We start from the raw sequence: 139248 nt of genomic DNA, 5'->3' as shown, positions 1-139248 counted from the left end.
AGCACTACGACTATCCACAATGCTTCAGAAGCTGATTCACACAACAGCTACCAGGGATGAGCAGAGAAAACACCCAGATGCACTAAAGTCACAGCAAGAAAAGACAGAGAGAAAATACGTTTCTAGAATCTCAATGCTCTTTCCTATATGGCAATAATAATACTTAAATTATCCTCTAACCAAAAATACTAAAGAACACTCAACATGTCTCTAAACATCTTCAATGTACAATATAGTCACTTTGAAAAGGTGTGGTGTGCTTACAGTCAATAAAATAAATATTTTGAGTTAAGTCAAGTTAAAGACTGCATGGCTGGATATCACACACGTCAAACCACAGACATGAATGGAATGACAATCAATCAATCGATAGAAATATGGAGAGACATTCAAATGCAAAAAAGAACATGTAGAGCGTGTTTGCTTCATACAGTGGCACTGATAGCATGTTTTTTATGATTACCATGAGACATGGATATACTGAGCTTCACATGCCTGCTACAGACAACGGTGATGGCTCGTATTGCTGTTTAGTCCTTTAACACTGAAAACAAACTGCTCTATCTCACTTCACTGACAAGGAGAAACACATGAACACCTAATGGACAAAATCAAAATAATGGCTGTGAACAGACGTGATGAGGTGATTGGCTGATATGCTTGAACGATTACAGTGAAATCTTAGTTTGCACTAATCTTTGCTGCAGTGTCTGAGCCCAATTTGCAGATAAACTTGACCACATCTAGATTAACAATCGAGGCTTTTGGAATCTATTGAACGTTTTTTTTTTTAAATACTTGAGTATTTAAGCTTAATATACATTTGCACATTGTCATCTTTTAATAACTCACTCGGTTTGAGTTTCAAAGTTTGAACGTTTAAAAAAAGGCATATTTTCAATGAAAGGATGAAGGAAAGAGTGAACTCAAGACATTCCAAAAATTGATGCAGCAGAGACTTCCCACAATCCAACTTAATAGCATTTTATCATTTGACCCTGCTCTTGAATTACCACTGTTTAGAAATTCCACAGTCCAGGTTGTTTAAAAGTCTGTCAGGTAAGATTTGTCCCCGAGCTCAGGCCGAGATAACTTGGGACACCATCACCATGACATCATCAGGGTTATTTTCCCAGACTTAAAAAGAAAGTTATTCTACAGTCAGGACAAGATACGACTGTTTTGGCAGTTTGAGTATTACAGATGTTTATGTTAAAGAATCAGTGCAGTGCCCCTTGACAGTTAAATTAGAAATCTTAAAACAAAAATGAACCCAACAGTACAGAAGCGTTTATATTTTAAATCAGAGAAATATTGGCCAGTGATCAATATCTCCTGCTTCAGAACCTCAGGGAACGAACACTGGTTGGTTGGTTGGTTGGGGTGTGTGGATTGTAACTCCAATTTAAACATCAGATACATAACTCACTCTAATAGGTGGAGAAGACTAGTGACAGGCCTACCACTAAACAACATCCCAAATAGAAGCCATAATAAACAATCCCACCACCTCATGAACATACCAGTTCCATATTTCAGATTAAAACAAATATGTAGAAACACTGAATGGGGTCAATAAAAACAAAAAATTAAATGTGACATGAAATGGCATCCAGGTGAGGATGGACTGTGTCTGGCCTTCATTCATAATAAAAGAGCATTTTGCAGATTGAGCTCTGCTTAAGTGCCAATATATGAACAAAACCACCAACAGATGGGAATCAAGACACTGGACTCTGTTTGTCAGATTCAATCAAATACTTCAGAGTAACTTCCGTAGATAACAAAGGAGAATATGATTGAAATGAATTGACTGAGCACGAAAGGCTTTGAAATGTTGAATGGCAGCAAACACAGACAAAAGACACACACACACACACACACACACACACACACACATGCACATGAAAAGATGGCAAAAGGCGACACAGACACGACCTTTAAGATATAATAGAACATAGCAAATATAAAAACCATCTATTTATAAATAGAAACAATCACAATAATGAAAATGAAAATTGAAAGTCTGGGGGGGGCAGGTGGAGGAATGATACAGTGAGTAACAGGGTTGAGAGCAGTGCATTTAAACAAAGAAATCTACAATAAAATATTAACACACAGTAATAGGTATATAGAGGATGTCCTGTATACGGGTAGAAATGTACAGCTGACCAACGTTTTGTTCAACAGTTTGAGTAGATACAAGTTGGTAATAATGGAAATGTGTAACAGTACAGTAATTCACTAACGCAACCTGAAAACACTGGTGTGACAAACATGGTTCACAGACTATATGAACACAATGCAGTGAAATGGAATGAACCAAGGCTGTGGTTTTTTTTCGGGTTTTCTTTGTTGTTGTTTTTTTCTCTTCTTTGTTGTGTTCTCGCTCACACAAAGCACTGCGAGTCTCCCAGATCTCCAGGGCTGCACACCACCCACAGGTGCTGCCTTCCTGTCTCCCCTACAAGGGGGAGCCGCTGTCGTTGCAGCCGGATCTAGGCGGCGGCCCCCCCCAGCGCCGGCAGCAGGCCCTTCTCCGTCAGGTGAGCCTTCAGGGAGTTGAATATGGAGAGCTGCTGATCTGGTCGGAGGGCCAGGAGCTGCTGGATCACCTTGCTGGGGTTGGGGCCCCTGATGGAAGGCAGAGAGGTCATCAGATACACATCCCACTGTTCGAAATCAACCTTTCACAAAATCCTTCTTCCACACAGCGACTAACCAAACACAGCTTAACAACAACCGTAACTCGACAGTGTTTCCTCTAGGTTTTTTAGTTTAAGAGGGAGGGCAGCCCATTTCTAAGCACCGGTCAACAAGTGATTCTGTCCCTAATAACGTTTGCAGTGGCAGGCTACAAAAAAATGTATGTAGTAGAAACCCTGCTTGGTATAATCAAGCTCAGATTTCTCAAAATGGTGTGCGAGCTACAGTAAAACAAAAAAACACATGAGAAAAAGTGTAAAGGATGAATTTAATTGTGTTTTTCTGCTCTAACCAAAGCTCTAATCTTTAGCAAGTTACAGCTAACTAGCTACCTACAATATTAAAGACTTGGCATAGAAAGTTAAAATGATTGACAGTTGTGTCGAACATTATAATAGTGCACACACACTAGTGTCAAACACAAAATCAGACCACAAGCAAAAAATAGTGTCACACATTTCATATAGCTATCGTGTGTTTACCTGATGAAGCTGGCAATGTAGACATTAACAAATGTGGCCATGAGGTACTGGCAGTCGAATCTGTCCATAATGCCTCCATGACCCGGGATAGTGTTGGCAAAATCCTGAAAGGACAAAGGACAGTACACATGCCTGAACACATAATATAACATTTCAGAAAGAAAAGTCATTAACAGTAATAAAATAAATGTAAAAAAAAAATACATGCATAGAATAATCTGTGTGATAAACTATATTCTAAAATGCTGGCCTACACCAGGAGGCTTTGCAGAGTTGAACCAGACTGAGACAACAGCAGCAGATTGCCTGTGGCACTGTGTGTATCCTGATTGGTTACCGGGGTCTCGGTTTGTGTGCTACATCTCTACCTTGATCTTGAAGGCCCTCTTGAAGCCGCTGGCAAAGAAGCCACCGAAGGGTCCCATGATGGAGGCAAATGAAGAGAGCGCAATGCTGTGGATCTGGAATGGGTAGAGGCGCACGGTGGTCTGTGGAGACAACATGGGAATGTGAGACTCACACAGTCCAGCAGATAGTGTTATTAAATGGGACTTGACTAAATCAAACAAATGAAGCCAGATAGACGAGGAACAGAGCAGGTTGAGTCTTACCCATCCAGTGAAAGACTCCAGGATGGCAGGCAGGGCGTAGACCTGCAGCTGGAACAGGTCAGATGGTTCACAGTCCACCTGGAATCTGTTGGAGTCGTTGTTGAACTCCACTGGACACACAAAGTAGCGGTAGCCAGCCATCACATAGGAGAACTGCAAGCAGAGCAAGCTTCAGTTACTCACAGGCTGTACATGTCAAAGTCATGTGGAGAATCAGCTGGTGTCTTACGTGGCTACGGAGGAGCTTTCTCATGTCTGAGATTAAGATTTGGTCTTTAAAATATACTGTGCAAGGCCATGTTTAGACCTGGTATTAACATCAGTCATGACAGATCTGATCACAAGTGCTCAGATCTAAGTACGTCTGTTCACACCTGGTAATAAAATGTGCCCTGAATGTGTCTCCTGTGAGCCCTTGTGATTTAATCTCACTTCCCTGCTCTATTTACATATAATCACATATGTAATTTGTGTTCGTGAAGACCAAATGTTGTCGCATAAACAGATGTCACTGTTTTTGTATGTTGGTGAATGTGTCGTTACGAACGGGCGAGAGAGAGAGGGGTAGAGAGACAGAGAGAGGTCAGGAGGGACCTAATTAATCTTGTGCAATCTCATGAAGAAAGATTTTTACCAATTTTAGAAAAGTATTAATCATTACGTATTCATCAATGTTAATATTGTGGCAGTGGCCAAAAAAACTAATCAATATATGGACACTGAGAAGCATAAAAGTACATTTGATTAATTGAGAAACTGCATCAAGTCAGAGGACGTCAGCTGAGTAGGCGGTCCTTCATGTGTCCCAGGAGTTATTTACGTTCACACACCTCCAAATGTGGTCTGAGTGATCAGATTGGATAACAGGATGGATGATAATACCACATCTGAATGGGGTCTATAATACTTGTCACAGTCAACTGAATCACCAAGCCATTACAGCAAAGACCAACACACCAGACATCAGAGTGCAAAGGCTCTGCTTCATGTGTGAATAACCAAGAACTCTATAGAGGCGTGTGGTAAAATCATATCTTACCATGATACCAAACACAATGGTGGCGAAGAGTCCTCCAATAAATCCCTCCCACGTCTTCTTAGGGGACAGCTGCAGAGGACAAAGTCAAGGTGTGGATACCAAGTTAACATGTCACCATGTTTGATGTGTTGATAACCAAAACCCAGACCTTTAGATAGATTCTCATTCTGTTTGCTACACAGTACAGAGTACAATGATTCTAAATATTGGGGAGTAATTTACTAAAAACATGTTTTCTGTTGATGCAAATCATCTGGTGTACAAAGCTCAAAGAACAATAAAACAAACCGACCTTGATGAGCGGTGTGCGGCCAAAGAAGAAACCAAACATGTACGCCATAATGTCGTTACAGATCACACAGGAAATTGGAACAATGAACCTATAAAAAGGAAAGTTCAAATCAGTCATTATGAGACTTAACGAAAACAAGATGTCTGGTAACGCAATCAGAAAACAGTAATCATTTAATCAATAATTGTGTACACATGCTCAGGACATAAAATAACATTATTACAGTATTATTATTAAGGAGGAGTATTTCCATTGATTGAGTTAAGATGTAGTTTTAACAGGAGACAAAGGACTCTTCACTTACCAGATCATCCCCTCAAACAGGTTGTGAATGATAAGGTGAGACTGAGTCACCACAATCAGCAGAGTCACATGGGTCCAACCAAACTGTGAAGAAAAGATTAACAACAAGTATTTTTTCACTAGGATACATTTAATTTAGCTTTTATTTCAAAACAACCTCAAGCTTCTTTCAGACAGGCACTGAACTCCACACATTTTCCTGCAATTTTCCTGAGGGGCTGTATGTGAGAACGCAATTGTCTGAATCAGTTGCTGTGGGACATTTTTCCTGCCAGGCCCCCTATAAAATGTCTGCACTGATATAAGAATACAGAAGACAAATTCACAGCACGTAGAAAGTGTTACTGTCATTTCTAACATGCCATGGACACAAAACTGAAAGAACAATATGAATAAATCTCAGGATGAAAAAGAGGAGCCATACATGTAGAAGAAACAGACAAAGACATTAACTTGGAGATAAAACAAGATTTGATTTTGGTGATGAGGACCAATGGCGTCAATGTGCTAAACAAAAAAATTTCCGCAGCAGAATCTGTATCTACATACAAACTCTCAGTGTTTACTGCCTACATGACTAAAATAACACAGTTAATACTGCAGGGCATGTATCTCGACAAGCGTTATCAATAACCCAGTGGCCTTGAGGCTGGTAGGCCGGAGGAGGTATGGTGCTACTTACCATGTAGAACTGAAGGCGGTAGTGTTTCTTCACCAAACTCAGCACAAACATGCAGAAACCTGCAACAACCAAAAGAATTGTGAATGAAATACCTAAAAGGCACATGATCAGAGGTGTAGAGCCTGGAAGGAGGAGATTCATTCATTCAGAATCCAGGTCATGTTTGGACACACTGACTAAATTTAGCTCAACCTATTTTCAAGCCCAGCAGTAAAAGCAGAGAGGAGCTCAAAACTGCTTCAGCCATATATTCCACAGAGTAAACATGATTGAGTTGAGGACAGGACACTGTGAAAAGACAAAAATAATTTTACTCTGGGAAAAGTAGTCAAACCAGACACACAGAAGAGTCTAGGAAACTGGTCTCTTTACTCCTTCCCAACATATAGAACATCTGTCAGGAGAAAACACTGCAGATTTGAGCACTTCAAGGTTTGACACCATCATCTTAACAAATTCTATTTCACCTTGAGTCTCGTCGACAGGAGGCAGAAAGAGTCAGAGTGTTTCCTTCCACACCACATCCTGTTTGCCATCTGTTCGCAGCTATAGTAGCACTGAATCACTAACAGTCACAATGTAGCACAGGAAGTGGGTCTTCTATGGTTAGAACTGTGTCTGTTCAGTATGACAAGCAACATTTTTATATATAGAAATATCTTTAATTAGTCTTTTACTATGTTTAAAGAAAGCCCTAATCAATAATGTACTGGCATCTGCTGAGACAAGCTTAGCAGCTCCTGATGTCATCTCATCTTCTGTGATCAATTCTAATTGATGAACAAATTGAGCAAACGACATACTCACACTTGCTTTGGGGAACCGCACGTCTGCTCAGTTCAATCATTTTGAATCATGGTTAAATGCAAACATATTCATTTCTTTGGTCCTGTGGCCACATATCACACCACAGCAGAGTTAACACAGGTCGTCCACTAACCAGAGGGCTGGTTGGACCCCTGGATCCTCCTCTGCCAACCTGTCCTAGGTCAATATAATGAACCCTTAATTGCCCCTGGCGGCTGTGTCAGTAGTACGAAAACAGTGTGTGATAGAAAAAAAATTGCAGCATATAGTAGTGCTGTATGAATGTGTGGGATAATGGGTGACTGTGACTTTTACTATAAAGTGCTCTGAGGGGTAAATAAGAATATAAAAGCGTGATATAAATATAGTCCCTAAGGTTATCTTCAAATTAACTACTAGATACCCAAGTGATGGATTAAGCAACCGCAAGTCTTATAGAAAAGTTTTGAGAAAATCCTCTGAATGGCTAGTGTCAAGCCACGGTGTCCATGTGTTACAGTATGTGGCACATTTACTTCATGTGACTTGGTCTCCACTTGTCTGCCCATAAAACTGTTTATGCAGTAAAATGTTCTATACTAGAACAAAATGTGGAACTTGACACATCAACACTGAAAAACCTGAATGACTGATACACCTCTATGAGGCACAGTGGTGTAATGAAATGACAATATACTTGTGAAATCTCAGTGTGTAAACAGAAGTGATGTCAATACGTCCCACACACCAACATGAGAACAGACATTTACAGGCTTTATTTTGTTGGTACCTGTGAGGTAGAGGGCGAACGAGATGAAGCGGTGGTATTTGCTGAGGATGCGAAGTGGCTCCTCCCTTTGCACCAGTGAGAAGAAGTAATCTGTCACGGTCTCACCATAAAAGAAGTAGTTTACACACAGCAGGAAGTACCTGTTGGGCAAAAGGATTAAGGCAAATGCACAAATCTGTCAGCTTTATAACAGCAGCTAATCAGACTCTGAATTCATTATGCCTGCAGAAAAACTGGTAACAGATCAGCACTGATTTTAAATCATCTTGAAATGAATTAATAATGTGAGTAGACTGTCATCATAGTTGTACTAACCATAGATGGTGTTTGACTTTTCATCAGGTCTTTCATGCACATGGCAAACTGAATGTCAGGAGTCTGCCATCTATGACACTAAACCAGAGGTTTTCAAAGTACAGCGAGTCGCCCCTACGTGGCATAAAGAGAGAGAGCATCATGTGGGTGAGCTGATCTGTAGATTAGTTCAGCTCACCAACATAGCAGGCAGCTGGAGCTGTGACACACAGCTCATGGAGGGAGTTAAAATAAAACAAAAAAATCTCTTCTTCTATGAGTCGTCAATTAGTCACATGTGAACAAAATGACATGATGCATATATTTTTAGATTTGTAATGATATCATTTTATCCAATATCCATCACAAATATAATTGTCCACAGATCCATTTTAAAAATCATAGAAAAACATGTTCCTGATCAGAAAACAGGAAGTAATGTAGATGATTGGGGGAGGGGGCTAATGTAGGATGAGGCAGTGTCAGACTTTGAAAACCCCTGATCTAAACAGAACACCACTGCTAAGTTTAAACAGCAGACCTGCCAACCTCACAGCGTCACCATATCCCAAAATAACGTATCCTCATGTACATGTGTGCTTATTTATTGCTTATATTATTACCGTCCTATTTTTGGGCCTAAATGTATTTCACATCTTTCCCTCTGAAAATATTTCGCCAACATAAGTACTAAGCATCACTTTCATTCAGGGGATAAACCTGATTACGTAGCTGGTACTGACCACTTTATTGTGTGTTTATCCCTTTTAAATTTAGTCTTGACAATACAGAAACATTTTACATTTTACTTTTATGACGGATATTATAACAGTATTGTAGACTGTACAGAACACATAGGCATGGTCACCTCTCCCTGTAACTCAAAGACTTTCTACAGTGTGTGGACAGGGGGCTTTGTTTACTACAATTACAGGTTTGGGTGCAATCATATATATTATGACAACTATGAAAAGTCCTGTTTCACCATCTGTGATACTCAAACAATATAACTGAAATTGCTAACTCAAATGACTGGTGAACAAGCGAGCTGGATTTCTAATACATATGTAAAGTCAGGCTAACGTTAACTTAATTCACATTCTCATTTACCTTTGCTAAATGGTCCAAGCAACTCTCTTGAAATGACATTACACACGAGTCAATCATCCCCGCCTGTTATTATTTTTTGGTATTACGACAAGCGGAAAGAATCCACCACTATGATTTGTGTTTTTTATGTTCTTTTGCATTTCTGCAGGCTCTACACTTGAGTACTGCACAACTGTCTCACAAGGCATCACCAGAGCTTTGCGTACTTAACCGGAGTACTTTGATGAAGAGATGCGTACTCGTTATGCACAGGTTGGCAGGTCTGCAAACAGAACTAATGATTCACAGTATTTTTGCCACTTTTATTGATTAGTTTAATAATCTTTAGTCTACTCAAGAGTTCAAAACAGGTCAGAATAACAAACCTCAGGAAGTCTGCAACAAAATAAAACGTCAGATGAAACAATAAGAAAGAAGCAAAAAGGGAAATGTGCTGCATTCATGACACCTTTGTGTAGTGTGTGATTTTGTGTGGGTTTGTGTGAAAATCCTCACCAGCTCAACGTCCTGAACCAGGGCAGGTGGTACGAGTGGTAGACACTGTAACCGATGGTAATGATTTCATGGAAGCACTTGATCTGAACGCAGAGGACCTGCACAGAGAAATACGGTGTCACTACCGGGCAAGAAACTTAAGAGCTGTCGAAGAGTTTGCTCAGCAGCATCTGTGTTGTTTGTACTCACAATCATCATAAGCACCATGGGGCCCAGGTAGATGATGAAGAAAAAAAAGGAGATCATGGCCAGTGTGAGGATGCCTCGTACCCACCAGTTCTTCCATCTGAAGGAAGCACACAAACATGTCAGCTCAAAGAAGAATAAAACACAGATGTTAACACATATAACCAAACATCTGGTTTAATATTCGATCTGTAAAGAAAAAAATAAAATGAAAAAGGTGGTGTAAATAAACCAGCTGAGACACTGGCCATGGACAGGGTAAAAAAATACTAGTTTCTGATTGGCTGGTATCTGTACATTAGAACAGTAAATCAGACATGTTTGTTCTGCATATACATCAGGACACCTTGATGTGCTTTATCCCACACATATGATGTGCTGCTTCATCATGTGTAGTGTGTAGATAGTGGCCTGTTAGTGTCAATGTGAATATATTTTATATGACTGCAGCTTTAATCATGTCATCGCACACATACACACACAACCCCCGTCTGATATTATCAACATTACTGCCAGAAACATGGATCTGTAAAACAGTTCAGGGACTCATATCTTCTGTTCACAGAAAACTATGTGTGGGGAGGGATTGCTCTGTATGAATCATGACACCTCTGCATGTGAAGCAGTCCAGAGATGAAGTCCAGGAAAAACATGGACGGACCTCTTGATTAGTTAAGCAGCTCTATATTAGAAAATGTGGTGATGAACAGAAATACTCTGAATACCAAACGCAGGTTACTTAGATGATCTGTGTTTATTCATTATTTACTGAACATGTAAAATGCTAAGTCTTACTGTTATACTGACAACTTTCATTACTGTAAACTCAGCAGTATGTTTTTCTCCTAAACAGAAATCGCACCTCGAGGAGAGTCCAGACAGGGCCTTGTTTAGAACCTCTGGGGTGTCATCAGAAGGAACAGCCACCTTTGGGACCCCTGAGTCCACCTTGGTCTCAGTGTCTGAACCCACATCTTTTTCCCCCTTCAGCTCACTGTCTGAACCCTGACACACACACACACACACACACACACACACACACACACACACACACACACACACACACACACACACACACACACACACACACACACACACACACACACACACACACACACACACACACACACACACACACACACACACACACACACACAGACAGAGGAGAAATAAAACACATTTAGCAAAGATAAAATGTTGCAGCAAAAAACCTGGAATCATCTGAAATCATTTCATATACATTTAAACTTGAGTTTATTTCAACCTGAATTCAGTTTGAGAAGGTGTGATATACCTGCTATATAAGAATATGATTATATTTTTAAAAAAAACAGCCCAGCACATACTGTGGTCAGCAAAAGGGATGTGAGTGAGAATCTTTATTCACAATGTAAACAGTAAAAGCAAAAGTGAACAGTATTTACATAACGAATGCCATGAGATGGCCTCAAACTAAATCACATGATACTGTATCTGGGTAAGATGGCTCTTAGTCATTTTTGCCCTTTAGAGCACGCGCGCACACACACACACACACACACACACACACACACACACACACACACACACACACACACACACACACACACACACACACACACACACACACACACACACACACACACACACACACACACACACACACACACACACACACACGTTGTGTGAGTATGGCACCTATTCAATGCTCTTCACTATAAATTAAGTGAAAATGCACGATAACAAATTACAAATTACTGTTTGACTAATAATACACATATATCCATTATCATCTATACAGTTCTTCTTTAAGGGGTCGTGGTGAGCACACCCTGGAAAGTTTGCCAGCATATCGCAGTACAGTACAGAACAATCTATGGGATAATGTGCAAAGCCTCTGCAGCCCTGTGGGTCAATGGTGCATTAGTTCCGATTCCTTTTACTAACACTAATTCAAAATACAAATATGTACTCTGTACTGTTACATGTGTACAAATATTAATAATTATCATTGAACAAATAGCCTCAGATCCATGGTATCAGAGGTGCACAAACAGCATTACGCAAGCAGCAGCAGGACTCCTGGTGCAGGGTTGTGTGGGAGGCTAAACACTCAGCCAAACTGTCTCCATCCATATTGTTGATGTCTCAGAGCCATCTGTTCTCTAATGGAGGCCAGCTTAAAATGCAGCCATAAACAACAATCAAATGATGGATGTAACCACAATTGACAGCAGCTACACACAGTAACAGGTCCTCTGGTGAAAACTGAGAGGTCTGCTCAAGTCAGTCCGTCCTTTCACTCCCCACTGACCTCTCTGCTGCTGCTGACCAAATTAGGCTCACAGCTCTCTCCTCATTTCACACAGCGGATGGTTGGCTCACTCCTCTGTGACGCCCACTCAGTCTCACACACAGGCTTTCACAGTTAGACATTGCTACCAGACTAAAGCTAAATATTTTCAATAAATATTGAACCTTTGTTGCTTGCTGCATTAAAATCAAGCCAGTTATTCTATCTTATCATCTTACTGAGCTGTCCAGTGTTATTTTATTTACCTTCACAGTGCACTAGGCCAGGAAAACTTCTGTCATTATTAATTTACTTAAATCTTTATTTCCCTTTCATGAAAGATTAATTATAGGCGTGACTAATACCATTACCATCTCATATTTATGTTTTTCTAATCATGTAAATAAACCACAAAACTAAAATATCATCCATATTCAAAGTAATGGTTCACCAGGGGTCTGCCAAGAGTTCCAGTTAATGAGGACAAAGTAATAAACCAATATGTTTTGGACAGTGGAAAGGAAGAGGAAAGAATCTGTTTTGATTATGATCATACCATGTCATTTTCAAATGCTTTAAGATTCACATGATCTGTGTTAACAGGAGAAATTCCCCCCAAAAAATATTTATCTTCACCACCACTTTATATTTATGTAACTCCTACATATGCTCAGTTTCTTGTTCAGAGAAAATAACACAATCTTTTTCACATAATAATGTGTTCATGTTATGTTTTTGTATTATTCATAGGAAGTGTTGTTCTTGTTATTACTGCATAACAAATCATACAAATTAAATGAGAGGTTTTTGATTTATCATGAAACTTTGTTATCATAATCATAAGGACAAAATCACTGCATCAATATTAGTAATTGCAAAGACTCTGTGTTGCAGCATTTTGTAATAACAAATTACCAAAATGTCAAGCGTAAACTGCAGACTGCAGTTTGCATATCACAGCTCAACAAGCAACAAGACACATCATTAAAAACAGAAAGCTAACTTAGTCACATGTTAAATGCTTGAGGCTCTGGGTGTACGGTCAACACATCAAAATATGCATTTTCCCGCACGTTATACTGCAAATACCATTTAGGTTATGATTCATTTAGGTTAATAAGGCCACCAGGTAGAGTGCATTAAATGCACTGTGGCTGATTAATTAATCTGGAGATAATGTGTGGATTTTTTTCTCCACAACCAATCGTGTGATGGAGGAGCAGGTAGCTCCAGTGAAAAAGAGTTTCTTCTTACAGAGAGAAACAGAGCTATGCTCTGCTGATTCCGGTGGCTTTTTAGAAAGACAGAAAGTTATGGATCAAATTTAGTCTTTGGGAACAATCAATGTGTGTTTACCTTTCAGACATAATTTAGATTCCCAAAGTGACCTCCCCATCTCTCTGGATTAAGTCAATTTAAAGGAAAATAATTTTTTTAGGACTAGAAACACTGTCAGTAACTGTCAAAACCCACTGGCTGACTGCAGGAGCATGTACAAGAATACACACACACAGACTCATTCTCCGCCTGCGGGTTTCTATGGAAACAATATCTGTCATTCAGGATGCCTGAGCTAAAAATAGGGGCTCATTTCACACACACACTCTTCCCCTTTCATGCTTTCCTGTAGACCAGTGGCGACCCTGAGTGTCTCTTGGCTTTGTCTACCTACAATTTATTAGAAATCAGAGGATCTGTGGGCTGTGAAAGGATGAACACAAGTACGCCCCATCTTTAGTGGGATTACAAAGCTTTTAGACCAAAGCATCTAAACCCAGGGGAATGCTACTCTCTGACAAATAAAAAAACTAAAAGGAAAAGATTAGGTTCGTCCTTGAGGTTTTCAGCTGTGTCATGTTGAGTTCATCAGACGGAAATATTTTGGAGCAACTGTTTTGAAATGTTTTGAATATCTAAAAGATGAGTATTCAGTTGGTCATTAAGAATGATCCTTCCCAGCAGCGGCTGAAAGAACATGATAAACAGAACTGTATAAAGAAAATTATTGTTACAGGATTAACCCATTAAAATGTACCATCTCATTTATGAGGGGGTCTCGAACACCTACAAATAATGCATGTGAGTTTTAAGAATTTTCTTAATAGTCATGTAGTTGAATCAAAGTATAACTGAATGTCACTCTACTCCTATTTATGCTAAACACTATAATAAAGAACCCCATCCCAATGAATTAAGTCCTCATTTTCTTAAGAGCCTGCCTTATAAGTTCATGCAGGAAAAAACATGTCAGAGCAGAATATATCTAATATTTATCCATTAAATATACTTTTAGCTTTATGGTCACTGAGTCAGTGAATTGTTTAAAATGTCCTTGAAATTCTACATCATCTTATAGGACAATAAACTGACAACCACTCAACAGTAGAAGCACAAAAGCAACTTCTGACAGTAGTCCAAAGTGAAATGAAAGCACATTAGGAATGGGTGCTAAGTGAGCTCCACTAGTAAATGAACTATTCCCATGTGAACTGTGTTGCTGAGCTGTAGCTAAAGCCACACTTAGTTTCCCCCCCTAATTCCAGCACCGTGTTGTCAACACACAGAGGACAGTGACTTCCCTTCAGTTACAGGTCAATTATAAAAACCTGCTCAGACATCAGTGTTTCTGAAGCTGGAGCAAGCAAACTAACGGCGGTACACAACCAGGGAACATGGCTGATCTCTGTTCAGCAAAGCTACAGTAAGCAAGCTCGAACAGTGTTTTCACAATTTGCTGTTTGTTCGCTTGGCGGCAAATGAAGGAGTCGTTTCAAACATTACTTAAGTACGTTTGATATACAAGAAGGGTCATCCCATATTTCGGCATATACCTGATAAAGACAACAAATGGAGGAATGTGATACAATTGGAACTTTTGTCGTTTGGCTTGCTGGATGTTTTCACGACGGAAGCCCACCCAGGCAACACTGGGTAGCATCAGCCAGCCACGTCCAAAACGCCAGTAAATAGACGGAGGATTTGTACCGCATCAGAGTAAACTAACACCTGTAGCGTTATATTATGTTGTTTAAACCGAGACACTCGTGTTTAGTGGACAGAGACGCGACCCTGTCCAACTGACGTAACACGCCCCACTACCACTCGGATAGCTAGCTAGCGTTAGCATCCTACCTTGTCCTCTGAGGGCTGCAGCTGTGGCGGCTCGGTGTCTCTGGCTCCTCGGTGCCTCACCTCCGTCATGTTGGCAGCTAACGACCACAGCGAGGGTCCTGGGGGTCCTGAGGCTCCGACACACGCACACGGACACACACGTTCTCCTAAAGACAGACTGTTGGTACGACAACACTGCTCACTCGAATTCAATCGATGTCCCTGACGAGGGGTGCAGGATATAGATAACTTCCGCTTTTCAAAATAAGCTCTGTGTAATCATAAATGCAGTCCGTGTCTATCTGTCTATCTTACTATTCTCCAATAAAAAGAGACATACATATTATTGATTTAGTTTATCTAATAACATTATCATGTACTAATAGCTGCACAAGTTTCCAAGTACAGGGTGTGTGCCTGTGTTTTGAAGGTGTAGATGTACAGTTGTATTTACCAGTACTCTGGGTAACTTGATCTTCCTGTCAGCAATACAAATGTTGTACTCTGTAATATATAATGTTGATCTACGTTAATATGTGTTACTGAATATTTATGTTGTGATATTATATATATATATATGTTATATATCGAAGAGCATTCGAAATACACTTAACTAAACAAATGTAATTTAAATAAATGTGTCAACATTGACATGATTACAATAAATAACTCCCAAACTTGTATTGCAAAACAATGCATTTTGAAAGTTTCATTTTATTATTGTTCTTTATACATACATGTATCATACATTATGCTCTGCACTCGTGCTATTTAGTATATTAAGGTGAAATTATGCCTATTTATACATATACAGCACTTACCATTTTAATTCTCATGTTTATATTGTGCAATACACAGTCCATATGCATACATACGTCTTTTTAAATTTCAACATCTCTTTATACATAATTGCACAAACATCCTCGTGCAATCATAGTCTGCCACTGCACTTTACTCTAGACATACAACTCTAATATTTTCATCTGTAGTGAAAGGTCTATATTATTTACATATTCTCTGTATTAAAAATTTTTTTATTTTCAATTTCCTATTTTATTCTATTTATGCTTTCACATGTTCTCTTGTTTACCTCATTCTAGCTCTACCTCTCATCTTATCTCATCTCATCTCTCTCATCAGTGTATGACACTCTACCGATACCCTAACAAACTGACAATACAAGTTACCATTTTAATTGTGGCTAATGTCAATCAGTTAAGTTTCTCTATAGGACTTGATGGTAGTGGTGGTCTCTTGCGATTGAATCTGTAATTTGCACCTTTAACACCAAGTGGCAGCAAAAGCTCACTTTAATTCTCTCTCTCTCTCGCTCTCTCTCTCTCTCTCTCTGCGTGTGTGTGTGTGTGTCAGCTGTGTGGCCTGACAGAAGCCAGTATAAATACTTAATGCCCTACCACTGTTGCAGCAGAAGGAAAAGGGAGAATAGCATTGCAGCCCACACACAGTACAACACTTCAATAGGACCTGACACCCCTGTGCTGTGAATGGTATTAACAAGGCTGTGAAACAGAGAAGGGTTGTTTCAGATCATCGGGTGAAGTCATTTATATTTTCATCCACCACAGATTCAATAATATACAGAATCTGAGTAATCTTTTGGTTAAATAAGTTTTGAATGAAACTATTGCTCCCCTACTGAACTGATTTGCATGATCTTCTTTGCTTTTTCCAAATTTCTCCAAATGTAATGAACAGAACTGGTGAATTATTACTCATCTTTCATTAATGTGGTGAACAGATAAACTTAACTTGTGAGTGGAACTATAGAGTAACTAAATCTGTCAATATTCTGTACTCTGCGTCTGTCCCCTTAATTCATCTGTGTCTTGTCTTAAGACTGGCTTTTCTTAATCTTCTATTTTCATTAAATCCTTTTCAGTCCTGTTTATGTCTCTTCACACACTTTTAAAACTTAATTTTCTTTGGTTGTCATTTGTAATTTGACTGCTTTGACTGTCCTTTTTAGGACAAATACGATTTTTTTCCTATTATGCTGGAATTTTATACGACTAAACTGATGCTGTTACACATAATAAATTCTCAATAATTTGTTTCTTTTCTATAGGGTTTCTGTTACTTAATAAATAGTCTTGCTGTATTTTAGCCAATTTTTCACAAATCATCTTTAAATTATAATATATGTTTTAATTCTAATTTATTTAAGAATTGTTTAGGTATTTTTCAAAAGCTGACATCCAAATAATTAGTTACAATTATTTTTTTCATAACTTGCACTGGACACAAACAGTGTGATTGATGCTGTTTTTGAAGTTGTGATAATTGACCATTCATCCTTCAGGTTCTAAAGCATTTAAAGCTCCTAAAAAGTTGAATCATAACCCAGCAGTTCTGGAATGTAAGCAGAGAGAGGGAAATGATCATGGCAACACATCCCCACCCTCCCAACCAAACATGACTGCAGTGGTTTTAACTCTGTGGGGGGCACTTCATTCTTGCCGCAGTGTGATGCTGTGGACCTTGTTCTGTTGTGCTGCACATGTACAGCATTATTGTGTACAGTGCTGTCATGCCTCGACCGTCCCACCCTGAGGTGCACGGTTCATCTACTGTCTCCGCTCGCCTGGTGTGTATGCATGTGTGTGTCAGGCAGACAAAAATTTGGCTGGGACTCCTCAGCAGCTCCTCCAGAACTGCAGGGCTCTGGGATATCTGCAATGCAGAAGTCTATATATAGCAATGGATTTGCAAGGAGAGAGAGAGGGGGGAGAGAAACACAGAGCTAAAGAAGGATGGTTGGGCAGAGAGGGGAAGGACAAGACAGAGGGAAACAGTGAAGGAAAAGAGTGATCCTTGAACCAAAAATGAGCTGGAAACTAAGAGCTGACAGAAAGTAGCTGTGCAAACGTTTACCACAAAAAGTCCATTCCTCTTTATTCAAACTGAAATCAATTATTATATCATACAATATGTGAAAGTGCCAGAATCCTTCAGGACCATTACACCAACCAAGTGTCCAGTCAAGATGTCAGCGAGGTCACTGATGACTTAACTCACTTACAGGTGGAAGTGTAATTATTTCCTCATGGACTCCCAGCTACAGGAAAAGGGGAAGGGTGCTTGTTAAATCCTAAGGTTGAGTATTTATTGCCTCTATCTGGAGGGTTCTCAGGAGGGCAGTGGAGGAGGAGGAGGAGATGGAGGGGAGTGGTTCAATTATGTATGCACCTCCACAACAACAGAAAATGCTGACAGTAGAGCTCAACCCCAACAAGGCAGCAGCATGGGCAAAATCAAGGACGAGTCAATGCTCCGGCCAGAGGCGTGCAGAGCTGCAGGGTTGATCAGACTCTAATATTTTCAATAAATCTGCCCTCTGACACATGAGTCAATGCCAAGTCATAACTTTCCATGCGTCACTGAGGACAGCATCAGTCATTCTGAGTCCAGCACACCGAGAGAGGAGAGGGGCAAGGAGTCAGAGTTACACAATATCTTTTTTAAGTAATCTTGTCATATGTATTATTATTAAAGCATTTACAGTAGCATGAATGGTAGAACTCTACAATCTTAATATTTATAACATAAAATAGTGAACATAGAACATGAAATCAGACATGCCCCCCCCAAACAACTTAGCCAGACCTGGAATGGGTCATGCAAAAGACAAGGCAAGATCAGAAAACAACAAGTAATGCTTACAAAAGGAGTAGTACGAAATAATAATAAACACAAGGTGAATTAATTACAAACGTAAGCTAACCTATACATGAACGCACGTGGGCATAAACATGTTTGCATAGTCATATACCTACAAATACAAAAATGCACATGCATATATATGAAATAAAGGGGGGGATGGGTTGCACTAAGAAAAACCTATCACCAGTCTGTAAAGCACTAACAGTGTTGTTCTGCAGTGAACACTACAACAAGAAGCCAAGTTAAACTCCTGCAGGTCAGCAAAGACAAGGTTTTCAGCCAGTGTTAAATTGCTCTTTAACTGTATTGATTTACAATTATGGTCAAGCTGAGTACACCACAGTCTTTCATTTGGCTGATGTATCATTTGAAGGAAATTTACTTGTTGGCTGTCTTGCAGAGAGCTGGGAGGCGTCCAGAAGGAGGAAACTCTGCCAACCAGCAGCAGACTCACTAATGAACCCATTACATCTTGTTTGTTTAATCTGTAAAAAAAAGGAGCGGTTGAATGCTAAATGACAGCACACACCCCAGCCTCTAGAGAAGTTTCTTCTCTCAGGCTGTGAGACAGCTGAATTATTCCACAATCCACTAACCAAATACTTTTAAAAAACAATTATTTTAACACTTTTTTTAAGATAAGGTTCAACTTTATCAATCCCACGGTGAAGACATTTACTTTTTACAGCAGCACATAGTCTAAATGAGTCAGACAAGAGATACAAATTTAAAATAAATAAAGGCCAGAAATCTGTATATAATATACACTTTTCATTAACCCTTGTGTTGTTCCTGGGTCGAATTGACCCAGAGTGTGTGTGTGTGTCTGTGTGTGTGTGTGTGCGTGCGTGAGTGCGTGCGTGTGATCATACGCAAGCCCTGGCCGGTCAGGGTTAGGGTTAGGGTGACCCAAGGATTGTCATTATCCAATTCTCCTGGGGTAATTGAGACCAATGGATTGTCATTCTCGATTGTCATGGGAGGGGTCATTTAGACCCCCAGAGAGGGCGCTGTGGTGCTCTGTGGGGTCATTTAGACCCACACCTGATTCCAATTGAAATCAAGGGGAGGTACATTAGACCCACATATAAGTCTCAGTGTGCCACTCTCTCACGGACCATGGCACGATGTCGCGTCAGGAGCGTTTCACCAGAGAACAGGTTCTCCAACAGCTATTCTCCCAGCAACCATCCTCTGAACCCGAAGTGGACGCGAAAGAGCCAGACCGAGAAGCGGACGGACAAGGAGATGGAGAAGCAGACCAAGAAGCAGACAGAAAAGCAGACCGAGAAGAAGACAGAGAGGATGGAGACGGAGACGGAGACGGAGACAACGGCGATAGCGAAGAAGACGAAGACGACGACGGTGACTACGAAGACGACGACGGTGACGAAGACTACGACCCAGTGGGTGATGCTTCTGCAGATTCACCATGTGGGGATCTGGAGGTGAATATCTCTTTAAAATTCTTTAACAATCTGCTAAGAAGTTGTTGCAGTATTTTAATCTGAAGCAAAGTGATGAACCAACCAACAGATGGACATAGAGCCATGGCCACATTGTAAAAAATCTCCCCCTTCCTTAGACCACCACTTGTTGCAAATGTAACCTGCAAAGTGTACGTACATACTGTGTGCACATACCGTACATTCACTTTGACAGGTGAACCTCAAACAGTTAATATATGGGGGTTTGTGTTTCACAGAAATCGTCTGCTGAGTGTTTTAGGAACCCAGTTATTGCAGCAGGAGAAGAAGTAGAACTGCAGTGGCTGCCTGTCCTATGGAGTTGTAACCAGCCTGATTGCAGACATATGAAAACCACTCCAGCTACAACTAGAATTATTTGGCAAAGTCAAAACCATCCTAACCAGCCACCCAGTGGACAAAAAATCACATCAGCACCAAATCACTCTATTTGAAAAAAACCTGGCTCCCATGATCTCAGTGAATTTGCCTGTGAACTTATCCTCCGCAAAATATATTGAACCATACTGTCAACAATCACACCTTTAACACAAGCTGCACCCATTCATTTTTTTCTTCATGTTGTGCAATAATGCATTAAACGTGATACCATAAAAGGGTGTGCCTTTCGGCATTCAATAAATTTGGTTATCAAAATAAAATATTGAATATTAATATTAAATAATAACTTTAATTGATTAATTGAATTTAATTGATTGGCTATCTTTTCCCTTCCTTTGAAGAGAAAAGATAGCCAATTTATTGATTAAGTCTCATAAAAGTACTAACTACAAATTTGGAACTCTGATTAACAATTAAATTAATAACTATAACCAAAATGATCATATAGATAGTTAGCTAAGTTGAAGGATATAGAATTCTTGACAGTGTAGAGGTTGGCAAAATTCGCTTATGCAACATTAATGAAAAAACATTTGTGAAAGAAAAACATTTATTATGAAGGTAATAAAGTATAAAAACACAAATTACTTACAGTGTACTTACTAAACAAAGATGTGTATGTGAGTATACGTGTGTGTGTCTGTGTCTCTGTGTGTCTGTGTGAGTGAGCGTGCTTCCAAAATGGCGGCTGGCCACTCCAAAGATAACCCCCCCCCCCCCCCCCCCCCCCCCCCCCCCCCCCCAAATTAGAGAAAGTTACTAGATGCGTGCAAGGAAAGACTGAAGAGCATAACTAACATTAACCTTCAAATAACTTGTAACCAAAATATCACAGCAACACAAATCAAACTTATAAACATCACAAGGAATCGAATAAACAGTCTTGCTTAGCCTAGTATAATTATTACGCCCAGTTGTGTTACCCGTCCATGGAAAGGGAAAAAAAGTTGCTGTGCTGTTCGAAGTTCTGTGAAGTCGTCTAGCTGGTTTTGTGGCTCCTGCCTTTGTGGTTCTGTTGTGCGGTGCAGCTCAGTTGCTGTTTGAAGTTCTCCGGCAGGACATCGCGTCGCTGCTTGAAGGTTGGTAGAGCATTATAGCCATCATGAGATATGACATTTTGTAACATTGTAAAAAGATCATCGGTCAAAGATCAAACCTTATTCTTTATTGCTATAGAATTCTATATAAGATATGGCATCACCTTAAATAATATTAAGATCAAAGGTACCTAATGACACGTCACAGTCACAATTCTACAGAACTATGGATAGAATACTACCTAAAAGCAATGGAGAAAACAAATTGTAGTTGATAATTCTTTCACATCACAATGGACTTGGCAGAGTTTGATCTTTCCTGTCATACGGTCCAGGCTGGACGGCCTAAAAGTGGAAAGACTAAAAGGAATAATGGAGGACCTGACTGTAATGTGCATGACAATGAGTCAGTGTCCCCCTCAGTGGACAGTGCCACTAACAGCAGTATGTTCATCATGTGAAACTACCGCTGAGAATGTGTCATCAGTTTACAGTTTACACGAGGGTCAGAATGTTGTCAAAGCATTGCAGAGAACACAGAAACTGGAGCATTGGCATCAGTCTAAATAGACTTCAGTTAGTCGTATCTATATGTGAAGAAGGTTTTTGATTTCTTTGTCTGGGCTCTGAAATATCTTCCTCTGGCTTTTTTTTTTACATTCACCGCAGTATAGTGGGATCAACAAATGATGATGATTGACAAATTCCAGAGCAACACCTATTTCAAAACCAGTCTCCTGGTGTATGTGTCATACCCACAAAACACAAGAGACAGTCCTCTTTGGGATTCATTTTTTTCTCTCACTCTAGAAAGGAAAGCAGAAGTATGCTTTCAATTGTATGAACTATTCATTTCAATAAAATTATTCCATGGAGGTGGCAGATTAGAAAAGACTTGCGTCATTTTCGGAGGCACTGGATTATGACCTGTTTGGTCATTTACATTGGAGGACTCATATTTATGCCTTTTACTGTGAACAAGCGGCCTTCCTCTGTGTTTTTTCTCATCTGTAGATCACAGCAGTCAGCCTCCCGAAGGCTCAAGCAGATATGTGGAGACTGGTGATTGGAGCCAAATAAGCAAAAAGAGGAAGTTCACTGCTGATGGAGAGGAAGAAAGAAAGAAAAAGGGGAGTGATGAACTGAGAGAGACCTCGGAGGACTCAGCCAACCAAAGAGCCAACTTAGATGCCAAATACTTGGAGCTGAGCCCGCTTGGCAAAGGAGGATGTGGATCTGTGTTTGCTGGCTACCGTAAAGAAGATCACTTGCAAGTCGCGATCAAACACATACCAAAGGAAAATCACTGCAGACAAGTGTGTCTAAATGGGAAGAAGCTCCCTGCAGAGGTGGCCATAATGCTAAAATTAGCAGCTAAAAAAGATGGCTCTGCGGGGATGGCAGCGCCAGTAGAATTACTCGACTGGTATGAACTGGGACATGAGTTGATACTGGTGCAGGAGAGACCTCTCACTGCTGTGGACCTTTTCCAATACGTAGAGGACAGCGGAGGGTCTTTACAGCAGGGGGAGGCCAAAAACATAACAAAACAGTTGGTGGACGCACTTATTTCACTGGAGGAGAGGCAAGTCTTTCACCGGGACATCAAAATGGAGAACATCTTGATTGAGACAGGCTCAACTGTCCCGCAGATTCGCCTCATTGATTTTGGGCTGAGCATGATTGGGAAACAGGACTCAGTTCATAGCAAATTCTGTGGCACCAGAGAGTACATCCCTCCTGAGTGGTACAGCTCCTCGACCTACACCGCTGGTCCAACCACAGTGTGGCAGCTTGGGATTGTCCTCTTTGAAATGCTCCACAAAAATGTTGCATTTTCCACCAAAAGATTTATGAGAAATAGACAGAGAATCAGCTGGCGACTGTCCGAAACCTGCAAGAACTTCCTCCAGCTGTGTCTGAAGATGGACCCTCAGGTGCGGGCCACCCTGACAAAGCTACAGCTTCACCTTTGGCTGAGATGAACTGCACCTCTTGCAGAGAAGATTTAGAAGTGGGTAAAAATAAGTGGGTATATATCATATCACCAGATCACCAGTTACTCTGTCCCTTCCATGCTGCCGCCATCCTCTGCTGCTCCACGCCTGCCTGCCCCCTGCTCAGCCTGTACCTCTCCAACGATCAACCATCAAAACCGCAGTTTCATAATCACTTTTCACACAACTTTTTATCTGTGAGTCCCTCTTCTTCTGGGTCTGTCGAACCAAAAATACAACAAAACTCTTTAATAACATCTGGAAGCGTATGTCCCCAAACATCAGTAGGTTTCTTTGACATCATATTTGACGGTGTGTGTGATGATGGCAAAGAATCAAATATTTGAACGATGCATCACTTGATTGAGTTTTTAATGTTCAGTACATTGGATTTATGGGTTTCCAGCCTTGAAGTTGAACATTTCAACCACGGAATGACCCTTTTTCTCCCCCTCCACCAAATGTGTAAGGGATTATTTGGTGGCCTTCAGGTGACATAAAACTGCAAAACGTCCTCCAGAGTCACTGTTTGGTTTTTCTCTTCCATTGTACTGTTGAACATGGAGGGCCATATCTCAAGGTTAAAGGCTCATAGACTAATGAACACACTAATACATTTTTTTGTTATAGGTGATTATATGGTAATATAAATATCTGAAGATAGACCTACACACTGAACCTTTGAGAAAGTTTGTCAGTAGCATCAATGATACAGCTTCATTTTCTATAACATTAACCTCTGGAAAGAGCATGAACTCAAACATATACCCACCCCAACACTCATGGCCAGACCTGGATTGGGTCAGATACAAAATAAGGCAATAAATATTGCTTAAGAAATAAGTTGTAGAAAATAATACAAATATTAATAAACATAGCATACAACCTTTGAGAAGGATATTGATAGAGAACCCTCTAAGAACACATTCTTTTTCCAGGGCTGATTGGCCAATTTATGAAAATATTGCATTTATACATATATTGAGATCATTTGCTCATACAATGTCCATATATATTTTCTGCAAACTGCTTACAATTTCACCTGTTAATACTTCAGCAGTCAACATTTTCTGATTGTTTCATAAAGATCTTCTCAGAAATTCCCAGAAATGCAGAATAACGTCCTAAATCTCACGATGTTCAAGAAAGTGAAACAAATTCCAGGATCTGCCCCTTTAATCGAATCTGCTCCTTATCTCTGCTGAAGTGTTATATACAGTGATCTGTCTCAAACTGTATCCAACCTCTTATTGATTTTTGCAGCTTTACTTTGCTGCATCGTGTTACATTTACTTTGCACACATGCTCCTTTTCATCTTCTCTTTAAATGAAAAACATTTCTTCTGTATATCTCCTCCTGCTGCTCTGACACTGCTATTGATTACATGTTAGTGCTGATAATGCTTTTGCCACTATGCTGATTCTCCCTCCCACAAACATTCCAACAGGACCTCAGCCTGCGAGCCAGGAAATAAACAGTCCCAGGCTGTGATGAAGCTCTTTGCTGGTGACAGCCGTGCTGGTGGGCCAACGTAGGCAACCACCATCCATCAAAGCCACCTCCATCTTTCACCTCTGGGTGCAGGCAAGCAGAAGCTGAGATGAGGCGATAGTAACACCCAGCAGATATTATGCAGCTGTGGCCATTGCATCGACTGCAGCCTGAAGACAGCAGGCAGGCTTGTGACTAGAAGAAGACATTTTGTGTTCTTTTGTGTTCATTTTATTCAGCAATGCACAACAGTAAATGATTTAGGCTTTTTTCACCGAAGCCTTTTTGACATGTCACAGTAGAAGCAGCACATGTGTAAATAATAAAATCAGTACAGTGGCCCCTCGCCAAAGGGTTTTTCTGGAAACTCCTCTGGCAGCCGGCGCCACATCATTCTACCATTACTGACAATAATCCATCAATTAATTTACCTTCCATTATGCTACAAACTGTTTATTCTAATCAATGCTGTAAGTGTGGCCATAAGTTAATGAGGCAGAAAGCATTATGGGGAGGGTTGTTCACAAAAACGGTGTAGCAGGTAGAGTCGCTGTCAGATAAGACGTATGTCTGAAAAGAGCTGCAGTGTGACTGGAAGGTTGAGCTACAACCAATCGTCAGATGAGGTGTGAGTATAGTGAAGGTAAATGTCGCTCATGGAAGTTTGAAGTGTTATATATATAAATATATGCATGTGATGTGTGAATAAGAAAAAGAAAGCTTTAATCTGCAGCAATGCAAAGTTGTGTGGGCCTGTGGTAGATGGCCCTGCAGCGATGATTTATTTTAAGGTACTTTTCATTTTCACTCTACCACATACAGTATATGTCTGTATTATCTAGTACATGTTCACATAGTTTATTTGATATATTTAAAAAAAAATCAATGATTGAAGTGGTCCATTGATTCGATCAGAGCAGACAGTAACATTAAACTCCGCCTCCTGCAGCAGCATTACTGGTGAAACACCAGAAATGGATTCAGATGACCCTTGCATTAGGGAAGTACTATTACTTTAAAATATATAAAAGCAAGTACATAATTACTTTTAATCGAGTAGAAAAGTTGATGTGATAAACTTACTTCACTTGAGAACATCTTTGACTATTTATCTGTACTTTCACTGAAGAACAATGCTTGAGTACTTCTTTTTCTTGGGGAATTAATCATCATATTGTTCAAATTTCTTCTGTGCAAAAAAGTCTCATTATCAGTATTACACTGTGAATATGATCAGATTACCCTCATTATTCATTTTGACTCTACACAACAAACAATCTACAATACTATATTCAATGAAATCATTGTATCTCCAAACCCATGGTCATGGTTATTTTATATTACAAGCTCTGAACATCTAGGGAGTAAAATGAAATTCTCTGTCATATTTCAAGAATTGAAGAGATGCAGTTTGGTTAATAAATGTTTTTATTTGGCTTTGAGAGGAATATCACTGCAGGAGATAGCAGCACGTACAGTCACAGTTGAATAGCATTCTGGAAAGTGTCAGCACTCCTCAGCCTCCTCAGAAACAAGTGAGATGCAGGTGAAAACATGTTTTTATTTTATCTTTCAGTCATGGTTAAGGCAAGTTTTTAAGTTTTTCTAAATTGAACACACAACAAGCAAAAATCTATCGCATCCAGAAGATTTTCAAGCTTCAAGAGTCAGGCCATGCATTTATGCCTGTTGGTTGATTCATTTGTCAAAAAAGAAAAGCGGGGCAGAACAGGGGGAAGTGAGGGAAGAAGTTAGGGTGGAAATAGCCCTTATATGCGACTCTGTACCATATAACCATGACCCCGGCAGCATCTGGCCCACCTGCCACTTGCAGCCTGAGCTGAGGACTGTCACTGTCACCGTCAGCTGCCTGACACCGACAGCCATGCTCACATTCACTTTGCTTCCTATTTCCAGCTAAAATACCAACATGTTTGTGTGAGGAGAATTAAAAAAAAGTTGGTTTGCTCTGAAAATGTAGGGAACGAAAATAAGCAATTGGGCTTAATTATCAATATTAAACTCTGACAGGTGATGTGGCTGATAAATTAATTGACAAATGAATCAATCAAAAGGGGGATAAATCATATTCCCAAAAATATATATATTTATATTCAGCAGCAATTTAAACTCTATACTTTTCATTCTCATAGATGCACTTCCTCATGGAGAAGCTGCAGCTCTCCTCCTCCAACACACTTACTGTATATACATCTTGTTTTTCTGGTTGCCATTATTGCAGGACTGTGATGCTGCAGTAAATTAAAGACAATGAGAAGAAGAAAGGGCTGGAATGGTTCAATGGTACATTTCATCTTGTCGTGGTGGGATGAGGGGTGGAATTAAGTGGGGATTGATGGAGTGGAAGGAAAGAGGGGAGTGAGAAGCAATCACCTGCTGTGTAGCATGTGGGGGTTGAGCTGCAGTTTAAATAGAAGCGTTTTCATCCCCTCAGACTGCAACATTCAGGAATGAGCTGGTAGAGGTTTGATCTGTGATCTTTGCTCCCCAACTTTTATATGTAAAAATCAAATAGCACCGTAAAAGTTGGACCGGCTGTTTCACATGCTCCGAGTTTCTGTGCGTTTATCTTTAATGTCCGTGTGCTGTGACAACATTGTTACTCTCTAGTTATTGATTGCTCTTACTGTGAATATTCGTCATTAATGGCACAATTACTGTTGCTCATGTGAGGAAAAAATAAAAGCATTCCGTGTATCAAACTGATGAAACTTTGTGGCATGATGATCGCCTCCTGCTGTGACGTAAAATGGTTGTGACCTCTGCAGAGTGTGAGGATGATTTCAACTCTTCTCTCGTTGTTTACACATGTGTTTCCTGCTACAGCTCCTTCTCTGTCTAAGAACAGCTGAACTAATCACTTCTGAGTTACAGAGAAAACAGACAACAACACAGAAGGTTTGTGTGTGTGTGTGTGTGTGTGTGTGTGTGTGTGTGTGTGTGTGTGTGTGTGTGTGTGTGTGTGTGTGTGTGTGTGTGTAAGCGATGATGTGAACAGTAACCAGATCCATATAACTGATTGGTGGGATGTGGGATGTCTCATTGACCATGATGAAGATGGTGAAACAAGCAGTTTAGCTCTTGCTGCTCTTGCCGTTGGGGCTCTTCTTCTCCTTCTCCTTCTCCTTCTCATCCTTCCCCTTTGGCTTCTCTTCCTCCTCTTCGTCCTCCTCCTCTTCCCCTTCCTCACCTTCCTCCTGGTCGTCGCCCTCCTCTCCCTCTTCTCCCTCATCCTCGCCTTCCTCCTCTCCGTCGTCTCCCTCCTCCTCTTCCTTCTCCTCCTCTTCCGCCTCCTCTTCCTCCTCCTCAGGCTTGGCACCGAACCTCCTGTAGGCTCCCAGGTTGTAGGTTCTGGCAGACATGTAGGAGAAGCCTGGGTAGCCCGACTGGACCATGGCGCCGCCGACGGAGCTGAGGCGGCACTCTTCACCTTCCAGCAACTTCCTGTATGGTCAGAGAGAGAGAGAAAAGGGGATGAAGGGAGAGAGCAGGAGGAGACAAGAGATGACGACCTCTAGTCTGGTTTTGTTACTATTATTATCTGAGAGTGTATCTCTCCTGAGGGATCTAATGTCACTGGAGTATCAGTGGCAGCACCTCTGTGGTCTGATCGTGTTTATTTCCCCTGAACATCATCACTGTTGCTGAGTTAGACTGTGGTAAGGTTTCACAATGCATCAGTCCATTTCATATGTCATGTTACAATGGAAAAAAAGTCACTCTTTTGTCTAAACTAATTTCATTGTTCAACTTATTTTGGCATTTTGCATTTATTTTACAATTTACAGTGTGTATATTTAGTAATCATTAGTGTTTATAGAGAGGGGTGTGTAATAAAAGTCACTGGCCAGACGGAGACATTGCTTTCATACACCATGGGTCTGTATTCTGCTGAGTGTTATTTTAAATCTGCTTGAAATAAACGTTGGGGTGAAAGTGCAGCTCATCATAAAGTAGTTAATTTTTCAAGACATGCATGAATAAAATATAATTCGATTTTTTTACCTGCAATTTATCTTTCAAAAATGAAAGAAAGGTTGATTACTTTTGCCTTTTTTGTAAGTGTATAACTGAACTTAAAAAATATAAAGGTGAAAAACAATACAAAAAATGTTATAATACTAATAATAAATCCTATTTCATTGCTCTTTTCTAGACACCCATAAGGATATCAGTATACAGTATATCATATATAAACACATCAATAAATAAATCATATAAAGGTTTATAATAAGCTAAGGATTATGTGTTGCAAAGCTTAAAAACAAGCACAGTCAGGTTCATTCAGTCCCTCATACTGTTCACTGTTGTATTGACTGTATTGTGGCCAACCTGTAGGCAGCGATCTCAATGTCCAGCGCCATCTTGACGTTCAGCAGGTCCTGGTACTCGCGCAGGTGACGGGACATTTCTCCTTTGGTGCTGCGCAGAGCGCCCTCCAACTGCTGAATGGTGTCCTACACACACACACACAGAGAGAGAGACAGAGAATCACACAGTGAAATACCACTGTCTTATCATATTGACTGAAAATGCCAAACATTTTAGAAAAGATTTTAATTATTGTGCTGAATTAAGTTTAGTATGAAAGTGATTTATAAAACATAGTCCTATAATTACTATCTCAGGCTGTGTCATTCATCAGTCTTCATTGTGCTGAGTGTGTCCTGGTCTCTCTGTTTAAAATGTAAAACACAAAATAACACCTTGTTATTCTCATACCTGCATCTCTCCAATTTCATTGTTATGGCGATCATCCATCTCCGCAATCTGCCTCTCCAGGGCCTCGTTGTGGCCCCTGAGGGAGTCGATCTCCAGGGTGCGGGCCTGCACCTGCCTGCGGTACTCGCTCAGTTCCTCCTTGGAGTGCTTGATGGCGTCCTGGTTGCGGGCGGCTGCCTCGGTCACGGTAGTAAACTTGGAGTGGTACCACTCCTCTGCCTGGACCTGGTTCCTGGCCGACAGGTTCTCGTACTGAGCCCGGATGTCCTTCAGGGCGGCAGCCAGGTCTGGCTTACTCATGTCCATCTCCACTGACACCTGGGCGTATGGGAGAAGGACAGAGGACAGTTTTTAAGTTCATATCAGATATCATCATATCAGTAGAAAATCTTGTTGTTGTTGTTTTCACTTGTATTTAGTTTGAATCATTTATCATGTCATTACCCCAGATGAAAAAAAGTTTAATTTCATCATTCAACAATCCAACTCCTCAACAGGGGTTAAGTGAAGATTATGTCCTAAAATGGCTGATGTGCAGGATTGATCAGAGAAGAAGACAATTTGACCAGAGTGTCATGTGAATTATTGTTTCAGGGGGAAAAGGTATAGTGTTCATGAACGCAAACCTGAACGCACACCTTTCTCTGTTCTTGTTGCACTGGAAGAATGCACAATATGTGTAAATATATCTTCTGAACATTATTTAAAGCTACTGTAACACATTGGTACACATACATTAACTAGCCAGTATTGCAACAAGAGTACAGATACTGGAAACTGTGGAATTCCTTTTTAGTGTCCAGAACTGATTAAACTCATAATTTAACTTGAATGTTTTTTACAGCTGTGTTCATTGCTCACAGTTTTTCTGAAGTGCTGCCCTACCTCTGGTGACAGACAGTACACAAATACATATATACAAGGTGAGCGGAGTGTTGATGAGCTGAGTTGTAGTCTAGCGAGGTGGACTGCCGCAGCACTGATTCATCGACTGCTGAGTCAGGCCTCTCCCTGCTGGAGAGAGCTGTGCTGTAATAGCTTACATGGCAACTCTATTCTTTGCAGGGGGTGAGGAGGAGGAGAAACCCTGGAGAAATCTACCCAGCAACCACTCATATGCATGACCTCCCTAAATATAATATAAAACTACACATTGAGTGAATTGATTTCTACACAGAGTTGCAGCATCCCCCAGCTTCAGAGTCATTGTTTTTGTTTGCTCCATCTGCAAAGTCAAATTTTTTTTTTACAGTTTAGTGAATGAAAGCAACTGCAATTGTGGCAAACCTCTTTTGGTCAAACTTCGACCATTTGCACTTTTGTGCTACCGTTTACCTTGAAGTTCACAATTAAAAAAAATGCTGGGTGTGTGGTGTCTCACAGATTATGTCCCGCCAGCTGCCCCCCTCCCCCCACCCCCCACCCCCGGGGGGACGACCACACCCTTTGATAATGCGCTATGTATCTGCATCCCCCCCCCCTCCCTCTCTGCTCTGCACCCACCTGCTCACCATCTTTAAAAGCTCCTTCTGCGTTTATAATGACTTTGCTGCAGTAGGCATAGTGTGGAGTCTCCGCTGTGGCATGATGCATACCCCCCCACACAGTGTAACCACATATTCGGCGCAGAAAAAAGGGTCTGAGAAAAATTCAATGTTAAAGTTTTCATGGGGGGGGGCGCGCAGGACGCTGCAGGGACGCGCGAGAGGAGGAGGGAGGGACAGCGCGTGGTGCTGAAACGGAACTGCAGTGTCATCACTTATAATCAGTGCGCATTGAAGGACGCAGCATGGGCTGCAGAGCAACACTGCCATTATTACATTATCACTAGATTCCTGCAGCACCTATGCAGTAGTCTATAGAAACTGTCATCTATGCACCAGTGTCTGAGGTCTCTTCAAAGCAATCAGTCATTTGATCATTCTCTTTGCAGTCTATTGAAGTCATGGGAAACATAAGGAATAACCTCCAGTCACCACAGTCAGTCCAGCCTCAGTCCCTGTACCAACATGTGAGGTGCTGGTTTATTTAGCGAATCATGACTGGATATATGAAGGAGGATGGAAGAACATGAAAGTAGATTAGTGTAAGTGTGAAAACTACAGGTTGATGATAAATCTGACATGTGGACCATGATCAACCACCTGTCAGACTGCGGAGCTCCAGGCCATGTGGACCCGGGGGGGTTGGGGGGTGTACCTGTGTGGCCTGCAGAGAGGTCTGCAGCTCCTGCAGCTCCTCCTCGTGAACTTTCCGGAGGAAGGCGATCTCGTCCAGCAGCGACTCAACTTTCTTCTCCAGCTCCAGACGCACCAGCGTGGCGTCGTCCACGTCCTTCCGGTAGCCCTTCAGGGCGCCCTCCGCCTCTTCGCGCAGCCGGCTCTCCTCCTCCAGCTTCTCCCGCACGAGCTCCAGCGTCTCGTTCATCTGCACGCAGTCCAGGTGCATCTGGCTCTTCTCGTGCGTCAGCTCCTCGACGCGCGCCCGCAGCTCGCGGATCTCCTGCTCGTACAGGTCGTGCAGGCGCGACGGCTCATTGTGGCGCTGTCGCAGCAGCGTCACCTCCGCCTCCAGCACCTTGTTCTGCTGCTCCAGGTTGTGCACCTTCTCGATGAAGGACACGAAGCGGTCGTTGAGGCCCTGCAGCTGCTCCTTCTCGTTGGTGCGGATGATCTTCAGCTCGTTGGTGACCGCGGTGGACTTGGTAAGGTCCATCCCGGAGTCCGGCATGGAGGAGAAGACGCGGCCGGGCGCCGCCGTCCTGCGGTAGGTGGCGGAGGACGTCGCGGAGGGGGATCCATAGGTGCGGTTGCTGCTGCGGTACCCAGTGGAGTGCAGACGGGACGGGCTGCTGCTGCTGCTGCCCCCGAGACCCACGCGACCGGAGCGGGGGGCATCTCCGAAGATCTTCCGATAGGAGCTGCTGCTGTAGATGTCGCTGGAGTAACTCATGTTTCCTTTATCTCGGTGGTGTCCTATACAGGAGAGAGTGTGTGAGAAGTTCAGGAGTGCGTGAGGGTGAGTGTGTGGGAGAAAGTGAGATGCGAGTGATGTCTGAGCAGGACAGGTGCTTTTATAGCAAAGGAGCCGGCGCATCATGTGACGCAGAGACAACAGAAGATGAGGGGAAACCTGCAATCTTTAGCAGAAAGCCTCCACCCTCTGGGGAGACACGGACTCACTCATGCAGCCCCCCCTCTGCTCAGCCTGGAGGCTCACGCGTCAACACACCAACTCTACAACATGATTTTCTTTATTGAATCCTCCATGGCCCAACTTTTCCATAAGTAACGAAGTCATGGACTTCCGTTAATGACCAAAAGCACGCGAATAATATCAAATCATAATAAGTAATATCGTTCTCCCAGTATGATCCCACTGGACTGTCTCATGTTACTGTCAGTCCAGTCTGTCGCTGCAGCTTTTCTTTGCTGTCCCAGCAGAAAGGCGGATGGGATCGATGAGTGGAGCTGTGCGCTATAGAGAGTGTTTTGGTGCTGCAGCAGTCTGCATCCAGCCGCCCTCACCCTCATCCCCTGACCTCCGCAGTATCAGAATACGGGATGAGACTCGTTCATGTTGCGTGATTCCTCCTCTCACTTCACCACGGTCTCATCACACATCAGTGATGCAGCAGCATGGTCTAAACAGTGAGGTGGCGAATTTTTACCTCCTGTGGGTCATCATCATAATGGATAACACACATATGAGATGAATTGTATGCAGCTATGAAGTATCACAGTGACTTAAAACTTGTGTGTTTATGCTTTTAACTCTGTAAATAAGTTTTTATCACAAACATCGTTACTCATTTAAACCTATCTAACTCATCTAAAGCTATACTTAGGTTTGGGTGTAGAAGTATGGAGCTTATACGGTGCAGAGAAAAACAAGGAGCCATGTCTGCGTGGCCCGCACGAGGAGCAGTGCTGCGCAGAGCTGTCGCTGGCCTTGGTGCTGATCCAGTGCTGGAGAGGCACCACGCCCCTGCGAAGGAGAGAGCCCCACCCACAGGACTGCAGCCCCACCACCACCACCACACGCAACAACACAGCACAAGCCGCCTCTTGTTCACCTCCCGGCAGGAAAGTAAACGAGCATTAGAGCCCATGCCAAGTCATCCTAAATCACCTTGGACCAGTTTCACCCATCACCACCTTTTGTTGTCGCCTTCAGTCAAAACATATTGTCATTACGCGAGAAGGTATCTGCTCAGCAACAACATTGACTCAGTCACTGGATCTTCTCGTTTTTAAGCATTTCATTTTAGAATATTCCTTAATATTCCAAAATGTATTTGTGATTGTTTTTTTGTGCAGGTCATCTGGATTTCACTTACTGTGTAAGATGAGTCACTTTAAGGTGATCCACTCTCTAGATTTTTCTTCTATTCAACATATAGCTATGTGTTGTTGCTATATTTATAAATAATAAAATGTGTATTTCATAATTTTTTCATAAATGTATAATTTATAAAAAATATCAGAAAACTGGAGTCCTGTAATTTCTCTATTACATTGTTGTATGGCAAAATATAAAAGCCATGTAGATATTACTGTAAAAATGCTATTTTAGTTTTACTATAAATAGATAGATAGATAGATAGATAGATAGACAGATAGATAGATAGATAGATAGATAGATAGATAGATAGATAGATAGATAGACAGATAGATAGATAGATAGATAGATAGATAGATAGATAGATAGATAGATAGATAGATAGATAGATAGATAGATAGATAGATAGATAGATAGATAGATAGATAGATAGACAGACAGACAGATAGATAGATAGATAGATAGATAGATAGATAGATAGATAGACAGACAGACAGATAGATAGATAGATAGATAGATAGATAGATAGATAGATAGATAGATAGATAGATAGATAGATAGATAGATAGATAGACAGATAGATAGATAGATAGATAGATAGATAGATAGATAGATAGATAGATAGATAGATAGATAGATAGATAGATAGATAGATCATATCCTGCAGTAAAGTCATACGTGTCATCAGATGCCTTTTCACTCAGTTGAGGAAGCATTCCATCAGCTACTACAGATACTATACATTTCATTCTCAGTGATACTTTACATGTGCTGCAGACCTGAACTGATGCTGAGCACATGTAAACAAGAACCTCAGCCTCCCTGTTATTACAAAACATTCATGGTCGTACTGACATTATCATCTATGTGTCTGTGCACATGAACATGAATATAACAAGGCACAGGGATCATGAAGAGAAGTATGTGATGTGTTGGTCAGGCCCCCAATGTCACTGAGCTGCTCAAGTTGCAGGACATAAAACACCAGGGGATAGAAATGCACATGCATGTGTATTCTACATATGATGACATCATCAAAATGTTGAATGATGCTTTGTTAGGCCTTCACTATCACATGCCAGCTTCACACTGAGGAATAACAGGCACATAATGAGAGTATACTTCAGTTAATCATGAGAAAATCATCAGTGAATATACACACTCATGCAGACAGGCTGTAAGGTGTTTCATGATAAGTTATCATGAAAAACAACAGGATGAACGGGAAAAAAGACTCCGGACACCGAAGTGTGTGTGTCGTTCAGAGTATGAGTGTGTGAGTGAGAGAGGAGAGAGAGAGAGGGAGAGAGAGAGAGAGAGAGAGACTGTAACACTCTAGATGACAAAAGGGCCCATAGAAGAGGGTGGATGCCGGTGACTCAGCAGGAAATAACAGGTAGCCAAAAATGTGTCTCGCTCAGCCTCAACATCCCTCTTCATAGGAACAAGAAAATTCAGTATGACAAAACATCATATCCTACAGTAAAGTCATACGTGTCATCATCAGATGCCTTTTCACTCACTTGACGAAGTACAAAACTACTGAATTTGAAATATATTGCAATATATAACCTGACTTCCATTTCAGACGCAATGAGCCTGTAAGTGTTTTTGCCTGAATAAACAACTACACTTTTCATTCTGATGCAACAGTATAACGACTGTTAACGAAGAAGACTGCAGTTGACAGCCTTGAGCTGTCCCTGCTTCACCTTCATATTTGGATTTCACACGAAATATGAGGTGGTGTTTTGCAACAAATAATAGATAGAGGGCGCTGTTCTCCTACAAGAGAGGAGGCTTTCAAGGGTTTGTGGAAATGGCAAATGGTGGAACAAGCGAAAGGTTGATGGAAAAAATGTCCTCTAACATATACATCATGTTGAGTATGAAAAAAGGTAAAGCACATGGAGTGAGGCCAAATAATAGATATTTATAACAGTAGAAATTTTGACAGGCCATGATAGTAAATACCATGTTAATGATGGCTGTATTCCATTTCATTTCAGCCGTATATATGCAAGGCTTTATATCATGTGGATTCACTCTCTGGCTTACTCCAGTTATTGGAACCGTTAAAACCATTAATGTTATTACTTACACTTTGTCACGTGTCTGAATGAAAAACAGCCGTAGTCCGGTTTCTGGGCAGTGTCACTCTGAGTGGCTGGGTTAGGGTTAGGGGGCTGAGAGCTTAATGGGAAATCAATATGTGAAGTTGATTTTCTGCTATCAGCTTCACAAATTGCAATAGTAATGAGTGGACAGTGATCATTGTCCCAAGAAGGAAACTTCCACCTCAATCTCATGCTGCATATTAGCTGTTAGCATGCAACAAGCAAGTCAGAGGCCTAGTGTAACATGGTGGTGGTATAGTTTTGTGATTTGTGTAGGCCTACTTCAGAAAAGCTGAGAAAATATAAATTCTCTACAAATAGTCTTATTTATTGTTACTATTTTTAGAGTGACTTTTGTAAGACTACTGACAGGACAGGGGCACTTTCGAGGCCAATCAGATTTCAGCCCCTGTATAAAGGTGACATGATTGAGCTGTTGAGACCAGACAGTGAGGCATGGAAGACCAACAGTATCCCTCAGGCTACATGCTGTGAAACAATGTCACAAGGTCACTGCTGAGAGAGCAGCACAATATTATTATTATCATTACTTGTTATCTATATACTCTGCCCCCCCCCCCCCCCCCTCCAGGTAGGACTGCAGCATTAACATGAAGACACTTCCCTCACCAGCCTGCTACTCTAACCTTTCTCTCCCTGACCTCCCATCCACTGCTGCTGCCTGCACAGCCACACTATCCTCACTGTGGTTTCACCTAATGGTCTCATAAATACTGTAAACACTGCTCCTGGTACATCCCAGTCGGTCGACTGCACCAACACAACCACCTCTGTTCTTAAAGATGTTTGAATACACACAGGATTTATTATATTCAGCGCTGAGATGGAAAGATTGTATGCAAAACACTATTGCTTAGTGATTGCTGATGATATCATGACTGAATGATTGAACCACACTGTGTGTACTCTCATGTCTAATCACTGAGTGGTATTATTTGCACATTGAACAGCATCTAAAAACTCCTCGGAGGCCCCAGCCTCTCCAGCCGCCCTGCTGCTTTGAAACTCATATTCCTTTGGTGCTTTGATTCGCCAGGTGTTATTCACCGGTGCTAAGCTAGGCTTTCTGTGAAGAGCTTTACTACGTGTCACGTACAGGCCACTCAGCTCTCTCGCTTTTGTTCTATCTTGGATGCACTCATCTTGTCTGATGCGCTCTCTTCACTCCGGTCCCCCGAGATCCCTCTTTCCCATACGCAGACCATCTCCTCCATCTGTTTGCATACGCACACGCCTCGTACAAAACACACATACACACTCACTCGGTTCTCTGTCCCTTGATCTAACTGTCATCTGTGATGGAGGCTGTTGCCACTCAGCCACTTCCTGCTCTGAGATGATCAGACATGGTGTGTGTGTGTGTGTGTGTGTGTGTGTGTGTGTGTGTGTGTGTGTGTGTGTGTGTGTGTGTCTTCCTGTACTTATACCTTTGTGAGGAATATTTTAATCGTAGACCCTACAGCGTGAGGACATTTTTGGAAAGTGAGGAGAGGCCGGTCCTCACTTTTTCAAAGGGCTGTTTGAGGGTTAAGACTTGATTTTAGGGTTAGGCATTTAGTTTGGATGGTTAGGGTTAGGAAAAAGGGCTAGGGAATGCATTATGCCAATGAGTGTCCTCACTAAGATAGAGGTACATACGTGTGTGTGTGTGTGTGTGTGTGTTTGTGGCTACTGTAAGAATTTTATTCAGGTGATGAAATCCAGTGAGGCTCAGACGAATCCACTGAGTTCAGGTGGAAACTAGCGGTAGATAGACGACATGATCAGGAATGTACTATCCACACTGGAGGAGACCCGAAACTACATTGCTACAACTTCTCGCTGCTGTCAAGGAGGTGCTACTGCAGCCCGAGGAGCATAACACAAAAACTGAGGAGTCCCCCCCCCCCCCCACACTGTCAGACTTCCTTGATCTTGATAAAATACTGTCTGCAGGGCCGCAGTTTTCAGATGTTAATCATGTTCCCTTTTCTTTTCCTCCTTTAACTTTTACCTAGTTAATCTCAATTCAGTGCTACCATGTCTCTTTATTCTTATTTATACTTTCATTTAAACTTCTACTCCATTTCTTCACATTCCACAGTGCATTCTCATTCTGGATGTTTTCTAAATTTGCACATTTTTGAACATACATACATACATATAATCTCTTCTGCACTCGTCACTCGCATCTCACTGTCCGATCACAGCAATTTGCATGAGTCACCATCAGCGTTTCCATACATGTAGAATCTCCTTATTGTTGTGTACGACAAAGTGGGATTTCATTAGATTTGAGATGGACACACCTTTGATAGGGACAAAACAAACTGGTGATCCTCATTAAGCAAACACATCAGTCAGATATAAGATATGAAGAACTGTATGAAAAATGTGCTTTTGTGTCTTTTGAGATATTACAAGAAACATCAAGTTCATATTGTTGATAACTTTATAACTAATATATGTTATTATGTCTAGTGGCTCAGTTCCATGAAGTGTTAAAGTTATAATCATACCAATGAGCCACCATGAAAGATATCAAAACCTTTATCAAACACAAACCTTTCATGTATAATAAGCTAAGAACCTCAGGTGACCATGAGGTAAATAATGATCAAACTAAAACAAGTATTTCTAAGAAAAGAGTGTATTTGGTCATTATTGTAAATATTCATTACCTTCCCATTTCAGACTGCGCTTCATGATAGTCATACAATCGTCATGACTGTGGGTAGAGTCAGGGAGGTGGAGCGAGTCATTATTGGTCATTTGGTGACTATGAAGTGATTGAATGGTGGGTTCTTCGATGACTATGTGGCTTAAATGCCTGCTAGCAAGTGTGTGTCTGTTTGTGGGTGTGTATGTGCACCACTGGTCAGGGAAGTCCTGGACGGTGAAGGTCAAAGTAAACTGGGTGTGTGCAGGGCCCGGATAAGCTGCTGGATTTGACTAATCTGAGAAGCGAGGATGTGGAGCGGTAGGTCAGTAGGCCTGTGACCCTGACACACACAGACACTAACAAACACACCTACTTTTACAACTCTGTCAATAACAGTTGTACACACACAGCAGCAGCAGGTAGGTTATGTCAATACACTCAGCTGGAGCATGTTATGCTTGGCTCAGGATAAACTGCATTGCAGTCGGTCTCCAGTTTCATGTGCAGCTTAAAGGTGTGTCTTTTTGTGCACGCTTTCATGCAAAGTGCTTTACAATAGGACGTGACTGGAAGATTATCTTACACCAACAAGATAGACGGACAGACAGACACACAGACAGACAGACAGACAGACAGACACACAGACACACAGACATGATAGATAGATAGATAGATAGATAGATAGATAGATTTTTAGATACTGTCCTGACCACTCCATTGTGCTGAAGCTCCCTCAAGCCTTTCCTTGAACGCAATGACCCCACTGCACCTCCCCCACCACGCACTGTACTCATTCTCATGACCTCAACAGTCTACTGCATTAGCACCAGGACACGCATGTTAACACATGACCGTCATCATTCGGTGGTATCGCTCAACTGCCACGAGGTCTACCTTTGTACTGATTTGGAGCATCTTAATGAGATATTGAGAGATTGAACAGATTTTTCCTTTCAAAAATTCAATTGACAATGACAAGTGTTTTATTATTTTACCCTTATCTCATATGCTAACTTAATGTGCGCTAAATGTATGTGTACTATGTCAATGTGTGCTAAGCTAATGTGTACAATGTTAATGTGAGCTTCACTAATGTGTGCCAAGTGATTGTGTGCTAAGTTAACGTGAGCAATGTTAATGTGTTCTGAGTTAACAGGTGGATCTAGCGATGTTACCAGATGCTTATGAAGTACTGTTGAAAACAGTTATAACATCCAACATGGCACTCTACTAAAATGATGGTCTGTAATTTTGTCAAAATGTTAAATTATATTACGCAAAAATAACCCAATTTTAGACTGTGTGCAAACTTGCTGGTCAGTGTGAGTAAATAATTCACACTCATTCTGAATAAATACACTTAACTTCGAAACACACACATTTCTCCATGTGTCCATATAAAAACCCTTATACTTCATTAACACCTAAATTAGCAGGTATACACAGGATCTGTTTTTTTCCCTCGTGCGTGATGACAACGTGCTGGAAACCGAGGCGCTCTCTCACCTCGCTGTCTTGCAATATTAGTGCGTTCACCCAAGTGTCTCGTTTCCATCAATGCCGGAGCCAATTAAAACCTGTGTTGGCTGCAGCGTCATTTGATCCAGGACAGGAGTGAATGTCGATTGTGTCCATTCCCATTGCAGACAAAAGCCAGATGTAAGCAGGTGTTAGTGGGTGTACATGGCCTGCTATACAAACAACAAGCAGTTAAGCTGTAATGTAGGCAAATTGCTGCCCTCTGTGAACGGATTCTGAAGACCTTAGTAGCTAAAACATTTAGAGTTGTAATTGTGCAACCTCATTTAGTGAAACACCTGTAATATCATATAGTTGCTATAACCCAGTTGTGAGGCAGTAATATTAACCAGTAACTTAAAAAAATTTTAAGTTACCAAAAATAATTCTTTGATATCAAAGTGGAAAACTCAGTTTGGGTTTCCCTGGCTGATATTTGATCTGTCAGTCCTCTGATTTCCTTGCAGACTTCAGACTGAACCAGTCGATTGTAAATGTCAGGTCTGGTGCATTCGGTGCAAATGGTGGAGAAGACTTTCCCTGCACCCTGGATGAACTATAGGTTCATATGAGACTTTCTATGTTTCCCCTCCTGGAGCTCAGTGTCCAAGCACGGCAACCATATAATATATATATTGAAACAATTCTATAGCTGAGAAGGAGTTGCAGAGCTCTCCATGGCAGAGGGAAACATTTTTTTTTCTTGCTCCCTTCCCCCTCAGCAGTCAGACAGCTCCAGAAGGGATGTGGGATGCTTTTCAAGATGCCCATCCCCCTCATTCCTCTCTTTCTCTAGCGTTGTGTGTGTTGGTTATTGAGCTGTAGTCAGATGGCTGTAATCATAAAAACCTGGGATTTGGCCAGCAGACTAAACTGGGTGGTTGGTGAGAATCAGCTCCCCGTGGAGGCTTTCTTTCAACTGCGGCACAAAACCTCATCATTACAGTCTATTTAACCTCCACTTCAACACCAAGATTATTCATTGTATGAAAAACCAGTTGGCTGGCTTCCTTGGTAAAAGCCTTCATTTGTTCTCGGAGTATAATTACAGCGCAGGCGAGTTTGTCCTGAAAGACAAATAAAGACAAGGACAAGATGGTAGGTAGGTAAACAAGGGTTTCAAATGTTTTATTCCTTTAATATCACTGACAAATATAAATTGCTGCTCCACAATTGGTTTTCAAAGGGTTTTTTCTGCCCCACATTTAAAGTGAGTGTCCAAATTCTCCAATTCTTAAAAAGTAAGTGCACAAAACGTCCACTGTTAAATAATTGTTCAACAAACAGACATTTGGCCTTTCCAAGAAGAAAGGTGGCAGGCGACGACAGCGATGTTCATGGAGCTATGACGATGTGTTGTCTTGTGTGTTTGTGCGTGTAGTTGTGTAATGCATGAGAGCACCATGCCTGAGACCATCACAATGAAAAGGAATGACCTTTGTGATATGTCGATATATCATAAACACTCATACATATCGTATAACTCTGTTAGGTCGTACATTTGTGTCTGTTTTAAGGCATTATCAGCCGCTTTGTGTGAAGGGACAAAAAATTTGCTAAAACCAAAGATACACATGAGCGTGATTTCCCCCTGATGCTGAAACCTGTAGCTTAAACAACTGGTCTGACTGTAGTCTTGTTCTTTGAGAGAGATTCCACACCTGCTTCTTAAAAAGGCAGATGCTGAGAGCACCAGGGCTTCTGTCCAGGGGATCACGCACGCACACACCTCACCTGCACCATGGAAGCCAACACAGCATGTGGAGGAGGGAGTCATGCTCACAGGAAACGCTCACACACACATTCACACATGTTGATTGGCGGAAGAGAGGCAACATGCCTTGGATGAAAAAAAAAGGAGAGAACATGAGACGACCATAGACAGAGATTAATGCTTAGGTTAATACATGAAGTCTTTGTCAAGTGGACTTTTTTGCATTTTACTAGTAAACAAATGAACAGAAAAACCGGAACAGAAATATATTTTTTAAAAACACCCACCCACTACCCCCCCAGAATATTTCTCTCTGAAGACAGTGACGAAATAAACACACATACACACAATCACACACACTGTATACACATGCACACACTGACAGATGGCGTCTCGGCGAACACATCTGCCCACTCACAACTACTATATCAATACATTTCCCCTTCATCGCGCAGCTACACGTTTCCGATTCAAAAGAATCGATTCACAAAACGATTGAAAAGAAAAACAAAAAAGAAAAAGCAGCATTCCACACTAAACAATCTTACAATAAACAATATGTATTTTTCAAATTTTCTTTTTTCATTTTTTTTGGTGTACCATCGTCATGCTTTAACTGAGGTTTACAAGTGGCAGGTGCAGGAGCAGGGGAGGTTCCTTTGGCACCGTGCTGCACGGGTTGAGGACGTCTACATAGAGAAAAGCTGCGATCCTCTTCCCGCCCGCGATGATTCTGAACCAAACAAGGGCCTAAGATCTCACAGTGAGAGCAGCCATTTTGTTTGAGGCTTCTTGGCGTGAAAATGGACGAAACGGGCAACATATTTTTGCCAGAGGAGTCGACACCGCCCTCAACCTGGCCACCAGTTCCTCTCGCACAATTTTAGAAGTTATACAGATTTTTTTGTCCTATTATCCCTCCTTAAAAAGGGCGAGATGGCTTTGAAAACAGCTAAAAATTAGAATCATCACATTTCATTTTTCAAGGAGCACTGTGCCGAAATCTGAACAGACACAAAAGCCTTGAGGCACAAGAGACCTCTCTAAATATTCTATAGATTGACTATGCTGTGCAAAAAAAACTACACATAGGAAACTCTCAATAAACCTCACAAGAAGAACATAGGCTATGACTAAATATATTTATATATATTAATCTATATATTTAGTATATCTAATAAATACATTTGTTGATAGACATAGAGATCTTTCTTTAAACTATTTACATTAAAATTTGTACTTTTTTTGCAGAAACAATAAATAGCTATCAAGGCAAGGCGGAGGAAAGAAAATCTGTGGTTTTTACATTTTGGTGCTCGTCCGACGTGAACACAAAGAAAGAGGTAAACTCTCTCAGGCGACATCCATACTACTACGTTTACGTTTGAAACGATTTTTGTCCACACAAGTGTGTCCACACACGCCTAAGAACGCATATAACATGAACACTAGGCAAGCGCATGCCGGTTTAAACAGGAAGGCATGGGTGTCCTGCTGGACGCAGAAATTGTCACAGTTCACTTAAATAACAGCTGGTTTTCTCGCATGTAAACAGTTGTACCATTGTAAAATGCAGGATTTAACTGCAATACAGCTGTTAGCAAAGACAACAGGGTCAGCGACACTTGTAATTGATTATACATGTTGCGTTCTACACTGTTAGCTGAAGCTAATGCTGGTTGTATTCTTATGGAAGGGGTTCATGTGAAAGGAGCCTGACGAGTCAGTGAAGGCAACATCGTGACTGACAGAACCAATCAGCAACTGTTTGTGAGTGTCTACGTCATCATTTCCAAACATCTCTGTTTCTGCCCTTCCAGACTAAAACGCTGTGCCGGAGTTTTCAAACTAAAACGGGCCACCAGCACTTTTCTAAAACTCCAGAGTAGTGTGGACGCCAGGTGTATTCGTAGCAAAGTTGGTGCATTTCCAAACAAAAACGTAGTAGTGTGGATGTGGCCACAGCATGTTCCCACTGAAGAGTCAAAGCCGGTCATTTTGTTGGGTGACTCCCATCGTCTCAAACCTAACTCCACCCATCCTAAGACATTGGCAAGAACATTCGCCCCATAAAAATAATACTCTCATTCTCCCCTGCCTGTCCTTTCTACATAGTGGAATGTGCTCCAGTCTCTTGACTGGTCTCAGTAGGTGGGTTCTTCCCTTCTTTTAGGTGAACAGGGCAGTGAAGAAGAACAAGTGTACAAACATGTTCCAGAACTGCTCCAGCATTCCGCCTGGTGGTGGCTGGTGTTTTTTTTTAGGTTTCCTAAATCTGCCAGTGACCCCTGTCGTTGCCAGGCTCAAACGTGACAAACACACATATGATAAAAGGATGCTGTAAAAACGCCACCATCATCAGAGAGAGGCAGAGAACATTGAAACCCACCCCCTAATCCCTCCCACATACCCCAGCCCTTAACAATCTCATGCTGCACAAGTTTTTTTTGTCTGTTTTTGTGTAACTTTCCCTTCTGAACTGCAGGCGTGGACATAAAATTACAGGATAGTTACCCGATTGCCTGCAAAAACCTGGGTACTAAGGGACGTATTGCTGTCGGCCCCGACAATTTAATTTAGTGTCCACAAAGTCTGCTGCACCACACAGCATGGGCAGAAAACTGACATGTCTCAAAACTCACTTATGATAACAGCTGCAGTGGGGGCCTTTAAGTTTTTAAGAGACAGTGTTTGAAAAAGATGACACAGTTTTACAAAAAGCAATTTTAAGTGCAAATCACCATGCACCGATGGTTGACTGGTGAGCAGGGTGTTGAAAAAAAGCCCCATCTCATGTCAGTGTCACACCTTGGGGGGGACTCTGTCTCAATGGACAACAAGGAGCGATGGAGGGGTGTATGTTTGTGTATGTGTTTGTGTGTTATGTATGCGCGTGTTTGTGTGTGTGTGTGTGTGTGTGTGTGTGTGTGTGTGTGTGTGTGTGTGTGTGTGTGTGTGTGTGTGTGTGTGTGTGTGTGTGTGTGTGTGTGTGTGTGTGAAGTATGAGTGAAATCTCATTAAGTTCTTCCTATGGCCCTTGAGGCATAGAAAAAGAGGCAGTGGGATATTGTGTGGTAACATTCTCTGGCTGAAAGTTGTGGTTCTGACAAATGGGGGGGACGGATGGAGGTGGAGTGTCTTTAAAATCCCACTCATTTGATTGGTGCAGAGCAGAGTGAGTGACAGCCTAAAGACTGACCGCTGATGACGGACAAGATATGGGCGGGTGTCTTAGGGAGGAGTTGCAGCCCGAATAGAAGCCTCCGTGGGGACAGGAAGTCCGCAGAGGCCTGAGTGGAGGAGAGGCCTTGGACGTGGGTCAGTCCTTGAGGAGAGGGAGGCAGGGAGGAAAGAAAGGAGGAGGGGTGAGGTCTGAGCAGGACAAGGAAGTCATGAGAGCATCTTGGGATGGGATTGGCTGAGGGGAGGAGGTGGGTGCTGGGTCAGTGACCAGTGCTGTTTATAGGCTGCAGCCCAGCTGCTTGGCCATCTCCTGAGTGTCCTGCAGGCGCAGCAGGCTGGCGCTGGAGTAGCCCTCATCGCTACAGCTGCTGCGCAGGCTGCCTCTCTCGTCTCCTGAGTCGCTCACGCTGCTGGTGCTCCACTCCAGGTCACCCAGCAGGTAGTCTGTCCCCTCCACATCCACGTCCAGGTCCTCTGTTGAGGTACAAGGGGACACAACAACAATGTGGTCAGAATGAGAGGAGATTCTGACGACACGCTATGTGGTCAGACGCTATTTGTTGTTTTTTTGTTTGTTAGCAAGATTATGGAAAATTACTGGACAGATCACGAAACTTGGTAGAATGATGTAATATGGATCAGGGGGCACTTTATTTAACATTGTGAGATATGTTTTGTGGATATGGATATTTTTTTGCATATGTTTACCGATCCCAGGGAATAATACATGAATCTCAAAACAAATCAGACACATTGAGTGGTCTGATATCTAAGAGTGTGTGAAATTTGGTGCAGCTTGATTGAATTTAAGGGGGCTGTTGGGCCTTGGAGGAGGTACACACTCTACTTAGTTCCATTCTAGTTTTACACTTGCTTTACATTTCAGCAGAAGCTGCTAGTATGACAACAAGAAATACTGAATGTATACAATGCTGAGGTAAATGCTTCTTAATGTTACTTAATGTCGAGCTTATTTTGAAGAGTAATTACATGTTGCTGTATCTTGGGCTGCAACTATCTAAAATCAAATTTTTAAAATCTTCAAACGTTTTGACAATGATTTTCTTGATTGACCATATATCCAAAAAAAATGTTATGTTAAAATATGTTAAAAATGCTCCTTCAGTGTATCTTATTTCCTCACATTGGACAAGCTGCAACTAGGTGATGTATTAGCTCCACTTCTCCACTTAATAATAGTCAAACAATAGTTCTAACAAAACCTGAACTAAAATCTCACAGGGAGAGCAGCCATTTTGTTTGAGATTTGTATGCATGGAGATAGACAGATGGGCAACACAGTTTTTCCAGAGAAGACGCCATTGCCCTCAACCTGGTCACCAGCTGCCTGTGATGATAGTTAGAACCAAACAGGAACACAGACCTATGAGATAAAAAGCTCATAGCCTGGCTCATTCTGAATGATGTCTAAATCTCTCATAATAATATACAGTCTGTGTTTCCTGTTTTTATGCAACAGTAACTTTGTTTAAAGCATCTATAAAGAACTCTTGTTCTTTAAATACGATGACTTTGTTATAACAACATTTATTATTATTACCTTTTACTACACATTATACTGGTGGAGTGTAGTCTTAATATTTAACAGGAAATTGCCTTGAAATCACTAAAAATACAACACTAGAATATTGTATTACTGCTACTACACTACCAACACATCTATCCGTTACAATTGAACTGATTTGTTACTTATAAATGTTTTTATTTTTATTTTGACTAATTACAGAGAAGTCCATCCTACAAAGGTTTTCAATGGTTAAATAACCTTTTGTTGTCATCAATACAAACTTAGAGGACATCAAATGTATTGCACTTGTCTCTGCCTGGCTCCAGAGGGCTATAATAAATCCTTCTAGTTTTTAATTTCCTGCAAACATCCCCACTATCACCACAGCCTTTTCATTTTACTTTCACAAAATCTGATTTATAGGGCAGCTAACGACAAGATAAAGGGCTCCAGGCAAACTCCTTTGAGTTTCTCACCACACTGTAATATCACGCACAATCTGTGAGTAATTACATCAATAAAAACTTTTCATAAATATCTAATCCACTGCGAAAACACAGATGACCACAGTAACATGTTATTCTTTATGAGCTGTGGAGTAGGAGAGTTTTAGTTTGTGAATACACCTGCTCCCTCAACTATTTTATGGAGAGACATGAGTATATTAAGTCTGTGTGTCTGTGTCAGGCTCACCCTGGTCAGAGTCGCACTTGTCGGACACAGTGGAGCCGGTGCTGTCCATCCGGGTCCTCTCCACCCCCAGCTGTTCCAGGCGCCTCCTCAGGTGTCTCTGCTCCCGCTGTAGCTGCTCTACGGTGTGCTGAGCTCTCCTGTCGCTCTCCTCCAACCTCTGCCAGGAGCAAAGAGGGGGAAAAAAACACTTTAGGAGGAGCTGTCTGAAATCTAAGACATTTCAGTCACTCCAGCACACAATACTAATGCATTTATCCACCACAGCGGTTAACACGTTGCCCTGATTATTAGGTGAACACACACACACACACACACACACACACACACACACACACACACACACACACACACACACACACACACACACACACACACACACACACACACACACACACACACACACACACACACACACACACACACACACACACACCTTGATGTGATCTTTGGCCTTCATCAGCAAGCTGAGGGTAGTGTGCCTGTTAGCATCTTGTCCCAAGGGAACAAGGGATTTCAGTCGCTCTAGACACAGCCGTAGATTTGCCCGTCTGGAAAGGAAGGAGGGAACGGAGGGAAAAATCTGTCAATACATATGTACTTATTTCCTTGTCAAAGATACATGTTTATTCTTTAACATAGTAAGTACAATTAAAAACGAATGCACACACACGAAGATATGTGCAGATATGCGTTTCCAGGCGTGCTAGTATGAATGAGGATTAAAAATGAAATGCAAATGCTCGAGAGGGCGGAGATAGTTTTCAAATGAGGTGAAAGATCATCTGTGACATACTGTATGTCCACATCTGAACTGGACGTTCCATACACACACATCCACTTTTGAATTTCTCATGTCTACTCCATCTCCTCACACATCACTCTCAGCCTGCAGTCTTGGCAGCTGGTAAGCTGGTCTGGTGGGTGTTTCTGACCACTCGACCCCGCTGTTACACAACACACACCTCCAGTGTATACGTGTCTGTATGCCTGTGTGTGCGGCTGAGCGAGTGGGCGTGTGTATGTCAGCCTCTTCCTGAGAGTGAATGTAAAAATGTTATTTCGGCAGCTGAGGGCTGGCTGGATGAGCTGTTCATTTATTATCTGCTGCTGCTACAGGTAATCCTGATGATCGCGTCACTACCAGAGAGAGTTGGACACACCAAGAGAAGAGACTGATTTGAATGTGGCCACAGGACATGCACAAATATATTCTTAGCCCATGGCCTTTTAAAAAAAAACACACACACACACAAAGCAGAGTTCAGCAGCTGAAACCAAGTGCTTGTTTCTCAGCTGACCCAGTCAGCAAAGGGCAAACGGACTGTTCTTACATAACTTGGAAATGCTCAGGCTTGTGTTGTTGTGACATAATAAGGGATCAGCAAGGCTAGATAATGTTTGTTCAACAACATTGAAGAGCAGCAGACTCATGAAACAGATCGGGTCAAATGGCGTCTGAGTGAGAGGAAACGCTGCGGCCGTGGCAGTAGCACACAGTGCTATTTCAGCAACAGGTTATTCTGGTTCAGTGTGACTTCAGTGCAGTGTGTCAATGGGTGAATATGTATGTGAAGCTGCAGGTTTGTCTGCTTATCAGCCGAAGGCCACGGTCTATATTTCTCTGATCTAATTTCACACTTGTGTCCTCTTTAAGTGCGTCAGACCGGTCTCAGTGCACCTGTTTGCTCTAACACAATATCTGACTTTTTTTGCAGAGAACAGTAGCAGCTGAGTCTTTCCACAGTTTCTCCAGAGGATGTATATGTGTGAATGCATCTGAGCAGAGAATCTGCCGCTACATGTGCATGTGTGAAAGGGAAACAGCTCAAGAAGACGCACACAAAGATGTGAACTTAAAGGAGGACAACATTTATGAGTGTTTAGTAATAAGGGTCAACGTCATTGTCTATGTGCTGCCAACAAAAACAAGTGACTTCACTAATTTCCGCTGAATTTATGAATGTTATGTCCTGCCTGAAACTCTACCCAGGCACCACCCCTCACCTGAATTTCCAGAGACTTTCCTGTTGTTGTGAATGCCTCTGAGCGGAGATTCCCCTGCTGCATTCTTCATGTGTGAAAGGAAAACTCCAGTCCAGACATTTTCTGGCGTTCACATCTGAAAACAGCTATAAAGAGCCATAATGCTTTTATGCTCTGAAAAATGTCTGGAAATTTAGGTTCGGAGATTGTGTCTGAAAAGGGCTCGATGAAAAACTACAACCAGGTCAGCAAGATGCCTGTCGTGCCTGTCTAGCAGGAAATCAGTCCTCTGACACTCAGCAGTAACTGCCCATGAGTGGTTTGGAGGAACTTAAGTATTAGAAAAGGGTGTGGTAGTGGCTGGAGTCATTCTTTGTGGACACAGATATGTACAAACTGATACCAGAGTCTGTGTTTTATGATATGAATTCTACAAAAAAGGACAAAATAAAGTAGGATGGAGGTGCTGTGTCTGGCTTGGTCTGAAATTAGGCAAATGTGCGAGTCCAACTTGTTGCATAAAACAGTTGCAACTGGGACATTTCTTGCAACCCAGAGTGGTTTGTCTTACAGTAACCCGTCACCTCCTAAAAACTAAAAGGTCCGCACAATGCGCTTTGACTTAACGGCAGTAAATCACCCTGTCACCTGCACTCTCAACCTCTGACCTCTAGGAGTAACTGCGGATGACTAGCTGGGAGGAACTTTAGTGCATAGATAAAAGGAAAGAAGCATGGTGGTGGCAGGTCATGTTATGTGGACATTAAGACTCACACACGCACTCTCTGTGGTTTTAGATCAGCCAAAGCGGAACAGGATAAAGATATGGAGGGCTGGGGTGTGGAGAGGTGGTGCGGTGTGTTGCAGTCCTCTGGCTTTGCTCGCACTGGGTCACCATGAGTCATTTATTATCTGCCTGTGATGGGTTTCTGTCATCAAGTGAGAAACTGGCTAAAGGCTATGATTATTCTCAAGTTTAATACAACAAGCAGTGGTCATAATTTTCAACTCACGCACGAACAAGCATGCAAAGGGCTAAATCCCAGGCACAGGCCTCAGTGCCATATATTATTCAGGCTGACCACTAAGCTGCGTCTCTGGATCACCTAGCAGAGGCAGGATGGAGCAGAGAGCGATGCCGGCTCAGACAGGCTCACACAAAATAAGATTCATATTTAGACTTAAAATGTCGGCCTGAAGAACTGCTGAGAAACAGCAGCAGCATTTCATGCTCATTGCAAAAAAAATATTTCTGACTGACGGATTCACTGAAATAGAGCATACGTTTATCCAACCATGTAAAATGTTGCATAGACAGCCCAGATGTACGATATTGAACCATGATCAGCAGTTTTTAGTAGTAGACACACTGAGCCACCTGATATAACCACGGTACCATTTGACTCATTCGTCTTAGTAGATGGTGAGAAACCAGTGGTTCTGTTAGTACAAATAAACTCTACTAGTGAACCCAGTCAATGTCAATCTAATACACCGTCTGTAACATACAGGTTTGTGCTTCTCTCCTTTACTGAGTATTTTTTGCTATTTTCTGATATTCATATGTTCTTGAAAACACAATTCATACACTGCACACTCTGAAGCCGTCACTTTGATAAGGTTCCTGGGTCATTCAGATATCATCTGACACATGTTAACATCTTATCCCATTCACTCCTACTTTACTGTTTTTCTACATCTGCAAAGGCACCTGGTAGATGTAAAGCAGATCACTGCATGAAGCTTATTTTCACTGTTAATTCATCAATCGCAAATTTTTTATGTGTAAATGCAGATTCAGCACTCTTACACAAATGTGATTCAGGTCTTTTTAAAGACTTTCTTTGGACTCCAACTCTTACTGCATACTTTCATCTACAGAAATAATTCAAATGATAAAATGTTTATAACTTATAATATTTTTTTTTATATTCAGCTTTGGACTGTTAGACCTGAATACATTTTTTTCATATCTTCACAGATTACAGTGAGCGTGTACTGTAAAGAATGTTACGCCTCAGTGTGCGTGAACATCACTCTTAACACCGAAATTGCAACCTCTAACCCATAAATTGTACAACAAATTAGAAGTGTGTGTTCTTTAAGGCAATATGACTATTAAAGCAGAGTGATTTACAGAATTTGGAATAAAGCCTCTGAGTGACGCAAGCATCATCCAACTGAAATACAAACGTGGAACTGGATTTTTTAAAATCTATTTTCTACATTTTCCACACCAGGGACACAAAACTGCACAAATGTGAGAGGGGACGTTTTTCTTTTGTGTACAAACGTTTGGTGATCACAGTTTGTGATCTGAATCTATCGACAGTCACACTCCAAGAGAAAGAAGCTTTCACCATCACTATGGCAACTTTAACTACAGCTGCCGATACGCAGATGATGGATATTTAGTTAACAGCTTCACACACAGAAACACACACACAAATTGAACTTGAATTTCTGCATCCACTTATGGTGTTGTATAATTTGTATACTATTTGTACAATGTCTCATTGTATCTCATTGCTTTTCCTTTTCAATAACACATTAAAACCAGAGCTTTTGCATTTAGATATTTAAATTTAAGCATTATCCATTTCCATTGTTAATTTAATTTGCCATGTTAAAATGATTAGTTATTATTCATTGCAGAGCTATTTTTGTTTACTTTTTCTTTTAATCATTTTACTAATCCTGAATATGAAAAACTAAAATGAATATTAATATTGTCCCACAATGAACATATTTTCATTTGATATGAGTAATGTACTAACAGTTGAACAATCTGATATGACGAGATACTTTTCATTGACAACCCATGATTTAAACACTTCCATGGCAACAGTGGGGGAGGGCTTTTCTGGTGTGTTATGAACTGAGGAACAGCACTAACACAATTACACACACAAACAAAGACATTTTAACATACCTGTTCTTTTCCATTTCGTTGTGTGTAGACCTGTGGAGATAAAACAAAACACAGATGAGAAAATGACAGCACACATAATAACATGGTGACTGATTGAAGTGTGTGTGTGTGTGTGTGTGTGTGTGTGTGTGTGTGTGTGTGTGTGTGTGTGTGTGTGTGTGTGTGTGTGTGTGTGTGTGTGTGTGTGTGTGTGTGTGTGTGTGTGTGAGATCACTGCAGTCCAAGGTCTTACTGCAGGGGAGTGAGAGAGCAAGAGAAAAGGCTGTGTGGGAGTTCATGAGCATTCAGAACAGTTGACAAAATAAGATTCTAGGAAAAAGAGGGAAAGACTGGATAATCTGATGCCCGAGGCTTGTTCTACAGAGGAAACTTATTTTTAAGGACCACACTACCAAATGCGTGATGAGGAGACCAGGAGTAAACACAGTAATAGTAACCAGAAACAATAGACAGGAGCCGAAGTGCTTAGGACCATGCCCCTTCATGTTGACCTTACATGTAGCACTGAGCGGGCTGGGGGAAGACACAATGCTGAAGGTAAACACAGAGAGAGAGAGAGAGAGAGAGTACGAAGAGATGGGGTCAAGTATAGCTTTTGTAAGGAATGTACTGGTCTGACCTGTGTGAAAAAGGGGTAAGGTGGTAAGGTGGTAGGTGGGTGGCGTGGTGTGTGGTGTGTGTGTGTGTGTGTGTGTGGGGGGGGGGGGGGTCAGAGGGGCAGAAAGCAGAGAGGATCCCCTCTCTGAATTGTCCGCCACCTAAACCCACTGATCCTCCCACCCTGGGTCCTAAAATAGACTATGCACCTTCAGCTCTGCAAGACCCTAGGCTGTCACCGCGCCATGGACAAGATCCTCACAGGACTGTCTAGCTCGCTTGCTTGCGCTCGCTTTCCAGACTAAGCTCCACTATCCTCAGTCAATCTCTGACAGCAAACATCATCACAAAGTCACTGATCAAACAGGTTAAGATTTTGTCTGTGCCACCACTGAACAGCAGTGAGTGAGTGTCTGTGTGTGTGTGTGTGTGTGTGTCTGTGTGTGTGTGTGTGTGTGTGTGTGTGTGTGTGTGTGTGTGTGTGTGTGTGTGTGTGTGTGTGTGTGTGTGTGTGTGTGTGTGTGTGTGTGTGTGTGTGTTCGGCACTGTGGGGGTATCGTCTTGTTGCAGCTTGTCTCTTTGGGTGCTCTCTATCTCATTTGAGCCAATGCAGCCAGTGTACATTCCAGTGCAGGGCAGACTGCCGCTGGTGACATAACAGCACTAGAAGGGAAATGATCCCAAATTATTCAGGCTATGGGACACCTCCCGCCTCCTGCCCTCCCGCCTCCTGCCCTCCCGCCTCCTGCCCTCCCCTCGTCTGACCCCCCTCTACTACCTCAAACACCCACAATGCATCAATATATACTGATATTAAATATTACTGAATAGTGATAAGATTATTCATTGTGAGTAATGTGGAATAATGGATGGGTTTCTCTAATCCCATATCAGTACATTACATTACAATCCTGGTCTATCAATTAGACAAGAGGATAATTAAATTACACCAAATCACCATACTATTATAATATCACATTTGCTGGGGATTTTTCTCTCCACAGTTGTAAAGTGTTTGCTCGTTGTGGGAACTGTTGGGTTTTTCTATAATATTGTGAGGTCTCAACCTTACTATGTAAAGTGCCATGAAATAATGCATGTTGTGATTTGGCGATATACAAATACATTTTAATTGAATTGAATTAAAGCTCCATCTAATAATCTTCTACAGAAAAGGAAATACAGACATTTAACATCTACAGGTCAAGGTAACTTGAATTTCAACATCTGATTTCCACTATGATTTATTTATTTATGAGTTTTGAGGCCAATTCTAGTTTTTGTAGTTAAAGTCTATATTAATGAAATATAGGCCTAGAGCAATATTTTTCTTTTACTTTCAGTTCTCTCTGGTGGACTATTATTTAACAGTGAAACTGCTTCTAAATGACCTCAAATATGGTTTGAAATTTCTGTACCAACATTTTTAGTTTCTCTTTAGCCAACAATATATTCCAATACCAAGATATTAGCACCGAGCTACGATCAGCCTAAACTATTCAGCCTGACTGATCAGCCTGCTGGTATGTTGGCCAGATAAAATTTGGATGTGCAATGTGGGTCTAAACCATTTTGTTTGGAGGTGAATCTGAAAGACAGAAATGTTGCTAAGAAACAACAGAAAGTAAAGGAGAACAAAGTTGAACTGTGTACTTGTTCTAAAAGCTCTAATAATTCTACAATTCACTCATTATTTCTCTTCCTTATTAAGCTGATTTCAGACATGAACATTAAAATGTCAGACACAATTTTCCGAATATTTTCTGGAGTTTATCTTTCTCATATGAAGAACGCAGCAGGAGATTGTCCAGGTGCATGTGTTCACAACAACAGTAAAATATCTGTAACATCCAGGCAAGGGGTGGTGTCTGAGTAGATAATGCATGAGGCAGGACATTCCCCTTGTGGAAATCACGTGGTTTTGTTTATGGTCCATCAGCATACTTATTGTCAAATGCTCTTGAATCTCGTTGTCTTTCCAAGTGGACAACTTCTTCCTTGTATAGCATATTTTTTTCATCCTGGGGTATTTGTATTCAGTTTTGCGTGCAAATTTCATCAACACAACCACTTTTCCACTGTGAACTTTCTGGACATTTTCCTGCTGTATTCTTACATGGGCTCACTCGGACATTTTACTTGGGGGTTGGCAGGAAAAGTTCTGGCAACTGTCATTTGTGTTCTCAAATTCAGGCCCTCATATGTCTAAAGACTAATGTTTTCATGCATGTACTGCAACTCAAAACTTACCTAGACATTATCAGGAGGAGGCAAATGTCTGAATTAGTTGGGTTGGACATTAACCACACAGCAGCTCTCTCGAACACCGTCTGTGTAATGTCCTACTGAGCCCATGTGTGAATGGAGCCGGTCATTGTGCAGAGAATTCACGGTGAGAGAGTGGGCGTGGTGATGACGTTTCTATCACGAAACCAAAAGATTACAAATATCACAATACAAAATGTTACTATTTGTGCAGCCTATGATTTGCATCCTGCTCGCTCTACCCAGATGCCGCCCATCATCTAGACCAAACAGAGTATATGCATCGTGCATCCTGTTGTGTGCTACATGTGTGAAAGGGCAACTGTGGACAACCTGACTCTCCCGACTCCCCGATTTCACTCATGAAAATGGCTGAAGATTTACCAGTGCACCTTTCTACAGACTTGGTATCCAGCTCAGATTCTACACTCAAATGATTCCACTATTAACCTGTTTTTCCCCGTTTTTCCTGTAGCTTTACCAAGTCCACCACATTAGCCTGATGGAAAGATGCCATTTGCCTTGGGTCGAGGGGTGTGGGGGGGTTATGAGTCTCCATCTATGTAATGGAGAAGCTGGTGCTCTCCACTGACTGCCAAGAGCAGGACAGACACATGGGGGGGAGGAGAGGAGGTGAGGAGAGAGCAAAAGCAAGAAGGAGAGAGAGAGATGAGGGGGAGAAGGGAATCACTACAACTGACTCACTACACATACACACCAGCAAAAGCACGGTGACGACCCTCCCCCACTACTCACACATCCATAGCATGAGGAAACAGCAGAAATTGGAGGGGCTTGTATATACTGGGTCGAATGACTTCAGATACACAGAAGGCTGCCTGTCCTACATTTCAATTTTCAACAGCAACAACAAAAAACCTCAATTACAGATCCATTCACTCAGTCGCTGTGTTGGTCGAGCTATTAAAGATCAAGACTAGGGTTGCAAAATTCCGGGAATATTCAAAGTTGGAAACTTTCCATGGGAATTAACGGGAATATACGGGAATATACGGGAATATACGGGAATTAACGGGAATAAACGGGAATAAACTGGAAATTTTGTGGGTAATTTATACTAACTGTATTTACCTTGTCATATACAGACATAAATATAAACATTTTGTTTTGTCATAAGCTGATTTGAGCCCTGAGGAAACTTTGGGCACTTGACTATATGCTTCTGCATCTTTGTGGCATTCTTAACATAGGTCTTTGCACAGTATTTGCAAATGTACACAGCCTTTCCTTCTACATTGGCTGGGGTGAAATGTCTCCACACATGAGATAGTGCACGTAGCATTGTTCTGTAGAATAAGATGAGAAAAAAGCTTGTAAAAAACACTAATGCAATGCCAGAGATATAAATAGTTAGCTAAACAATTGGAATCGTCTTTAAAAATATTTTACAATTGATGGATAAATGAATAGAAATAGGCTAGATGAACAATCCTCAATCAGCATGCTAATATATTTTCCCCAGTAATATCATCAAAACTTCCCTGACTAGTCCTTGGGCTAATGCAGTAGTGTGGCCTCAATAGCCCTGCTGTAGTGTGCAGGATGCTGGGAATTATCTGTGCATGTGATGGAGAAATGCACAGTGCAGGGTTGAAATTCAACGTGCAGCGTGTGCTGCATTCCATACATCTTTAAAATAGAGTTTTGAATGACGTTTTTATTGCTCAGCGTTTAATTTGCGGTAGTTTTTTTTCTCCCAAAATTCCCGAGCTTAACTTCCCATGGAAAGTTTCCGGAAATTTACCGGAAATTTTCCGCCCCTTTGCAACCCTAATCAAGACCCAACATCATAGCAGACAACATCAAATCATCAAGACTCTGCAAACTCCTCTGGTTCTGCTGCCCTTAAACACTGATGAGTAATAGCTGATAAAGTCTTCACAGCTAATGGGGGGGGAGTTAACCTAACCTTGTAGTTAAACAATGGTTGAGTAAATGTTGTCACGCTTAACGGTTTTCAAGCTGCAAACAAGGACGAACCTGCAGCAGCTCGACTTTAAATAGAAACCGAGGTCCACATTTTCTTCACCGAGCACGTCTAAAAATGTAGCGCCAAGTAAGCATGTGAAGACATGATGCTGGAGGCAGGTATGTTCTTGCAGTGTACCTGCTCGTGTGTCACTGAGTGTATGTTGATGATGGAAGAACACTACAAATGTGTCACACTATAGTCAAGCCTAAAAGCCTCTTTCCTGACCAAACAAAATATTTAAAGCCGTTTTCAGACATGACCTTCGTGTAAAATCTGGAGAATTGGCTACGGTGTATACCCAGAGTTTGCCTTTCACACATGCACAACACAGCGAGAGGTTCTCTGCACAGACGCGTTCACAACAGCGACATATCCTCTGCATTATTCAGGTGAGAGGTGGAGCAGCCGGGTGCAGCAGACAGAGGCAGGAAGTGACGTATTAAGTCTGATGCGGAGATCAGGTGATTTTCGTTTACAGCACCCTGACACCGTCGTCAGCTTTTATAACCTCAAACTATCTTGAAATCTTCGTCTGTGTCTTCTACGTGTGTGATACCTCTTTTTCACTGGGAGATATTTGTTTTATTTTTGTCTTTCATTTTTGCATCTGTCACTTGTTAAAAGCATCATCAACCCCCCCACTAACTTGCGGTGAATCCAGCGGATCCCCTGCTGTGTTCTCACATTGGTTTCTCCTGGATTTCTACTGACATTATACTAGAAGGGAGGAGATAGTCTGTAGAAACTGTGGAGCGTCTCACTCTGAGTCCAGTGCATATCTGAAAGCAGCTTGAGTAACACTGACTTCCTAGGCTGAATTTCCTAAACTTATATGTAAATATTAGGGCTGCAAATGATTTATTTTCAGTGTGGATTACTCTGCTTAATTTTTTTTATTCAGTCTATAAAATGTCCGGAAAATTTTGCAAAAAGTGTCAAATAGTGTCCGAGGTGGTATCTTTAAATGTCTTCTTTTGACAAACAGTCTAAATCCCAAGAATATTTACAATGATATAACAGAGACAGAAGTATTTTTAGTTGAGAAAACTGAAAAGGGATATTGTTCTGGAATTTGTGGATTTATCAAGAAATCATTTATAAATAAACAAGATATTTGAAGATGTCACTTTGGACGGACTTTATTCACTGTACGCTGACAAACTGTGTACACCAAAGATTAACTGAAAAAAGAATCAACTGATCGGGTGATGAAAATAATTGTGCAGATGTAAATTGTGTAAATCGAGTGTGCAAGTATGAATATATAGAATAGAAATGTGTAAAACTGTCTTGCAACTTTAGACCTGAGGACAAAATAGCTGGATATACATTGGGTTATGTGGGGTGACACGCCTATATATCAAACTATTTATGTGGACATTTCCATACTTCACCTCATGTGCTCTATACACTGCATACTGAACTTGGCATCAAGCCATTTTCAGCTCAGGGAACGACGCAGACCAACTAGTTTGTACGTGCACATGTTTGAAATGTTTATGGCTGTCCTCACGAGCCAACACTCGAAGACAAGCCTGCCATGATAAGAGAGTTGGAGGATGTGATAGTAGTTCAAATGGGGATAATCGATCAGCTGTAAAGATCTATTTTGTCTGATCAAATCCAGGACAAATCACAACGCTGGAGACACTGAGTGTAGACGGTGCAAAAAGGGGGCTGTGGTTCAATATTGTGGTACAAACATGTTCACATTAACTGCCCGTGTTTAGCGGTCCTGTAACAGCTGTGTGCTGCATATACGCTGGGTAAACTAAGGTAAAAAGGCTATATATAAAACTGTTTCTGATCTATACTGTATGTTCCCGGCAGGAACCTTTCCACACATGAGATTGCCAGAGGAAGGTATTGACTCCACTGGATGGTGGATGATGGATGATGACAGTGCGGCCGACATACCTGATGTGGGTTCAAGTAAGTATACAGTTAATCTGAATGGGTTACTGTGCATTATCTGACTGGCTGCCACTCTACTACTCATGTTATTCTGGTGCACTGAGGCATTTCATGCTGCTGCCACCGAATATGACATTTACGCTATGATATCAATTATCTGACTCCGTCTACCCACACTGGGCTGCGTTTTTTGGCCATCACCCATTTTTTGGCACTTTCGGTTGCAGCAATATGCCGGTGTTGTATATACTGAAGAAGCAGGTCTCCTAATGGCAACTTTTCCACCTCAGACATGCATAAATCTCTTTTTTTAGGTTACATAGAATATAGTTTCACCAGCACAGCCTTTGATGCACCATCTGAAACGGCACAGAATCATTCACACGTACAGCTGAGGGGTGAAAAGACACAGATGACCTTTGAGACAAAATCAAACTTACTCTCATTCGTACCCTTGACTTTCTATATTAATGCATACGTCACTATGCAAAATCCATCTGGATGGATTTTAATGTGCCTTCACCGCACTCTGAAATAATTGCATCACATAATTGATCAGATAAGACTATGTTTTTCCTGTTTTTCTGTCTCCATCCTGAGTAAAACTCTGCATACTGAAATCTCAGGAGATCAGCGGTTTCAGAAAAACCAGCTGGCACCAATAATCATGGCATGGTCAACGTCATATATCTGTCCTTGTATTATTGATGTACAGAATTCAGGTTACAGCCTCTGTGTGTGCAGCAGTGTCCACTGAGGTGACTTGAGCTGCCGAGAGCTGCCACCTGAAATGTTTTCTGCAGTCACCTTGACTGACCCAGTCTGCCTGACACCAGACTGATGTTTGGTGCTGTCAGTCACGCTTTAAAGAAGACAACAGCGAGTCTAAAAGTGACCTTACACCAACAAACTCACACATGCAGGCATGGCTCTAAAAGCAAAATCACTTTTTTCTGTAGAGTTACGAATAAGGTGAGGAGAATTAGGTGAGGGGTGTTAACAGACAGGTGGCAAATTCCTACCTTTTTTTCTAAAAACCAAGGCTTCGAACATTACATTGTTTTGTACAAAACTGGTGGGCAAATTTTACTGTGCAGTCTGTGACACAGCCAGTTATAGACTGTCCTCCAAATACCTTAAGTGGGTTATGCATACAGTGCATACAGTATGTACAGGCTGTTGACTAAATAAGGGTCAGGGTTCGTATGCTTTATTACTTAGGAATACTGTATGTGTAGAGAACCTTTAAAAGCTGATGGTCATCAGCGGATGTGTATTTCCTCTGAAACAAATGGCTGAGGTTGGAACAGTGTGAGAATTTTTCTAAGAATAACATAACTCGTGCTTAATTTCTAATGGCTTTTTAGCTACATAAAATAAACTTAATGTTGTTTTTTTTTAACGGGTAATTTAAGTTACCTTTGATGTGGGTCATCAGTTAAATGTTTTCCCATTCCCATTGTGGAAACTGTTACTCTACAGTAGTGGCACAATACAAAACAAAAGGAGAATCAGTATAGATGACTATATGATATGATATAACATATTAACTTTTGGAAATGTTGTTGCTCCCTACAGGCTGAATTACTGAAGACTGCCCAGTGAAGCCAAGAGATAGCATCCAAACTACTCAGCCAATGATTTATGAGCATCTATGTGAAATTGACCTCAATGACATAATTATACAGAAAATGGACTTAACGTATGTGCAGGTCGATACACATTTCTCATGTGTGAAACTGAAAAAATGTAATCAAGTTTAAAACATTTGAAAACTCAAAGGTTTGACCATGATCACATTTGAGATGGTGTCCATTCAAAATGTCATCAAATTATACACAGAATAAAGGATAAACAAATTTGCTTTTGCTAATTAAAATTAATAATTCGCAGATGAAACCTAAAGATCAAACTGGGACCAATGGAATAACCTTCTGCGTGTGGGGGCACACTGGAAGTGGGAGAATGATGGGCAGCTTGTTGATGAGCTGAGAAAAAATGAAGTGTGGAGTTTCTTTGGCCAAGAGGAGCTGAACAGCTTTTACCTGCTACTTGTATTTTTCTTGCTTTTGCTTTTCCTTTTTAGGCTTTCCCTCTCTCGACTGCTGATGAAGGGTGGCATGGAGGCATAGCCGTGTTCCGCTTCTGCAAGGAAATAAACAACATAGTGGTCACATGTCCTGATATCTGGCAATGCACAATATAGTGTTACAGCAGCACGGTGATAAGGAGCCAAACCGGGAATAGAAAGATGATAAAATGAGCCATGTTTGATCTTGATCCTTTAGGCATTCTGTGGCAGTGTGGAGCAGACATGCAATGAATGGATTTCATGCAGTATATTTATCCTGTATTTTCTCCCCTCAGCCTGCACAATGATGTCATCTTGAACTGGAATAAACCCTACTAGTGGACCACAACAGAAGGAAAGGAGGGGCCTCCATAAAAACAATGTCTCCCTGCACAATTCACTGCATTTGCCACATATGCATTCATTCTTTCACTATCAGAATTGAAAATGCAAGTGTGCGTGTTTGCACATATGCATATAATATGAATATTGATTAGCACCTATTTGGGTCAGACGATGGATTCTGATGTATTGTGCGAAATCCTGTAACATTAATGTTTTAAATGTGCAGCCTGATTATTAATATGAAAGATAAAGGTTTTTTTTAAGCAGGTTTCAAAATGACAGGTGCATAAATAGAGTGTGATGTTAAGGAGGGGGGGGGGGGGGGGGGGTCGCTGCAGGTTGTTTTTTTCACATATGAAACAGATCCTGGTAAACAACATAAAATGATTTACCTCTTTCCCTGCGCTCGAGGTACTCGGCTGCTTCGATCAACATCTGCACCATTCCGATCGCCGCCATTTTCAGCAATAACACCGATAATAATGTAACAGTCCGATGAGGGATCCCGTGGCTGCACACAACCTGCTCCCCCCGCTGGCTCTGGCGCTCAGCTGGCCGCTCGCTGCTCCTCGACTGACCGCTTCCTAAAGGCGAGAGGTGACGGCGAGGAGTCCGCTCCTGCAGCGGGTCAGACGGGCTGATTCAAAGTGCAATGCACCGGTGAGGTTGGAGAAACAAACAGGTTTTTCGTCCTCAGTGATGGCCGGTGAATGGGTTTGCTGTTAGCTGGTGCTAGTTGAGGCTGGTGCTAACACTTGTACAGTTGTGACAGCTTTAGAAAAACAGAGTTAGCTTAATATTATTTAGCTAGCTCTTCACAAACGCGGCTAGTTGAAAAACAACCAAATAAGCCTTGTTTAATAGTTAAAGAAAGAAAAACAAGTCGAGTATCATGGAGGATATGTTCTGTTCTGTTTTAGGGATCAAATAAGTTGGCTAATGTTTGCGCTCGTGACAGACTGTCAGAACAACGGTGAGAACGTCTCCCTGCCTCGGTTTGAAAGTTAGGATACACGAGCGTCGCTGTCTTGTTGACTTGCCTGAGGTGAAATGTCAGAGAAGAACAAGCTCGCTGTCATTAAAGTTACACCGACGCTGTCATCCACCCTGCTCGGCTCCCGGCTCTGTGTCTAGGCCGCTTTTTAGTTTTAGTGCTGGTTTACCGCAGTTCACGCGTGACACGTCTGGCTGGAAACGCAGAGAGCGACTGACATCAGCTACAGAAACAGGCTGTTTATCAAACTGCGTCCAAAACACAGGCTTGTTGATCTGGCGAGCTACTGTACTCCACCACAAAGCTCCTGTGTGCCGCGCTGCCGTTGGATGCTGGATTTGACAACTTGAGCTGCTATTGGTTGCTCGAGCCGTCAGTCATCAGGAGGGGGTCTGCGCCGACTGCCACTGTGGCTTCTCCTCAGCCATTTTGGTTCCATTTCCCATCCGGGAACAAGGCACCAGCAGAGCCGCAATGGCGACAGTTTCTGCGTTAGACACCGCTGCGTCGTGATTGGCTGCATTCTAATAAGCTTGTTACTCATTGGCCGCAGCGCCCACGAGCTGGAGCAACAACGTCCGCTGCCGACAGAGCGCACACCCCTCTGCCATGCTGTTTCCCGGTGTATGGCAGCGATTGGCTCCCGTAGTGTTGTTTGTCTTATTTTTTCATCGGGGATTGGTCAGATTCACATGCTCGCTTTCTATTGGTCCTGTTTTTTTGTCCTTTCATAACGCGTCTCCCCGCGCATGTGCACTGCCCAAAGCTTTCAGAAACATGATTGCAGCGGAAAGCTGTGGTGAAAACCCTTTTCAAATGACACGGATGTCCAGTTTAAACCGGGACATAAACGAACATGGGACGGATATGGAATAATTTACATTGGACTACATTTAAAAGTGGATTGGAGATCGGCTTATTGAGCACAATTCTACAAAACACCAAACCTGATTAACTCATGCAGCACAAAAACACACACCCAACCAACAGTTGAGTATGGGATACGTTAGACTTTGTGGCATTTGTTATATACAGACACATTTTATAGTCAACACCTTAAAATGCTTTTATTTCAAATTAAACAACACTTCAACAACATAAAGCTCCAAACATTGTGTCCTCTGGTTACGCAGCTCAGCACTATTATTTACATATGTGTTTACTGGCAAAAAGGCTCGTACAGAATTGTTGCACCACGCAAAACAAGTGATGAATAACAGGTAACAGCACAATCTCAGCCACTTTGAGGGCAGGACAGAGGTAAGCTTCTTCGTGGGTGTCGCACTGAGCGTCTGATACTTTCAAGCGATGAAGTCCAGTGGTCTGTTGAATCCACCTTTTCTGTTCATGTACTGCCTAAAGAAAATTAAAAAAAATATGCAAAGAAAACATTACATCACTGTTACCCTCGCAACACTTGCAGATTACATCATCGAGCACCAATGGGAGAGCCGGGATCTCTGCATGGAAACACCTGCTGAGGCGATTGGCTACAGTAATGGTGGATGACGAGAGTGCTCGCTGTGAGGGGCTGAAAAGTTGACGTTTTATTCAGCCACCTGACAACAACCAGGCTGCAGACAATAACTTAGAAAATATCACTATATTCTAAAATAGAGGCTTATGAAATCTGTCCAAACTGTGTATGGGCTGATAAATAATACAGCTACAAACAGCTCTGTACTGTTAAACTGTTTTTTTGGTTGTTGTTTACGCACCTGTATTTTCTCTTCATGGACACATTGATGGCGTATGCATTCACTGATCCATCTGTTTTCTTCCCCTGTTCAAAAAAACAAAAGTGCTATGTCTCACATTTCACATATAAAACAAAACTCACATCACAGCTATAGTTATAAAATTACATTATTTACAAGATTCTGTCTCTGCTCTACTTCTGTTGCACCTTTTGTTTAAAACGTTTAAAAGCTGTAAGAGCCTTACAAAATTGAAAACATACAAAAGGGAACACAACACTACAAATTAGAGCTGAATTAGATAAAACAAAATACAATGCAATGAATGTTTGATTTGCTCATTAGTATTTAAGATTATGATAGTATTTAATAAACATAATAAAACCAAGGAGAATATTCCAAATGTCCAACATGCATTTATAATACTTACTTATGAGTATCCACTTACAAAACCTCTACTTCGATTTGTCTAGGAACAAATGTCTTAGTCCTTAATGGCTAACTCAGTATTACCCTCAGATTCATATAACTGCAGCTGGTTCACCCTGACACCTTTCCAGTAACTGTGAATCAGCAGCAGTGAGGATTTCACGGTGAAAGAGTTGCAAGCAAGTGACTTTATTGATACGTGTTATATCAGCCCAGGAGATCTGGCTTGTTGTCCAGTAGATGCTGTTCTAAATAAGCAATTTTACAATTTAAAATCCCTTCTATATTTCAATAGAGGATGTACAGTCAACAGCCTCCAAAACAAACAGAAGTTGATTAGAAATCCGTGAGTTATCTGTCAGATAAAAAATAATCCTTCACCAAATCTCATTACAAAATTAAGCAAAGGCTGCTGGTTTATCAACTGTAGCTGATGTTCACGCTGTGTTTGTGGAAACTAATATCACAGTGGATGAACTGTTACATTGAACAGACTCACAGAAACATACACATTTGTATCTCAGCTGAAGAATGCAATGAACTTGCACTGCACCTCCTTGTGGCTGCTTAACACAGGACACCTCTGTATTCTCACCTTAGTTGTATCGAAGGAACCAAATCCCATCTGTTTCATCATCTCAATTTCTTCCTCTGTTTTCCCCTCCATGTCCTCCTCTGTTTAAAAAAAAGGCATTGAATTTTTTCTAAAAACATAAATGTTGAAGTTGAAAATGTGCAGAAAGCCAAATTTCAGGCTTAGTTCGTGTGAAAATGGTATGTCATAATAATATTGATTATACCTGAAATCTGAATGGACTTTGCTGCCTTTTCCTTGGCATCTTTGTCTTTTTGTCTCGCAGGAGAGAGGGAGGAGGAGTGATTACGTCGAGAAGGAGACCTGCAGAGGGAACACACAGATGGCTGCAGGACGAGTTATCACAACTACTGAGGGCAGACGTGTCTGCAACTGAAGTGATTCATGTTGTTCGTGGTTTGGTTGAATCATTTCAGGTTGCAGATAAACGTGCTTGTCCACAAATGGTAAAAAGAAACTTAAATATGTAAAACACAATTTGAAAGACTGATTCAGCAGAGAGAATACCTTAAAATTTGTATTAAAGATGGCAAACACTCACTGGTAAAAATTTGGTTTTTAATGACATTTGTAAATAATCAATTGCAATTACTTATGCCATAAACCAAACAGGAAAGCCCACATAAAACAAATAAAACCGATTTGGAACTTGGAAACACTCACCTCGAACGCCTCCTGTGAGGAGACCGTGAACGACTTCTGCGCCTCTCTCTGTCCCGATCTCGAGAACGAGAGCGTTCCCTCTCCCTTCGCCTTCGTTCACGGTCCCGTGACGTTGAGCGGGAACGCCTTCTCTCTGCAGGAAAGTTGAAATAAGATCATAATATAAATGATGCCACAGCTTGTGATTTTAGCTGTAATCATGGCATATTTTCAGCCACAGACTGCAACAATTATTTTTCTACATAAAACGATTTCAAAATATTTTCTTTTTAAGTTTTGAATTAACCATATAACTTAACTACAAATTTCACTGGCAGCACGTGATTCCTATGTTAGTGCGGTATGAACATTTTCCTATATCAGCCATATAATTAAAATGTCTATCACAAGGCAATGGGATTACAGCTAGATGACTGACTGAATCTGGAAAGAACATTTTCTAAAACTAGCAATACATTGTTCAGATGTAATTCTTATTGATGATACATATACAGATTGGCCTCATACACAACTAGTATTAACATGTGGTTTCTGTGATGCGATCACAAGTGGACAGCTATAAGGGCCTGCGTTAACACCTGGCATTCAAATGTGGCCCAGAATGCGTCTCATGGTCAGCTCTCAGATCAGATCACACCTCCCTACTCTATACAATCAAATGTTTCTGTTCATGAAGACCAAGTTATGTTGTATTTTACTTAATCTGAGTACACAGGTTAGTCTGGTGTCACTCTGTGTGTGTGTGTGTCTCTGTGTACGCACTAGCAAGAGAAAGAGAGGTAGAGAGACTAGTCACGCGAGTCTGAATAAATATTGTGCAGCCACTGCTAAAAGAATGTGGACACATGTGGCCCAGACCAGCGCCGAATGTGCTCTGGCTTAATCTGATCTATATCCGATCTGAGTGCGATCACACCGGAACGTTGAGCTGTCCACTTGAGATCAGATCACAAAAACCACATGTTAATAATACGAGGTGTGTACGGGGCCCTTACTGAGGTTTGATCAAGAACGTTGATCTTGAAACGTGGTCCAAAAGGGATTCGAGAATATTCAATCATGTTATATCTGTTATCAATATGGAAAAAAAAGTATAAAATACTGATAGATTTAACCCCAAATTTGAATCTTGAACCTATATCAGACATATTGATATTGGTTTTTGTTTTCTGTTGTGTCCAAAAAAGACATCTTATTTTACAGAATTAACATTGCAGGGAAAAAAAGGATTTACGTTTACATTTCATGTAAAAACACTCATGTTGCATATACTTGGTTGTATTTGTGTTTTTTTTTCATAAATAGTTAATAATATATTAAAATTTAAAATAGCAAGGCAAATATCAGCCCCCAAAATTACATATCGGTCTGGCTCTCCTCAAACCACTGCTAAGAGTCTTTGATGCCAGAATAACCCTGAGGCAAAATTATAATAATTAGTAGATTAGTAGTACAAATAAGGTTTATTGACAATAATGTGTGATGTTACCCTAAATTCTGGCACTAAAAGAGTCTTGGAATAACATTTGCAGGGGCCAAAGAGCTCTTCAAAGTTCCAAAACTAAACAAATACTTAGCTTACACTGCTAATGTGGAGACATACTGGCCTATATATATATATATATATATATATATAGGTTTCCGCTGGTTTAGCAGCTAATTTCCCCAACATCCTCACCTGTATTGTTCACGAGCTGTATAAGGCCTACACTGTATTGATCTATCACATCCCGATGCCATTCACACACCTCAAACACATAGTTGCCACCATTAAAAAACAATATCACGTGTCTGACGCTAGCTGTAGGGACATGTGATTTTAACTAACGTCTTTAGATACCATACAGTTGTCACGTTGATGGTGTAAAGACTGTGTTAAAGAAATTATATTAGTTAATTGACAAATTCTCAGAGACGCATTGGCTTTGTTCCTGTGTAAAAACGTCATCTAGCTCCTGATACGTCGGTGTAACGTTAGCTAGATTAGCTACTTGTAGTTCCTTACCTCGTCTCGGTGGACTGCGGCTCCGGCTCCTGCCCATTTTACAAACAGCTCAAATGTGACCCTTCTTAAAGAGGAGGCACCGAAGACAAACCCGTTTTGTTAGAAATATTTCAACTGTGGTCCGTTTGGATTTTGTTAACGCTAATGGCTTCTTCTCAACGATTGTGTCTTCTGTGTTTGGTAGACGGGTTTCCGGTGACTTTTCTGCGTTACAGCGCCCCTAACGAGCTGGAGGCGATACTTCCACTGTACAGCATCACCAGCCATGGGTCTGGTCTGTATACTATTACTATGTCCTTTGTGTAGTCATTCATTTGTGTCACTGTGAGACCTTTAAGGCAGCTTTAATTTAATCATTATAGCAGAAACAAAAGTGAAGGAAAAACAAGACAATAAAGCATAGAAAGATGAGAACATAAAATACACGTCCAGTTGGTTTCAAATCAAACTTGATCTTTAATGACTGATACATGGTAACCTTGCAACACTCACCTATACATTCTAATATTAAATAAATTAAAACCATGGGCAAACATCACACATCAGCATTTTGATAACAGCTACTGGTTTAGACAGAAAATAATTACTGATAAGAAGTATTTTGCACACATACGTTTAAAAGAAATCCAGGAAAGAAAGTGGAATGTTTAGTACCTTCAGTATCTTCTATAACTGGCTTTCAAACTGCATTGACAAGCAACAGATTCTTTAAGCTTTATCCTTTTTTTGGTAATAGTGGCATTTATAGCTGCTTGTGTTTTGTTGCGAGCCAGTATATTTTCCCCTGCGTTCTTTTGCCATGTTCATCCCTGCTGTAACAAAGTCGATAGGCCGAGCATTTTACACAGACCAGCATTCAGAGGAGCACAATCAGTAGCTATCAGTATATTTCTACATGTAATGCACCTGTGCTCACATAGTATACCTGCAACATCTATCTGATAACTAGAACCAAAGTATGACTAGAAGATAATGAACAAATGCAACATACTAGCATGTCAATATACATGTGTCAAGTGCCTATACATGGATAAGGGGTGCATAATTCATAACTAAACTTCCACCGTGTCTTCCAAAGGTGTGGAGAAGAAAAGAAAAAAATTCTGGGCTGTAAGTGCACAGAACCACAGTCTGATCCCAGAGTGAAAAACAACAAACATGTCTGAATTCACATACAATGAAGTTAAGTCATGGTTCAATAGCACAGCAGGTGAAAATAGGAGTAATACACAGACTCTGTGTGTGTGTGTGTGTGTGTGTGTGTGTGTGTGTGTGTGTGTGTGTGTGTGTGTGTGTGTGTGTGTGTGTGTGTGTGTACTTGTACTTTTATCCTTCTGAGGACCATTTTAAGCATAGACCTTATGTGAGTAAGGACATTTTGGCCAGTCCTCACTTTTTCAGGGTTAGGGTTAGGCATTTAGTCGTGATGGTTAAGGTTAGGGTAAGAGGTAAGGGAACGTATCATGCTGATGAGTGTCCTCACTAAGATAGAAGTACAAAAATGTGTGTGTGTGTGTGTGTGCGTGTGTGTCAAGTAATAGTGTGTCAAAATGTTGCCTTGTATCCAACCTTGGTCAAATAGTCTTGTGAAAGTAATCATCAGTTCTTAACCTGTTTAAGATGAATAACCACATCGATCAAATTAGTAACAGTTTACAGAAAAGCATGTGAGGGTGAGTTTAGTACACTGTGTCTGTGACTGACATCTTAACTGTGTGAACAGATCGGATGTGGTTGACTCCATCTGCTACCCCTATGCCACACGCTAAGAAACATTTCACAGTAGTATTTCACCGAGGTCTGGCGTGTGTAAATGCCTCAGGTCTCTACTTTCTCCTTCTGCTTCTTGCTCTTTTTCAGGAACGACGGTGGCTTGAACTTCTTTTTCTTCTTGGAAGGGGACTTGGAGGGAGAACCCTCAGGGGTGCCGCCTTGTGGTTTGGCCGGTGGAGCAGCGGGGGTGGAGGAGGTGTCATTGGTCGAGAGGGCCTTCATGCCTTTCTCCAGCTCTTCTGTCGTCTGCTTCTCCTCCTCGCCTCCGTTCTGTATGGCTGGAGAGTCGGCCTTCACCTCCTCTGCTCAAAGTATTGTAGAAAGAAATAAGACAAAAGGATTTTTCTGATATCAGAGAGAAAGCATCGAGAGGGGTGGAGCTGCAAAGCCACATGCTTGACATGTTGCTGCAGATGAACATGCTTGCGTAAAGAGAAGTGGGTTGTCATATGGTTTCTGTGTACTTACTAGTGAGACAAGACCAAAGCACCAGAAGTGTGCCCTAAGAATCAGTGTGGAGTAACACAGAAGAGGACAGACAGACACAGAGGGAGAGAGTACAACCGATACAGCAGGTACACAGACAGATGGATTTAGTTATAGAGGGCTGAGATGTGGAAAATGTAAATCAAACAGTAACAGCCACAAAAACAGACTCGTACCAGACATTTTGACTCACAGAGGTGTAACTTATAACATTAGAAATGGCTGGATTCCATTTGCATGAGTCTGTGTTTCAATTCAGGGGCCCCATCCTTCGGAGGTTGCATTTTAGACCAATTGCATCACAGCAGCACGACTAGACTGTCCCATTTCGAAGGCTCCTTCAAATGTTTCCTTTCATTCATGAGAAATGACGGCTCCAACAAGTGGATCATTCACGATAAAGGTGGAACTTGCATGGCTTATTTCAGTTCGGCGTTCAAGGTCTACATGGCCTTCGTGGGCCTGCTAGACCTCGTCCTCCGAAGGATGCAGCCCCCTAAATTGAGAAACAGCTCAGGTGTTGGTCTTCACCTGTGTTATGTTGTATGTCTATCATGAGAAAAATCTGTCACACATACCAACTAATCCTGACACTCCATGTTACTCCAGATCATATCTGACATATATGTCACTAGGACCATCTGAGGTGAGTCACAATTTTTTAAGTAATAACTAAATGTGTTATTTTTGCTTTGTTGCTTATCTTTATCTACAAGGGAAATTTGAACAGTCTGTGTGACTATACAAGACAGTACAGACAGTATTAACTGATGAAGAGGAGTAACAAGGTGGTCAGTGAGTGTGTAAAGCATGAGAGGCAGAAACTCAGGTTGCTGGTCAGACAGCCAGTAAGCGAGGCGAGCAGGGCAGACGGTTATTAGAGCTCTGCCGAGCCTCACCTGAGAGAGGAGGGGGGCTGAGAGGAGGGGGGCTGGGCGGAGGGCCCTTTGTGGGGGAGGTAGCAGGGGAAGACTCCTTGTCATTTGCCACCTCCTCCCCTACTTGAGCAAATACACACACAGACACAGTGAGGGACAGTGAAGGTTCAGCTGTGCACAAAGTTAAATTTGTGAGGCAAAAGAGAAGTGAAGACTTTTTACACACAAGAGTCACAAGTGAAATAGAGGTTGCTTAAAGGAGCTCTGTGTAGGACTTTTACTTCAAACATTAATACAGATTTAACACATTAAATCATTAGGATGAGCAAAAACCCTTTCAGTTCCCTTGCACTGCTTTATGACACAAAATAGAAAGGGGTAAGAGATGGCACAAATTACTATTTATATTAATTTCACATTCTAAAGTATCAGATAATTATAAGAATTGTGGAAATTTGGTTGAAATTGATATATTTGTTTTTGTAGAAGTTACACAAAGCACCTTTAAGGTGGTTAGAAGACAGTACACACTGCTTTACTGGTCAAAGTGAGGGAAGGCATATAAAAACGTTTGTCTTCGCTATATAACCGAAAGTATGTGGACACTCCTGTGAGCCTTGAGATTGACAAAAGCAAGCTTAAAGCCTGTGCACACCTTCAGTCCACCTACACAGGGGTTCCACTCGGGACTAGGTGGGCATGGTGTGACTGACAGCTCCACTCTCCTATTAATTTAATAGCATAGTTTGTAAGGGATGACTAACTGACGTGTCATCATTCTTATCAGTACTAAAGAGTTAGATAAATTCCCACCATAGTTCCACAAATTTCACAGCCTGAACAGATCTAATCAGCCAGGGTCATAAAAACTAAAAGGTAATGTGTGCTCAGAGTGCTCAGATACCTACAGTCTATACCAGGGTTATTATTGTACTGTTTATGCTGATTGATTAATACAGAGTGAGTTAGTCATTTCAGCAGCTGTAAGTTGAGTTGAATTGACTTTACCATCAGTCTCTCCGTCCTGTTTCCTCTGCACTTCCTTGCGGTACTCGTCCAGTACCTGGTCCGTCAGCTGGTTGAAGGGGTTGGGAGGTTCTGGCTCTGGTGGGACTTTGGGTGGGCTGACCGGAGACTAAAAGACAAGCAGCAAAACAAAAGCTTTTAACTTTGCAGTTCAAGAGTGGGAAAAGAGACGAGGCGAGCAGGGAGAATTTGCAGTTTACCGGAGGACTGTTCTCTGTTATGACACTGGCTAGAACTAGAGACTGTGGCCCTGCTGTCTTCATGTCCTGACGGTTCTGCTGTCGGATCTAAGGAGGCAACATTTCATGCAACATTGTGGATTTATATGAAAGAATGCACTAAGCAAAGATAAGATTTGTGTGAGCAGGGGACAGTTACCTTGTTTCGTGTCTCTATCACCTCCTGAGGGTTGGTGAACAGAGGCACAAACAGGTTTGGGTTCTCTATCTTGATGGAGGTACTGCCAGCTTGTGTCACCTCTTCTGCCTTCAACCACTGAGGGAGAGAAGACCAACATTAAAACGAGATCTCATAATCAACCTAAAATAAGAATTAGCCTATGAGTCTATAATTAAGTACATCAGATATGTAGAGGATCACGGTCGTTTAAAGGGGAAAAAAACACTTCTGTGCTTAAAGTATGTTTATGTGAAGCAGATTCATCCTATGGATTATATTTGGCCACCAGATGGCAGGCTCCTCTCTGCAGTGGTCTTCTCGACACAGGCTTTTCCCTGCAATGCAGAGATGAGGAGAGAGAGAGAGGATGGTGGGAGGGACAGAGGAGGAGAGACAACAGAGAGGGAGAGCCAAACTCCTCCCACCGATGTAAGCCAATCAGACTCACATTGTCTTTCTCTCTGGAGGACTCATCACTCTTTTCTCTAAGGTGCCCTGAAATAAAACAAATGCTCCTTCATCTTCACCAACCTCCATTTGAATAGGAGGTTTAGTTTCGATACAGAAATACTCTCAGTAGAATGCACATCACAAATCATCAAATGTGTCTTCCTCCTCTGAGTAGCAGTCATCAGACCTCAGCAAGCTTCCAACCCTTTCTTGCTTCTCTCCCTGCAGCTTGTATTCATCTCATTCCTGGTTTTGACCCCGCCCCCTCCAGCTTCTTCATCTTTTTGTTAATTATATCGACATAAAGTCCATGTATCCCTCGCTATTTAGCTGCTCTCAGACCTGCACTGAACTCCCCACATTATTCTGAATTTATCCTGAGGAGCTGTATGTGATCAAATCAAATGTTCGAGTTCTGTACATTTCCTGGCCAGCCCCCCAGTAAAATGTCCAAGTGAGCCCATGAGACAGGGCAGGAAAATGGCAAAGGGAATAAGTGGTGAGGTTTCCTACATGTGACAGACACAAAGATGAAAAAATAGAAGGATACCAATATCTCAGGATCAAAGGTATTATACATGTAGAAGGCATGTCAACTTGGAAAGACAATGAGATTCGAGAGGTTTTGGTGATAAGGACCAATCAGTGTGCATGTGCTGCAAACAAAAACTTTCCGATGCAGAAATTATACATCATGTCCTGCCTACTGCTTGCTCTACCCAGGGGCCACCTCTCGCCTGAATGTTCCTGTTGTTGTGAAAGTGTCTGACTCAGACAATCTCCTGTTGCGTTATGCATCCTGGTTGTTTTTAAACACTGACCATTTAAATGTGCTTTATAAATAAACTGATTTGATTTGATATGTGAAGGGCAACGGAAGTTCATGTCTAAAAACGGCCTTAGATTGGGAAACACTACACAACTCTAAGGTCACGATGGCCACAATGAACAAAAGTCTACACAATGTTGAGGATGGTGCAATGAATTACTTTTTGGACTCTATTTGGGAAAATCGCAATTATTTTTAACATGTGTGGTCTGCAATTTCATTTTAGACAATTCTTAAACTCCTATAGTGTGGTCTACATAATCAATCACAGTTAATGACTCCAGGGGCCTCACAGTGGTGCGCTGGTGTCCAGGACTAGCTTGCTCTTGGTTGACTTTTTGGTAGGTGTTGGGGGTGTTGAGCCATCGGGTCCTCTCCTGCTGCTGGCGCTGGGTGAAAGGGTTCTGCCTCAGAGCCGGGTGGACTCCATCGTCATCAAACTGGTGATAGGCTGTGGCGGTCGCAGGCACCTCCACATCCCTCCGCATCCGTGATCGCTCCAGCAGGACGGGGAAACGGTACGCGTAGCCGGTACGGTAGCCCTGGGAAAACAGACAGAGGTGTTGAGACACAGTAGAAAACATCATCCATCTCTCTCTCTGATGGACAGAACATAGGCACTACTGGATCACAGTGGTGTACTGTGCTGACATGCATATCCACAGCAAACTCTCAACACAGCATTAAATCAATTTATTATATTTTTCCTCAACAAGCTGTGTATTGCACAATATATCTGTGATCTGCTACTGCTAAAGAAGCAATATTTTCTTACTGAGGTCAGCTTCCACCAGCTTCTGAATACAGTACATTGTAGAACAAATGGCTGTGGTTTGCCCTTTCATTTCACAGAACGACTGCATCAAAGATAAATTAGCTGTTGAGTCACTGCTGATGCAATCTGAACATAATATGATGCCCCTCCTTTACATAAGACGCTTTCCCTCTGCAACCACAAGAAGGCTTTTATGCTTTTATTGTGAAACAGCTACAGGAAATGACTGCAATCGCATGATATACAGTAGGATTGATGGTAGTGTGAGGGAAATGCCTTTTATAAGTATGTGCTGACCAATTTGGTCAAAGTTCTGTATAACACACATGATGTCAATGTATTTAAGTTGTTCTGAAATTAAATATACAGGAACTCATCATAAAGGAGTAATAATAATAACAACAATAAATAAATAAAAACTTGTATTATGTTTCAAAAACATGAAGTATGCAGTCAAAAAAATCAAAGTTCTGAATCTCACACCTTCATTGGTAGACACATTTAAAAAAAAAAAAAAAGAATCACAGAAATAAGTGCATCATTAATTTGAAATGCTAAATGTCAGATGTACACTGGATCAAAGCAGATATTGAAATTGAAGCTTGTGAAATATGTTATGCATTAGATTTTAAATGCACAGCTTTTGAATTTTAAAGTCAGATAGTTTGAAATGCAAAGACATTTACATAGTGCAATAATAATAAACAGAATTGCTGTAGCAGTGTGTGTGATCTTTTGTTAGTGGTTGAGAAACAGTAAAGGAACAGAAGTCATCTGAATCCAGCCATAACATTAAATACCATACAAATACAGGTTAATCATGACCTGATTCATGAAGCAAATACAATCTTTTGGACATGTGACCATAGGAACCTGTATTACCTCTCATGTTTCTGTTGGAAATTATAAAATGAGTGAGCCCTTACTAATGACTAAAACAGGATGTTAAGAAGAAGGTTTCCTACCAGGTTATCCAGAGTTCTCATCAGGGCCTCAAACTCATGCTCCCCAACGCGGCTCTTGTGCAGGGGCCCAAAGGTGGAGCCAGCCCAGCCCACAGTGCCGGCTGAGTTGGGTTTATGGATGGTCCGATCCAGCAAAATCAGGTTATGTTCACCACCTGCACAACACAACGCTGACACCTGAAAAAAAATAAAAAGATTTAGAACAAGTTGCATCTCTTCTCCTTTTTTTATTCAATGATGATGAGTGTACGGTCACATTTCTGCCCTTCTACAGGCCACTGTTGGTCCTGTATAGTTACTGCAGTGTCTGTTTGGCACACAACACCCCTGTAGGGTAAAATACTGCAGTGCAGAGCTGCTGGCTGTCTACAGTGAGAGGGGAACCAAGAGAAGGACAACTGCCCAGGTGTAACACTGAAGCATCTATATTACTCATTCTCCTACTCACACATACACACACCTACGGAAATGCAGTGGCAGCACTTTGTCTCCTGTTTGATAGGTTGTGTGTGTGTGTGTGTGTGTGTGTGTGTGTGTGTGTGTGTGTGTGTGTGTGTGTGTGTGCATGTGTGTGTGTGCATGTGTGTGCTTGCATGTGTGTGCGTGCATGCGTTAGACCTGGATCTGGCAGGCAGCCTGGATGTGGTAGATGGTGTAGAAGGCCTCCTCCATTGATTCCCCAAGAGCCACTATGCCGTGATTCCTTAGCACCAGAACCTGGGACACACAAAACATCAATGTTATTATGAGAATAAATGGTGAGCAGCATAACTGGCCTATATAATTAATCCAGTCTGAGGAAACATCACCTTATGTCTTGTGTCTAGACCTCTAAGTTCTTAAAGCTTAAACATCCCTTGTGGGAGGCACAGGGGCAGTAACTGCTGAATGAATACAAGTATCATATTACTGGTTCTGCTTCCTGTGCTCTGCTCACTTTACAGGTGGGTCCCAAGCTCTTCTGCAGCTCCACTCTGTCCTCCTCCTCCTCCATGACTCCGTTGTAGTCATAGTAGGCCACGTCACCAACCAGCAGAGCCTCGTGGGACAGTGGCAGGAGGCCACACTTCATAGATGAAACCTGAAAATAATTATTTGTCAGTTGTGGCAGCAAAGATCATGAAACAGACTCATATATAGTCTGATTGTTGAGGATACAATCTATTTTACAAGCAAATCCACGCTGGACAAATGTTATCAGACTCAAGCAGAACAAAATTATACTAGAATCGTAAGAGCTATTACACTGTAACAATGTTATGACTTTCTATGTTTAGGGTATAAATGACCAGTGTAATATGGCTTCAGAGCTGTGAACTAGTGGCAGCCTCTCTCTCTTGGTTGCAGCTCGGACTGACTCACCGCTGCTGTGGCCGGTGTGTGGATGTGAAGAAGACAGCGAACATCTGGCCGCGCTGAGTAGATGGCCTGGTGCAGGCTGAACTTCTCTGGGTCCACGCCCAGGTTGGTGCTGCCCTTCTCCACCACCTCGCCCAGGATATTCACCTTTACCTGTGAAAGCACACGACAACTCATTATACATTCTATATTGTGCTTAAGCCAGATAAATGTTAAAACTGCACAGACCCAGTTTTGTGTCATATTTCTTGGATTTCATTTGACTGATTTCAAATTAAAACTACTGGTTGATGAGCAAATTAATGAGGCAGTGGAACCTGTTTTTTTTGCAAATAGATAAACTATTGATGGAACTTCACCAGAGAAAGTTTACCATATGCTCACAGGCTTTTTTTTAAATAAAAAATTTAATAATATGAAATTGTATGATGAACTTCAGGACAATGGTTCCCTCACTTGTCGTTCATTAGGAAAATTCTCTCCTAATCAACGCAACAATGAAACCAGTTAAACTAAGAAAATAAATATTCTAATAATTCTTTACAGTTAAACAGTTAAAAATGTGTGTAGTGACGATTTGATTATTTGATACTCCGATACTCTGTCAAGTAAATTATCAAGAGAAATGGCAAATATTCTCTGTTGTGATGTTTTCCTGATGTTGTCTTTGCAATATATTGTAAAGAAGATATAGATTAAGACTCAATCAACCATTTAAATGAAAAAAAATTATAGATTACCAAAGATGCAAGAAAACATAATACTAAAATATAATTCAATTTACTTAGCAATTTATATAGCAAATATAGAATTTTTTTAATCTAACTGGACAATTGCAGTATTTCTAATTAATAATATAATGAAACACGATTATACTATATGTGCATTATATCTATACCGTTGAAGGGCTGAATTCCGTTTTCACATGTGTGTAACCTTAATCCTGACGATGGTCACTCACCAGACTGGATCCAGTCACCTCACTGTACGCCAAGCCGTCTGGAAGCACCAGGAAGTGTTCCTGTTCTTTACTGACACGGAGCTGCCGAGGAGGAAAACAACACAGGTAAAGACCGAAGATGGTGACACTGCAAAACATAATGCTACTGTGGGAAATCCATTCTGATATGTTTCCATTTGTAAAGCAAAAAAACCCAGATTTCTATCATCTGCTCTCAGATGACATCTTCCTAAGCATGCTGGTGCTGCCCTTTATTCAGTATCTACTTTTCATATGTTCTGAGTTAGATCTTTCTGATCATATCATATACAAAATAAATAATCTGTTTAGTAAATATGTGTTGAGGTAAAACAACATAATGTTTGAATTGTGATGTGAGAAGAAAGTAACACTAACAGTGAGACAGGTGTGGCTGATCTGGGCCCAGCCGTAGAGGTCGAACAGGCGATGGGTGCTGGCCAGCTTGCAGCGCATCAGCCTCTCCCCCTTCACCATGCTGCCCGGCTCCCAGCCATGCAGGTCGTTGATGGCTGTCACCATCATCATGTCTGTGTGGTGAGAGACGGATAGAAAACCAGACAGAGACAGAGAGAGAGTGGAGTGAGGATGATGGTCTGCAGACAACAATGGCAGGTAGGAGAGTGGTTGATTGATTCTTTTGAATGTGCACATTTCAACATACATGAATAATGTAAATCTATTCTGCCATTGTTTTTCTTGCTGCTTTGAGTTGACATGTTTTACAATCACTGTTGATTTGATGTGTGAAGTGTTCGAGCCCAACTGATTTTTAGGGGCATTAACATAAACACTGATACTGACATGTCTGTGAAAGCCTCATATCAGCCGATTTTTATTGGCCAACCGACAAATCGTTTTTTAGTGCATGTATAAGTAAGTATTTATGAGTATCCATGACAAGGAACCTTTACCCCTTCAATAAGTCATCCATGCTCAGGATACCTCCCTGAATAGACAGGGCAACTTACATCTTTACCATTATTATTAGTGCATGGTTTTAAGTGACATTATAAAATCCCCTGAACTTCAACCTGAGCTCAGGTCCAACTGTCTTCAGCAAACCCCTGTGTAGATCTGAAACAACCATAGACCAACTGCACAAATACATTTCCTGTTTTTCCTTTAATTCTTCAAGTGTGGAACTAATTAATAATGACACTGAAATAGGGTAGAAACACTCGCCAGGGACCGAAACACCACCAGTGTCTGCCCTGACTGTGGGCCGATCAATCGCACATCAGTCCAACTGTATTTTTATTGCAGCTTCCACTGTTGTTGTTGAGTCAATGATTGTGCTGCTTTTGAGTGACGTTTTATGAAGAATGTTGAAAAAAACAATGGTTTAAATTTACATGTATTTACAATAGTGCAGCTGATTTCAGATCTAATAGGTTTCATTCTTATATTTAAACTTGCCCCTGTGCACTGCCTGCCCCAGGGGGATTCACTACCTCTCCTAAAAATGTTTCTAACCTTTGGTAAATACAACCAGGTCCTGATAAATAAATGAAACACAACAATTAGTTAAACCTGTGTCAGGCAAGAATAAAACACCACTGACCAACCAAACAAATTCAGTGACTGAAGATGAAAGCTTTTATACTATTGTCAGTAGATATAACATTAATATACCAAGACTAACAGCAGATAACCAAATTATGGACAATCCAGTGTTAACAATTAGAGGACGAGACCAGAAGTATCTGCAAGCACCAAACGCACAATAAATATGTCAATAAAACAATCCACAATAGCTGTGGAAAACAGCCACTGGGCGAACATATGGGTATTCAGACAAACAGTCAGTGTTACAATACAACACTTATGGACCCGCTGGAAAAAATAATGGAAACCCAGGGCTAATAATGGCATTTTTAAACTACTGAGAGAGTATGAATAGGAAACTCCATCTTTCTCACATCGATGTCTTGATGAGAGTTATTGATTGGGGCTGAAGACTACAAGTATAAAAACACATAATCAAAATGTAATTATTGCATCTACTTAGAAACAGAATCTTTTATGAAACTTTTGATAATAGAGTTGCTTTATGGGTAATGAAAACACCAGGGTTGACATGCTAGAAGAAAAGGGGACAATATGACTGGCTCTACGGCATAATTTTTGATCTTCTTGTAGTGAAGTGCAGGGATAAATTGAGTTTAATCAAAGGTTTCACATACTGGAGGGGGAGACTGGCAGAGCAGCTGGAGAGCCATGTGAGGCCATGAAATCAGCGAGCTGTCTCAGTGCCCATAGGTTGGATGAGCTGCCACCCTTCTTCATCTGTTCCTGGATCAGCACATCCAACTCCTCCCTGAACGACTTCACCCACAAACACACAGACATTAATGTGTTAACATACAGGCATGTGTACATACATCAGACAACACAAATAATTTCAGTTTCATAATAAAATTCAATCAAAGCTTCTCTACGTATATTTGGAAAAGCCTCGATCGTCTCATTTTCTACGAACAAAACTCACGTCATTAGAATAATTTGAAAGATGCTATAATCATGAAAATTCACAGGGCTTTGAACACATGCACTGATTCATAAACACTCCTACACTACAGAGGTGAGGGTGAGTAAACATATTTAATGAGTCAGCCCCTCTCCATAGGGCCTTTCACTTCATGGTCTCCACAGCTTCAGAATCAGGCATTCAGAATAGAGTCCAGCACTGACTGCAGCCCGGGCTTGTCAAGTAGAATTTGAGAACAGATTTACTCTGATGGGAGATAATCACATCTCGAGAGGAGGAGGGGGAGGAGACAGAGACAGAAAAGTGTTAAAGAAATAGACAGTAAATCAGCGATCGCACCGGACTCTGCAGGAGGCTGGAGATGCGTTTCTTATGCTGGGGTCCTGAGCCTGGTGTGGAATGCTGAGGTGACTGGAGACTCTCTGGGACCCCATCGCTGGGGCTGCGCTGCACCGGGGTGCCCTTGGGGGTGGGTGACTTGCTCATCTTCTACTGTTATGCAGACGGTGTGTTACAACCAGGTGTGGGCGGGGAGAACTGTGAAGAAAGTGTGAAAAATGATAGACTTAAAACAGCACTTAATTAGAGCAGTGTTAACAAACTGCAGTGACAAACAAAATTGTCTGATAAACTACAGCTAACATTAAGGAAAATAGCTCTTTTCACTTTCTTTCCAGGAGTTAGATGAGAAGATCAATACCACTCTCATATCTGTCCATTAAATATGAAGCTACAGCCAGGAAGTGGTTTGCTTAGCTCAGCAGAAAGATTAGAAACAAGGAGAAACATTGTGTCCAGAGGTAACAAACTCCCCCGAGCAGAACACTATATCCCTCCATTTGTCATTTGTTTCATTTGTAAAAAAGAAAAAATGCACTTTTCCATTTCCAGGATCAGTAACTTCCTCCACTTGTTACCTGTCTAATGGTTTCTGTTTTTTCCCCCCGTTTTGGACAGAACTGCTGACAGTACCTTCATATGTGTCATATATAGATTTCATACATAGTTTCTAAAAGATGGACATCATGACCACTCCCCAAACGTTAAGCCAAATCATCTTGATCTCCGCTTAGTGGCTAACTGCAGTACAGGTCATAAGCCCCGCCTCCTCCATGCCAGTAGATGGGACATGGGTCAAACTAAACAATCAAAATGCAAGTCAGATAAATCTTTCTTAAACATGGTTTCTCTGTATGTGATTTTAGGTAGTTGTAGTTATGTATGTCCAATTGTTGAATGTTCCAGCATCAGACCAGCACAGATCATTGAACATCCACATTTGTTGAAACCTGCTTTCAACTAATCTGGTGTTTTTATTAAAGAAACAAGGCACGACTATAGGTATGCTTTCAAAACTCTTTACTCTTTATGACACGCTTCACAGCAGCATGTGACAACAGTGGTTCCACTTCACCAGATAACCTCTCTAGAACAAGTATGGCAGGCAGGTGAACTGAAGCCGGCATTTGAATACAAGTTTGGATTCTTAATCTTCCAAGTCACCCATATGCAATTCAATTCAGTGTATACTTGACAAGATACTGATGAGTCGATTTCAAACCCTGCGAGTCTAAAACAGAGTAAAATCAGCTTGAGAAGAGTCTGGAAATCAACTCAAAAGGACATCCCAACATTATAAGACACATAAATTACACAATCTGATTTATTATAATAACATAACGAATGAGAATAAAGGTGCTCCAGTTCAACAACAAAACAACAACGAAATCTACTTATGATGCTAAAGACAGAAAATAATGGGTTTAAAATAAGATCACAAAAAACGAATCTATGACATTAAGTTTGAAGAAGTTGTAAGTGCATGTGCAAGCGAGAGACGAGAAGTAAGAAGGAGAACATTTCCCTGGATGAGGAAGTCATCACCCCAGAGGAAGTCAGTTCAATCAATATGCTCACTTATGTAAAATTCAATCCCAAGCCAAGCCTTTTGTATCATGCATCAACATGTAAACTGAGTTTCCTGTTGGCTAGTACAAAAATAAACAGTATATTAGACAACACATTATTCCTCGATTCCCTTGCATTTTCAAATGGCAGCATTGAAATGAAAAACCATACCCTCACATTAAGGATGCTGGATCCCTCAGGGCACTGGCCGCTGGAAAAGCAAAGCTACAGACGATGCAGCATTAGCAGTAAAAGCTCACATGCACACAGCAGCATCAGAACCACTAACAGGAAGTTAGCTGGTGATACGAGTCGGTAATTGGAGAAAGAGAAAAGAGTTACGGTAAGGATCTTCAGAAGAGAGCAGGCCACTCCCCAAATGAAGCAGCACACACACGCACACGCACACACACAAACACACAAACACACGATGCTGCAGGGAGCAGATTAGGTCCCAAACACACCACACCCTCCCTTCTGTGCCACATCTGACTAACTGACTCAATAACTTACTTACTTGCATCACTGTTAACATATCGAGTTGTGGATCCCTGATCACATGCGTTCTAAATCCCATCCTCAAATCTCAGTATGTTTTTCTTCAGATGCTCACCACAAACACACAGGATCCATGAGCTATTAATTAATTAATTAATTAATTAAGTAAACGTCAGCCTTCCTGGACTCAGAAGCACTGAAACATTAAATCAATTATCCCAAAACATCAGTGATGCTCTAAAGGATTAACTGAGCTCGGCAAATAAACACTCTCATACACCATGAGCATGAAGTTGTTAGCAAGCCTGCATTACTTACTTTAAAATGGATGATGTTTCTTTGAATTGTTTGAGTGTATAACATGTATTCCTTTGTAATTGTTCTTCAAATGCATTCAGAATAGGATTCAGGATGTATGTAAACACATTTTAGGCAGCAGTGAGTCTCTTTCTCCCTCTCACAATGGAGGCTCTCTCTCTCTCTCTCTCTCTCTCTCTCTCTCTCGCTCTCTCTCTCTCTCTCTCTCTCGGGGTGGAGGGAGCGCAGCTGCTGACAGGCAGCAGACAGAAAGCCTCTCTCTCCAGGGAGGCTCCTAATGACTGAGGGGAGACATGGAGATCTGGCTGTTGGCCCTCCATCGCTGCTCCCTCTTAGCCTTGGTCACACTGGGATGGCTGACCAATGCTCATTTTCTGACATTCTTACCACTGAATTACTTTGGAAATCCACAGTAAAATTAGAATTACTTTGATACTTTAAAAAGCTTCATATAAAGCTATCTGTAATCATGACTCATTCACCTGGACACATGAGGGAATGTAGGAAATGTATTACTGCCATGGTTGAATCTTGAATGTTAAATATACATCAACTAAGTCACCAACTTTCAAAGCACTTAGTAATTGCACAGAACCCTTTCAGACACCTTGAGTTTTGTGATTCAACTAAATGCATATAATTGCCACTTTTGCTCATTATCTATACTTGATTATCCAAACTGACACAGTGAAAAGAGATTGGATAGCAATCCCAGCTTCAAGTCTTCCAGGCAAAGTCTTTACATTTATACACCTGGATGTGAGCAGTTTATTTAATTTTCCTGACAGAACGCCGGGCACTGTCAGACTGGAATGAATCTGACTGATCATCTTTCTCTCATAGTCCTTCAAATATCTGGCAAACTTACCAGCCCAGTCATTTGCCCGTTAGTCAAAGTGGCCTCAGCCTCGCCACTTTACCATAAACGACTGATTAATAGACTTTAGAGTTTAGATTGATGGACAAAGAAAAAAGCAATTACGTCCATTTCAAATTAAACCTACAACCCAATTAAGTGTGGAGAAAGTGAAGTGGGTCAGATTATTTCCTGAAGCCCGTGCATGTTTGTATTGACTGCTGTAAATCTACCCACTTGGAGGAGTTTGAAGAGGACTGTGTCGGACATCTGGCAGCAGAGACGCAGATACACTTGTAATTACCTAAGTAACTCCGGATTGATTTTCCTTGGCTTTGCTTTCAGTAGGTTTAAGTCATAATGGCCGGTCAGCGGATCCTGACCAGTTTTGGGACTAGTTTTTTTAACCAATCAGCACCTTTACTCACAGTGCTTCAAAATAAGATCATGCAAACATTTGTGAGTAAAATCAATTTGTAAATGATATACACACTTTTCCAGATCTTTAATTGTGTTGTTTGATTGTATGAGCTGAAGGTAGCATGCTTTTCATTTATTTAATCACTGTAACTCATTGTGTTTCAGTTCATTTTATGGTAAAATACTCAATACTTAAACTTGAGTATAGTTAGCGTGAAGACAATTCAGTTCACAATGATCGGTTATTCCACCATTATTACTTCTGACTCAGTATAACTGAAACTCAACATCATTTACTGTAACACACAGCTCGCCAGCTAATGTACCTGACCAGCGGTGACGAATGCTTGCAGCCCATCAGATGTCTTTTGTGTTTGTCCTTTTTCTAATTGTCTGACGACTGCTGTGTAGCATGTGATGAATTCCCGAAAGGACAAATCAATCAATCAATCAATCTATCTGCCCAATACAACTCAACACAACAAAAATACACACTAATCTTCATACTGAAGGTATTATGGCCTCTTTATACCATAACATACAGGGCAACTTTGTTCTATTCAAGCCCCATATAAACTCACACATCAACTGTAAACAAAGATTGATACAGTACGCTGCGGAAACGCAACACACATAAGATGATCATGCATTAATCCATGTTTAAAGAAGTGTAATAAACTGCAGCAGGACATTTTCTGGAAGCTCAGAAAACCACACTGAATGAATACAGAAAAAGAAGCATACAATGGAGTTTTAGTGATGAGTCACTTGTAGTCAAGGGATTTTTAAAGTCAATGTCATTTCATTAACTACAGTACAAGATTGGATTATCATCCATAATGTAACACAAAGTGCAAAAATGCTACTTTTAAATCCAGATTGAAAAGCCATTTATGTATATGTTTTTATCATTTTTATTTATTTCACATACTACTGCCCATCTTTTATGCAGCTCTTTTTAATCTCATTTTGCTGAAAATTGTTTTAAACTGTGTGATTTCTGCTTTTCAAGGAATTTCTTCTAATTTTGTCTCAGTTGTTTTCATTGTCCTATAGCACAGCACCTTGACTCTACCTCTGTGTATAAAATATATAAATAAAACTGTCTTGCCTTCTATTAACACAGACTTTACCATCCGCAACTTCTTCATTACTGTGGCTGAGATCATTCCAGGTTCAATGTCTGACATTGTGCTCTCAGAGATTAAAAATAAATAAATAAAAACTCTCCATACGCCACTCCTGTGTCACGTGGAGGAGGAGGAGAAGCGCTCTATTGATCAGATACAGTCATGAGAGCAGCACACAACGCAGCATTTACAGGCTCATATTTCAACATGAATGCACAATATCGTTTTATGGGTTTGTTTTTCAGCATCCTCCGTCCCCTCACCGGATAGAGGCCCGCACTAAGCATGGCTGCCTAGCAACACTCACACGAGCTGCAGCATCAGCACCATGATCCGCTAATGGCCACCCGCAAAATGCAGAGGCCAGCGGGGACGGCGCCGCACGACGCGCATTCACAACCGTCACGTTTCCAAATCAATCTAAACGGCTCATAATATGATCACAAACTGACTGGAGTCCCCGCACGACAACAAACAGCCAGCAGTGGCACGATAATGGGCGAGATTAGTCCGTGCACGGAGGAAGCACCGTGGAGCCACTGCCACAGCACGAGCCGCCGCTGAGGACACAAGCTGCACAGATGAGATCCCGCACGCATCAGGCCTCCATCTGCACAACACCGCTACATGCTCCAGGCTTTATGGACTAAATCCTGTGCACGAGCTAAACGTGTAATCTTATTTTGACATGTACATGCATGTTTTGAGGTGTGTGTGTGTGGGGCTGCACCGTGAGACCGACAACAACACGCTAAACAGCAGTAAGCAAAGCATCGTGTCACACTGGGCCATCGTCAGTGAAATGCGCAGACACCGCTCATGCACGCGTCAGGGAGGACCCCGCACTACGCCCAGTCATCTAACCGAGGCTACCTTGTTCGAAACGGCCGAACAGAGACGAGCAGACACGGTACTCACCTCAGAGCATCCTCCGGAGCGCGTCCTGTGTGGGGGTGCGGCACACCCACAGCCCGCAGCCGTCCTCAGCACCAGCAGATGTGGTTAATCACCAGCGTGACAGATTTGGGCTTCGGCTCCTTTGTCAGACTATTTCAGGGCCTCAGCTGATTCCAAGTCAACGGAGCCTGATGCTGTTCATCATCGCTCTCTGCGGCTGGACCAGCCCACTGCCACGCCTGTCCCCAGTCTGACACCCCGAGGGTTCCCACTCACACAGCCACAGTGGGCACCAGTGTTAGCGATGGTGTTGTGTTTGTAAAACCTCCGTGGAGCTGTGGAGGGTTTCTATGTGCTGTGTCCTCAAACGTTGATTAGTTGGGTATAGGCCCAACACGGAGCAAAACAATCTGAGTCAAAAAGGCGCCACCATCTGTTGTAATGAGAAAGAGCCCGAACACAGGAGCAGGGATGTGCCCAGACATTTAGAAGGGTCGCTCTAACCTGACAAAAAGGGCACCCCCCACCCCCTGCAAGTGTAAGTTAAAGGGGACATAGCATGCCCATTTTACCACAAGTTGATATGGTTCCTTGGGGTCTTAATGAAATGTCTGTAACATACTTTGGTCAAAATACCACAAGGATCATATAAAACAGCACCCTTTTTACCCTGTATAAAACAGCCCTCCACAGAGTGACCTGTTTTGAGTGCCTGTTCCTTTAAATGCTAATGAGCCAGCTCCCCCCTCCCCCCTCTCCCCCCATGATTTTAAACGATATAAATTATCAAATATGCATCCCATACTTTGTATTCCCCTTCTGTTGTCCTGGAGTTTTAATTTTCCCAATCACATAATTAAATGTCCCCCTCTGCCCATCCACTACAAGCACACAAGCAGACAGACAGAGAGAGAAAGAGAGGTGGGGGGGGGGGGGGCTATGAAGACCATCATTTACCCCCGAACCCCGACATTCAACGGGTACAACAACAAGCGGAGAAAGCAGAATCGCGGGCTGACCTTATATATACAGTCTATGGGGCTGACCAGCGCGGAGAAATGCACGTCCCGTGTGACCAGCCAGGCGGCTGCGCGCTTGAGAACGGCGCTGCGCTGCCTCGCAGCGGCGCTTCCGCGTCCGGTGTTAACCCGGCGTAACTACTGTACCCCGGCGTACAGTAGAGGTGAACACTGCGGAAGTCTTCCACACAGCTGGCAGTGTGGAAGACCGCTGCGAGGCAGCGCAGCGCTGTTCTCAAGCGCGCAGCCGCCTGGCTGTTCACACGGGACTCGCATTTCTCCGCTGGTCAGCCCGCGATTCACTCACATGTGGCATTTGTCTGGATCGTTGGGACTGGGAGGCTGCAGCAGTTCGCAGTTCGACCGCTCGCTCTCCCATGCGTGAGCTGGAATTTGTGTCAACGCCACACAGCCAGCAGTGTGGAAGACTTCCGCAGTGTTCAGCACTACTGTAACACTGGCACAAACACACAGAGCCCCCCCACTCGTTACGCCGGGTTTACACCGGATGCGGAAGTGCCGCTGCGAGGCAGCGCAGCGCCGTTCTCCAGCACGCAGCCGCCTGGCTGTTCACACGGGACGTGCATTTCTCCGCGCTGGTCAGCCCCATAGACTGTATATATAAGGTCAGCCCGCGATTCTGCTTTCTCCGCTTGTTGTTGTACCCGTTGAATGTCGGGGTTCGGGGGTTACAGTAGCGCTGAACACTGCGGAAGTCTTCCACACTGCTGGCTGTGTGGCACTGACACAAATTCCAGCTCACGCACGGGAGAGCGAGCGGTCGAGCAACTGCTGCAGCCTCCCAGTCCCAACGATCCAGACAAATGGGGGGGGGGGGGCAAGACCATGTAGGGAGACTTCCAGTGCCTTGTTATGACACAAAACCCAGGAAGCTCAATCGAGTCGTTCAAGCATGACGTTTCTGACTTAGAGGAACTATAACAAAACGCACGAGTGTTTTTTCCCCAGAGTTTTTGGGTTGGTAGACATGCCAGATACCCACATTAACCTGTAGAAGCACTAACAAAGTGGAATTTGCATGCTATGTCCCCTTTAACACATTAGTGCAAATAGAATACAGATTCCTGTCAACTTGATCATAACACTGTCACCTATCCGATTGCAAACCATAATGTTCAAACTTCGGAAATAAATTCAGATCATTATGAGTTGACATCAATTAAAGCAAACGTTAAAAATTAAGATTTTGCAAATTCAGACTCCCATTCACAATGTAAACATCAGTTTGGACAGAGTCATATAATAAAGAGCATAGGGAATCGCTTTGCCTCATTTCTTAAAAATGTGATATGATGGGACGATGTAATAATTTGGTCAAACTTCAGCAATTATTTGACTCCTCATATTCATGCAGCCACAATAATAAAACTTGTTTTTCCTCCAGAGGGGCAGCTCATTCATGGAGGGCAAACAGGCAGTAGCCTAAGTGACTTTAGCCCCATGCTGTGCACTTCCATCCACTGGAGGATGGTGCTTTGGAATAAGATATTTCAATGAGATACAGGTTACAAAGCCATTTTATTAAAGTTGAAGATATTCATATTTACCAAACATAAACTCGGTACAATGCAGATGTTGAGATTTATATCATATTTTAAACATATTAAGCAGAAAACATAAAACACTTCTAATATAAATGAGAACAAAATGAAACTTGTAAATGTTTCTTAAGGCTTCCAAGTATACAGTTTGTAAAATGAAAATAAAAACACATTTATACATACGTTTATATATATATATATATATATATATATATATATATATATATATATATATATATATATATATATATATATACACTCAAACAAAATCTTAAGTCAACATAAATAAAACAAATAAAATGGAATTTTCTTCTGGAAAAATCCTTTCTTCAAAGCAAAAGGCCCCTAAATAAACAAGATTATAGTTAATTCATCTCACTTCTTTTGACACAATTTCTACATGCATAAAAAGTACTTTATCTGAAGAGGGATGATGTGTTTTAAGGCAAATATCGGAATCCCACTCATTACATAGCGCATCATCATTCACCATTTTGTTTCCCAATTATGAGTGTGAAATATATGCACTATATAGTGCCCTCAAAAACAAACAAAAAAGTATTATACATACAGTTGTATGCAAAACTCCACAACAGATGTTTTTTCAAATGAACGGAGGTAACTACAACCCCTGCAGCAAAAACACCAACATGACTATTAAAAAAAATAATTATTGCTGCTTTTTATTTAATGTATTGAATTTAAAATGAAAGACTGTTACATGTGCAATCTTCATTAACTCATTGGGACTTGCAAGGCAGTTCACATTAGGATTTCTGCTGGTGATAACTCCAGATGTTAAAATGGAGATACTACTAAGAATTAAACTGAGTCACGTACTGACTTTTGCACATGCCACAATTATTGTTTCAATTCTGTTTTTAGTTCATAAAAAACAAAACTGTGGATGGAAATAAATACATTTTGTCTGTTTGTCTGTCTGCAGGTTTTATCAACTTATTCACTTCAAACCAAAAAAACATGTAATTTCCCTTGGTGTGCACAAACTGTGTGGCATGTGCACTACTGTACCCTCCATATGATGACCTGATACTGGTGTGTTGCTGTGATATCAGTGGGAGTTCAGGTTGTAGGTGCAACAATGTACACGACTGATCACACCTGACAGTGATGCCACAGACTTGAAAAATTCAACCAGAAGAGGGCGCTGCAACTATGCATTTCAAATCAGTGGGACAAGTTACTCTGGAAGGATCTTTTCCATGGTGCTTCAGTGTTATTCAATCATAATTCATGAAAAAGTAAATGGGGGTAATTACTTTTATAATATGCAAGAGTTTGGTGAGCTCAGCAAATTCCAGGTCACAGTCAATGTGAACTTGAGCAGGATACTGATCAAACAGTATCTGTCAGTGTAGTGATGGTAGCAGGGAGAAACCAGAATTTAACACTTAACTAGCTAAATACAATTCAATCCTGAATCGGTTAATTAACATATAAACATTTATTGTAGTTTGATATTTGATTTAAATAGTCCCTACTGAAAGCGCTAATGTAGTCATGACTATGACAGTGAGGCAAGATGCACAATACCAGGACCCTGTAACTGAAGCAGCTAAAAGGAATTCAGTCTTTGATATTTTTTACACATGCACCTCATCTGTTGTGCACTGTCAAAAATAACTTCTATTAGTTGTTCTGTGGCTTGTTTTGTGCCAATTTTCACCTAAATTACAGTCCACAAGGGGGCAACATAATAATACTCCTGGTCTAATGTTCATATTTATATCCAGTACAACTATTACAACAAAATTAATAGTTACACACTTCATTACAATAACAATTAAACATAAATACAAATTATAGTATTAATATTACAACCCTGATGTTCACAGTGTCTGTACTGAAAAGAGGAGCTTTGTGCTCGAAATGTCACTTTGGAAAAAAAAAATCACCCCAACATCTAGTCAGGTTGGATTTTATCTAAACATATATTTCTGATAAGCGAGCAGATATTCATGAATAAATAAATAAATAAAAATCACCTTTCCAGTATTAGTTCAAGCCATCTGCTCTTCACATCACTCAGCAGTGTTGAGACATCTGTTGAATGAAAAAAGAAGTTTATGTGCCAACAAAAAAGAAACACATTCCAGTTTAAAGACAGAGAGGTTCTGAGTAATGAATTTTTAATTTTCAGCTTTATATTTCAGGCAGATTTCCTCATTTGAAATTTACGCACACACTCACATACTTATATCTTTGTTAAGGATGGAGATGAGACACTGAATACAATCAAATGCTTTGTTTTGATTGCCTGTTGCATCTGTAGCATCCTCCTGCAAGATCATTTTAGCAATTATTATGTATCTGATTTCCTATTGTGTGAACGGTGTGACTTTCTAGATGTGCAGATGAAGGCTAAAGGTCTCGTCTTCAAAAGGTTGATAGTAATTGTCCCAAAATCAATCAGTGATATACAACTGATACATTTCACATCCACTTCAGCAATTAACACAATAATTGATTTTCAATTACAAATTGAAGTGTTGAAAACACTTTCTAATTCTGCAATTGTAGTGTTCTGAGTAGTTTGTTATGTTTCAAATGTTCTGTGCTGCTTGGAAAAAAAAAACTAATTATACAGCGGGTAAAATAAGTAGGGATGCACCGATATGGAAATTCTTGGCCGATACCGATATTTAAAACAACAATCTAGCGGCTAGCGGCTAGCCGATGCCGATATTTGTTTATTACTTGAATAATATGAAAAACAGAAAAAGTGACAAGTGTAACTTTAGATGCCATGGATGGACATAGACACCTATTCAGCCAAACATTTAACAGTATCACCAGGCCTACTTAAGACATCATCTCAACTGTAAACAGTTGCTTGCAATGCAGCCTTACAAAACACTAGCATAAACCCTTAGGGAATGCCATATAAATTCAAGTCAAGATGCAGTGCTACTACTAGCTTGCTGTGCAACACAACACAATAGGAGGTGTCGGGGTAAATGACGTATTTGCCGATGGCAGTAAACGAGGCGAATATCGGCCGCTACCGATATACGGCCGATACATCGGTGCACCACTAAAAATAAGTATTGAACACGTCACCATTTTTCACGAAATGTCGGTAACAACCCAAGTAATCCATACATACAAAGAAAACCAAACAAATAAGTTCAGAAATTCAGTTATGTGTAATAAAATGGAATGACACAAGGAAAAAGTATTGAACACATGAAGAAAGGGAGGTGCAAAAAGGCATGGAAAGCCAAGACACCAGCGGAAATCTATCAGTAATTAGAAAGCAATCCTGCCCCTTGTCAGTGCAAATGAATATCAGCTGGTTTAGTCCCACCTGATGGCCTATAAAAAGGTGCTTATTCCCAAGGTGTCACACAGGAAACATCTCATAATGGGTAAAAGCAAAGAGCTCTCGCAAGACCTTCGCAACCTTATTGTTGCAAAACATACTGATGGCATTGGTTACAGAAGGATTTCTAAACTTCTGAATGTTCCAGTGAGCACTGTTGGGGCCATATCCGGAAGTGGAAAGAACATCATTTCACCATAAACCGGCCATGACCAGGTGCTCCTCCCAAGATTTCTGACAGAGGAGTGAAAAGAATTATCAGAAGAGTTGTCCAAGAGCCAAGGACCACTTGTGGAGAGCTTCAGAAAGACCTGGAATTAGCAGGTACAATTGTTTCAAAGAAAACAATAAGTAATGCACTCAACCGCCGTGGCCTGTATGCACGCCCACCACGCAAGACTCCATTGCTGAAGAAAAAGCATGTTGAAGCTTGTTTAAAGTTTGCTGCACAACATTTAGACAAGCCTGTGAAATACTGGGAGAATGTAGTCTGGTCAGATGAGACCAAAATTGAACTCTTTGGATGCCATAATACACACCATGTTTGGAGGTCAAATGGCACTGCACATCACCCGGAAAACACCATACCAACAGTGAAGTTTGGAGGTGGGAACATCATGGTGTGGGGCTGTTCTTCAGCATACGGCACTGGCAAACTTCATATAATTGAGGGAAGGATGAATGGAAAAATGTTTCCGAGACATTCTTGATAAAAATCTGCTGCCATCTACCAGGATGATGAAGATGAAACGAGGGTGGACATTTCAGCAAGACAATGATCCCAAACACACTCTCAATTGGTTTCAGAGAAAGAAAATAAAGCTGCTAGAATGGCCCAGCCAATCACCTGACTTGAATCCAATAGAAAATCTATGGAAAGAACTAAAGATCAGAGTTCATAGAAGAGGCCCACGGAACCTTCAAGATTTGAAGACTGTTTGTGTGGAAGAATGGGCCAAAATCACACCTGAGCAATGCATGCGACTAGTTTCTCCATACAGGAGGCGTCTTGAAGCTGTCATTACCAACAAAGGCTTTTGTACAAAGTATTAAATAAATTTCAGTAAGCGTGTTCAATACTTTTTCCCTGTGTCATTCCATTTTATTACACACAACTTAATTTCTGAACTTATTTGTTTGGTTTTCTTTGTATGTATGGATTACTTGGGTTGTTACCGACATCTGGTGAAATTTTCATGTCAATAGCACATTTAGAAATATATTTACTGAGAAAAACGGTGACGTGTTCAATACTTATTTTACCCGCTGTAAATATAATATGATATTCCAGACATGTGACAGGTAATGAGGGGAAGAGAGGTGGGGAATTGTAAGCCATATAGATCCCTGGTTCATATTTTAATGAAATGTAAACAACCTTTTCACAAGCCACAGTATATGCAGAAGAGAAGCTGGCTGCAATGAGCGTCTTAATTCTGTGGGATTACTGTGGATAAAGGATGTCTGCTGCATTTGGACAGTGTCTAATGTCTTATTGAAAGCAGCGGCAAAACATCAAGTTGCAGGAGCACAAGTAGAAATGTATGGAATTTCAATCCTGTTTTGTTTTTTTACGTGTGTTTATGCCTACAGCTTTATTTTATGTGTGCATTATTCGAGGAAGCAGAGTAATCTCAATGATTATATGAATGAAGAAAATGTAACCCTGAATGTTTTTGGTAACAGTCCTTATGTCAGACTTGAGGAAATTGCTGTGTAAAAACTCAGTCATGACTAAGGTTCTCTCTCTTTAATTTCTTTCAGACATGCACTGAGAGTCCAAGTGACAGTCTCTAGAATTTCTGCAGACTTTCTCCACCTGGCCTCCTAGTATAAAGTCCGCAGAAGTCTATGTGAGGAGCAGGGGATCCCCAGCTGGATTCACTGTGAGCAATTGGGGAGGTTGATGAAGTTTCTAACACGCAATTGACGCAAAAATGAAAAAACAACAACAAAAACAAACGAAATGAGGCATAATGTTAGGAAAGTTAAATGAGTTACCGAAGTCTGGTCAGGTGCTACTTGGATGATGAACTGGTATGAAGGCATCGCACAATGTTGCAACACCAGTCTGGTCATATCTCCGTCCTCTGTTACTGGTTCTGGAGGCAGAGTGAATCCATCTTCCAAACACTCGTCTGACATGTTCAACAGCTGTCAGGAAGACACATCTCAGTAAAAATGTATATCTGAACTTATTTGTCTACTGTCAAGATACTCACCCGCCTCAGGCTGTGAATCAAGTGTAACAGTAAAGTGAATTTACAGCATTAAGAAACTCTGATCCATATTCCAAACATTAAATTTCATTTGAAATAAAGACATAAATAAGGTAAAATCAATCATCTGTTTAAATAAACGTTTTAGAACATAGAAAACAGATTTTCAAACAGTTCATTACAGAACTGTCTGACAAAGGAATTTAATTTCTGGGGTTTAAGCTGAGTATCTCATCTAAACCACTTTTCCAAGAATTCAAAATTAAAATATCAATCAATCCAAAATTATTTTTGAGCAATTATATAGAAAAAAATCTTCTCTGTGCCATAATATTTTTAGGAACAATTAGGAATCATTTATGTACAGGTGTCAAGGTCAAATACAAAAGACCAGGTGCCAGTGTAACCAGAGCAGGAAATGAAGAGATCACTGTTCAAATCAGGGGCTGAAGAAGTTAGTGCTGCTCGTTCTGTCTGTGACGTATGACAGGTGAATTTAGGAACATACAGTTTAGCCAATCAGATTGCAATGACAGCTACTCTACCATTACAAGCGAGACACTCCACTTGAACCAGTAATCTGGTTATAATATAAAATATAAGCATCTGCAGTGACAGATAAAAGAGAAAGTAAAGATAAAAAAGAAAGTAATTGAATCTTTTGAACTCAAAGCTGCGTAGCCGAGATACAATATCAAGTTTCTCGTGGTTGCATGGCTCCACCAACCAGTCATGTTGTGTTTACATCCAGACTCAAAGAAAATATAGAAGACTTTGAAGGGATACAATTAAAATGTATTTTGTCAATATAAGTGCAGGGATTCTTAACTAACAATAACTTTTAATAATAACTATATTTATATAGAACAGCCCTATAGAGTGCTTCCTCTGTGCGTACTACTTCTGAAGTTAAATATGCTCTTCTAAATGGACAATCTCTCTCTAATAAGTCTCTTATTTAAAATAATTAATTACTGATTTTGTTTTATCTGAAAGACTTGGTCTAAACTTGATGAGCACAGCTTATTTCCCCAAAACTATGATCTTATCTGCTCCCCCAGACCAAGTGGTGGTGGTGGGCTTGGTGTTATTTTTAAAAAGTTCCTAAAAATGTATACATTTACCCTTCGGCAATCTCTCTTACTTTGAGCCCCTTGTTCTGAAGGCTCATTGCATAAGCTGTTTTCCTGTGTATCCATCATCCTCCTAAATTCAGCTCTACCTGTTCTAACCGGAACTGTCAGAATTCCTCTGTTATTCTGATAACAGAGGAATGTTCCAAAGAATACAAATTTCTGATGGGAAAGATTTTAGTTCTGCGCCATTAGAAAATTCTGCCCAAGGATCTGATATCTTTACATGTAAAACTAAATCCCACCTCTTAGGCCAGATTTTTTTAATAGAATGTTTAATAGAGAATTCGTTATTAATCATGTTATTGGACTAATTGGACTTGTTTTATTCTATAAAAATCTGATGATTTTTATTTCTTATGTACAGTACCAGTCAAAAGTTTGGACACACCTTCTCATTCAATGGTTTTTCTTTATTTTAATTTTTTTCTACATTGTAGATTAATATTGAAGACATCCAAACTATGAAGAAACACATATGGAATCATGTGGTAAACAAAAAAAATGCTCAACAAACCAGAATATGTTTTATATTTTAGATTCTTCAAAGTAGCCACCTTTTGCTTTGATGACAGCTTTGCACACTCTTGGCATTCTTTCAATCAGCTTCATGAGGTAGTCACCTGGAATGGTTCTCCAACAGTCTTGAAGGAGTTCCCAGAGGTGCTGAGCACTTGTTGGCTGCTTTGCCTTCACTCTGCGGTCCAACTCATCCCAGACCATCTCAATTGGGTTTAGGTCGGGTGATTGTGGAGGCCAGGTCATCTGACGCAGCACTCCATCACTCTCCTTCTTGGTCAAATAGCCCTTACATAGCCTGGAGGTGTGTTTGGGGTCATTGTCCTGTTGAAACACAAATGCTGGTCCCACTAAGCGCAAACCAGATGGGATGGCATGTCGCTGCAGAATGCTGTGGTAGCCATGCTGGTTAAGTATGCCTTGAATTTTGAATAAATCACCAACAGTGTCATCCAGCAAAGCACGCCCACACCTCCTCCTCCATGCTTCACGGTGGGAACCACACATGTAGAGACCATCCGCTCACCTTTTGTGTGTCTTACAAAGAAATGGAGGTTGGAACCAAAAATCTCCAATTTGGACTCATCAGACCAAAGTACAGATTTCCACTAGTTTAATGTCCATTCCTTGTGTTTCTTGGCCCAAGCAAGTCTCTTCTTCTTGTTGTTCTTCCTCAGTAGTGGCTTCTTTGCAGCAATGTGACCATGAAGGCCTGATTCACGCAGTCTCCTCTGAACAGTTGATGTTGAGATGTGTCCGCTACTTGAACTCTGCAAAGCATTTATGTGGGCTCTAATCTGAGGTGCAGTTAATTTGCGGTTTCTGAGGCTGGTAACTCTAATGAACTTATCCTCGATGATCTCCAGTGTTACTGAGGATCAGACCCCCATTGTGGATCTGAATCCCAACATTATCTGTCAGAGTAGAATGGGAGGTAGAACCTTCAGCAACCAGGTTCCTCTCCTATGAAACCAGCTCCCACTTTGGTTTCGGGAGGCAGACACCATCTCTACATTTAAGGTTAGAGTTAAAATGTCCCTCTTAGATAAAGCGGATCTCTCTCTCTCCCTCTTTCCAAAGCCTTTGATGCTGACATTCAATGATGACATCTTTATCTGCGCAGTTTGAATGTACATTTAGTTGAAAAATTGTCTGACTTGATTGGCACTGTTCTGGTTTACATGAACTAAACTGTAAAACCAGCAGTCATAACTGCACAGTAGAAAAGACACACTTACATCATCCATTCTCCATAGGTCATTGCTCAAACCTTCAGTCTGACCATAAGTGATTGCATTCTTTAGGAAATCAGTCCCACAGCCATCATGCTGAAAAACAGAAAATAACACTAATCAACATTTCAGAATACCTGGCAGTCCTTGAAAAAACAAACGGAGGACACTTGTCTTTAATAGAGTCCTGATGAGGGCAGTACTTACACTGTCAGTGTCTTGCAAAACTCCAACAAGCAATCGAATGTACTCGGTTGCAGCTTTGAGTGTGTCCACTTTACTGGGTTTCCGGTCTGGTCGCATAAGTGGCACCATGCGCTTCAAGCGGGAGAACATAGAGTTCAAGTTCCGGATCTGAACAGAAAAGAGGCCAAAGATTGACATAAATAGTGAAGCATTGTGAGATGCTTTCTCATGTTTTCGAACCACGAGTATCATTGCATTTCCACAGGGTTTGAAGAAGTGACATTTCTCAAGATGTGTTTATTCACTGAGAGCAAACTAAGCAGTAGTTGTGTTGGTAAAATCCAGCACATAATGCTTAAGGATTGAAAAGGAGTACTGTTGATTCGATGAAACAACATATGTAACACAAGAATTGTTAAAAAAGTAAAACCAGTAAAATCATCTATATGTGCATCATATGCGAACACAAGAGTTATATACTAATCTATTTTGCAAGTTTTACTTACTTTATGAAAATCGAGTGCGCTTTTTCCTGCTTTATGCCAAACTGCATTTAAAAATATTGTTTTAAAGACTTGCTGACAAATACAGAAAAAAACAGAGTAAATATGTGTCTTATCCTCATATGACGACAGAAGAATGTATGATATTCAGTCATCTGGAGACCATGGTTATTAAAATATGAAAATAAAGAAATGAACCACAACTTGTTGACAGAGGTTGTTGGCATATTAAACACCAAAGAATGTAACTACAATGAGAATAAAAATAAAATAATAATAATTAAGGGGATTTTAATGACGCATCGGTAAAGTTTAGCAGTTTTTCTTTTCACCTTCATTTATATCAAGGATGTATAGCACAACACACTCTTTTATGAAGACTGAAAAAATGACCCCAAATAAGTAAAATGTTGAACAGCAAATCACAATTTGTATCCTCTATTCCAAATGTGACATTATTTCTGGTAAAGTGAGAGAGAAATTGGAGTTTAGGTTACAGCCAATCGTGCATGTCACAATCGCTTTCTTCATCACAGAAAATAGTTATTTTGATCAGAGTTGAATCTTTGTCTGAGGAGCTCTCTTGAAGGGTATATATCATCAAATATTTTTGAAATTAAGCTATTTTGCTTTCAGAGGTAAAGATGATAACAGATTTGTACATAATTTCTTTAGAGTACACTGACAAAAGATATGAGAAGCAGAGTCTCAGCTAAATTGCTTTGGATATAAACTACAGGACACTTCACTAGAAAAATGATGTCCAGCAATCATCAGTGAAAGTGGATGAGATGGGTTTTAGAGCAGGGGAGATGCTTGGAATTAAAACCAGGCACTTGTCCAAAAGTCAGCTTCAACTTATTTTCATAAAGATTTATCCTTTTTATTTCTTCAACCTCTTTAGATATACTCTTTAAAACTCTCATCTTGAAAATTGTTTTAAACTGTGCTTTCTGAGTTTAGGTTCTTCAACTTAGTCTCTGTGTTGTTTTTAATGTGCCTGCACAGCACCTTGAATCTACCTCTGTGTATGAAATATGCTTCATAAATAAAATGGCCTTGCTTACATTATTATAATGTTTAAAGTTGCATTGGAAATTAAATTTTATAAAATTTTCCTCACAAAATAAAACATTTGCACAATTGTCTATTAAATGGGTGATAGACCAAATAGTCTTAACTCTTCAGTCATTGAAATATAGGGAGTAATCTGCAGCTTCAGGTACATCATAAAGTGGGACTTTCTGCAGTAGTTTCCAATCCAGCAGGACTTGTGAATGGAATGAGGATAGTTTTATAGAGATTAGATAATAACCAAAATATAACCGGACAGTATGACCGGGTGGTGGTCACAAGGCTGAAATGCATCCCTCAGTTGGTGTGTAAGCTGGTTAAGTTTGTGTGGTGTGTGTGTACAAGGTAAATAATAACTGTGTATGTGTCCTGTGAGGTCTTTGGAAACTTAATAGCAGGTACAGTTAGTTAGCGTTACAGGCTACAGCTGCGCTAACTAAACTCAGGGCGCCTGACAGAGCTGAACCTGGAGTCTGTCTGTCAAACACATCACTAAACTGTCATTAAACATGAACTCTCTGTTCTCGCAGTGTCCTCCATTGTGAACTCACTCTCAGTCGCTCCTTCGCGTTGACCAGCTCCCTCTTTTTCACCGTTTCGTGGAAGTCCTCAGCGACAAAGTACAGGCCGTCTTTAGCTCGTCTGAACTTCTCTATGTTGCTGTACACAGGCAGCGCGGACTCGCCCGTCAGGCGCTTCAATATGTCGCTCATTAGTTCCTCCGCTGGCACCTTCATCTTAAGCAGGAACATGTATGAACCCTGAGGAAGAACCCTGAGTATGAACCCTGAGGAAGAACGAAGAACCCCGAGGATGCGCTGCCTCTCACAGACTGTCTCTGTCTCTGTCCACACTGCTCACATGTAAACAGCAGAGGCATGAGGCTGAGCACACCTGAGGCAGGTGCTTCATCAGGAGCCCGCTGCCTGCACTCAGTGAGCTAATGCTAACAGTAGCTACATTTGACTAGCCTTAATTAACATTACACAGATCTGCTTCCTCATTTGGACTAGTTGTTTTTACCTTGTGGCTAGTCTGTGACTTCATTTTGACTAGTAAGAATTTGTATTTAACATACCTGTGACTTTCTTATGACTAGTACAAATTTTTATTTAACATGTCTGTGACTTCATTGTGACTAGTAAGAGTTTGATTTAACATATCTACAGTTTTGACTTGATAGAATAAAAGTTAAAGATATTTGAACTTATGTTGCTGTCAAACAGCTTTTGCCATCAATATATATGTGTTTCATCATTATAGATATCCACAGTTCATGTAGTAGATGTCTGCAACTGAATTTTAGATTTCTTTTATTCCAGATTTCTGCTCTGTCAATCTATCTAGTTCAAAATTAATTTAAGATATCTCAAAAGAACAATGTAGATGTCTTGAATTGTACTTGAGATTAGAGGTATTTGAGGATACAATATGAATTGTGGATATCTGCAATTTAATTGTAGATAACTATAATAAAAACTCCATGCACATGAATGGCAAAAGCTGTTTGAATCTTACTTGTCAAAATCTAATTACAGATATCTTTGACTTGTATTCTCCCAAGTGAAAATATAAATACAGATATCTTGAATAAGTGCTTTGACTAGGCAAAATGATTTTGCAGACATCATTTTGTCTGCAACATCTCTGCTCATCACAATGTTTTCTTAAAGCTGTTTTCTCTGTGCTTGAAAATAAAATACCATCCCCTGAAAGCTAGTTTAAGAAAATGAAGTAAAGTTAGATGAAACAACATTTCAATAAACTCAAGGTGACCCTCAGATGGAGAGAAGGAAATAAGGATAGTTCAGGGAAATAAGAAAGAAAAGGAATAAAGAAAGAACAATGAAAAGTGGTGGGACGAAAAACAAAAAATGAATAGACAATACCATAAGTTAAATTATTTGTATTTTTAGGCCTGTTTGAGTGCAGAACCATTGACAGTGCTTTGGTTTTCTGCTCAAAGACTGAAAGATGCTTTAATGAAAAAGTTTCATTTTGTAAAGCTCTGTATCTAAACCAGTTCTTTTTCTTCAGTTCAAGGACCTTGATGTAGCCCACAGTCATAATCTAATCTAACACAGTATTGATGTTTGCAAACTTTTCTCTCTTGTGCTCTTTAAAACTTTCTCTAGTTGTTTCAGAGCTTTCATATTCTAAGGAGTTTAAACTTTTCACCCAACAGCTAGTTCCTCATAAATTCACTAAATATTGTATAAGTATTGCATAACTATGATGGATACATTATAGGATGATGGGATGAAAACACCCCATTCTAATTTATGTCACATTAATTAAGTTTAACAGAACACTTGTTATTCATTGGATTCAATAATATTTTTCCCCAAATGTCACCAGGGGGGCTCTGTAACTTACACATTCACACAATCAGAGATTTTTTGACAACTGTCTTTTGTGCATTTAGCAGCTGTAACTGTGTTTCTTTTATTCTGGATAATATGATTGAACTCCTCGTATTTTTCTATATAATACTTTGCTCCTTATTGTGAAAGATGCGGCTCTGCTCTTAGTTCACTCATTCATGTCTTTGATTGGTCATATGCAGTGAACACCGCCCCTTTCATGTGCAGGCACTCAGATCTTGATTAGGCAAACCTGGGTTCACTTATCGAGTTGATAACCAGCTTAGTGTGATCGCTTAGCCTGATTGCGATTGTGAGGTTAGGTTCACCCGGATATCGCAAAGGTATCCTGGGTAGGAATAACTCACTGCGTAGAACAGGCCCCAGGCAGTGAGCAATATCAACGTTAACAGAGTAACATGAGCAATAGTCTGAAAGTCTGAAAATGTCTTACAGAGCATCCCAACTTAACTCCTTCTCTCCCCACCTTGCATCACCCATCCCAGCGTCATGTTCATAAAAGGCTGTTTGCATCTTATTGGATAGTTTAACCTCAATCACCTATGTTCAAATTTATAAGGGCCAAATCATAAAAATAAATTGTATAGAGAATTACAGCTACTTTGCCCTTTATCAATAACCTGGCTTGGGTATTGCTAGGAGAGAAGGGAGAATGTGTGGATGAGATGGGCTCTGTTCTCCTTAAAAAGCAAATGTGTGAGGATAGTCAAAAATTCCTTCACATTAATTACGATAATAGCAACACGTGTGCTAATGACAGGTCTGTTGTCAGATAATGGAAAACTTGTGAGAAGAAAAAAGATGTCAAATTTGATTGTTGGGTATTTTTTCTGTGCCTTTAGGTACTGGTACAGTATGTGTAGTTTTTTGTAAGATTAAATATCCATCAGAAATGTCCTCTTCCCTTCATTAGGGTTGTTGGAATTATACCTGGTCAGAATTATTGTGTTTCTAATATGCCACATGCTGTGTCCTTAACAGCTTTGCAAAGGTCCTTGGAAAAGTCTATATTTGGTGTTTCCATCCAGGTTGTGGTAACCGCGGCAAGAAGCAAGGCGAAAATGTCAGGATAATTATTTTTTTAATGTAAGTACTCAACTGAACAGCTAACGGTAGGTGACACATATTTCAAAATACATGTTCAACATATTTTATCAACTGAAGAACATTTTCATCCGTAGCTTTGTTGCTAGGCGACGGCTGTAACGGCAGAAAGCTGGTGACGCAAAATGTAGACCACACCGCCTCATTTTGGTCCGGCAGTTGATGCGGCTGTTGGATGCCGACATCGGCTGCGTAGACCGGGTCCTTCCGGTTACACTTTAAAACATCGTATCTCCTTCTTTATTTATGGACTGTGAAGTTTTGCAGCATTTATTAACTGTATGTTGTGATGACTTTAAAAAGCGGAAGACTATGAATTACTATCAAACGCAATTAATTTGTATTACTGTAGAGTCACTTTAGTTAACTGACACTTAACTGTTCTGTTATATTTTGTTCACCTGCCAAACTGTGGAGCCATAGAAGAACCATGAAAAGCACACTTTTGTAAAAGCCTGACAAAATAAATTCGGAAGTAAAAAACGGAATAAATTAAATAATAAATAGATGTGGAAATAATACAATAAGAATATAAATAAGACAAATAATAAAATATGTAACTATAATACAAGCATTTTCATTTATCTTTACATTTATTTGCTCTTTTTTTGGCATATTTTTGTTAACATGTTTTAAAAATATGTATGTGTCTATGACACTATACTTACTCTACTGTACTACTTGAAGACATGAGTGGCATCTGTTTTCGTCAGACTCACATAACCTATTGGTATTGTTGGTGAATGTGTTTATATACTCATGTGTTGATATGGTATTTCAATCAGAAACTCTTCAGTATTGCCACCCATGTGATCGATAATAATTGTTAATTGTTAACATGACAGCATATGCTTATGTATATATATATATATATTCCTCGTCATTATTCGTAAATTATGACGAGGAATATGTTGTCAGTTTTACCTTTGAAATGCTGTTTTATTGTAGTGGTAATCAATATTACATGGATTTAACCTGGGGATCTTCTTTAGAAATTAAACAAACAACAGCTACAAAAGCAATATCAAGCACACATGGTCATCAGCTTCTGAGACGTGTGCAGTATTTCTGAGGATTTTATTTGGCCTCCTCTTCTCATATCTACTTATTCTTTGGCACCAGGTTGCACCAAACGTATAGTATCCAAATATTAAGTACTTAACAGGAACACTTTAAAATCAGATATTGCATACCAGTGCATTTTGTTTTAAATATTGAACTGAAGTAGGAGTAGCATTACAATAAATACTGTACCAAAAATGTAAAAAAAAAGTTACAGCTAAAAAGGCCACTTTCTTGGTGATACAATATTATATTTATCTTTATAAAATTACTCTTACAAATGAATTTAGACATAAGCAGTGAGTATTTTATGTTGTAGCTATCTGAGATGGAGCAGACCTTAACTACAATCTACTGTTACTGTTGGGTGGTAACAAATAGTAGCATATATTTATGGTTCATATATTTTGTGTCCAAAATCATAATCTGCTAAGTAATTCCATCAATAAAAGCAACAAGAGTAAATTGAAAATGAATGTGTTAAAGAGAAGGGTAAATAAGTATGATATCTTAGCAGCTAAATATGGTACCACTGCTTCAAAGCTGTGCTTGAGTACAGAACTGGAATAAATAAAAGTTAAACCAATAGTTTCTTAACAAACTCTGAACTAACTATTACATGGTTCACAGAGGAGGAAATGCATATTTTTTATTTTAACGTCATTCAGTGCAGCCTCCTCCAAATCCACACCGCGCCTTCCCTGCAGCCAATCAGCGCCCAGAAGTTGTGGTGACGTCATCGAGCGACCAAAGTTAAGGAAGTTGGAAGTTTCTCAACAGGGCGACAGCACAACTCAACAGAACCTACGAGTTGTGGAGAAGAACCCGAGCGGAGGCTGAAGATATTATTGTTTTAGTGCTTATTATTGTCAGAGGAAGTCGTCTTTGTTCTCTTCAGGTCTAAAGCAGGAGGACGAGCAGGGCGAAAAGTCGTCCCACATCAGTTACTAACATGCTAGCCTCCAGCCTGCTGGCTAACTACTGCACCGAGCTCCACGACGACCAGGCGCTTAAGGTGAGTACTGGTGTCAAACCCTCGGCTGGTTGGTTTGAGTGTGTTGGGTGACAGCGGGGTGACAGCGGGGTCCCAGTGGCTGCCTGCCCGCTGCCAGGAACACATTTACAGGCTGGTTTCGTTTTTCAATCGTGTTCCACGTCAACTCTAACTCAGTCCACACAACCGCCCTGATTTACATCACCTGTAACCGCAGCACTGTAATATCACATTACACATGACATGGTTCACTACTGTATGTGGTCCATGTTAGCAGTGAAACCAAAGCAGAAAGACTTTAACACAGTTAAGCATTTGTTTATTAATAGTACGTCATATTGTCATCTTCATATTCAACAACATTATCGCATAACGCATGTTTCCCTAAAATAGACCAATAGACCAACGTTTTGTCCAAGAAGTGATGTTGGTCTGGTTTAAACTAAACATGGTTCTGTTTATTAGCAATATGAACCGTGTGCGTGTGCGTGTGTGTGTAAAAACTCCAATGGCTCCGGGCACACACACAGGCCCCCGGGGCTCCGCCCCCACTCACTCCACTACACATTGAGATCAGAGGCATGTTCATGTGAAGCAGCCTGTCAGTGACTTTGTTGAAGGACAGCAGCAAACAAACAGTGAAAACAGAGTTTCCTGATCAGAAGTTTTGACTCAAAACAAGGTCATTTACACCGTGTTTTAAGCCTAAATGTCCACTGATATCTTCCGACAAGGTGCATTCAGTGTGAAAGTGCCCTAAATTACATTTACATACAGTAATTGTTACAAATCTAAGCACAATTCTACCCTCCTTCCCTTCAGAATTGTTCTTCTTTTTTCAACATTATTTGAGCCTACAGTACTTGTCCCTTCTGGAGTTATGGGCTCATGACTGGCGCTTGGTTCTGCCTCTTTTTAACTTCTTGCAACTAAATATCTACAGACAGCTGCAGCTTAGAGGATACTCTAATCAACACACTCAGGTGGCATTGAAACGTACCATTTTGCTTTTATGTGAGACTGTAACTGCGATGCATAACTATCTAATCAACTTCTGGCACTTTTTATGTACCTTCACTGAGCTTCAAGCTTGTTTTCAACAAGATGCTGAGTTTAGCATAAGCAGTTTGTGAGCTCATTAAGCTTTTCTTTTCAACTCTGGTCTTATTCAGCTCCCCCCTTTTCAATTTTATTTCTGCATCTTTTCTTTTTAATCTACTCTTCTTGCTTTCATCCTCTCACATCTGGGTGTACATGGTTATAATCCAAACTATGCATGGCGTGGAACATCGTCACACCTCAGAGGTCAGGGGTGACGCAGAGTTAGTCATGGATAAGTTAGCTTACTGCTCAAAGCTAATGTGTCATCATCTATTTATAAAGGTCTTGTATTTAGTGACGCTGTCACTGGTCCTTGTAGCCTTACAACTGGTGCAGCCCTCTGTGAATCTTCCTAATTATTCCTGGTCTGGACAGCATGCACAGAACCAGGGTACAGAAATGATAACAATTAATTTGATGATGTCATTAGTTACTAATGAACAGTGTTATTAAGTACTAGGCCTGTATTTTCAAATTGCTTTATCATCATCATGCGCGATATACGTATAGCAAAAGACAGCTTGAACTGAGATAAATGGTGTTCCGTGTACTATGCATTCACGCGCTGCCTGTAGGGCTGGGCGATAAAACGATAAAGATAATTATCGCAATAGAAGTTTTCCTCAATAGAAATATGAGACATGGTCGATACAACGTCGATAGAACTTATTCAATCCATGTTTTGACAGTCAACACGAACAGCCAATGGTGATGAGAATAGCGCTGTGCCGTTAATTGTTTTAGCAGGTTTCCACCGTTGAACAATTATCACCTGCGCTGCTTCAGGATCAGGACAGATGCACATTAAGTACTGATGTTTACCTTGTGTTTGTTTGATTTGCTCTAGAGTTTATGAGACGCATACGTTTAAACCTGCCACACAACACAAGACGTAACGTGACATGCACAGACAGGACATCAGGGTTAAAGTGAGCGGAATGATCCGGAGTTATGATCCGACACCATTGATTATTTCCAAATACATGTGATTATCAGTTTGGACGCACCTCAGTGTTTTAACTTCATTGTTGAAGAACGAAGCAATAAATATTAATTCAGCAGGTTTTTATAAAGATCAATTTCTACGTGTGAGTTTGAGTTTTGTGTTTATGCTCCACATTAACACCCCATTTACCATATTTGAAACTTGATACACTGCATGCACTTAAAATATAGCCCTTTAATTCTAAACCTTCTAAATGTGTTATTTGAATGTAATTTATAAAATGAAGCGACAATACATTCACTGTTTGAATTATTTAGTCAGTTGTCAAATGCATGAGTTAGTAATATAATGGGTTCTCCTTTCCAAAATGGTCTAGGTGGATAAATACCTGCATCATCTTCAGCTCTCAGATGAGACTTTGATGGATTTGTCAATAAGATTTCGACGAGAGATGGACAAAGGCTTGTGTAGAGACACCAACCCCACAGCTGCTGTCAAGATGCTGCCCACATTTGTGCGCTCAACCCCTGATGGAACAGGTAATGGCCCTATCATAACAGAGACTAGTTTATAAAGTGGACACCTTCAACCTGAGTTACAGCAATTAATTCACCCATTCAGGCAGCTAACTAGTGTTACCTCTAAAGGTATCTACCTCTATAGAAAGTCTGATGGTCTTTTTTATCATGTGTTCAAGTTGTCCATCCCTCCATCTGGTCATGCCACGTTTCATTCTTGTGAACACGATATAACAAGATGAATCAGGAAAAAATTATATTGACTGACACTGAACTGGTTTGATAGCATACATCTATCTTGTCCTATGTTATAAAAGGGTTTTTGTTCCACCCTAGAGATGAAGGCCAGCCGAGCTGTCTACTGAAACGGCAGTCAGAGTTTTGGTCGAAGTGCAGCATGCTTGAAAAAGAGTCTACCTCACACAACAGATTAGAAGCAGTTCTGAGAAGCAAAATAATGGAGAGATACTGCTCTTGAATGTTTTTCAGTGACTGAGTTGTGGCCAGATGAGAAATGGGGTTGGAACTTTTATAGCTTGAAAATGTATGTATTTATGTATTGATCCTTTTGTTTCATAAAAGAACAAGGTGAATTCCTGTCCCTTGACCTTGGTGGATCCAACTTCCGAGTGCTCTTGGTCAAAGTCATGGCTGATGGCAAACAAAAGGTGGAGATGGAAAATCAAATTTATGCCATCCCTGAACACCTCATGAGAGGCAACGGGTCTGAGGTAAGAGTCATGACAGCCCTCTTTCTAATGAGCAAATATAAATAAAACACACATAAATAATATAAAACTTATTAAATACTTCTATATATATATAAATAAATGGATGAAACCTCCAGAAGAGCAACAGACTCTTCCAGGTCATACAGACATGCAGTAGATGTCAGAGTACACAGCTTGGAAAAACAAAGTGAAAACATTATAGATATAGGTTGGAGGGACATGTGTCTCTACCGGTCTGGGTTGAGAGAAGAGAAAGCTTTATCAAAAAGGGACATTTTGTAGAGATGGTGTCTGCCTCCCGAACCAAACTGGGAGCTGGTTCCATAGGATAGGAGCATGGTAGCTGAAGGCTCTACCTCCCATCCCTCTGTTACTGACTCTAGAAGCCACAAGTGAGTCTGCATTTAGAGAGCCAAGTGATCTGTCTTGATAATGCAGTACTGTGAGGGATTGATCATTGAAAGCTTTGTTGTAAGAAGCAGGATTTTTCCCTCTATTCGGAATTTTACAGGGAGGAAATGCAGAGAAGGTAAAACAGAAGTAATATGATCCATTCGTCTACTTCCAGTCTGAACATTTTGTCTAAACTAGAGACTTTTCATAGACTTACTGGGATATTATGATAATAAAGAATTACCGTCACCCAATCCACTAAATTTATGAACTCGTTTTTCAGCATCCTTTTAAAACAAGGGTAGACAAAGAACAGCTAATTCATTGATCAGGTTTATTTTAGGTATGTGCAAGTATAGGCTCCTAGAACATTACCAGTGGAAATAAAATAACCTTTAATAAATTACTAAAATGTAAGTAATACAAATGCTACTAAAACTTACAACTAGAAAATGCATCTGCTGAATACAAATGCCCTGTGATTACCAAAAAGCAGAGATGATTTGCCAAGCAATGTCTAAAGTCTGAGCTGAATTAGCAGAAAATGGTAAAAATATGGGCTGGGCAATTAACTAAAAGAGTATTGAAGCTGACATTTAAACCATCTCACCAACTTAATTTTGCTCGTGTTAATTTGGATAATACTTTCCTCCCTCCACACTCTCCTGCTGACCTGCGCACACTTTACACATTGACAATAAACACCAACACAGTACTTGAAATTTGTGTTTGTGTTTGTTTCGTTCTAGTTTCAGTTTATCTGCCACACACAACACCACGTAACGTGACATGGAAAGTCAGGGTTAAAGTGAGCAGAACGATCCAGATTCATGATCCAACAGCATTGATTAATAACTAAATAAATTTGATTGTCAGATTGTGTGAAGAGTGACAGAGACGGGCAGACACACACATACACACACGTTGCAGAACAAACAACGCCCCGTTTATCAAGGAACATGAATAAGAATTCAGCAGGTTATTATAAAGATCAGCTCTTCATGTGAGTGATTAGAAAAAAGGAGAGAAGCAGAGTAATGCGCCTCAGTGCAGTGGCGCTGATATGATTTATATCGTGATATATAGCAATATCGACTGATGTAAAAAAAAAAAAAAAATTGTGGGGCCACCCGGATACTGTTATGGCTAGTTTTTTTTATTTAGTTTTTCATCACACAAGCCTTACTGCATTGATGTGGAGAACATCAAAATAATGAAAAATTATTACATCACAATTGATTTTATTATTTCTTCTAATTTTTTTGTTATGTCAATTTTTTTTGGGGGAGAGGGTTGCAGGCCCTCCCCTGCTGCTAAAAAAAATATGTGGGCAATGTTTTAAAAATAACCATAAAATAATCGTTAATTAATCATAATCGAGGTAGAAGTTTAAAATAATTGTAATCATATCGCCCAGCCCTAGTAAAAATGCATTTCTCCACTGAAAATCATGCAAACCAAAGTGTTAAAGTAACACACACACACACACAGACAGACAGACAGACAGACAGACAAGATAATTGTTACTTACTACTATATTGATGTTAATTAGAAAAATTACGTTTTCTCTCTTCTGCAGTTATTTGATCACGTAGTTGATTGTCTATCTAATTTCCTGGAAAAGATGGGCATAAAGGATAAAAAGCTTCCTCTGGGCTTCACCTTCTCTTTTCCCTGTCAGCAGACCAAGTTGGATGAGGTAAGTGATGGAGAAGGTATTCTCTTTATTTCAAGTAATATTTGAAGCACAAGAGAAACTTTCATTATCATTTAAATAAAAAATCTGTGAAAACACTGGTGAGTGTAATCCGACATAGCATCAACAAAAATAATCCAAACCCTGTCTGAATTAATCCGTCAGAAAATGTGACCTGATCATTATCTACATTAGAAATATGTAGATAAGAAAATGTACATAAGCAAATAACGCACAATTCTGTGTCTTTATTGAATAGATCCCTCAAACATTTACACTGTTCGTGGAAAAAGTAAGTGTAATCTTAGATTTAGTATCTGCTCAAAACCTCTTTTGGCAGCAACAACATCACAAAAGTTGCTTCTGTAGCCGTAGATCTGACCTCAACAACATTCAGGGGAGAGTTAATTTTATTAATCTGAGGATGTCTAGTGGGAATGGTTCTCTGAGGTCAATCCATGGCATCTATATTGATATACGTCCTGGGCTCTGATGGGGCCACTATAGCTAGATGTTTTTGGTTTGATGTCAATCTGTTATTTATTTACTTGGATATGAACGCTGCCTTCTTGTGTATTTGTAGCCAGAGTCTGCACGATACTGATCGGGGGAAGGAACTGCGGCGCCATCAATTAGGACTGTAACAACAGATTTTCTTTGAGGCTTTAATGTAAAACGCAAACACTTTTGACAACTGTTGCTTCACTCCACTCAACGAGGAGGGAGACAGACAGACAGAGCAGCAGTGGTCGAGAGACCTATAAGCTGAATGAAAAGAGGGAGCATGATAGTGAACACAAAGCCGTGAAAGAAAAATACAGAGCTTTTGAGAAAGGCATCATAAAATAAAGTGCTTAATTTTAGAAATAAATAAATAAATAGATGTAGTTTGAGTTTCCCCCCATTCTTCTTTTTTCTTAATTACATTTCACACATAAACAATCTCAACAAGTATTAACAGCTAAAGAGCTTTAACACTCCTTTTCTCTTTGTTCCCACTTTCTCTTGTTCAGTGAGAGAAGTAAACTCTGTGCTGCCAGGATTTACTAACTTATAACAGGTCTGGATCTGTATGGAATGGCGTCTGAGTCTGTTTCCAGACCACAGTCCACCTATTAGTAACCTATGCTTTAGTGGGCTATTTTTCCCGCTTCAGCTTGCTCTTAGGGTGCAGCCACCTTCAGTATGATGCGTCGGGTCAGCCCTACAGGACACCACTCTATACTGTGAATGTTGTATTCAATGTGGACTAGAAGAATACAATGATTTGTGTGTTGTTAGTTGAAATATGTTTTTTCTTCCATTAATATAACCTAGATGAAGATCTGACCATATTTCAAGACACAATTTATAGATCAACGACTATTGACCTGTTGCCCCCACATCTCATGTACTAGAGGTCCTGGCCAACCTCAGACCACAGATGAAATCATCACTGGACGCTGTACAGTTCCCCTACCAGCCTCGTCTGGTAGGGGATGATGCAATTATTACCTGCTGCACTGAGCCCACTAACATCTGGATCATTGCACTGTGAGAATCACATTCTTTGATTCTTCCAATGCATTCAACACCATCCAGCCAGTGCTTATGAGGTAGACACATCCACCATCTCCTGGATTAGTGACTGTCTGACTACCTTCCTCTTCACATTGTACACCTCTGACTTTCATTACAACTCCAAGTCACTTGCAAAAGTTCTTTGATGACTCTGCAGTGGTTGGGTGTGTAAGTGATGGGAGGAAGAGGATGGTTTCACAGCCACTGCGTATTCTGGGAGAGGATGTTGGCACAGTGGAGGATTACAAGTACTTGGGGGTCCACATCGACGACGGTCTGTATTTTAAAACCAATGCTGACGCTGGGTACAAGAAAGGGATGAGCAGACTCCTGATTTCCTGAGGAAGCCGAGATCTTTCCACGTGTGCAGCAAGATGTTGGAAATCTTGAAAATCAGTCTGTTGTAGCCAGTGCAATGTACTTTGCTTTGGTCTACAGGGGGAGCAACATCGGAGCCGGTGACACCAACAGACTTAACAAACTGATAAAGAAGGCTGGCTCCGTCATTGGCTGCAAACTGGACTCTTTTGAAGTGGTGGTGGAGAGGATGCTTGTGATAGTTCAGTGCCCTGCTCTCCACCACCTAGTGGACAGACAGCGGAGCACTCTCTCCAGCAGATTGGTTCAGCTCCGCTGCCGCAAGGACAGATACAGGAAATCTTTCCTGCCCATAGCAATAAGACTGCAACTCCTCGCCTCTATCTATCTATCTATCTACGTGAATTTAAGATAAAGAACAAACTCATTCTCATTCATCCCATGCTAAATATTACAGTATTGAATTCTACCACCTCCATGGACTTGTTAATGCTGTCTGATTTACCTCATTACCTCTAATAGAAGTTGAGGCAAAGCCCAGGTGTCAGGTTTGCCATTCCAGCTCAAATTTAATTTAAGGTGTCTTGAATTTAGGTGAATTTAAGACGTCTTGAACTTGGATTATGACTAGTCAGAATTAAATTGTAAATATCTGAATCTGGAATTACCATCATAATTAAGTCGCAGATGTCTGTTATACATATAAGAATAACTTTGTACAAGAATATTAATAGTCTTTTCGAACAAACTATATATATATAGATTTTGTCTTTATATCAGATTAACAATCAATATAATTAATAATCATCACATTAATCGCTTATCAAAATAAGCGTCTACGTTAATAGACCATAGATTGAAAATAACATCGTCTTTGCACCAGGCTAACTTAGTTGGCTAAACTCTGTCTCACACTGAGGCTGACAGCACAAACCACAGGCATCAGGCATATAAAGCACTATATAGTCAACAACCCGAGGATAAGACTTGATGGATCCATCAGTGCTGCAAGTAGCAGCTCACTCGCAGTCCCTTTCTGTAGTTATGACCACCGCCGGTGTGTTTCAGCCCGAAATAATAAACTTATTTTCTAAGACAGTCTTGCTTAACAGATATTGTGGCCCACTTCAGGTCAATCAAATTTCCATCCCTTCTTATTGTAGCTGTCTTCAGGTTTGTCCTTTGCATAAATAACTGGAATATGTGTCCCATACTACTGGCAGTGAGAAATTTAGTCAATTGCCTTTTTCAGAGAGTTTTCACCTTAAAAATATCTGCATATGAACATAGATTTTTTATGTTTACATATCAACCCAATGAATTTACATTTAGAGTGCAGCTATTTACATTTCGCAGGAAACGGGAAATAGGTTGGAAGTGGATTCAGACAAAACCATTTTCCCGGAATTAAACACTAGTGTGTTACTAATCAATTATTATGACACCATTTTGATTTTGATTGTCTTGTTTTCATATTTGCAGAGTGTTTTGATGTCTTGGACCAAAGGTTTCAAGTCCAGTGGAGTGGAGGGAAAAGATGTGGTCAGCCTTCTGAGGAAATCCATCAAAAAACGAGGGGTAATTGAACAAATGATGGTTTAAAAAATGTTCTAATTCTTGTACATTTTAAAATGTGAACAAAGTGAGAGAACAGATGTTTTTGGGTACAAAGCACTGCAAAGTCACTGGAAAGATTAGATAAGCTGCATATTTACCAGGAAGGTTCGAATTGAGGTAAAAACACACCTGAGTGAGTTAAAAAAGTTTAACCAGATCAAAAAAGTTGGGTTGACTTCGGAGCAGAGCTAAAAAAAAAAGGACACAGAAACACGTTGACTTACTGTATACTTGGTAAGAAAACATCCTAAAAACATAACATTTAAAACACAGTCAGAACTCTCCTTGTGTTGTATCTAGTCCACAACAGGTTACCTGCTTGAATCAAAGTAAAATTTAAAGAAAACGAAAGTATATTGCGTTAATAATTTGCCATTCATTTTACCTTTTTAAATCAGTTCTTTGTATTTTACCACACTTTTATAACCTAATAAAGTATGTGCTGCTGATAAAGATAACTATTTGGGTACTTTTGTCTTAATGTGAAAGCAGTAGTTAGATACAGAAATGAAACATGGGGAGAGGGGTATGATGTCAAATGTTTCAATTATGTGGTATGTGCCTTGGTCGACTGCCAGTATGTCACATCTGTGCTGATTTTACATGTCATGGCAGGACTTTGACATTGACGTCGTGGCAGTGGTTAATGACACAGTGGGAACCATGATGACCTGTGGCTACGAGGATCATCACTGTGAAATTGGCCTCATTGTAGGTGAGTTCATTGCTCTTTGAAAGGCTGTACAGGATTATGCTCTAATATTATTGTAGGAGCCATGAATAAGTCTAAGAAGAATATTATTATTTTGGTTATGATAAAATTTGTAAGGAGTTGGTATTTATGGGTATTCTTATTTATTGTTTATTTGTGATCATATGAATTTGGCAAGACGTAGGTCACATAGGATATGAGCTGGGGGTTATAGTTTATATGAGCACCTGTTCCCCTTTGTGTAGGTTGGAGAGAGGGTGAGTGGGGACGCCATATTTTTGGTTTATCTGCTACGTTATGTTCCGCTTGATCACTGTGATTGCTTTAATCTATGAGTTTGTGCACGTTCCAATAAGTAGATCTTCTGTTTTCTTTAAAAGAAGTTGAAATGCACTTTAGTGATTTCAGTGATGGCTCGTCATTCAAACTATTAGGCATCAGCCTCTCAGCGACTCGTTTGCTTTCTGATGATGACAATACTATATATATAATAATCATATCATTTATCACAATAGTTTCTGGGACAAAATACATCCATCAACATTTTTATCATAACAGGTCTACCTTAATTTTTTTAATAATGGGCGTAACGGTATATGTATCAGAACCGAAAATTTCTGATACAAGCCTTTCGGTTCGGTACGCAATGCAGCGAGCCCACGTGTGGAACTAATTTGTGTGCGTATTGGTCTCAAATTTCAAGGGACAACATTAGCGAAGGACCAGTGCTGTAGTTTGTGTGAAGACCCTCCCTCATCATTTAAGTCCCCTGTGTGGGAAAACTTCAGTGTCGCAGTCAACTATAATGACTACAGACATAGACAAGTGGATCGTACAAAAGCCGACATTGTGCAACTGCTATCGGATATGTAGCTGGTAGCACATCAAACATACAGACTCGTTTGAAATGGCATGACCATAGTGATGTCCCACTGACATTCGGAATAACAATAACATTAGCGAGACAAGCAAAAAAAAAGAGTTCCGTGCAAACCCAGCTTCCCGCGGCATTTAAGCTGCCCCTTGCAAATAATTCAGACCGTGTCAAAGCAATAACGAGCAACATTTTTATAGCAGCGGATATGTGACCGTTCTCTGTTGTTGAAAACGCAGGGTTCAAAGTAACACACACTGAAAGTAATCAAGCCTCTTTTACTGGAGTTTGCTTGGAGAGGGTGACAGTGACACTGGATTTAGATACTGCATTAATATGTTTTGTCATCCCTGAGAACTTTGTAATTGTTATTGTTGTGGTATCATCCCTTCCCTCAACAGGAACGGGGACCAATGCCTGCTACATGGAACAGATGAGGAACCTCGAGGTGCTGGATGGTGATGAGGGGCGGATGTGTGTTAATACAGAGTGGGGTGCTTTTGGAGATGATGGTGCCTTGGAGGACCTGCGCACTGACATTGACCGAGAAATCGATGCAGGCTCTCTGAACCCTGGAAAACAGCTGTGAGTGTCTCATCTAACTTGGTTAAACATATAATATGTGGTTGTGGCTTCAGTTAACTCCTCGACAGACAGACTTCTATTAGAGAGCTCTTTATATTTAATTGCTCAAATCTATATATTTTTTAGAGTTGAACCCTCCCTTTTTTCTGGCCTGCTGCTGTTTCAATTTCTTACTAATGCTGTTTGCTGTTAATGAAAACATAATGTACATTTGCTTCCGGGGCGCTCCGCATTGTGCGACTCGAGTAGCTTACCAGCGTTGCTGTTTGAAAGTGGTTTTCCTGTCTTTTTTACGTGAGTCTGTTGTGTGTCAATCACTCAGTATACCGACAATGGGGTCGTTTGTGGACTTGCTTCTGTGTGTATTCTGTCTCGGACTTTACACCAGTCAAGAGATTGGACACGAAGTGGGTGCACATTATGGCACCTTTCCTGGGAGAATCACCTTAAGCCATGAGCTTGTCATTCCGGTCCAAAACTGACGGTGTTGTGCCGGTAAACATTCCACTAGAGCTTCACAGACCAGACGCAAAGTTTACACATCCGAGAAGAGGGAGAAGAGGTTGAATACGTCGGAGACTCACGAACATGGGCCTCTAAAACTGTCGTAATCCGCCTGCCCTCCCTACAGTCCTGCTCCCTAATGTACAGTCTATCTGTAACAAGTTGGATGAGCTGGAGGCTTGGGCACATTCAAACAGTGAAGGAAACCTGTTTACTGGCCTTCACTGAAACGTGGCTCAGTGATCTGGACCGGGACAAGGACCTGTCTGGAAAAAAAGAAGAGAAACCAACAGATGTGCTCTACCACTGGTTATATATTAAGACATTGGCATTCTGGCGCCAAGCCAGAGACAAGGACCTGCAGGCGGAAATGGCACTGGTATGAATGGCGGAGGACTCTGTGCCGCGTATCGAAAGCAGGCAGCGGAAAGTAGATGGCTGGAGGCGCTCCAGAGGCAGGCAGAGAGGAAGACGGCACTGATGGAGCGTCTGCTGGCCCGGACGGGGCCTGACAGCTGGTGGAGGGCGCGGTTCCGGGTCAGGCGGTTTGGATGTCGACGCATGCATCTGTCTCCACGCTATCTCCTGTTCTGGGTTCTTCGTCGGCAGTGACGTCAGCAGCCCCTCCGGTTCCTGTGTCCCCAGTGCCCATCAGTTCCTGGGTCCACTGCGCCCGTGCGGCAGTGCCACCCTGCTCGACCCACCGAGATTTCGCGGGCTGGCTTCCTCTCGTGGCCTGTGGGGAGGGGGGTGAGTAGGTCAGTCCGGATGGCTCCCTGGCCTGAATTCGGTGATGGGGGTATGTGAAGGTGGCTCAGTGAGAACCTCCAGGTGAACCAAGGAGAGGGGATTGGCACAGCTGAGACTAGTTTGCCAATCAACTCTCCCTGGATTCAAAAGGCCGCAGTGGAGCTGCCAGAGAGAGAGAGAGAGAGACACGCAAGGGACGCATACACTCGGGAGAAACACAGGAGAAACACAGAGACACTGAGCTATACGCTGAGCTGCAAAGCTGAAATGCCATTAGTAGTAAATAATAAATAAATGCATAAATACATGTAAAAATACATAAATAGCCTTGTAGCGACTTCATGAAAACAAATGTCGCTGAGAGGCTGAGGTAGGGCCTAATAAATTGAATGATGCGCTGATCCAAAAATCACAGCAATCCGTAAAAATGTGTTTAAACTTTTATGCAAGAAAAAAGAAGATCCACTTGATTGTCAATGCACAAACTCATCAAACGGAAAATAGCAGGTTGCGTAACGAAGTTTAGCGGTCAACAAAAAATACAGCGTCCCCACTCACCCTCTTTCCTTCCTACACAGGTGAACTGGTGCTGGATTAATTTCCTGCCAAATTAATAGGATCACAAGTAAACAATAAATAACAAATTAACCAAATAATAGAAAAAACACAGATTTTTTTTCTATCACATTAGGCTAGACCTATTCAAACTATAACAAAAACATTTTTTTACCAAGGCTGACGGAGCCCTCAAGAAAATTACTTAAAATATGAATACATTTTTTTAGGTTCTAAAGTTTTTTTTTAATTCGATCATATAATATAATTTTAACTATACCTTTTAACAGCTATCAAAGTATTTTTAAGATTTAAAAACACTTTTTCATGTTAGGAGACAGATTACATTTTCATATATGACCAACAATTCCTCAAAAATAGGGAATATATTTCTGAAATATTATTAAAATATTAATGACGGAGGTGACATAAACCTGACGGAGTTGATCCATATCTGACGGTGGTGACAAAAACTTAAATGTGTAATCATTTTAGCTCTCACATACATTGAATCAATAAATTAAAGAATTAAAACAAACAAACAAAACAATGAATATCTTGTTTTATTTACATTTAAGTGTGTATTTCATTTTGACCTTGGATTCCTTTGGCCATAGGGTTTTGTATTTTAGACCAAATTGCCAGATTTTGTTCAGCAGCCAGTATTGGCTATGCTTCCGATTCTTTTTCCTTTTCATCTGTTCTCTTTCAGTCCAATCTTCTGTTTGCGTTATATTCCTTCCCTAACTCTCTGTCTCCATCTCTGTTTCTCTTGTCTTAGAAATTCTTCTTTTAATTATGGCTGTGTACTGATTTTCTCTATCCACTTTTTTTGATACTCTCTGTTCCTCCTTTTACGTTTCTCCAGTGACAGATGTTCCCGAGCCATGCTGGACTAAAATACACAAAAAGAACACTCAATATTATTAATCATATTTTCCTGTACTCGAGAGGGAGTGTGTCTATGTACCTTCATCATTATGGGTTCCCTCAACCCCTGATAGAGTTGATGGCTATCAATTCACAAAAGCAATAAAAAAGCAGAAGATGCTGATGCCACATATTCAGTATTTATATATTATTAGACAAACTAATGATCTATTTCTGTATTTGACTAGAGTGACTCAAAAAACACAAGATTATGACTTCTCATTGAATGTCAACTCCGTAATTCGCCTGTCACCACTGTCACACAGAAAATCTGACGGAGTTGACATAATAGGCATTTTGTTCACAAATCAAATTTGTTTTGTAGCAACCATTTTCTTTTCAGCTTGATACTAGATGCTAACAAAACACTTCAAGCAGTTGAAACTGCTTGAAGTGTTTTTCCCAAGAAGTTTAAGTACATAATGTGGAAAATCTCCTGAAAAAGTGAAACAACTTTTTTCTATAGAGAATTTGTGTTTGATACAAAAGAGCAAATGATAAACAACAATTTAAAACAAACAATGGGGAGGGGGGAATAGAAAAACTTAAAGCTTGCTGTGTCACTGATATTGGCACCCTTTGCTGTAAATCAGTATGGAAAAACATTATGACTCACCTGTGGTAAATTGTCTGTGCCCATGTGACATTAATTAGCCAATGAATGATGACTTCCGTGTTTTAAAAAGCCACCTGTTATTCCCTGTTCCTTTGTCACAATGGTGAAGACAAAGGAGCTGTCTGAGGACATCAGAAGGGCTATTATTAGCATACACAAGACCTCCAAAGGGTATAAGGCCATCTCCAAAGACCTTGGTATCCCTGTTTCAACAGTGCGTAATGTTATTAAGAAGTTTGCCAAGCATGGAACTGTCAAGAACCTCCCTGGACGTGGGGGGGAAGAGAAAAATTGATGAGTGAAGTCTTCGAAGGTTGGTGCGAATGGTGGAAAAAACACCACGTCAAACATCCAAAGACCTGAAGGCCAACCTGGAACAGTCTGGGGTCATGGTTTCAACAAGTACCATACGCCGCACACTAAACCAAACAGGGCTTTATGGGCGAAGGCCAAGGAAGACACCATTGCTGAGGAAAAGACATAAAAAGGAACGACTGATCTTTGCCAAAGAGTACCTGGACAAACCGCAGTCCTTCTGGGAAAATGTTCTGTGGACAGATGAAACAAAAATAGAGCCTTTTGGCAATGCACACCAACAGTTTGTTTACAGACGGTGCAATGAAGCCTACAAGGAAAAGAACACCCTACCAACAGTTAAGCATGGTGGAGGATCCATAATGCTGTGGGGCTGCTTTGCTGCATCTGGTACTGGAGGCCTTGACCGTATCACAGGAATCATGAAATCAGAGAATTATCAAGAGATTTTAGAGAGCGAAATGTCCTACCCAGTGTAAGAAAACTTGGTTTGAGTCGAAGATCATGGGTCCTCCAGCAAGACAAAGACCCAAAGCACACATCCAAAAGCACGCAGGAATGGTTGAAAAGGAAAAAATGGACTGTTTTAAAATGGCCAGCAATGAGTCCTGATCTCAATCTGATTGAAAATCTTTGGGTTGAGCTGAAATCTGCTATTGGGGAAAAGAACCCTGCAAACGTTCAAGAGCTTGAACAAATTGCAAAGGAAGAGTGGGAGAAAATACCAGCTGAGAAGTGCAAGAAGCTTATAGATGGCTACAAGAAACGTTTGGAGGCTGTCATCACTGCCAAAGGGTGTGCAACCAAATATTAAAGAGGGGTGCCGTTATTGCTGCACATGATGTTTTTTGTGTTTCTTCTTTGAAATTACAATATGCAAGTTGAAAAAACAATTTTCTTTGTTAAATTACTTTGGACCTCCAATTAAAAGATCCTGATGATATAAATTTGGTACATTTCCATTTATTTCTGAAGATATTGTACAGGTTATGCAAAACATGAAGGGGTGCCAATAATGGTGAGCAGGCCTGTATGTAAGTTTTGGTCAGATACATACACACCTGGTATTAACATCCCTCCTGAGAGATCCAATCACAAGTGGCCAGCATTAAGTACTTGTGTTCACACCTGGCATTAAAAATGCATCCTGAATGTGTCTACTGTGACCAATTGTGATTGGATCTCACTTCCCCGCTCCACATGCTAATTAACACGTACGTCATTTGTATTAGTTAAGACCAAATAATGTTGTTTTTATCCAGTCTGAGTTTACAGATGTGTCCAATGTCACTCTGTGTCACCTGCTAAAAGAATGCAGATACATGTGGCCCAGACCACCTCAGAATGTGGTCTGGTGTGATTGGATCTATATCCGATCTGAGTGCATTCACACCTGTATTTAGAGCTGTCTGCTTGTGATTGGTTCACAAAAAACACATGTTAATACCATGTGTGTACAGGTCCAAAGTCTACTTAGTCAGATTACTGCATTGTTACTGTGATTGATTATATGTTTATACTCCAGACATCCTCTGGAGTTTCTCCTGAGGAGGTGGATTTGTGAACGCAAATGTCGGAGTGAGAGCCTGAGATTAATACGTCCTTTCACCAACCTTCACCTGAATCCTCTGGAGGTTTTGTTGGTATTGTAAACGCAGCTGAGCAGAGAACCTCCCGCTGCCTTGTGAATGTGTGAACAATAAATAATAACCACTGTGTGTGTGCACGCTTGCACATGTTGGCAGTGGTGCATCCTCCCCTCAGCATGAGCAGAAGCGCCTCTCCCCCCTTAAAACAGCTTGCGAGACAGCGGTGAATCAGTGGGACTGACCACAGCCTGTTCAGTCAATTGAAAATCATAGTAAGTTGTTTGGCCACCATGTGCTTCATGTCATCCTACAATTGTCTGGAACTCTACTGGATCAATGTAACACCAATTTTCCAAAATACTGTATATTCCCTCATTTAGAGATTTGATGGTGGTGCGTCTTACACATCTGTCAGAAATCTCCTATAGCTGTTCAATTATGTTGAGATCAAGCAACCAAAAAAATCATTTGGGCCTTCTCATAGTGTATGTCAAAGATGAGAATGTGGTGAAGGCTGACTGCTGTATGTTGGCCCTATGATACGCACCAGCGTATCATAGGGCCAGGGTGTTCCCCCTCTCGCTGCGATTAGCTCCAGCTCCCTTGTGAACCTCAAATGATAAGCGGTGCGCCAATGACGCCCTGCATTGATACTCTGTGACCAAAGAAAGAGTTACTGCTCTGTTTGTCCTTACTACATGAGCATCACGGTCATCAAATATGTGCTTTTCTCTCAAAGGTTTAAACGTGGATGTCATGAAACACTAGGCAGCTGAGCAGTCTTTGTGACTGAAGCTCCTGCCACCCGCGTCCCAACAGCTGCAGCCACAGCTGGCTGGAGGACAGGGCATGATTTTTAAAAGAGTCAATACACGGTTGCTTTGTTGAGTAATGAAACAGACTGGAGATGTTCCCTCGACCGACACTGGTCAGTGTTAGAAAATACTGACGGTTACAAAAACGGTGACTTATTTATGCCAGGATATGAGTTAGTCAGCCATACAAATAATAATAAATAAGAATTAATCTAGATATTCTATTTGAAATTGTTCTACATAATTACTGTTCACCTGCTATGGCAGACAGAGTGAAATGTGACAGGGAAATGTTTGAAAAACAAAAGTATCTCAGCTTTTAGATGTAAAAACAAAATCTAAAACCACTAAATACACCACTGTTTAATGTTTAGATCATTTCGCACTTTTTAACTGTCAGTCTCACAGATTGTGTGTTTGTACAGGTATTGTCAAATTTTGGACCTTGCTGAAACATCAATCACATCAATAATTACTGTGTTTTGGTATAGGTCAGCTTAGGTGTGAATGAAACTGTTTGTAAATATGAATGTATTTTTATATAGTTTTCTTTCACTTTTGTGTGGCGGTTTGCAGGTTTGAGAAGATGATCAGTGGCATGTACATGGGAGAACTGGTCCGTCTCATCATGGTGAGGATGGCCAAAGAGCAGCTGCTGTTCAAGGGCAAGACTACAAAAGAGCTCCTCACCACTGGAAGCTTCAACACCAGATACATCTATACCATTGACAACGACAAGTTAGTTTTTATGTTTGTTTACTGGAAAAAGTCTTTGTTACCATGTTACTACAGCAGATTAGTTGTGCCCACTTAATACTTAAATGTACTGAAGTTGTTTGTTATTGTTAATCACTTTTGGGTTAAGTGCCTCTCCCTGCAAATTCAAAAAGGAGGTGTTGCTAAGATACGCCAATTTACCAGCCCCCCCCCCACATACAACATATAAAATAGCTTAGCAAACTAAGTTATCTACGTTGTCTAGCAATGAGCGAGGACTCCAGTTGTGTGCTATTGCGCGTGCGTGTGCATTTGAGAGAGAGAGAGAGAGAGAGAGAGAGAGGAGAGAGAAACAGCCGAGGGGCAGGAGAGGATGGGGAACATTTCTCACTGGTAGACAATGTGGTGGTTTAGGGGTTTAGTTTCAGCAAAGATTCAAAAATAATTGCTTTCCAGGGTCGCTGGTAGCAGGGGGCTGTCCATCTTTGATTAGAGGGTGTTAAATATACATTTTTCAAATATACATAATTGTCATGACGAGATGTCCCAAATGGTTTTCTCTAGTAATCACTGGTCCTGCAAGGTGTAAGATGGTTTAAAACAATGGGTGACGATATGAGCCATGTTCAATCTAGAAATGTAAATTATTTATAAATTATGTAATAAATTTGATATCAAAACCAGCATTAATGTATTTCATCAAAGGACATAAGATAAGACTCCACAGAAAGTAAAAGCTTGTTTGAATCAAACTGTCATTCACCGACCAATGTAAATACTCAAAGAGCATGCTCACCAAAAGGCTGAATAGATGAGAATCCATTCCATTCATCTTTCTTTTCAGATAGGGAAATATAGCAGTCGATGCACTCAGGTCATATTATTCATTTGAATGACACTTAGCAATCATTTGACAGACTCACTCGTAAATCAAGTAAATACAAACCTGCATAGACTGTACTGAGATTATGTTTGCAACCTTCCCTTAAAATGCTTCCCTTGACTTTGTTATATGATTATCTTCTTAAGGGTAACATAAGGTTGTTGTTGTTATCAGAAGTGGTCATTGTTTCCATTTTTCAATAGTGTTTTGTTATCATACAAACAGTAGTGATTGTCACCCCAAAGCTACTGTACATCAGCTCTTGGTTGCTTACATTGTAAAGGTTTACATTTCTTTGCAAAATTTGCAGTATGCATTAATCTTGTACCATGAATGAGCAGAGCTGTTTTCCGATCTGAGTACTACAAACACATCTGTATCCTGTATATTGTTTGTCAGAAATCCATTAATTAATTTTCTTAACCACATAACGTGTTTTGGATCCCACCGAGTTGTAGTGATTATTTGTTTTCTCCTGCAGAGATGAGGAAGGCCTGACAAGTGCTGAGGAGGTGCTTCGGGGCATGGGTCTAGACCCATCGGTTGAGGACTGCATCACCACTCAGAGGGTGTGTCAGATAGTATCAACACGGGCCGCACACTTGTGTGCTGCCTCGCTAGCAGCAGTGCTGCGGCAAATCCGGGATAACAAAGCGGCTGAGAAGCTGCGTACTACTATTGGAGTAGATGGCTCTGTTTACAAGAACCATCAAGAGTAAGTAATCCTGAACACCCTCACATGTGCTTTGGTGTATGTTACAAATGCATATATACAGTTCACTTAAGCAATGGGGCTCAGTATCTTTCAGTCCAGGTGTATAGTGGCTGCAGAACAGAATGCATGTCAGTGGAATAGAGCTGAGTGGAATACAAACAGCTGTAATTGTGTAATTGTGTGATTTCATACTATTCACTGTATATACACATGTATTTAATATTTGTTCTGTGTATGTTTGGTCTAAGGAATTCAAGGAATGTCACAAAATCTGTATTTAATCTATTTTGATTCAGTTATTTAAAAAAACACATAAGAATCGTTTGGAGATAAATACATTTAGAGGCCCTTTAGTTTGAGCAAAATTGACGTTAGATAAATTTGACTATTTTTTGCATTTAAGATATTTCTGCTGCCTGTCTTTAAACCTGTTGCCTAATTGTTTTTGATGATCTGCTTGCCATTTATTACAGTCACAGTTTGACACATTCATTCATTTGCAATTTCATGTTCCGCACTGAGGGCTGATAGTAGCACGAGAGGAAGGTTTAGGACGGAGACGATCATCTGTAGCATCAATGCAGTAATTTCTGTAACCTGAGAACTTATCTTTCACTCTTTAGTCTGTGTACCTGTCACTCTGAATTTGTTCCGCATTTGAGTGGCCTTCTTGTGTGTGTACCTGCACCCGTGCTACTGCCATAGAATAATAATTGTGTGGGAAACACTGATTCAATTTATGGCTTAATTTACTGTTTAACATTCCCAAGTGAGAAAAAGAATAATCCCTCATTTGATTCTACCCATTAGTGACTATGTTAATATAATTTATCAAAACACCTTAAAAAAAAAAACCTTCATGTTTTGTACAACTTTTGTCCTGAGGTGTCTATCTACATAGAACTCACCACCGTTTTAGGTCTGAATTAGGTCTGCGCAATATATAGAAAATGTATCACCATCGTGATATCAACATGCGCGATATACGTACTGCAAATGACTGCTTGAACTGCAATAAATGGTGTTCTATGCGCTATGCATTTACGCTCTGAATGTCAAGATATTTGGCCAATCAGATGGAGCCCTCTCACACAGGCTCAGCTGATGGCTCTGACTGATTTAGATTTGTTTGAAATGACACCGCAATATCAACACTGATCATCACATAATGATCGATACTTTTCTTAATGAGTTAAATCTTTCTTCAGAGCAGCGTGCACATTAATCAGCCATCCCGCTCGCTCTCTTTCTCCTCTCTCTTATTTATTGCAAGTCACATCATTGCAAAATTCAACACGGTTATCACATATCTCATGTTTTCCTAATATCATATAGCCCCAGTATGAATCACTTAATTGTTTTCAGCTTAAATCTAGAAGTCAATATGGATTCTGTTTATATTCAAATGTGTAAATTTTAATTGACCATCTCATGTAAAACATTTTTAAAACATGTACTTTAGGTCTTGGGACCTGGGGATAGGATGTCCACTCACACGACTGCAATATTCCTTTTCTTTGACATAGATAATTCAAATACAAAGCTTTCTCTGATTGGAACAATCATCCCTTTTTTTTTTTTACATCCATTACCTTTTTCTGTTGCTCCAGGTCATCTTTATTTTCTCATTTCAAAACAACCTGTGCATTTAATTTACTTTGAATTAACTTTTTCCGTGAGTTAGCTGTCTGTATTTGTCTATTTGTAGTGTACCTATTGCTGTTTTCCATATGTACACTACCGTTCAAAAGTTTGGGGTCACTTAGAAATTTCCTTATTTTTCAAAGAAAAGCACCGTTTTTTTCAATGAAGATAACATTAAATTAATCAGAAATACACTCTATACATTGTTAATGTGGTAAATGACTATTCTAGGTGGAAACGTCTGGTTTTTAATGAAATATCTACATAGGTGTATAGAGGCCCATTTCCAGCAACTATCACTCCAGTGTTCTAATGGTACATTGTGTTTGCTAATCGCCTTAGAAGACTAATGGATGATTAGAAAACCCTTGAAAACCCTTGTGCAATTATGTTAGCACAGCTGAAAACTGTTTTGCTGGTGAGAGAAGCTATAAAACTGGCCTTCCTTTGAGCTAGTTGAGTATCTGGAGCATCACATTTGTGGGTTCGATTATACTCTCAAAATGGCCAGAAAAAGAGAACTTTCATGTGAAACTCGCCAGTCTATTCTTGTTCTTAGAAATGAAGGCTATTCCATGTGAGAAATTGCGAAGAAACTGAAAATTTCCTACAACGGTGTGTACTACTCCCTTCAGAGAACAGCACAAACAGGCTCTAACCAGAGTAGAAAGAGAAGTGGGAGGCCCCGGTGCACAACTCAGCAAGAAGACAAGTATATTAGAGTCTCTAGTTTGAGAAATAGACGCCTCACAGGTCCTCAACTGGCAGCTTCTTTAAATGGTACCCGCAAAACGCCAGTGTCAACGTCTACAGTGAAGAGGCGACTCCGGGATGCTGGCCTTCTAGGCAGAGTGGCAAAGAAAAAGCCATATCTGAGACTGGCCGATAAAAAGAAAAGATTGATATGGGCAAAAGAACACAGACATTGGAAAGAGGAAGATTGGAAAAAAGTTTTATGGACAGACGAATCAAAGTTTGAGGTGTTTGGATCACACAGAAGAACATTTGTGAGACGCAGAACAGGTGAAAAGATGCTGGAAGAGTGCCTGACGCCATCTGTCAAGCATGGTGGAGGTAATGTGATGGTCTGGGGCTGCTTTGGTGCTGGTAAAGTGGGAGATTTGTACAAGGTAAAAGGGATTTTAAATAAGGAAGGCTATCACTCCATTTTGCAACGCCATGCCATACCCTGTGGACAGCGCTTGATTGGAGCCAATTTCCTCCTACAACAGGACAATGACCCAAAGCACACCTCCAAATTATGCAAGAACTATTTAGGGAAGAAGCAGGCAGCTGGTATGCTGTCTGTAATGGAGTGGCCAGCGCAGTCACCAGATCTCAACCCCATTGAGCTGTTGTGGGAGCAGCTTGACCGTATGGTATGCAAGAAGTGCCCATCAAGCCAATCCAACTTGTGGGAGGTGCTTCAGGAAGCGTGGGGGGGAAATTTCTACAGATTACCTCAACAAATTAACAGCTAGAATGCCAAAGGTCTGCAATGCTGTAATTGCTGCAAATGGAGCATTCTTTGACGAAAGCAAAGTTTGAAGAACAAAATTAATATTTCAAATAAAAATCATTATTTCTAACCTTGTCAATGTTTGACTATACTTTTTGCAAATCATTTGATAAATAAAAGTGTGAGTTTTCATGGAAAACACGAAATTGTCTGGGTGACCCCAAACTTTTGAACGGTAGTGTATGTATTTTCTTAAATTTGTATTTGTGTTTAAAAGACCCTCCATAAAAATTAGGTGTAACATCTCCAGGCTATCCTTTAAATTAATTTTGTTGACTGATGTCACTGTAGTCATCAGTTTTTGTCTGTTGGACAAAGACAATGAGACATATGGGAAGCACATACTGTTGTGTTGTATTTTCCTCTGGAGGATTGAATCTGAAATAACATGGTATAAATAAGCAGCTAACCTTCGTTGAGTTTTTCTGTGCATGTGAAAAAGGAAAACAGTGATAACTAAATGTAATTTTTTTCCCCAGGTTTGCCAGGAGGCTCCACAAAATGGTGCGAAGACTTGTGCCAGACTGTGATGTGCGTTTTTTGCAGTCACAGGATGGCAGTGGGAAGGGTGCTGCCATGGTAACAGCAGTAGCTTACCGTCTTGCTGCTCAACATGCGGAGCGTCAGCGGGTCCTTGACACCTTACGTTTGAGCCGCGAACAGTTGCTGGAGGTGAAGAAGCGCATGAGTGAGGAGATGGTGCGAGGCCTGTCGAAACAAAACCATGAGCAGGGAAGCGTCAAGATGCTTCCCACCTATGTCAGATCAACACCAGATGGAACCGGTAACTTTGAGAGATAAATGAACTTTCTGGTTGCTATTAAAATTTATCTTGCGTATAATTCTTTGTGTATGGTTTCTTAATTCTTCTCTTTATTGTCCTCACCAGAGCATGGAGACTTCTTGGCTTTGGACCTCGGAGGTTCGAGCTTTCGGGTGCTGCTGGTGCGAATGCAAAGTGGAAAGAGACACAACGTGGACATGCACCACAAGATCTACAGTATCCCACAGGAGACCATGCAAGGCACAGGGGAAGAGGTAAAACTTCAGCAGGGGTTGAACAAATTTAGTATGAAATGCAATAAGTGATAAGTGAATCTGAAAGAAGAAACTGAAGAACCTCTGTCATGAGAGGTTGAATCATCACACTCAATGTCAGACACTTATTCATACATACTAGAATGTAGAGATATATTAATAAAATATATTCAGTTCAAGTTTTCATTATGTCCTCAAAGGTTTGTTTATTTATAAAGCAGGATTTCACAAAAAATACTTTACTGAGTGCCACAAAATGTTTTGCGGTATGGATCAGGATCAGTGGGAGGATTCAGGGATTTTCTTTCATCTTCTTAACCATTGTGAAATAATAATAATAATAAAGGCATAATCTTGTAAATTTCCAGAATAAAATGGCACTCAGAGAGCACATACCTCCGCCAAAGCTCAACAGTCCCCTTATGAACATTGAAATTCACTAGATCTGGATATTGATTTGGATCAGCAGCAAATTTGATAAACTCATAAATATCAGTTCCTTAAACATACCTGGATATTTTCATAAAGATCTATGTCATCAAGATGTTCTCTGAGAAATCAATGAAAATGTTGTAAAATACCTAATATCTTGCAATGCTCTACTCAGCTCACAGGAGTAATGAGTCATTTGTTGTAGCAAGATTTTCTCTCCACTACACAATGTGAATGGCTCAATACTTTGTCTCAGAGATGGTACAATGTAGCCTTCGAATGTTTCTATGAGGTTTTGTACATTATTTCTTTTGTTCATCAGCTTTTCAGCCACATTGTGTACTGTATCGCTGACTTTCTTGAGTACATGGGCATGAGCGGAGCATCCTTACCTCTGGGATTTACATTCTCTTTCCCCTGCCATCAAAGCAAACTGGATCAGGTAGGGTTGGATTGAATATTCATTGAGTGTACAACTAGCAATCATATGTATGTATATGCACATGAATGTCATTAAGTTGGAAGAAACTCTAACTGTCTGCATACTGTCTCTTCTCCTGTGGTGGCTTTTACCCAACGTGTAAATGGAATGAATTATTTTTACAATGAAGTAAAGTGTTTTCATCAGTATTAGTAAAAAATAAGTAATCTTCTTTTATTTGTGTTAAATGAACCAAATTATGTATTATTCATTTGTTAGTACTATTACTATGACTATTTGATTCTTTATTTGACTTCTTAATCAGACTTGCTACATTTTAATTATTGTTATATTCTATTTTTCAAGGCTTGTTTATCTTTACTTATAACTATTAACCTATAACTAAAAACAAAATGACAACCACTGTTGCAGAGACATCCACATGTCTCCAGTGTAGTTGGATGCATTTATTCTTACACACACACACACACCCACCCACACCCATCATTCAACATTGTCATTTCTTCAGGGCATTCTTTTGAGGTGGACAAAGGGCTTCAAAGCCAGCGGCTGTGTGGGACAAGATGTTGTTATGTTACTTAAAGATGCCGTCCGCAGACGACAGGTAACTACAGTCGTTACACAAATACATTCTCTGAGCGTTTATGATAAATGTGGGCTGTAAAGGTTGACAGTTGAAGAATATAATAAAAAAGTATGCACACAACGACAAGTAACAAACAACCCTAACATCGTAGAGAAATTGCAGTGGGATTGCTGGTTCATAATGTGAGTCTTGCTGTTCTGGGTTTGTACCCTCATGGTTGAATGCACTTATTGTAAGTCGCTTTGGATAAAAGCGTCAGCTGAATGATTTGTAATGTAAAGAGAGAGAGAGAGAGAGAGAGAGAGTGTCCATATATAAACACACTCCACTCACAGCCCCTTATGTCCTACTACCACAGGGATTACATCAGATTTCACCTTCCACATCTTGATGCATATAAACTACTAAAAAAAATGTCAGGGATATCAATCTGTCAATTTAGGAAGCACAAGTGATTGTGAATCAATTTCATCTGCTGTGGTGCAAATGAAAATAACAACAGGTGCAATGGAGAGGCAAAAGCAAGACAACCCCCAAAAGGGAATAGTTTTGCATGTGGTGGCCACAGACAATTGCTCTCTCCTTGTCCTTCCTGACTGATTCTTCTGCTAGTGTCCTTGTCACTACTGGTAGCATTAGGCTATACCTGCAGCCCAATCAGGTTGCACAGATAGTCCAGCTTCTCCAGGATGGCACATCCATTGACTGTTCCTCTTGTTCCCCCTGACCTACTGTAAATCCAATTGAGCACCTATAGGACGTTATGTATCGGTGTATCCGACACCGCAAAGTACCGTCACCAGATCCAGGTCTGGGAGGAGATCCCCCAGGACACCATCCACCGACTCATCAGGAGCATGCCCAGAAAAATGGTGGCCATACACGCTACTGAGTCACATTATGAGTTGCTGCGATGAAATTCGCGCAAGTTGGATCAGCATGTGATTAAAAATGTTTAACTTTGAATTTCGGTGTGGTTTTGAATCCAGCCCTCATGATTTTGGTTTCCATTGACTGTTGTTACATCATTTTGTTGTCAACAAATTATCCAATTTACATCAGTAAAGATTTTCCGCTTGAATAATTCATTCATCAAGATCTGATGTGTGATTTAAGTGTTCCCTTAACTTTTTGAGCAGTGCATTTATATAAAACTGATGTGGAAGGGGAAATCCATTGTGATCCCTGTCACATATTATAGTAACATCATGATGACATAATTCCGACCTGGTTTTATATTGTTTGAAGACTGTAAGAGTAACCAAGCTCTTATTTCATTAAAATGTGTCCAGCTCTAAATTAGAAGTTCCATCAGATACCATTAACTACAATACACCCGCCCACAACCACATAGCTCTGGTGTTGTTAATTTGTTTGTAACAGAACTGAGGGTTGTAAATTAATTTGTTGTCACTGCCTCCAGGAATTTGACTTGAACTTTGTGGCGGTGGTTAATGACACAGTGGGAACCATGATGACCTGTGGCTATGAGGACCCCAAATGTGAGGTGGGACTCATCGTAGGTAAGTCTTCTATCCCCCACTTTCCTCTCTGGAAGTCTATCTCTCTAACTCTTTCTGCCATTTTTATGCCTCCGTACCGACGGCAGCCGGTGGCCGGAGGCATTATGTTTTTGGGTTGTCAATCCATTTTCGTCAACGCAATATCTCAAGAATGCCTTAAGAGAATTTCTTCAAATTTGGTACGAATATTCACTCAAACTCAAGGATGAACTGAATAGAATTTGGTGTTAAAAGATCAAGGTCACTGGGACCTCACAAAGAACATTTTTAGCCTCGAGAATGTGATATCTCCCCAACACCTTGAGGGAATCCTTTCACATTTGGCACAAACATTAACTTGAACATGGATTTCATTTTGGTAGACAAAGTTCAAACCTAAAGTTCACAGTAGCCTCACTAAGTATGTTGTGTTTATCTTGAACATGATATCTTAAGATCAGCTTGAAGTGATGTCTTTAAATTTGGATCAAATGTTCACTTGGACTGATTCGATTTGGGTGCCTGGAGATCAAAGATCTAGGTCACAGTGATCTCACGTTCCTGTTAATGTGATACATCAGGACTGCCCATTGGGAATTTTATTACATCGGGCAAATTCACATTAACTCATGGATGACGGAATTAGTATTTAGTGGTCAAAGGTCAAGGTCACTTGACCTCTCAAACACATCTCATGAACATCTCAAGGGAATTTCTTCAAGTTTGGCACAAATGTTCAATTGGACTCGGATAAACTGACTAGAGTGAAAGTCACAGTGGCCCCAAAAACCATGTTTTTGGCCTCTTGAATGTGGTATCTCAACACCGACTTGAGGGAATTTCTTCAACATTTGATCAGTTGTCTCTTGGACTCAAAGATAGAGGGATTACATTTCAGTATTCAAAGGTAAAGGTCCCAGTGACCTTATTGTACTTTAAGCTAACACTAAGGGGTCTTTTATCTTTTAAATTCACGTTTTCTCTCTGGAAGAAAGCTCTTTAAGAAATGACTGTTTTACGTTGCATGACAGTTCTTGTAATATATGTCCACATAGGCACTGGCACCAACACCTGCTACATGGAGGAAATGCACAACATTGAATTGGTGGATGGTGATGTAGGTCGTATGTGTGTCAACATGGAGTGGGGAGCATTTGGTGACAGTGGTGAACTTGATGACTTCTGCACCCAGTTTGATCGTATTGTCGACGAGTGCTCCAACAATCCGGGTAAACAGAGGTAAGGGATGGGTTATTTCTGATAAAGGAAATCTACTGTAATATGTTTCTATAAAATGCAGTCTCAATGAAAACAGCAGGTTATATAAGGTTAAACATTTTAATTTACATGTGAGCAGTGGTGAGCTTGTGAGCAGTATCATAAAAGTTTATTATGAAGATGTGCCCTGTAACTGTTATTATTGTGTATTACATCATTGGATTATCATTTTGTATAATAATACATATACTAATGTAAAAGCAGGGTATTACTCTATCATGTAGTTGGTTGAGGTGTAGCTCTTTTGAACAATTTGGTATCCAACTACAAATAATGATTACTTTAACACTCACTGACTTTATGTCAGCCCCCGAGATGAGAAACTGTGTTTTTCTTTATTGGGTCAGATCGGGGTCAGTGTATGTCTGTGTATAAGTTAGAGGTCATGACCGAACAGACTAAGGACATGCAGCCTCTATCTGAGATGTGGAAAATAATTTCAGTAACACATTTTGTGGTTGACGTTTAAATGTCTACATTTAAGTATTTCTAGTTTGTCTTTTGTTGACTTGACACATTATATTTTTATTTTTGAAAGCATCTTGTGTAGAATGTCTGTTGTCCCTATCAGAGGTTGGGGAATACATTGATGAGAGGGGCTGATACCGTTTGGTATTATTGATTCCAGCCCCCGTCACACATCCTGATAATTTACTCAAGTTAAACCCACGTGTCTAACAACTTTGCTGCGTGTAAAGATTTCTTTGGATTTTTATTCCTGTTAGGGCTGGTCGATATGGCCAAAAATGACCTCAAGATAAACATTTTCATATCAGTCAATATTGATATTATAAAAATTCAAATAATCATTGTGGGTTTTTTTTAGACAGAATTTTTCTCAGAGTGAAGGTTCTGGTTTAAAACTCCTCTTAATGAGCAGAGAAAGACAAGTACTTGATTAACAGCAAAACCTTGAGGTAGATCAACTATGTGTTATACCTTCTAACTTTGCTTACACAATGCATTAGCAATATATTGATCTAGGACTTTTGTTATATTGCTATTGATGAAACTTATGTATATAATAATTATTGATATTGTTTTATCACCAAGACCTAAATTCTGTCTTTTTTTTCCTCTATTAGTGTGTGGCTGTGGAAAGTTTTGAGTTTGTGTGTTTTCCTCTGGCAGGTATGAGAAGATGATCAGTGGCATGTACCTGGGGGAGATAGTGAGGAACGTGTTAATGGATTTTACTGAGAAGGGTCTGTTGTTCAGAGGCCAACTGTCTGAGCAACTCAAGACCCGGGGCATCTTCGAGACAAAGTTCCTGTCACAGATTGAAAGGTGTGTGTTACAGACTCTTCTACCTTCACTGTCTCTCCTCCCTTTTTTTGCTGTTGTTTTTTTACATTTGAAGAATCGATCCCCAGTTACTTTAATTGTATTGGATTTGGCTGCAACAGTGTTTACCCTTGAAACTTTAAAAGTGTTTTGTGGACTCAAACAATTCACCCATTGTGGTGAATAGAGTGAATTTTTCATTTTTTTGGTGAACTAGCTCTTTATCCTGTGCCATCCATCACCCTATCATTGGTGTTTGAAAAGCGTGGGACAAGAGAATCATTCTTTTCTAACCAGGCCAAGACCCTGCCTTTTGGTCACGGTACACTTTTTACAGTCTGATTACTTTCTTTTATCACAAGAGTCGAAAGTTTCCCCACACAGAACACAAACAATATAGATGTTCTAGGTCAATCATAACGACACCTTATTCACCTTCACCCTCAGCATCGGTCTGACTTTTCTGTTGTCCACAGTGTGTGTGGGACACAACACAGTTGTCATTACTATCCAGCTGTGCTTCAGCTCTAACAGCTTTTTGCTCTAACAAAACATAGAGATCTCAGGTGTAGTGTTCTCTGCTATATAATCCCTAATCCTCCCTTTATTGTGTATTGAGTCTTTGCAGAATATGAGTTACACTTACTTTCTACTAATGATATCTTACTGTATGACACATTTGTCAGCATGTTGGGAATATTTTAGTAAACTTTTCAAACTTGCATTTTACAGACATTTGGTATTGTGATACTATTAATTTCCAACTATGATCTGATTGAGTTGATAAAAAGATTTTCTTTTATCTACAAACTTACCTGACTTTTATCTGAGCTGCAGTGATGATTGAGAAGTACAAAAAAACAACAACAACATCACTGTTGCTAGTCTACAGCAGAGTCATGTTAACTCTGACGCATGAAAACTTGAAACAAATAAAAAAGTCTTCCTCTTTTAAGCAGTTTTTACATGATCAGCATGAATCTGAATTTACGAGTGTTAAAGTCTCTTGCCCAGGTGTCTCCCAACAACAGTCAGACGAGAATCACTGCCCACCTTCCTTTATTAACATATATTCCAAAATACACAAACATATAATACCCGACATGAACCTTTTCATGTGAAGTAGCAGCTCAGCTCAGCTCAGTTCTTTCTCCTCTCCATGTGTCAGTCTCCCCTCAGCAGTGGGGAGTAATCAGCTAATAGTCTGTACTGATTACCCCGCTGGTGCAGCTGGAGGTGCTCTATGTATTTGCGTATGGATGAAGTGCTGAGTGCCAATGTTCTGTGCAATGAGCAAGTGAAACTTTGGCTTTTTCAAATTCGGGCTAGTGTTTTTGCTGAGTGTTTATCTCGGTTGGGTTGAGTTGGGGTATGCAACTGTTTTGAGCACCCACTGGCAGATGCATATATCGGCGCATATGGTAGGAGATGAGATATTCTTTGGGCAATCTGTGACAATTTTGCAACTAATAACCAAATGTTTCCTGTGTACTCTGGCCCATTCATGCCTAAATGTTTACACTAACACGTACATGCCCAGTATACGTTTTGTGATCACGTGATATGCATTTTCAGGTGTGTTAGTATGAATGGGGATTAAAACTGATACAGATCCACTCACAGTTTGAACAGAGATCATCTTTCAATTCTTTTCATTCCAAAAGTTCGTAGAATGGATGTAGTCACTGTCATGTTAGCTGGTGCTGGAAGTAGCACATCTCTTTCACATGTATAACACCTGTTATTTTCTCTGACCCCAAAGAGACCGTCTGGCAATGCGACAGGTCCGCTCAATTCTGCAGCACCTGGGTCTCACCAGCTCCACATGTGACGACAGCGTAGTGGTGAAGGAGGTGTGTAGTGTGGTGGCGCGGCGTGCGGCTCAACTCTGTGGTGCTGGTTTAGCCGCTGTGGTCGATAAGATACGACAGAACCGCAACTTGAATCAGCTCTCCATCACCGTGGGAGTGGATGGCACCCTTTATAAGACACACCCTCAGTAAGTAGCAATTATGTTCAAACAAACTATAACAATTTGAATGGGGCCATATTATGCAAAATACACTTTTTAATGGTTTTTAAATGTAAAAAAAACTGTCTCCCCAAAAGTTAGAAAAACACACTCTCTCTCTCTTTTGCCAGCTCCACCTTTCTGAAAAGCGTGTGCTCAAATGATCCATTTAGATTTCGAGCCCCATATGGGCCTCCAGGTTGATTGACACTCCTGGAGCTAGGTTTCAGGCCTAGCCAGTTTCCAATGTTTGGTATTCACACTATCTGGGGTCCAGCCCTTGGTTGATCATACATGACAACTCCTCTTCCAACTCCTGCAGTCGTCTTTTAACCTACCATGAATAGCAAAAGGTAAAAGCCATGGTATCTGACTAATGTAACATGCAATTAAACACAATGTTGCACAGTTTCCACAGAAGCACATATCCAAAAACCAGATAGCGTGGATGTGGATAAGCAGTAACCTGTGCAAAGTTTCAAATGCATATTGTAATGGCAATGTGCAACAGGTACCATGTTATGTTTAGATGTAGAACACCATAGAAACACTGAAAACTGGCTGAAGAACAATGATGCTGACACATTTACATTCAACAGTAGTATATAATATATTATATTACAGTATAAAGTCACAGTCATATAAAGAATATGGTTCCACAAAGGAAGCTGATTTTAAAGGCACCCCTGCTCAAAGGGATGCCTTCCGATAAAAGGAAAATATATCATAACTATTTCACAGTTTACAGTGTTGTTTATGCAGCCAAACTGCTCCCGATGATAAAGAGACAGTGGACAGAAACATGTTAAGGGGAACTCAGAGATCTATATAAACTTTGTAAAAAAGGTGTAACGTATGGGATCTCTAAGTAGAGAGAGAGAGAGAGAGAGAGAGAGAGAGAGAGAGAGAGAGAGAGAGAGAGAGAGAGAGAGAGAGAGAGAGAGAGAGAGGCTCAGTGCAAGATGGGAGTTCCCCCTGCAATCTCGGCCTATAGCAGCATAACTCAAGTGTTTCAGGACTTGGAACAGCTATGTCATATTTATCCAGTGTTAAATAAAAATCAACATCTGAGCACCGAGGGAGATTTTCATGTAACTCATGTTTCTTCTCTTTTTCGCTCTCATTTCTCCTGAAGTTTCTCCAGTGTCATGCAAGAGACGTTGCAGGATTTGGCTCCGCAGTGTCAGGTGACTTTCCACAAGTCAGAGGACGGAAGCGGGAAGGGAGCAGCGCTGATCACAGCTGTGGCCTGTAGGGTCAATAGTGAAGGTCACCATTAAATAACCAAGACGTTAGTGGTCTGGTGGAATCGTACTGCGACTGATTTCTGTGCTACATAGTTACATTCATACAAAACTAGAGTTTTCTTCTGTTGTTCCTAAATGTTTAATTTGAATTTATTTGATTGTGTGTGGGGGTTCACATGCATCTGTGAGAATGGGCTTGAACATATTTATGGTGTGAGCTGACACTAAGAGGTCAGCTGATGTTAGACGAGTGGCACCTTCTATTAAATATGTCTGTTACAATCTGATCATTCTTTTTCTTGTTTATGACGTCTGTGATCTGTGTTGACTCTATGAACATTACAAAGTGCTCCATGATGAAAAGAAAAGTAAAGAAAATACAACAAGCTGGAAAGAAATGGTGAGTAGTTACGCTATAGCCGAACCAGGAAGCAGATTCAATCCTAAAACTATATTTTGCATTCAGATTTCTTTGTATTCTTAATGTTACATCGCTTGTCACTTCAGTTTGAGTTGAGCCTCTCCCATTGATAAGAAACACGTTAGATTGACCAGGACTGACTGAGACATAACTGGAACCAAAGCTTAGTCATATGTTATTCAGTTCTAGCACATGTCTCAAACCTCTGTGCATAGCCCAGTGCTGTCTCTTAGCATGTAGTCAAATGTCTACCACGAGCTTTTGAAGAGCAATTTGTCTCCGTACTTTTAGACATGTTTATTTATTTTTTCTCTTTTGAATTTCATGAATTACCACCTTTTAGCTGGTACATTGTACAAAGACCAAAAAATGTCTGTTCTGCTCTGTTGCTTTAGAGAGAAATTTTACAATATTACTGAATCAGAGTGAAGTAGATTGATGAGCATTTGTTGTTTACCTGAAATACCATTAATCACAAAATTCTCTTTATGAAATAAATGCTTTTTGACTTGTGCACTACTACCATACTGATTCTGTATCCCCAAACCAAACGTTTTGTTTTTCTTAAAATCTTCCCTGTGCTCTGAAACTTTATTAATTTTTTGCTTCTAAAAGGACAAACTATCTATTCAGGGGGGAAAAGTTCCAGAGACAACAGCATTTTCATCTAAATATTGAGATGATGAAAGATTGTCTCCATTCAGTTCTGCTGCTACAACAGACAGACTTTTAAGAGTTGACGGTCTATGCAGTCACTTTTTCCTCTCTTGACACAGGTTCAGGGACATTCACTGTGGAACTGCTTTCACTAAAAAAATAGTGCCAGCATCTGGAACAAAGAGATCTTACCAGAAGTCATACAGACTTTATCTCAGACAAAGATGTTTATGTAGGGTGATTTCTTTTTAATTTCATTTTCCTGTATTTAAAATATAACTTACGCATCTTTGTACTGAGCTGAGAAATGTGGACATGTGATGCATCCATTGTATCCAGTAGAGAGAAACATTAAACAAACATTAAGTTACTGAAGTAAGCTACTATGAAAGTCACTTAAACCACTCGGTTCATAAGTGTCCAATCTAACATGTTCCCACTGATTACACTATTATGTTTATTCCTCTTTATTAAGAGTTCATTCTCATTCAAACAAAAACCTGTCTTTGCTTTTTGCTGCCTAGAAACAACATATATTCACAGAGCAATATGAACTCATTCAGAGCAGCTCACAGCAGATTGCGAGTTGTGGATTTAGAAAATACAGCTTAGTTAGCTTAATTAGTGTTACTGTAGATTCAAACAGCATTATTATCGTTCCAGTATGCAGACCTCTATAATAGACCGTTCAGTCCTCTGAATTGCATCTGCCACACAAAGAGCAGATGTCATAAATGTCCAAGATGTTTCTATAGTTTGA

At 40.7% G+C, this 139248-nt stretch overlaps 8 protein-coding genes across 14 annotated transcripts; 2 read left to right on the top strand and 6 right to left on the bottom strand.

Moving 5' to 3' along the window:
• Positions 1-1743: 1743 nt before the first annotated feature.
• Positions 1744-15394, bottom strand: cds2 (CDP-diacylglycerol synthase (phosphatidate cytidylyltransferase) 2). Its single transcript, XM_034595258.1, has 13 exons — positions 15181-15394; positions 10639-10781; positions 9780-9876; positions 9591-9688; positions 7692-7831; positions 6116-6174; positions 5435-5517; positions 5131-5218; positions 4839-4907; positions 3800-3952; positions 3557-3676; positions 3189-3292; positions 1744-2634 (listed from the first exon to the last, which is right to left on the bottom strand). Exons 1-13 carry the CDS (start codon positions 15247-15249, stop codon positions 2499-2501), a joined length of 1359 nt encoding a protein of 452 aa, XP_034451149.1. The 5' UTR covers positions 15250-15394; the 3' UTR covers positions 1744-2498.
• Positions 15395-22038: 6644 nt separating this feature from the next.
• LOC117767733 (serine/threonine-protein kinase pim-1-like) lies at positions 22039-23730 on the top strand. Its single transcript, XM_034595568.1, has 2 exons — positions 22039-22189; positions 22760-23730. Exons 1-2 carry the CDS (start codon positions 22039-22041, stop codon positions 23728-23730), a joined length of 1122 nt encoding a protein of 373 aa, XP_034451459.1.
• A 2914-nt stretch (positions 23731-26644) lies between these two features.
• Positions 26645-33052, bottom strand: zgc:65851 (uncharacterized protein LOC321113 homolog). Its single transcript, XM_034596258.1, has 4 exons — positions 32177-33052; positions 29978-30295; positions 29588-29712; positions 26645-28699 (listed from the first exon to the last, which is right to left on the bottom strand). Exons 1-4 carry the CDS (start codon positions 32927-32929, stop codon positions 28330-28332), a joined length of 1566 nt encoding a protein of 521 aa, XP_034452149.1. The 5' UTR covers positions 32930-33052; the 3' UTR covers positions 26645-28329.
• Positions 33053-45277: 12225 nt separating this feature from the next.
• mxd1 (MAX dimerization protein 1) lies at positions 45278-63131 on the bottom strand. Its single transcript, XM_034594873.1, has 6 exons — positions 62226-63131; positions 61463-61562; positions 52649-52678; positions 48167-48281; positions 47734-47890; positions 45278-45986 (listed from the first exon to the last, which is right to left on the bottom strand). Exons 1-6 carry the CDS (start codon positions 62290-62292, stop codon positions 45790-45792), a joined length of 666 nt encoding a protein of 221 aa, XP_034450764.1. The 5' UTR covers positions 62293-63131; the 3' UTR covers positions 45278-45789.
• Positions 63132-63867: 736 nt separating this feature from the next.
• snrnp27 (small nuclear ribonucleoprotein 27 (U4/U6.U5)) lies at positions 63868-68422 on the bottom strand. Of its 2 annotated transcripts, none has more exons than XM_034594876.1 (6): positions 68217-68422; positions 66212-66344; positions 65754-65851; positions 65549-65628; positions 64546-64610; positions 63868-64183 (listed from the first exon to the last, which is right to left on the bottom strand). In XM_034594876.1, exons 1-6 carry the CDS (start codon positions 68251-68253, stop codon positions 64129-64131), a joined length of 468 nt encoding a protein of 155 aa, XP_034450767.1. In that variant the 5' UTR covers positions 68254-68422; the 3' UTR covers positions 63868-64128. The 2 variants fall into 2 exon arrangements, with proteins under 2 accessions (XP_034450767.1, XP_034450765.1); XM_034594874.1 differs by having other exon boundaries at positions 66212-66347; positions 68217-68420.
• A 1533-nt stretch (positions 68423-69955) lies between these two features.
• Positions 69956-87123, bottom strand: add2 (adducin 2 (beta)). Of its 5 annotated transcripts, none has more exons than XM_034594868.1 (15): positions 86675-87123; positions 80966-81163; positions 80322-80463; positions 78514-78665; positions 78118-78198; positions 77160-77309; positions 76735-76878; positions 76416-76514; positions 75798-75974; positions 74351-74599; positions 72758-72874; positions 72580-72666; positions 72362-72488; positions 71375-71473; positions 69956-70291 (listed from the first exon to the last, which is right to left on the bottom strand). In XM_034594868.1, exons 2-15 carry the CDS (start codon positions 81110-81112, stop codon positions 70035-70037), a joined length of 2028 nt encoding a protein of 675 aa, XP_034450759.1. In that variant the 5' UTR covers positions 81113-81163; positions 86675-87123; the 3' UTR covers positions 69956-70034. The 5 variants fall into 5 exon arrangements, with proteins under 5 accessions (XP_034450759.1, XP_034450762.1, XP_034450760.1 ...); XM_034594871.1 differs by having other exon boundaries at positions 69956-70294; positions 71393-71473; positions 86675-87072; XM_034594869.1 differs by lacking the exon at positions 86675-87123 and adding an exon at positions 82706-82868.
• Positions 87124-89840: 2717 nt separating this feature from the next.
• figla (folliculogenesis specific bHLH transcription factor) lies at positions 89841-100360 on the bottom strand. The gene is made up of 6 exons (XM_034596727.1): positions 99995-100360; positions 97888-98034; positions 97687-97776; positions 94579-94731; positions 91241-91298; positions 89841-89865 (listed from the first exon to the last, which is right to left on the bottom strand). The coding sequence occupies exons 1-5, from the start codon at positions 100193-100195 to the stop codon at positions 91281-91283; spliced, it is 609 nt and encodes a 202-aa protein (XP_034452618.1). The 5' UTR covers positions 100196-100360; the 3' UTR covers positions 89841-89865; positions 91241-91280.
• A 4412-nt stretch (positions 100361-104772) lies between these two features.
• On the top strand, positions 104773-138349 carry hk2 (hexokinase 2). 2 transcript variants are annotated; one of them, XM_034595920.1, is made up of 19 exons: positions 104773-105008; positions 107411-107573; positions 108135-108283; positions 110256-110375; positions 110632-110664; positions 113733-113828; positions 114483-114582; positions 115855-116038; positions 122689-122850; positions 124194-124427; positions 128070-128374; positions 128480-128628; positions 129383-129502; positions 130011-130106; positions 131512-131611; positions 132646-132829; positions 134000-134155; positions 135915-136151; positions 137299-138349. In XM_034595920.1, the coding sequence occupies exons 1-19, from the start codon at positions 104946-104948 to the stop codon at positions 137441-137443; spliced, it is 2796 nt and encodes a 931-aa protein (XP_034451811.1). In that variant the 5' UTR covers positions 104773-104945; the 3' UTR covers positions 137444-138349. The 2 variants fall into 2 exon arrangements, with proteins under 2 accessions (XP_034451811.1, XP_034451812.1); XM_034595921.1 differs by lacking the exon at positions 110632-110664 and having other exon boundaries at positions 137299-137697.
• Positions 138350-139248: the final 899 nt, after the last annotated feature.

This window comes from Hippoglossus hippoglossus, chromosome 9 (assembly GCF_009819705.1).
Source record: "Hippoglossus hippoglossus isolate fHipHip1 chromosome 9, fHipHip1.pri, whole genome shotgun sequence".
NCBI classification, from domain to species: domain Eukaryota; kingdom Metazoa; phylum Chordata; class Actinopteri; order Pleuronectiformes; family Pleuronectidae; genus Hippoglossus; species Hippoglossus hippoglossus.
The sequence above is the reverse complement of the archived record's forward strand: the minus strand, read 5'-3'. Positions and strand labels throughout refer to the sequence as shown.

What these genes read in the sequence shown, in the direction of transcription:
- snrnp27 (XM_034594874.1), bottom strand. Translation starts at nt 68,253, where the DNA reads ATGGGCAGGAGCCGGAGCCGCAGTCCACCGAGACGAG. An exon ending in CCGCAGTCCACCGAGACGAG is followed by an intron (nt 66,348 to 68,216) that starts GTAAGGAACTAC and finishes TCAACTTTCCTG; the next exon opens with CAGAGAGAAGGCGTTCCCGC. An exon ending in CCTCACAGGAGGCGTTCGAG is followed by an intron (nt 65,852 to 66,211) that starts GTGAGTGTTTCC and finishes TTCCCTCTGCAG; the next exon opens with GTCTCCTTCTCGACGTAATC.
- LOC117767733 (XM_034595568.1), top strand. Translation starts at nt 22,039, where the DNA reads ATGGACTTGGCAGAGTTTGATCTTTCCTGTCATACGGTCCAGGCTGGA. An exon ending in GGACAGTGCCACTAACAGCA is followed by an intron (nt 22,190 to 22,759) that starts GTATGTTCATCA and finishes TCTCATCTGTAG; the next exon opens with ATCACAGCAGTCAGCCTCCC.
- mxd1 (XM_034594873.1), bottom strand. Translation starts at nt 62,292, where the DNA reads ATGGCGGCGATCGGAATGGTGCAGATGTTGATCGAAGCAGCCGAGTAC. An exon ending in AAGAAAAATACAAGTAGCAG is followed by an intron (nt 52,679 to 61,462) that starts GTAAAAGCTGTT and finishes TTATCTCCACAG; the next exon opens with GTCTACACACAACGAAATGG. An exon ending in AGGCCAAAGATCACATCAAG is followed by an intron (nt 47,891 to 48,166) that starts GTGTGTGTGTGT and finishes TGCTCCTGGCAG; the next exon opens with AGGTTGGAGGAGAGCGACAG.
- hk2 (XM_034595920.1), top strand. Translation starts at nt 104,946, where the DNA reads ATGCTAGCCTCCAGCCTGCTGGCTAACTACTGCACCGAGCTCCACGAC. An exon ending in AGCAGACCAAGTTGGATGAG is followed by an intron (nt 110,376 to 110,631) that starts GTAAGTGATGGA and finishes TTTATTGAATAG; the next exon opens with ATCCCTCAAACATTTACACT. An exon ending in TGAAATTGGCCTCATTGTAG is followed by an intron (nt 114,583 to 115,854) that starts GTGAGTTCATTG and finishes TTCCCTCAACAG; the next exon opens with GAACGGGGACCAATGCCTGC.
- figla (XM_034596727.1), bottom strand. Translation starts at nt 100,195, where the DNA reads ATGTTCCTGCTTAAGATGAAGGTGCCAGCGGAGGAACTAATGAGCGAC. An exon ending in ACGCGAAGGAGCGACTGAGA is followed by an intron (nt 98,035 to 99,994) that starts GTGAGTTCACAA and finishes TTTTCTGTTCAG; the next exon opens with ATCCGGAACTTGAACTCTAT. An exon ending in TTTTGCAAGACACTGACAGT is followed by an intron (nt 97,777 to 97,887) that starts GTAAGTACTGCC and finishes TCTGTTTTTCAG; the next exon opens with CATGATGGCTGTGGGACTGA.
- cds2 (XM_034595258.1), bottom strand. Translation starts at nt 15,249, where the DNA reads ATGACGGAGGTGAGGCACCGAGGAGCCAGAGACACCGAGCCGCCACAG. An exon ending in CCATTGTGTTTGGTATCATG is followed by an intron (nt 3,953 to 4,838) that starts GTAAGATATGAT and finishes CTCTGCTTGCAG; the next exon opens with TTCTCCTATGTGATGGCTGG. An exon ending in TGGAGTCTTTCACTGGATGG is followed by an intron (nt 3,677 to 3,799) that starts GTAAGACTCAAC and finishes TTGTCTCCACAG; the next exon opens with ACCACCGTGCGCCTCTACCC.
- add2 (XM_034594868.1), bottom strand. Translation starts at nt 81,112, where the DNA reads ATGAGCAAGTCACCCACCCCCAAGGGCACCCCGGTGCAGCGCAGCCCC. An exon ending in CCAGCCTCCTGCAGAGTCCG is followed by an intron (nt 80,464 to 80,965) that starts GTGCGATCGCTG and finishes TTGTGGGTGAAG; the next exon opens with TCGTTCAGGGAGGAGTTGGA. An exon ending in ACAGGACGGAGAGACTGATG is followed by an intron (nt 71,474 to 72,361) that starts GTAAAGTCAATT and finishes TTGCTCAAGTAG; the next exon opens with GGGAGGAGGTGGCAAATGAC.
- zgc:65851 (XM_034596258.1), bottom strand. Translation starts at nt 32,929, where the DNA reads ATGAGTTACTCCAGCGACATCTACAGCAGCAGCTCCTATCGGAAGATC. An exon ending in CCTCTCTGCAGGCCACACAG is followed by an intron (nt 30,296 to 32,176) that starts GTACACCCCCCA and finishes CCATACGCCCAG; the next exon opens with GTGTCAGTGGAGATGGACAT. An exon ending in ATGAAATTGGAGAGATGCAG is followed by an intron (nt 29,713 to 29,977) that starts GTATGAGAATAA and finishes GTGTGTGTGTAG; the next exon opens with GACACCATTCAGCAGTTGGA.